The sequence below is a fragment of the Peromyscus maniculatus genome, chromosome 13 (genome assembly GCF_049852395.1).
Source record: "Peromyscus maniculatus bairdii isolate BWxNUB_F1_BW_parent chromosome 13, HU_Pman_BW_mat_3.1, whole genome shotgun sequence".
Taxonomy (NCBI): Eukaryota; Metazoa; Chordata; class Mammalia; order Rodentia; family Cricetidae; genus Peromyscus; species Peromyscus maniculatus.
Genome location: NC_134864.1, coordinates 68012083 through 68117489, shown reverse-complemented (window position 1 = coordinate 68117489; position 105407 = coordinate 68012083). Strand labels below are relative to the sequence as shown.

The following is a 105407-nucleotide window of genomic DNA, read 5'->3' as shown; positions in this document are numbered from 1 at the left end:
TTGGAGTTTGTGTTCCGACTTCCTCTTATAAGGATAGCAGTCACACTGGATTAGAAGCTACTGATAGTCTCTGTGTGTCTGTAGGGAGAAAGGAATCAAATCCATGGACTCAAACATGTTAGCATGTTTGTGATCTATCATTAACCATGGCTGTGTTAGACACAGGAATGGTTTTTCTAAGTTTTGGTTCCTGTACTCTTTTGGCCCTTAATGGCCTCATTGTTTAAGAAAATTATTTTCTAAAAATCACTCTGGATACAAGCACATTTTGAAGTACTTGGAATTATGTATTCAATATGTGAATTTTGAATTCAACATGAATTCTGTCCTGAATACATGGTAATTCTATGGTCCAGATAAGATTTGAACTAACATCTGCCTGACCTATAATAGAAATATTTTTCACAGGATGCAAAATGCCCCGGAGAACATCAGACAGGAGACTCAAGAGGTCATTTAGGCAACATTTATGAACTCTGCTATGTGCTACAAGTAACAGGTGTAAAAGTTATCAAGATTGATACTGATTTCAGCAAATTTATAGTCTACTGTTGGAGGTGATAGAAACTAAACAGGCAATTATATTGCCCTCAATAGAATACAATTATACAAAATGCAAAACTCCATAATTTTACACATTTAGGAAATACTAAAAATCCAGTGGAAAATAAGCCGAGACAAGCCAAGGAAATATGGCTACTACCAACCATCTGTTTGGACATAGATATATTTTGTTAACATATCTGATTCCTGATAAGGCTTCTGCTGCAAATGGTTCTTGTAAGAAATTATCTGCTTCTATCTATCCTTTTTTTCTTAGACAAGGCCTATGTAGGTTTTGAACTTGTGATATCCCTACCTGTCTCCCAGATGTTTATGACACTGGCTATCTGTCCTTTCATACCAAGATTATTACTGAGTTTGAATGTAATTTCAATATTGCACATCAAATGTAAGCAACTGTATTCTAAGTGCTATGCACTTTGTACACATGATCTCTGATTCATAAAATCGTGCTTATAGATGACAGAACCGAACCTACTCTGCCCAAAGTCATTTGGGGCCACAAACTGTGGAATTAGAAGTTTCAGGTGCTGGGGGTAATTCAATGGTAAGTACTGCGTTGTACTGACACCTAGTTACTGCATGTTGTCGTGCAAATACTTACCTTTAAAAACAAGGAAACATTTATCTTTCTGTTCTTTTCTAGTCTAACCCAATACTTAGCATCAAGTCTGCAAAGCTGGAGGGACAATGTTGAACCTGAAACTGAAAACGCACAAAGGGGATCTCACTTCACTAAGAAAGCCAACGTGCAAATATCTTTATGGCTAACAGACAAAAGAACAGAAGTACTGAATTAACACTTGGCTGTAACCCTTCACTGACATCCTTGGTGCTCTGGCGCAGGATTTATACGTCACGCGTCAATGCTGTACTGCCAACTTTCGCATTCACTTAGACGGAAGCCGAGAGGTTTCAGTTCGTGTGGGTTTACAGGTCCTCGGGAGGTAGCAAGCTCAACAGGAGGGACGTTTGCCTGCTTGTGTCGCCCGCGCCGTTGCTCACTTCGCTTAAACGTGCCAACATTTGGGCTGAAGAGTCCCTGCTCCTCCCACCTCCGCTCCGTTTAAGTTGTGCTTTTCTTCTTGAAGGCCAGGTCCTCGCCGGAAGTGCCTCTGCGCGGTGTTTATCTTTTTCCGGCCCGCGACGCGGCGAGTTCCGGCTGGGGAGAGGTGGGCTCTGCGTGAGAGGAACAGCACGGTTTGCTTGCGGCTGGCGCGTCCTTGTCTAACTTGAAGCAAGGGGCCTGCGAGGCCAGCCCAGCGCGCCTGCGCCATGGGAGTCCAGGGGCTGTGGAAGCTGCTGGAGTGCTCCGGCCGCCGGGTCAGCCCCGAGTCGCTGGAGGGCAAGGTGTTGGCCGTGGGTATCCTTAACGCAGCGCGAGAGGCGGGACAGGCGGCGCCCGGATAGCTAGGCTTTCTGGGAGACCCGGAGTCGGGCGTTACTTAGGTGTTTGCCTATCCAGCTTGCAGCCCTTCTCTACTCATTTTAGGACCACTTTATGTCTCCTGTGCTTCAATTCTCACTGCAGAGTAGGTGCACAGCTGCCTTGGAGAATAAGGATATTTAAATGATAAAGCTGGAATAACGTCGGGCTCTATAGCGCTGTCAATTTTAGAAGTTACTTTGTGTGGGAAGTCAGCGTGGAGAGAACAAGGTTGAGAATTCCGATCTCCCGTTTTTTTGCATCGTTAACTCGTTTTTTTGAAATACAAAATAAATATGTATAGTGAATTAGTTTCCTTCAGCTCCTGTAATGGTTTTGTGTCACTGGAGTTCTATTGTTTTTTCCCACTTTGAAAATGTGATACTAGTTTTGAAGTTTTCATTTGTCTGTTCCATGACCCCCTTTACAAGTGCCTCTTTTATTTCAGAAGCTGGAGGTAAAAGAGGCACTTACACCATTTTCTTAATGATAAGTGGAAAGACTTGTAAATAATTGCTGGGTACGTGTGTCGTGCGTGCGTGTGTGTGCCTGTGTGTGTGTGTCTGTGTAAGAGGGGGCATGCCAAGTCATTCTGTAAAGTATAGCAAAGAAGCCATTATCTGATAAGTCAGTTCTTTACTGTGTGCCCAGCTTATAATTAATGGAGAACATGTAATATTGGAAATATAACGTTTTATGTCAAATGCACCAATGACAAAAATTTAAAAAATAGTTTTACAAGTTTTTACCCAAAGAGCTTTGTAAAGCACATGCACTGTGTCGCACTCTAGTGGTTTTTCGGTATCACTGCAGTTTAAGGATTTCGGAATTATATGTGAATGAAAGGACAGTTTGCAGTGAGGAGATTCTTAAATTCTCATCAAGGGTTTCAGCTTACACTGGTAGAGCGCTTTCTTAGGATGTGTGAGGCACCAGAGTTCCATCCCCATCATTGAGAAAACATACTGTCAAGGATTTAGGTTATTTTCTGTTCTAGCCTCTATAAAGAATTAGGAAGTTCAGCATCCTAACATTCAGATATGTCAGACAAAAAGTAAGCTATGTAGATTACCTGTAAATGACTGAGTCCCATTTAGGGTGTGAAGTTATTTTTGTGAGGTTATTAAGCTTTTCTGAAAGAATGGGTCATTTATCTAAAGAAAATTGAGAAAGATTCTGCATACAATCATGTGTCATGTCATAATCTGATTACTTCTGCAATTTTCTGTATTTCATCATGAGCATTCTAATATCTGAAAATTTGGTGTCATTGTTTTGTTTACTCATAAAGAACCATGATTTATCTCAGGTTTGTAATTTCCATACTTTTCCAAATAAATTATGTTTTGGACCACATGGATAGCTGTGTGTCTAATTTAAACAGTTTATGTCTGTGTTAAAAGTTAAGAAATAACAGTTCAGTTTTTTTTTTCCATTACAGACCTTATCTGTTAATGCATTACTTGTATTAGGGAGCTAATACCCTCTCTGATATGGATTAATTTAGTCTGTAGTCACCTAGGACTAAGTCACTTCAGGACTAAGGAGAATTTCCTTTTGTTCTCAAATGTTATTGGGTCTTGAAGTTTCAACTCTAAAGCAAGTTTTGGCTTTGCTTCAGACTTAAAGTTCTAGCCCTTGGAGAATTTAATTTTGTTCCATGTTGTGTTGAAGTTTGACAAATCAAATTGTGTAAATACTTTCAGCCTGTCTGATTTTATGTGTTTTTTCACTAGAAATTTCATGTTGGGATTTTTCAACCTTCCATGAGAAGTGGTAAGCCATAGCTAATTTACATGTGGAAAGGAATCACCTCCGTGTGATTTATTGTTTCCGGAATAAGAGGTTTAATCTTTTCTCAGGCTATAGGTCCTAGACTCATAGATAGGAAAGTTAAGAGCTATTTTAACTCTGAAATTGGGTTTTCTCAATTTTAAAGTCAAAAGTGATGTGCTGTGTAGAAACTTCTTTAGCCCTATATGGCAGTACAGCAAGCAGAAACAGATCAAGCTGAGGCAGTTCTCCAGAGAAATACAGAACATGGGGAACTCTTCCTCTAAGGTGTATCTGGGACCTGATCACTTATGTCTGAGACATGCCATCCTTGTCATCTCCTTTCATGTGGGCTGTTGTAACTTAGTTAAAACTACTTTCTTTGTAGTTGATTCTCTACATCTCTCCTAAGGTCTTAAGTCAAGTTATGGAAACTGCTTAGATGTGTATATTGTACCTCATACATCACCTTCCACCCCCCATCACACCACATTATATAGAAGTGACTTTTGCCCTAGGCCATTTGTATTTGCTACTCTTTTTTCTCCCCAGGTTTCTCCCTGTACCTTTTGTTCATGCCAGCCCTACTCTTGAGATGGGTCTTTTGTTACCAAAGTGCCAAATTCTCAGCCACTCTTCTCTCCTATTATTTCTTGGCACTTAATGAATGTGTCAATTATTTTATTGTCTTTTGTCCTGTAAGAATGTGTGCATCCTCAAACAAGGAGGTGTATCCGTCTTGTTCACAAAGGTATTGTTTGATTTATCTCTCTGGTATCGAGGACTCTGGGGGTCCAGCCCCTCCATAGTCCCCTCGCAGGGTCTGGGAAGAATCTACAACCAGCTGATAATTAATCTTTGATGGAAAGAAATGAATCTATGTACACGAAACTCCTTAGTCCATATACTTTATTATTCTGTGACAGTTATAAGCTTATATTCTGCTCTCATATTTAGGTCATCTTTAGCCTGATTTCTCTCTACACATATCTGCGATCCCCTCTAAGTACTATCTTAATTCCTTCATCTAGTTCTGCCCCTTCTAGGTTCTCATCCATCTTGTTCCTTCCCATATCATTTCCTCTCCCATCTCCTCTCTCATCTGGCTCTTCCTCATCTTCCATCTCGTTCCTCTAGTACTCTGCTGTAGCCCTTCAATCTACTTCTTCCCCATCTCAGTTTGTTCCTCTTACCCATCTAGTTCTTCCATTCTCTTCTCTTCTCTCTGTCCTCTACTTTACAGTTATATATCTCCCCAAAATCACAATCCTCCCCTCCACCCAGGACACTCAGCCTGAACTTCCTCAGGCAGTGATTGTCCGCTATCAGGATCAAATGGAGGGTTGATAAGAATTACAAAGAGGGGCACTAGTTGTTAATTACCATTTGTGACCCAAAGGGGAAGTGACTAATGAATTAACTAAAGGCTAAATATAGGTAATATCTAAGAAGAGGGATCTTACGTGCACAACTATAATCTTAAATGTGTTTGGTAAAAGATGTTAAAAATCTATAAGTTGCTAGGTCAATGGGAGAAAATAAAACTGTCTTCTTTTTTCCTGTGGCTCCTATCTGTCCAAGCTGTCTGCCGTTTTTCTGCAGGGTGGGGGAAAGTGTGCTCAGTCTCTAGGCAACCTGTGTACAGCTAGATGCCTCTGGTGATAGTTAAAGGGAGATCTGGAACTGGAGGTAAGGTTTGGGAAAGGAGGAAGTTAAGCTTAATTAGCACATCCACCAGGCCTTCTCAAACAGGTAGCCTGGATGCTTAAGTCTGTTCTTAGAGAGTACAGAGGTATCTCTGATAAGGTACTTTCCTCCATCCGGTGATGGACCTGGCCGGATGCTACCAATAATGATAATTATAGGGAGGCTTGAACTGGGAGTTCTGGCTGAGCATAGCTGTTAGCACAGAAGGTTATCTAAAAATTCCTAGAAGTGGTTAGGTAAGTAGTTAGAGGTCTGTAAAGTTAGTAAGGCTGTAAGAAAGGAGGGGTCTGAGCTAAATTGTGTAAAGCTATTACTTAATGTCTACCTGACCGAGGCGGTGTCCCCTTGTGGAATTTACCTTAAGTCAGGAGACTCGCCTGTGGGTTGTTATCACTGTTAATCCTCGGAAATTGGGTGACCACCTGGGTGATGTCTCCTTTAGTCCTTGAAAGTGGCTAGGGGAGATATCTGATTCCAGAGAAAGCCTTTCTTGAGGCTGTTCTCCAAATGCCTGGAATGTGTATGTCTAGAGAGTGATCAGTCCACATTGTTAGCCCTTCTTAGGGAAAATTAATTGGGAAAACTATGAAGGCACACATGATTTTCATAACAGAATACAGCTGATATATAACAAGCCAAGTAACACCAAAAACTCCTTGGGATTTGGCTTCCTCTGGAGGAATTCCCTGATTCCTCCAGGTAGTGACTTTGCCATAACCAGCTGAGTTCTTATGATATTCCTGCGGCCCGCAGCACTCTAGGGCCTTGGATATGCTTGGTACAAAGGAGCACTCTAGAATATAGAGATAAATATACTAATACCCTTTTTTGTCAACTTGGCATGGCAGTCATCTAGAGTCATCTGAGTGGAGGGAACTTCAAATGAGAAAATATCTCCATAAAGTTATGCAAGACTAGCCAGTGGTGGTGGTGTACACTTTTAATTCTAGCACTTGGGAGGCAGAGGCAGGCAGATCTCTTGAGTTCAAAGCCAGCCTGGACTACAGAGTGAGTTCCAGGAGAGCCAGGGCTACACAGAGAAACTCTGTCTGAACTCCCCTTTCCCCAAAAGAAAAAGATTAGACAAGACTGAAGGGCATTTTCTTAATTAGTGATTAATGGGAGAGGACCCAGCCTATTGTGGGGTAGGTGGTCCTGGGTTGCAGGTTGAGCAAGCCATAAGGAACGAGCCAGTAAGCAGACCCTTTCGTGTCCTCTGCATCAGCTCTTCCCTCCAGGTTCCTACCCTGTTTCAGTTACTGCCCTGACTTCCCTCAGTGATGGACTGTGAAGTGGAAGCATAAGCCAAATATAGCCTTTCCTCCCCAATTTGCTTTTGGTCATAGTGTTTTATCACAGTAGTAGAAACCCAAATTAAGGCAATGGCATATTGCCGTAGTACATAAATTTTACTAGTAACTTTGGTGGTAGTGAATGATAGACAATGTACATTAATTTTAAAATGTCCAATTTTTAAAAAATAATGCACACTCCAATATGTTAGACCTTATGGAGGGAGTATATTGTGAACAGAAGCAGTTTACACAAACAAGGTTGCCCTTAGGCTTGGTGTTCCCCTACTGGATGGTATACTCCATAAGGTACAAACTTTTGCTCAATGTTAGATGCCCATATTTCTGGCATATAGTAATACATCTCTTAGAGGTGTATATCTGGAAGTGTTAATTGAGGCCAGAAAAATGTCACATAGTTTGAGACTCAGTAGGACACAGTGAGGTTGGCATGGGAGAAGTAGATGTAGTTAGATGGTAGGAAGGAGCTGAGTGGTTTCTAATGTTAGGAGTGTAGTAGTGTAAAATGTGACAGAGATGGGCACAGGCCAGATCCTTTATAGATTTTGAAACATCAAAAGGCTCTTGTTAAAAGATTTATTGGCAAACCTCAGTGTACTTCCAGGTATAGCAAACCTGCAGCCTACAGGCCACATGTACGTGTAGTAGCTGATAAGTATGGCCAAACACAAAATCTTAAAATTATTTAAAACATTTTGAAAGTGTTTTTTATATATTTTTTTGTAACTTGATTGCACAGGTCTTAGGCATGAACTTTGTAGATAATAACATAGAGGTATAATATTAAAGGTTGGATGTGCCTGCAAGGGAGTACTGGTAGGGTCTGATACTGGTTGGATGAGGAGGATACAAGAACTGATACCCAGAACTCAGGCCCACATGAAATAGTGATTCACTGAGGTGGGGCTCAGTGGAGAAGGCATGGCATTTGAATTTGAATTTGAAATGACTTCAAGCAGTCAGGTAGATTTCAGCCAGGGTTTCTAGGACAGAGTGCTGCTCTAGTCTTGGAGACACATGTGCTGGGTGTAGTGGGTTGTTTGAGGTCGTCTCTGCAAGTGGTGCATATTGGAGGGAAGGAAAGATCATGGCAGAAAAGCTCTCTAATGGTGAATTACAGGAACTAGCAAAGAGCAAGAAATCCAGCAGGCTGGTTCATGCTTGGGAACAAATGCAAAGTACATCAAAAGGGGGGGGGGCATCTTTAAAAAAGGTTCAGAAAGTGAGAAAACTACAAGAAGAAAAACATAATGACATGTTTTAGCAGAGATAGCTACCCTTAATATGGTTGGTGTCAGTTTTTCTGCATTTGACATACTACTTGGATTATAAAGAGAATTACACTGTTTAGTTTTTATAACCTACTAACTTTCCTCAAGTAATGTTTTATAATTATTTTTAATCACTGGACATGTTTTGAACCCCTTTGTAAGAACATGCTATACTAGGAACAGGAACTCAGCCTCTTGTAATTGAGTTTTAAGCACTGACCCATGGCAAAGCTTTCGAACCTTTTTATATTTTCATTGTTATATTCAAGCATTCTTATATCTTATTGTAAATCCATGATGATTTCTTGAGGATAAACATGTTGCGAGTTATTTGTTTGCTTTGTCCCCCCAAACTGCCAATAAACTGAATCTTGATTCAGAGGATGGAGTCAATGCTCAGCCAACCAGAATAAACCTTAAGAGTTTTTTGACTGACTCAGATTGGGAGAGAGGGACACAGGGAGAAGAGAGGAGGGGGCTTAGGAGTTTCGAGGACTTATTTTGGATCCTGGAAAAGCAGAGAGGAGGGTTAGATGGGCTTTTCTCCATCACTTTTTTAATCTACCAGGTTCATACCCTACTATCTGACTTCTGAGTTTTTATTAATAAGAGAATAATTTAGATACTTGTTACATAAATGTATGGAAATGGAATTCTTTTTTTTTTTTTTTTTTTTTTTTTGGTTTTTCGAGACAGGGTTTCTCTGTGTAGCTTTGCGCCTTTCCTGGAACTTACTTGGTAGCCCAGGCTGGCCTCGAACTCACAGAGATCCGCCTGCCTCTGCCTCCCGAGTGCTGGGATTAAAGGCGTGCGCCACCACCGCCCAGCGGAAATGGAATTCTTAAGACAATACAATTTTTAACTTTTTTTTTTCTATGAATTTTCAAGTTGTCCTCTCGAAACTTGGGATAGTTTGCTAACATTCTTTGTAGAACATTAGCTTTTTGTTCGTTTTGTTTTGTTTTTAGACAGAACCTTACTTGTTCTGTAGTCTAGACTGGCCTGTAACCCACAATCCTCCTGAGTCGTGGGGTTACAGTTGTGTGTTGCTACATTTGCTTAGCTTGTTTGTTGTAGCAGTGTTCATAACTGAAGCCAGGGTTTTGTGCATACTATGTAAGTACTCTGCTCTGTCTCCAGGCTTAGTAGGAGGACTTTCTTTTCAAAAAAGACATTTTCATTATAAAGTCCTTTTTAAAATTTTTGTTTTTAGTTAGTATTCAAAATAGTAGGTTTCTTTGACATATTCATACATGTATATCATTGTACTTTGTTTATAATTACCCTTCCCCATCCCTTTTCCCACTGTCTACCCATCCTTCCCTCTCATGCTTCCCTTCAGCTTCCATATCATTGCACATGCACGCGCGTGCGTATGTGTGTGTGTGTGTGTGTGTGTGTGTGTGTGTGTGTGTGTACTCATGTGAAATGTTAAATTTGAATTTGGCATCTAAAGAAGCTGTCTTCGCCATTAGACTTTTGGAGGGGTGGCTCTGCCTGTGATTTTAATGGTCAGGGTGTGGAAAGCAGTAAGGAGCAAAAGAAAGACTTTTGGGTAGATTCCATCATGGCCAGGTGTCTTTCAACATCACACAAGTGGTGATGTATGTTTAATGTTCTCTGTTTGTTGGAATCATGTCTTGGATATTGAAATTTTAAATTTTTTTGGTGGGGGGGGAGGAGGTTTTGAGACAGGGTTTCTTTCTTTTTTCTTTTTTTAATTTTATGTGCATTGGTATTTTGCCAGTGTGTGTGTCTGTGTGAGGGTGTCAGATCCCCGGAACTGGAGTTACAGACAGTTAGGAGCTGCCATGTAGGTGCTAGGACTTGAACCTGGATCCTCTGGAAGAACAGCCAGTGCTCCTAACCGCTGAGCCATCTCTCCAGCCCTGGATATTGAAATTTTGAGGATGAAGTTGGAAATCCCAAACTGTTTTCCTTTACTGGCTCTCCCAGATATTAGCATTTGGCTAAACCAAGCACTTAAAGGAGTCCGAGATCGCCATGGGAATATGGTTGAAAATGCTCATCTTCTCACATTGTTCCACCGGCTCTGCAAACTCTTGTTTTTTCGTATTCGCCCTATTTTTGTATTTGATGGAGATGCCCCACTGCTAAAGAAACAGACCTTGGTAAATATCATCTTACTTTATTTTCTTTTTAGACACCGTTAGCAATTTTTTGCTTCCCCTTCCTCCTTCCAAACCCTCTTATATATTCCTCCCCAATTGCCTTCAAATTCATGGCCTCCTCCCCCCCCATTATTATTGTATGCATGTATGCATATCTATTCCTAACTGTAACAACCTGTTCACTCTGTATAAGGCTATCTGTATTTTTGTTGTTTTTTGTTTGGTTGTTTTGTTTTTTGTTTTTTGAGACAGGGTTTCTCTGTGTAGCTTTGCACCTTTCCTGGAACTCCCTTTGGAGACCAGGCTGGCCTCAAACTCACAGAGATCCTCCTGCCTCTGCCTCCCGAGTGCTGGGATTAAAGGCGTGCGCCACCACCGCCCAGCGTTTGTTTGGTTTTTTGAGTCAGGGGTTCTCTGTGGTAGTAGCCCTGGCTGTTCTAGAACTCATTCTGTAGACCAGACTGTCCTTGAACTCAGAGATCCATTTGCTTTTGCTAGGGATTAAAAGTGTGTGCCACCACTGCCCAGTTTGTATGTATGTTTTCTTTTTCTTTTTTCTTTTTTTTCCCGAGACAGGGTTTCTCTGTGTAGTTTTGGTGCCTGTCCTGGATCTCGCTCTGTAGACCAGGCTGGCCTCCAATACACAGAGATCTGCCTGGCTCTGCCTCCCAAGTGCTGGGATTAAAGGCGTGCACCACCACCGCTCAGCATATGTATGTTTTCAATGAGCAGTTTTGACATGTAATCAATTTAATTTCAATTGTTTTTAAAACTTTATCTTCAACAATTTTGTTTGTTCATTTTTGTTTTTTTTCTCTTTTCTTTTTTGAGACAGGGTCCCTCTATGTAGCCCCAGCTGGCCTGGAACTCCATATATATAATCAGGCTTGCCTTGAACTCACAGAGACTTGACTTTGCCTCCTGAGTGATGGGATTAAAGGTGTGCAACACTACGCCAGACTTGTAACAGTTTATCCTTTAAAAAACTTATATATGTAATGATCATATTTACCTATTAAATAAAACTACAATTCTGCCGGGCGGTGGTGGTGCACGCCTTTAATCCCAGCACGTGGGAGGCAGAGGCAGGCGGATCTCTGTGAGTTCGAGGCCGGCCTGGGCTACCAAGTGAGTTCCAGGAAAGGTGCAAAGCTATACAGAGAAACTCTGTCTTGAAAAACCAAAAAAAAAAAAAAAAAAACAACAACAACAACAACAAAAAAGAACTACAATTCTTACAATAGTTTCTCTAGAGTATCTGTTTAGGTGGTCCACAGTTTGGCTGGCTGGTCTACTATTCGTCATTGTGGAGCCCCTACTCAAGAGATCCCTCCTTGAGAGTGTGATCGAGTGTCCTTGGTGACAGGGAAACACAACAAATAAGCAAGCAAACAAACAACCTGCTTTCGGAATAACACCAACAAAACTGCACTGGTCTGGGCTATCTTCTAGAATGCCTTCTTCAAGGCAGCACTGTCTCAGCAAAATTGTCTACTTAGCTTGATATTTATTAGAATATCTTTCTATATGTGCTAAGGACTTCTAACATAGTGTTGAATTTGGAGGGACAGAGGTACATTACAAATAATACATTTCTTGAAATAGTATCAAATTGACTTTGTAACAATTTGTATAAAGTTTTAGATTCTTGGTGGTATTGAAGTTTATTTACAAGGAACTGACTATAAGCTAATAACTTCCCAGATATGCTATATAGGTGATCTACAGGCAAGTGCTCTGTGTGTCCTGTGCAACACAGAACCTGATTGATGCTTATTGAATAAGATGCTTATTGACAGCAGTGAGGAGGAAGAACTAGAACAGCTGTTGTCCCTAAATTCAGATGAGGAAATGTTTTAGTAGACCAGCACCTGAGGTGAAATCCTATGCTTCCTTTTAACAGGCAAAGAGAAGGCAGAAGAAGGATTCTGCATCCATTGACTCTAGAAGAACCACAGAGAAGCTTCTGAAAACCTTTCTGAAGAGACAGGCTCTGCAAACTGCCTTCAGAAGGAAAAGGCAAGAGCACTGTGCTGTGGACACTCACTGTTCTCTCCTTGTCTCTAAGGAAGAGTCAGGAGAGGTGTGAGTGGATAGAATCAGACTTGGGAGTGTGGAATTGTGGCTAATGTGAAAGAAAAGCTATCATATTGCTTCCTCTTTTAATTAACTAATTTACTGATTTGCTTTTTTTTTTTTTAAGAGTTGCAGGGAATGGAACACAGGGCCTCACATGTGCTGGACAGGTGCCCTACTGTGGGGTTCATTGCAGCCTGACTTTTTACTTTGATAGACCGATTCCTAATTTTAGCTGAGGCTGTGGCAAAGGCTCTGAGGAGCCCTAGCGAGTTCCCCTTTCCCTTCACATGGTTCTTAGTTGTGACGACCATAGCTTTGGGGAGGTGCAGGCCTGGAGAAGACAGCCAGATGAAGAGGAGGCAACCACTGCCCTTGAGCAGGGTTTGTGCAACCCATGGGAGGAGATGATTGACTAAAAATGCATTTTGTGTTGGGTGGTGGTGGTGGTGGTGGCGGCGGCGGCGGCGGCGGCGGCGGCGGCGGCGGCGGCGGCGGCAGGCAGGCAGGCAGGCGGGCGGGCGGGCGGCGCACACCTTTAATACCAGCACTTGGGAGGCAGAGCCAGGAGGATCTCTGTGAGTTGGAGGCCAGCCTGGTCTCAGAGCAAGATCCAGGATAGCACCAAACTACACAGTGAAACCCTGTCTCGAAAAACCAAAAAAAAAAAAAAAAAAAAAAAAAAAAAAAAAACATTTCGTAAGATTTTGTTAAAAACTATATGTGCTTTTCAGAAATGAAGCTCTACCCAGTCTTACTCAAGTTCAGAGAAAGGATGACATCTATGTTTTGCCACCTTTACAAGAGGAAGAAAAGCACAGGTAAATGTTTGTCTATTAAGGAGCACCACTTCAGGGGCTGGGGCGGTGGCTCAGTTAGTCAAGGGCTTGCCCCTCAGGTATGAGAACCCGAATTCTGTCTGTCACACCCACATAAAAAGCTGGGCAACTGGCAGCAAATGCCTGTCATCTCAGCATTGAGGAAATGTCGGGGCTTCCTTGACCAATAATTTATAGGGAGTTATCACATACCTGGCACTGAGAGTTTCATTTAATATCTCCATCTTCTAGGATCTGTATATATCTATGCAGAATATCTGTGTTCAAACTCCTTTTTAAAAAATAGTATATATTTAAACTAACTTACAAAGTACTGGGTTTTCATATGAATTTTTGTATATACTTTTGGTTATCTCACACCTGTCCTGACCTCTCCCCTTACTCTACTCCTGCGCATGCTTAAACCTTTAACTGTCAGCATCCCATTTCTTTGTGTGCATTGTTGGCATCACCGCCTCCTCTCAGAAATCTCAGTGGCACGAGACTTACTTCTGTCTCATCCTTGTCTCATGCTTTTGCCTCAACTACCCACTCCCAGCACAGTCTGCTTTGTCCTCTACAACCTATTTAAAGCCAAGTTCTGATATTGTCATTTTCTTTTTTACAAAACCTCATAATATATTTTTCTGTATTTTTTTAAAATGACAGATTCTCAATATGTATCTTAGTCTGGCCTGGAACTTGCTCTGTAGTTCAAACTGACCTTGAACTTATAATCTTCCTGCTATAGCCTCATTAGTGCTGGGATTCCAGGCCTACATTACCATACCTGGCCTAGTTCGTCATTTCTTCAGGATAAACTTTCAGCCTTTTAATCACTCTTCTCCAACCTCATCCCCTGGTTTCTTCACTGTCATGGGCAGATTTTTCTTTCTTTGTTTCCAGATGACTGTAGAACTTCATGTACCTAGAACATTTCCTGGCCTGTACTTCCCTTATATCCTGCATTTGAGTCGTGTGTGTTTGTGTGTGTGTGTGTGTGTGTGTGTGTGTGTGTGTGTATGCAAATCCACCAATGTAATTGTAGGAGATTCTGGAAAGCTTCCATGACTGTCTGTATTAGTTCCTTTTCTATTGCTGTAATAAAACATCCTGATCAAGGCAACTGATAAAAGAAACTGTTTAATTGGGCATATGGTTCCAGAGGGTTAGAGTCTGTTGTTGCAGAGTAGCATGGCATGGCAGCAGGAACATCTGAGAACTCACATCTGGAACCCTAAGTGGACAGCGTAGAGAGCGCTAGAGATGGTGGGAGGATTTGAGGCGACATGCTTCCTCCCACAAGGCCACACCTCCTAATCCTTCCCAAATAGTTTCACCAGCTAGGTACCAAGTGTTCAAAGGTATGAGCCTATGAGGGTTAATCTTATTCAAACCACCGTACTGTCCAAAGTTTTTTAGGTGTCTTACTCCTTAACCTTTAGCAACCTTCTTTTCCTTGTGGAGGTTGTTAGGAGTTCTTAGTCAATTGCTTACTTATATATGTACCTCACCAGACAGTGAGATCTAGAGTCGTAGCCTTCCCATCCTACTCACTGTTACAGACCTTGAGCTCAAGAAGTGCATTTTAAGTATTTGTTAAAAAACATAGATGTTGAAAGTATTTTCTTGGCTACAGTTCAGAAGAGGAAGATGAAAAGCAGTGGCAAGCAAGAATGGATCAAAAGCAAGCTTTGCAGGTACTCACATAACATGGGAATTCAGAATGTGTTTCATTATTTGAAATGATGAAAATAAGTAATCCTTATGCGGTAGGATGGGTTTGTGAAAGTTTCCAATAAGAAGTAAAGATAGCTGCCCCTTTTACTGTGTGTGTTTCTTATTGCATGTCTGTGTATATAAGCACATGTATATGTTTATGTATATATGTAGATGTGAAATCCACGCACTTGTATATTGGATTTGGCATTATGTACGTCTTTCCATCTTCCTTTTTTGGGAGGAGGTTTTTTGTTTTTTGTTTTTGTTTTTTTCTGAGACAGTGTTTCTCTGTGTAGCTTTGGAGCCTGTCCTGGATCTTGATCTGTAGACTCCCAGAGATCTGCCTGGCTCTTCCTCCCGAGTACTGGATTAAAGGCATGTGTCACCATTGCCCAGGGGGCAGGTTTTGAGACAGGGTTTTTCTATGTAGTCCTAATTGTCCTGGACCTTACTGTTGTAGACCAGGGTGGTCTTGAACTCACAGAGTTCTGCCTGCCTCTGCCTCCTGAATGCTAGGATTAAAAAAAATTGTGAACTAGCATGTCCAGCTTCATTATGCATTTCTGTGTATCCAAAATAATCTGTTTTCTTTTAGAAACAACTGGCCACTCAAGAAGTAAATAGTAATACAGGCTTCTGTAGAATATAAGAACACTTTCTTGGGGCCAAGAATATAACTTGGTGATAGAGTGTTTGCTTTGTGTACATAAGGTCCTAGATTCAATCCCTAGTGCTACAAATAAATACAAAAATAACAGACTGTCTTTATGCTTATAAAAAACTTAACAAATTTTGGCATATTTTATACCATCCCCTGAGTAGGATGGATATGTATGCATATAGTTGTGTATATTCATTCCTATACAGATATTTTAATTATCTTTTGCAATGTAAAGCAGTGGTATAAAAGTAGCCATTTTTATCATCCTCTGCCATGATTCTTGGGGTTGATAAGTAAAGAGAGGTGCTTGTCTCTTGGAGTCTTCCATGTAGATGCTGTCAGAATGTTGCTTGGACTGAAGTCACTTCATGGGCTCCCTCGGTTGCTTGTCTGGTGGTTGACTCTGGCTATTAGCTAGACTTCAGTGAGGCTAGTGGCTACAATTTCTTGTAGCCTCCATGTGGCCTGTGCTATTCCCTAGCACTGGGGCTGTTCCAAGGGGAAGCATCCAAAGGGAGATCCTAGGCAGAAACCATACTGCCTTGCTTTGGAAGTTGTATAGTTTCCTTTCCACCACATTCTTGGCTACATGTTTTCAGGGCAGTGCCTATAAGGAAAGAATGTCAACAAGAGAGTAAAAGACTCTGCTCACATGGTAAAGCTATCACCATGTCAGTGAGGCTGCCTTTAAACATTGAAGTTGCCTCAGTCTCTCAAATGTTGGAATTATAGTATAAAGCACTACTCCTGGCTTCTTAACAAGATTTTTAAAAAGATTTATTTACTTTTTCCTTCTTTGTTTTTTAAATGTGTATGGGTGTTTTTCCTGCATGTATATCTGCACCAGATTCATGCAGAGTCTATGGAGGTCAGAAGAGGGTGTCAGATTCCTTGCAACAGATATTTGTGAACCGTCATGTGAGGTGCTAGAAATCGAACCTAGGTACTTTAGAAGAGCAGCTATTGCTCTTAATCACTGAGCCATCTCCTAAGATCCCATTGTACAGTTTTTTGAATGAACATTTTTCTCAAGCTTATTAAGGTACTAGATAATATTCTTTGACTCCCAAAGTCTATTGTTTTGATATGTCTGATAGAAGACTTTTAAGCTAAAACTCCAGGTTCTTTCATCTTCCTGAGGCTGTGCATTATCTGTGCATCAGACATTATCAGGTGGTGGTGGTTAAAATTAAGAATCTTACAGTCAGGATTCAGTGTTCACAGGCTGTGTGATGTAAACAAGTTAATTTCCTTTTATTTTAATCTTTGGTTTTTTTTTTAAACTTATTTTTATCTTATGTGAACTGGTGTTTTGCCTGTGTCTATGTCTATGTGAGGATGTCAGATCCCCTGGAACTGGAGTTACAAACAGTCTTAAGCTGCCATGTGGGTGCTGGGAATTGAACCCAGGTCTTCTGGAAGAGCAGCCAGTGCTCTTAACTGCTGAGCCATCTCTCCAGCCCCCAAATTAATTTCTTTAAGACATTATTTTCTTAAAAAAAAAATCTAATGTGACTATAAAAATGGTTCTTATCCACATTTCAGAACCCTTACACTTGTTTTTCCTCAGTTTGGGCTTCCCACTCTCATCAGGTTCTTGGTATTTTTAAAATCCCTGCCCAGGACATCTGTCTTGATAGGGTTTCTCCATCTACCATGTAAGATTTTGTCCCTTTTTGTTTCCCTGATTACTCGTGTCAGATCAGCCTGTTGGATGTTCTAACAGTTATCTTGCTTATTTATTTACTTGCTTACATGACTTACTCTACTCCTAAGATTAGGGCACTTATGTACACAGTCACCACAGTACCCAGAGTCTTAGAGCAGGGCCTTGGTAGTACATAGTGCCTGGTAAGTGATTTGCTTTGGAGTGAGTGAACAAATGAAGGGACTTATCTTTTTGTTCACTGTGATGCCTGTTGCAAAATGTATACTTCTGTGTGTAGATTATATAGAGCTGTATTTATGATATAAACACAGTGAATGTTTGTAACAATGAATAGATCTATATGGGTAAATATAAACTTAATGTTGTTAACATTTTACTTCCCACAGGAAGAATTCTTTCATAATCCTCATGCTATTGATATCGAGTCTGAGGATTTCAGCAGCCTGCCACTTGAAGTAAAGCATGAGATCTTGACTGACATGAAGGAGTTTACCAAGCGAAGACGAACACTGTTTGAAGCAATGCCAGAGGTAAAACAGCCAGCAGTGCACAATAGCACACCAATGCCTAGAATTGAACTTCAGCAAAGCTCAAAGAAGGGGAAAAAGAGGGATGGTACTTAGCGTCTAAGTCTCCACTTTGGACAGTAGCTCAGTTGCAAGGACACAGAATTTGTATGTGTTACATCCCATAAGGCATAGTTTATTTATTTGTTCATTACAACTCATATATATTCAAAGAAATCTTTTGGACGTTCTGTCCAAGACTAGGCCTTTTCTTCTGTGTATTCTCAGCACCTTGTAGCATGGTATTCTAGTTCTCAGCACAGAACATGCCTGTTCTGATCATGGCTACACTCTCAAAAGGTACCTCAGTGTCTGACATAGTAAGTGCCCAGCATGCTATGGTTCTTGACATAGTTCTTAGAAGTTACTTTAAACCACAACATACATTGCCTTAAAAAAGTAACCGTAACATGGAAAATACTTATGATGTGAAATTCCAAATACAGGATTATGTGTGTTCCTCTCCTTTGTGAATGTGGGAATAGGGTGGCCTGAGTATGGTGACTTCGAAGTCACAGGAAGCTGAAGCAGGTGTGGTGTGCATGGTTGTGTATTGTTTTGTCCTGATAATGTTGATAACGATTACATAGTTTATGCCCCCATCGAGCACTTGCTGTCTTTAGTTCCTCATGTGTGAGTTCCATTTTCCTTCCCTTTGCTACCACATGCTATTTCCAGTAGTTTTCCTCAAACACTGAGGTGGAATGTAAATTTATAGCAATTGATGTGTTTTTTTTTTTTAACTTGCTGTAGACTTTAGAATACTTTCTACTTTGTTACCAGAAAGATTTTTTTTTTAAAAAATGGATTTATCTTTTTATTTTTGATTTTTTTCTTTTCTTTTCTTTTCTTTTTTTTTTTTTTGAGATAGGGTTTCTCTGTGTAGTTTTGGTGCCTGTCCTGGATCTTGCTCTGTAGACCAGGCTGGCCTCAAACTCACAGAGATCCACCAGGCTCTGCCTCCTGAGTGCTGGGATTAAAGGCGTGTGCCACTGCCACCTGGCTTATTTCTGACTTTCTATGTAGTTAGTGCAGATAAGAAAATAATAGGGTATATAGAAGTGATATTATTAGGTTTTTGGGTACAAGAAATAAATTTATTGGGCTGGGCAGTGGTGGTGCATGCCTTTAATCCCAGAACTTGGGAGGCAGAGGCAGGTGGATCTCAGTGAGTTTGAGGCCAGCCTGGTCTACAAAGTGAGTTCCAGGACAGCCAAGGCCCTTATACAGAGAAACCCTGTCTCTAAAGATCAAAAAAAAAAAAGAATTTTTATTTCAAAGGGAAAGTAATCCAGGCTCCATTTATCTTTCAGGCATGTTTTTTGGGGGATTGGGTTGTGAAGAATCTCTTGAGTATGAGTGGTAGAATTAAGATTTGAGTGGAGTGAGAAGGAAAGGAGACAGCCCCTAGTGGTTTTCTCTTTGCAACTATGGTGTTACTAGAGCTGGAAGGCTAGGAAGGCTGGGGTGGTTCCATGAGAAGAGAAGTTCCAAGTAGTCCAGGGTGATCTTTGGTATGACTTATCCATTGTGCACATATGGTGTTCATAAGAGAAGATCCATGTCCTAGTTGCAGGGATAATCGTGAGACTAGTAATAGACTCAGTTGTGTAAGCCATCTGTCTGAGGACTCCCATGTGAGTCTGGTGTTGAAGTCTCAAGTCCATCATTTGCAGACTGGAGATGGGAAAATGTTTTATTGGATAAATCAAGGTAGTTTATATAAAAGTGCTTAGAATACCCTCAATGGGAAAGGCTTTGTACTTGTTAATTATGATTATTAATACCTCTGGTTGCTTTATTCTATGTCATATATGGACTCAGGACAGTGCTAGGCACTTCACCTGTATCTACAAGGTTGTGTTTTGCTGAATTACCATCACATGTCATACCACAGCCATGTAGTCTAGCTCAGCAAATGATTTTTGAATGAATGATTAATAAAAAGATCCTTCATAATTTCTTTTGCTTAATTCTTTTTGTTTCAAAGATATTTTTTTAAGGCTGTTAAAATGTCATATGTGCTAATCAAAGTACTTGGGAGGCAGAGGCAGGAGTATTTCCACAATTTCAAGGCCAGCTTGGTCCTATATAGTGAGTTCCAGGCTAGCTTGGGCTACTTATTGAGAGACTGTCTCAAAGACAAACAACAACAACAAAGAAAAACAAAAAACAAAAAAGGAAGTTAGCACTGGAACCCCCTCCCCTCTTAGTTTTCAAGTTTTATTTTTATGTTATGAAACTATACCTTTTGGGGATGGGTTAGTGAGCAGTGGTATTATCTGTGTTAGTGTAAAGCAACAATTTTGTTTATTTTGTCCCCAGGAGTCTAATGATTTTTCACAGTACCAGCTGAAAGGCTTGCTTAAGAAAAACTACCTAAACCAGCACATAGAAAATGTCCAAAAGGAAATGAACCAGCAGCACTCAGGACAAATCCAGAGGCAGTACGAAGATGAGGGAGGCTTTCTGAAGGAGGTGGAGTCAAGGAGAGTGGTCTCTGAAGACACCTTACATTACATCTTGATAAAAGGTACCAGGCACTGTCATTAATTTGACAGTTACAAGCCATAGAATAGGGATGCAGTTTGCTCCTGCCGCCATGCCTTCCCTGCATGGTGGGCTACATTCCTCTGTGCCAGCCAAAGCCGAGATAGAGCGTCTGAGAACTGTGCACTTCAGGCTCTTGTTAGGGCTTATGCAGGTAGCCACAGAGGCTGTGTCTTGATTCTGATGGCCATCCTATATCTAGAACACAGCATTTTGTAGTGTTTCTTTCCATCTTCAGGCTCCTGCATTCTTTCTGTCCCCACCCTCCCCCATTTTGTGATGTTCCCTGGGTATTGGTGTGTGTGTGTGTGTGTGTGTGTGTGTGTGTGTGTGTGTGTGTGTGTGTGTGTTGTATGAAAGTCTCATTTAGGGCTGAGCATTGACTGTCACCCTCTTCAGGGAGGAGCTTCTCTGGTCCAGGCTGGCAGTGGCACTAGTTTTGAGGTACAAATGTAGGGATTTGGGGAGCAGTTGGACTACATGTTCAATTAGCAAAATAGCAGCAATACATTCTTCCCTAGGCCTTGTGACCTCTCTAGCCGTGAGTTTTGACTGGGTATACAGTCTCAGACAGTCTTTCCTCCTGTGGAGTGGGCCACAACCAGTTGAGTAGTATGTTGATTGACCCAGAGTATTCTTGCCACTGCTGTACTAATGGGCACATATGGTTTGTCAGGTCAGAATTGTAGCACACAGAGTTCACCACCAGGAGAGAATTGAAAATTCCTCACTCCCAGCAGCCTGCCTAGTACCTTTCAGTTCTCTGGAAGCTAGGTAGCAGGGAGGAGACTTCCAGCTCACTTCCAGCTTCTTTGTCCTGTGTCCAGGGTGTGTAGTGTCATTTGCAATAGGAATTTACCATCTAGTTCTGGTGGATAACCAAGAGCAATGGCCTATATTGTTTTGGGAGCTTGGGGCTGTCTGGTCAGAGACTCATGGGGAGTATCTTGCACATGGCAATGGGATTTTGATCAATACCCATGGCTTCTGGGAGCAATATTGTCAATTCACACAAGGTACTTCCATTCAAACTTTTTTTAAAAATTGTTTTTTTTTTTTTTTTTTTTTTAATACAGTGGTGCATTTCCATGTGGTTTTTGCATGCATCTTTGGTTTTGGTTGATCCTTCCCACCTTTCTTCTATTCTTCTAATTCCCCTAGTTAAACCTTTCTGTCCCTGGTATACCCTTTTCATATCATGTGGAGAAACACTAATTTTTAAAAACGAGAGAAAATAAAGTAACATATTGAGCTGCAATCTTGATGTGATAGAGAAAACAGAAGTTGAAATTATAGGATTTAGAAGTAGACATGACCTTGATTTCCAGTTCTGATACTTAATTTGAGCAAGTGGTCTAACCTTTGAGTCTTCACTTTCATGTCAGGCACTTTGTCTCTCTGATAGAGGTTTGTTCTGTGGGTTGTGTCAGGTCTTGTTTGTAAAGTGTCCAGTATGTGTTGGCTTCTGTTATTTATAAATTTATTGTACACATTAACTACATAAGGTAGAGTTTTGCTCCCATAGACAGTAGAATGACTCTAACATTTCCTCGGACCTTTGACCATTTTTCTTTGTGATGGGTGCAAATGTAAAATTTACTTTATTTTAAAACAATGTAAGAAAAAATATGTTATATCAAAGTAATTTTAAAATTGAAGTTAGCATTAAAAATATACAACAAGGAGCAATTAAGATCTCGTCTTGCTTTTCCAGAGGAGTTGGGTTCCACACGTCACCCACACAAGTGGCTCAAAAGTGCCTGTAACTCCAACTCCAAGGGATCCAACATTCTCTTCTGGCTTCCCCAGGCACCCACACACATAGGGCATTCATTTACACAAACACACACACACACACACACACACACACACACACACACACACTAAAACAAACAAATAAAAATAAAGTCACAACCTATAAAGCCATGTTTGAATCAGAAGGCATCTCATACTGCCTCATTATTCCACACCATTAGTACTCAGCAACTATCAAATATATTTCTATTTTCTTTATTGTTGCTTTTCCTAAGGGAGTATTGGAGTTGTTTCATTTCAGATTTTATGATAAAGAACTTAGTTTCAAATTTATTTTTGAATTTGCTAGTAATTAAAATAATAGGGAGAAAGATCATTTTATAAATTTAAATTCACATGTGTGAGCACTAACACCAGGATTTAATTTCTTTTTTTTCCTATAGAAACAAATATGAAATAATCTAAAATGGAATTATGTTTTATGAGATAGATAAAAGTACTTTTTTTACTTTTGACTGTGTAGTATGACAAAATAAAATTTTAAATTACAAAATAGAGCCTAGGGTACTTTGTGGCTCTGAGTTCTGGGAAAAGATATCTATGATAAAGCCAGTAGAATTTTGGTTAGGTAGTAACAGTTATATTTAGTCACTAATAGATTAGCTGCTACAGAACCAACCACTTTATAATTAGTGGATGGATTTAATAAAAATGTATCACTATATTTATGATCTCAGATTCTCTTGTTCATCTTCCCAGAAATATAGTTGTCACACTGTGAATTGCATGGTAAGAAATGTTTTAATTTCTCTCAGGTATTCAAACTAAGAAAGTCATGGATGTGGATTCAGAGGCTTCTCCTTCTTCCAGCAAAACACATAGCATGTCCTTTGACCTGAAGTCGTCACCCCATGAGAAAGTGAAGCCAGAGAAAGAACCAGAGGCCGCACCTCCTTCTCCAAGAACTTTACTGGCTATGCAGGCAGCCATGCTGGGAAGTAGCTCAGAAGAGGAGCCAGAGAGGGAGAGGGATTCGTGGGCCACTACAGATGCAGGCTCTGTATCACCACAGACCCTTGCAGCTATTCAGAGAGCTCTGGATGATGATGAAGATAGGAAAGTGTGTGAGGGGGATGATGAGCCCACAGGAAGGGCAGTGATGAGAGTGTTAGGTGATGATAAAGATGGAGAAGTTTGTGCCAGGAGTGATGAGGTGGCAATGAGAACACAGGTTGGAGATAGGCCAAACCAGGAGCACAGTGATGGAGCTGTAGTAAGAGGTGGAGGCATGCCATTTGCCACAGTTCCTCCTTTATCCACTGTGACTGTAGTAAAGGAGTATGTGGTCAGCTCCAGTAGTGAAAAAGAACAGATAGCCTCGGCTCATTCATTGAATACTGCTTGTCATGAAGCTGGTGAATGTTATGCTCCAAAAGAACAGATGTCACTTATTCATGTGGTGAATGAAGCATCTCAGATAAGCAGTGAGTATGAGGTTGAGGGGAAGCAAGCTCCCCTTCCACCAGCATGCACAGAACAACTTCTGTGCAGTGATGCCTCCGGACTCCTTAGGGAACCTCCAATAAGAACACATTCCGATCAGAGGATAGACACACACCCTGAAGAGCACAAGCTGCAGAAAGGTCTCTACCCACCTGAGAGTAAATGTGTTTCCTCTCATTTTTCAAGTGATGATGAAACAGAAAGTATACAAAATACTGCTTCCAAAGCATGGAGCATAGTTCACATCCCTTCAGAGGCAATGGGTAACTTAGAAAAGGCATTGTCTTCTAATGCTGATGAACATGGAGATTCCCTGAAAACCATCCAGCAACGGGAGATGCCTGAAGCTACTGCCAGGGAATTGATTTTAGTCCCAAAGCCCATGGGACCAAACGGGATGGAGTCTGGAGAAAGCGAATCTGATGGTAGGTACTTCTTTAAGGGAATGGAATGGGAGGACTTGATGTCTATAGGGACTAGGAGAACCTGTAGTATAACCCTGTTTACATCAGAGGAACCAGGAAGAAAGGAGAAATGAGCTTCCTAGCATCACACAGCTAGGATGGGGATGCCCTGCTTTACTGGACTGTTTTTGGTATCTTTAAGATTTCATTTTATTTTATATGTATGGGTGTTTGTTTTGTCTGCATGTCTGTGCACATATGCATGCAGTGTCCATACAGAAGGGGGCAGCAGATCTTCTGCAACTGGAGTTATAAATGGTTTTTGCATTGCCCTGGGCACTGGGAACTTAATGCAGGGCCTCTGCAAGAGCAGCAAATGTTGTTAACTGCTGAGCCATTTTGGCAGCCTCTGTCCTTGGTATCGTTGAAGGAAGGGAGTGCCGTGCCTGGAGAAAAGAAAGATGAATTTCCTTTAACTTTTGTTAACTTCTTACTTTGACATACAAAAATGACAAGATTGGAAAGCTGTCATAGAGTACTGACTGATTCACACTTAACTTAGAGGCCAGTATTTTGTCTCATTTGTTTTGTATTCTCTGACTCTGTCTCTGTCTCTGTCTCTCTTTATCCCTGCCCCTTCTGCCTCTTCCTCTCCTCCACCTCTTTTCACCTCTTCCTCTTTTTGTCTCCCTCTCTCTCTCTTTCCCATGCATTCTTTCCATGTACACCTCTCCTCTCTCTCTCTTTCTGTATATACATATGCAATGATACTCATTGTTTATAGCTTTTTTGTGCAGTCATCTGCTTGTTAAAATTTGATTCCAGAATCAAAGGTACTTTGGTTTCTTTATAGGCATTTGTCAGGGAGATGTTCTGCCTGTTTTCAGTGTGCCCACAGAGATAACCAGGGACTATTGGCAGGATAGTGGAGTCTAGAGCAGGAATCTTCAGCTAGGGAGCCTCCCCATTCTGGCACCCTGGTAGTAGGGTACCCTCAGGCAAGTCACATAACACTCTGAACTTTATTTCTTACATAATGAAAGAATGTACGTACACACATACACATTTGTGCATATATACATATGTGTGTATGAAGCATGTATTTGCTAATTTAGTATTTGAAATGACTTTATAAATCACATTTCAAGTAATGAAGATAACTGCATGTGTATATGTTTACACATAATTTGTGTCCTGTTACTGGTCAGATTTCTGTTATTTATTTGTTTATTTATTTGAGATTCATATAACCTAGGCTGGCCTTATACTTTTTATGGAGCTGAGGTTTGTCTTGAACTTCTGACCCTCTTGCCTCTACCACCTGAGTGCTGGGGTCACTGTAAATGAGCCATCCCAATTAAATGTTTCCTTTGTAAGAGTTGCCATGGTCATAGTGTCTCTTCACAGCAATAAAAATCTTAGCTAAGACAGATATAGTTGCAAGCTTATGGAGGCCAGGAGTGGAATGTGATAGTTTGAATGTGATTGGCCCCAATAAGCTCATAGGGAGTGGCACTATATAGAGGTCCACCTTGTTGAAGTAGGTGTGGAGTTGTTGGAGGAAGTGTATCATTGTGGGGTGGGCTTTGAGGTCTCCTATGCTCAAGTTACACCTCGTTTGGTTTGCTTCCTGTTGCCTGCAGATCAAGATGTAGGACTTTCAGCTCCTTCTCCAGTACCATGTCTGTCTACATACTGCCATTTCCTGCCATGATGATAATGGACTAAATCTCAGAACTGTAAGCCACACCAATTAAATGTTTTTCTTTATAAGAGTTGCTATGGTCATGGTGTCTCATCAGAGCAATAGAAATCCTAAGTAAGACAGTCACATTTATTAATTATTGATCTTACTGCCTGCACTATGAGTGTTCTGTTCAGAAAGTTGACTCTTGTGCCAATGCGTTCAAGTCTATTCACCACTTTTTCTATCATGTTCGGTGTATCTGGTTTTATGTTAAAGCCTTTGATCCATTTGGACTTGAGTTTTGTGCTAGGTGATTACTATGAATCTATTTGTATTCTTCTTCATGTAGACATCCAATTTGACCAGAATCATTTGTTGAAGGTGCTTTTTTTTTTTCTAGTATGTATTTCTGGCTGTTTATCAAAAATCAGGTGTCTATGGGAGTGCAGATTTATGCCTGGGTCTTCAATTGTATCCATTGATCAATGTGTCTGTTTTTATGCCTATAACATGTGGTTTTTATTACTACAGCTCTGTAGTACTTGAAATCCAGGATGGTGAGACCTCCCACAGTACTTTTATTGTTCAGAATAGTTTTTGTTTCCTGGGTATCTTAGTTAGGGTTTCTATTGCTGTGAAGAGACACCATGATCATGGCAAATGTTATAAGGGAAAACATTTAATTGGGATAGTCAGAGGTTCAGCCCATTATCATCATGGTAAGACATGGTAGTGTGCAGGCAGACAGGGTGCTGGAGAAGTAGCTGAGAGTTCTACATCTTACAGGTGACAGGAAGTGGTCTAAGACACTGGGTGGTATCTTGAGCATATATGAGACCTCCAAGACCACTTCCACAGTGACATACTTCCTCCCACAAGACCATAACTACAAGGCCATACCTCCTAATAGTGCTACTCTCTTTGGGGGCCACTTCCACCACACTAGCTTTGTGTGTGTGTGTGTGTGTGTGTGTGTGTGTGTGTGTGTGTGTGTGTGTGTTTCTATAAGAAGCTGAAGTTTGTCCATCCAAGATCTGTGAAAAATTGTGTTGGAATTTTGAATAGGATTGCATTGAATCTGTAGGTTGCTTTTGATAGGATGGCATCTCCTTGTATCTTCAATTTCTTTCTTCAAAGACATTTTATCATACAAGTCTTTCACTTGCTTGGTTAGAGTTACCCCAAGATATTTTATATTATTTGAGGCTATTGTAGAAGGTGTTGTTTCCATGATTTCTTTCTCAGTCTATTTGTCATTTGTATATAGGAGGGCTACTTTTTTTTTAAGTTAATCTTGTATCCAGCCATTTTGCTGAAAAGTGTGTATCAGCTGTAGGAGTTCCCAGGTTGTGGGGCATTTACCCACCAATCCCACAGCTCCCCAGAGTTTTCTTGAGTGGGAACAGCAGGAAATATTAGATAGAAAGATTTATATTGCGGAGATAAACAGATAGAAAATAAAGGATAACCTCGAGAGGGCCTGGAACCTTTTCCAACGGCCCGACTGTCTCTGCCCCAGGGTATTTATAGAGACACCAAGGGGTGGAGCAAATGACCTCCTCCCCCAGCACAGCCAAGTGCAGACCATCTCAGACACCTGCACTCAGGCCCGTGGTCCTGTTCATCCTCTCTATGCGGACCTGCTGGGTAAAGCCACGAGGAACCTAAAAACAGGCTCCCACACCAGGTGGAATTTTTATGGTCATGTATATATACTATCGTATCATCTGCAACTAAAGATACTTTGACTTCGTTCTCTCCAATTTGTATCCTATTGATTTCCTTCAGTTGTCTTATTGTACTAGATAAGACTTCAAGTACTATATTGAATAGGCCTGGAGAGAGTGGACAGCCCTGTCTTGTTCCTGATTTTAGTAGAATTGCTTTGAGTTTCTCTCTCTGATTAATTTGGTGTTGGCTATAGATAAGCTGTAAACTGCCTTTATTATGTTTAGGTATGTTCCTTGTATCCCTGATCTCTCCAAGACTATTAATCATGAAGGGGTGTTGGATTTTGTCAGAGGTGTTTTCTGCATCTAATGAGATGATCATATGATTTTTTAAGTTTGTTTATATGAGGGACTACATTTACTGATGTTCATGTATTGAATAATTCCTGCATTTCTAGGATGAAATGTACCTGATTATGGTAGATGGTATTTTTGATGTGTTCTTGGATTTGGTTTGCAAGTATTTTTATAGTAAGATTTTTCTTTGGGCTGCCAACTCACAAATAGTGACATTGAAACTTCTTATTAATTATAAAAGCTTGGCTTTTAGATTGGACTTGTTTTCAACTAACTCTTATAACTTAACCCATATTTTTATTAATCTGCATTCTACCATGTGGCTTTTACCTCTATCCCATTCTGTGTGCCTATCTGCTTCCCTGGCTTCCTTTCTGGGTTTTAAAAAGAAGATTAATTGACAGGACATAATTTTAAAAAGCTAGTAGGCAAATCTTTGAGAATTTGGTTCCCACTTTCAGTGACCAAAAGCCTAGTAGTTCAGTTTGTCTAATTGAAAGGCTTGTTTGGAAGTGCTAGGTGGGCATTTATAATGTAGTGTGTTTAAGAATAACAAGTTAGGGGCTAGAGAGATGGCTCAGAGGTTAAGAGTACTGGCTGCTCTTCTAGAGGTCCTGAGTTCAAATTCCAGCAACCACATGGTGGTTCACAACCATCTATAATAAGATCTGGTGCCCTCTTCTGGTGGGCAGGGATACATGCAGACAGAACACTGTGTACAAAAAAAATAAATCTTAAAAAAAAAAAAAGAATAACAAGTTAATTGCATGTTTGAGGTTATAGTCAAATCCTTTCCTTTGGAGTCTGACATTTTTCAGGACTGTTCAGAAAGTTTTGATGACTTCAGAGTGCTTCTAATGTTTTCAATGCAGATGAAGTGACATCATTATATTTTGGACAGGAAGTTTCATTGAGGTACAGAGTGTGGTCAGTGATGATGAACTTCAAGCAGAGTCATCAGAGCCTTTTAAACCTCCCTCTGAACAAGATGAAGAGGAACCAAGAGGAACTCTGGAGGAAGGAATCCCCAGGGACACAGAACACCTCCTACAGGACAGCTCTGACAGTGAGGACTTGGTCAAGGAAGAGCACAAAAAAACTGACGAATATGCTGAGGACTCATCTAATGAATGGCAAGATGTTGATTTGGTAATAATACAATGTTTTAACTTAGTGCCGAGGAAGCCAATCCTGTGGCTTTGAGATTTTAAGAATTGCTGGATAAATATTAATTAGCTGTTTTTAATTCATCTTCTTGTTACTCATGGTTCCCTTGTGAAATGTAAGTTACATCTAGGGTAGATAGGTTTCTCATATGATGTAATCAAGTGACTGAAAGAGACAGTCTTGCCTGGAAATCTCAATAGGAAAACACTGTAAGGAGAAACAACTTATTGGTCATTTCAACCAGAAGAAATGCAGGCTTTATATTTTTATTTTTTTGTAACAAATGAACATAAGTGGATTAAGACTGTAATGATCTGTGAATGGGAACATGTTTTATAGGAGGAATTAGACATCCTAGAGAGTAACCTCTTAGCAGAACAGAATTCACTGGAAGCTCAAAAACAGCAGCAAGAACGGATCGCTGTCTCTGTAACGGGCCAGATGTTTCTGGAAAGTCAGGTGAGTGTGACTTTAGCTTGGGCTTCTGTAGAATTGTCCTTCCTGTAAGAAGGGCTGTATGATATTGTCACACCCCTTGTGGTCAAGGTCATCAGTGCATTTCCTTGCGGGTGGTTTCTCTTAACTACAGGAACTCCTGCGCCTGTTTGGCATTCCCTATATCCAGGCTCCCATGGAGGCAGAGGCGCAGTGTGCCATCCTGGACCTCACTGATCAGACATCTGGGACCATCACTGATGATAGTGATATCTGGCTGTTTGGGGCCCGGCATGTCTATAAGAATTTTTTTAACAAAAACAAGTTTGTAGAGTACTACCAATATGTGGACTTTCACAACCAATTAGGTAAGATTCAGATTGTGGTCACTTCCCACAGTTCACCCTCCTGATTTGCCTCGTGGTTTTTCTTCTGAAGGATCTAATTTGATGCATGAATGGAAATGGGAGGTCATAGGATTTTAAAACTTGGATTTAAGAAGATAAAACCCTAGTGTTTTTCTTGCAGTTAAGTCATCTACAAGGTTAGTTGAGTTACCTTACAGTGAACCAGAGATGCTCTCATAGGGTAGGGAATGGAGCCATTGGTGTTCCTGATTTTGACCACACAGTCATCCATCCATTCAGCTGGGAAGTGCACACTGAGTGACTCTCATATGCCAGTCATTCTTGACAGTGGGAAAATAGCAGAGAATGAAACAATCTAGTGGAAGGAAAAGATGCTGGCTGTGTTTACAAGCTATAATGTAATACTTGGTGTGCACCATGGGGGGAAAAACAAGCAGAACAAGAATGAGGACCAGCTTGTAGGAGAGCACATGATGTTCCTCACAGAGGTGTCCTCAGGGAAGGCTTTGTTTGTGGCAGCATAGGGCAGACTCCCTAAGGAAATAGTAAGCAAAGCTATAAATAAATACTCAACAAAGATCATGTCAGAGGGATTTAAAGATTTTCAAGGCCTCAAGGCAGAAGATTGCTTATGGACATGTTCTAGAGAAATAAAGAGGCCAGTGACAATGGGGGAGGAGGGTAATATCAGTAGTTACACTGGAGAGATAAAACTGAAGCCTCATAGTGTCTGGTACACCAGAGAAAACAGTGCTCGTGTCCTGGATGTAGGATATGGGAGGAGGGCTTCTAGCTTCCCGTTTCTGGGCGAGTGGTAGAACGCAGCAGAGGAAGAGAGAATTGAGTTGGGATAAGTTCAGTCTGAGAGTCTCATTAGATCTACAGACAGTTGGTAAGGGAATGCATGTGCCTGTGATCAGAAGGAGCATATTAGATAGCTAAATGTAGAGGTCAGCATGTATAGGGAATTTAAAATGAGAATGAAGCCTGGCGGTGGTGGCGCACGCCTTTAATCTTAGCACTTAGGAGGCAGAGACAGGCAGATCTCTGTGAGTTCAAGACTAGCCTGGTCTACAAAGTGAGTTCCAGGACAGACTCCAGAGCTACAGAGAAACTCTGTCTCAAAAAACTGGGGGGAAAAAAGGAATGGTTAAAACTTAAAATCTCAATATAATGATACTTAACAAAAGAACCTATTTTTAAATGAAACATGTCTCTTTGGATGTTGGTTTATCATACACAGTTTATATAATAAAAATACTTATGTTATATAACTTTTATAAAGATATTAAATCTAATTGTTGCTATTCATACAGGATTGGACCGAAACAAATTAATCAACTTGGCCTATCTACTGGGCAGTGATTATACTGAAGGGATCCCAACTGTTGGCTGTGTAACAGCCATGGAGATTCTCAATGAATTCCCTGGACGAGGCCTGGACCCACTCCTAAAATTCTCGTAAGGCTTTTTCTTCATGCCTTTAATTCAGGTATTTATATAAATACTCAGATTAAAAGGAAAAAAAATTTTTTTTAAAATACACTGAGCTCTTACTGTATTGCCTAGGCTGAGCTAAAACTTGCAATCCTCCAGCCTCAGCTTCCTACATAGTTGCTACTGTTGGTGTGTGCCACCACACCAGAGGATCTGTTTCTAAAATCTCGATGTCCCAAGCCACTGTTCATTGAAGGAACAGTGGGAAACAGTGGGTGTGGTTTCTAGGGTCCTCGTTAGTCTGTTTTCTTCTTAGTCATGCCTGGCTTATCCTAGGACACAAAGCCAGTTCTGCAGTGCTCATTAGTGTGTGAGCTGCCTCTGAGTTCATTTAGATGTTTGTAAAATAGCTGATATGAGTTATATGCAGGCTTCAGCAATGGGAAAGGTAAGTAGTTGCAATCTACATCCTCAAGGTTCCTTGTGGTGATTGGGTAATGAAAAAGTGAATGAAATCATTCAGTGTTGCTAGGGAAATTATTCACCACATGTTCAGTGTTATGAAAGAAGTTGACCAGAAAAGTGCTTGGAGGTCCAGGGCCAGGAACTTTAGATATAAGTCACTGCCCATGAAAACGCATGTACTGACACAGAGGAGCACTATACTTGAGCTGCAACATCTGAGCTTAGGAGACCAATTATTTATTCCTTCACCATGGCTGTGACAAGTATCTGATGCAAGCCACTTAAGGAAGGTTAATTTTATTGATTTCGCTGATGGTTCAGGGTATAGTCTGTCATAGCCAGGCAAGCATGACAGTCAGAAGAAGAGAGAAATATATACTGTGCTCAGCTCACTTTCTCCTTTTCATTCAGTCTGGACCCTAGTCCATGAGATGGCTGCTGCTCATATTTAGGAGGACAGACTTCATACCTAAATTAATTCAGCCTAAAAACTCTGTCACAGACATGCCCAGAGGTTTGTCTCTATAGTGAATCTAGATGCTGTCCATTTTGCAGTCAATATTGTCAGAGACTCCCAATCCCAAAGATTGGTAGGAGCTGTGTCTCTGAAAGTAGTTTTAAAAATTGTGTTTGTATATTTATTTTTAAAGATTTATTTATTTTTATGTATATGGGTGTTTTGTCTACATGTAAGTCTATCACAAGCGTACAGTGCCTGCAGAGGCCAGAAGAGGGTGTCAGATCCCCTGGGACTGGATTTACAGATAGTTATTTGCCACCATGTGGGTGCTGAGAATTGAACCTGAGTCCTCTGGAAGAGCAGCCAGTGTTCTTAATCTTTGAGCCATCTCAGTGTGGAGAGTAAGAACAACTTATGAGGGTCAGTACTCTTTCCACCTGTGGGTCCTAGTGATTGAACTTAGGTCATCTGGCTTGGCAGCAAGCATTTTTACCTGTTAAACTATCTTGCTGACTCAGAAAGTAGCTTTTTCATAAGTTTTCCCTCAGTGGCTTGTTTTTTTTTTTAAACTTGAAATATGACTCCCATAAATTCATCCCTTTAAAAAGTACAATTCGTTGTTATCTAGTTTATTCACAAAGTTGTGAGGGTACCTTGCAACCACCAGTTTGCAACAGGTAATCAGTTTAATTCATTTGTGTTTTCTGTAGTTGAATCTCCTGTGTTTGAAAAAATGCAGGGACCTTATGGTCTGAAGAGTGAATACTTAGATGCAATGTGAGATTGCAGTGATTGCTGGCTTCATACACCCTTAGGGCACATGCTGGTGCACTCATCTAATGCTTCCTTTCTTTTATCACACTTTTCTTCTTGAAAAATTGTCATACTGGGGCTAAGTTATTACATAGATCATCAACCATGGTTGGTAAATAACTATGTAGCTACAAATAACATTCTTCCACAAATGCATAAATATATCATAGAAACATTACATAGTATGCATCAAAATTATTATACTTAACACTTTGGTTTATGTAATTGCAATTAATTGGAAGCTACAATTACATGCACATTATACCCATTAAACATGCACCTACATGCACACATATGTACTAGCTGGTTTTATTATTTTTTTTACATGGTTTTCCTTTTACTGAAAATAGATTTTTTTTTTCTTATATAATATATCCTGATTGTGGTTTTTCCTCCCTCTGCTCCCAGCTCCTCTCCACTTCAACTTCCATTTGGATCTATCCGCTTTCTGTCTCTCATTAGAAAACAAACAGGCTTCTATGGGATAATAATAAAATAAAATTAGTTAAAATAAAAACTAACAGTTTAGGATTGTGAAAAACAAACAAACACAAGGAAAAGAGCCTAAGAGAACGCACAAGAAACAGAGACCCACTATTCGCACATGCAGGAATTCATAAAATCAGTAAATTGGAAACCATAATATATAGGTAAAGAATACTCTTCCCACTTCCTTTCCTTTGGGTTCCCTGAGCCCTGAGGGGAGGGACTTGATAGACGCATCCCATTTAGGGCTGGGTGTTCCAAGATCTTTCACTCTCTGCATAATATCTGGCTGTGGTTCTCTGTATTTGTTTCCATCTGCTTCAAGAGGAAGCTTCTCTGATTATGGCTATGGCTCAGCAAGGCACTGAATTGTAAGTATAGTAGAATGTCATTATGATTCATTTTATTGATACATTTTTTTTTTCTTTTAAGACTATTAGTATTTGGTTTTACCCTTGGTCCCTGGGCTATTGAGTCTCAGGTTCTTGGTCACCCAAGCAGGGTCAGGTGTAGCTTCTATCTCCTGGAATGGGCCTTAAGTCAAATCGGATATTGTTTGGTTATTTCTATAAGCTTTGTACCACCATTGCCCTTGCATGTCTTGCAACCATGATACCATTATAGTATAAAGGGTTTGTTCCTGGGTTGGTATTTACATTTATCTTTTAGTAGCATGCAGAGTACCTTCCTGCATAGAAGACAACAGCATTAGGGGTAAAGGTCATGTAGGCACCATTTCGATTTCTCCATGTTCAATGAGTTGTGTAGGTGTTGTCTTCAGCAGTGGGTTTTTACTGTCAGTCTGTGGAGATGATGACATCTGGGTTGTTTGGGGTTCCCATGGTAACCAACAGCTCAACTAGATGTAACCCAATCCTGGAACTGAAAGTTTCAATTGATGACAAGAGATGTCTGTTTGGGGCTCTGTCTCTTCCATTATTTGGCAATTTTATTTAGATCACCTTCTTTTTTTTTTTTTTTTTTTTGATTTTTCGGGACAGGGTTTCTCTGTGTAGCTTTGCGCCTTTCCTGGAACTCACTTGGTAGCCCACGCTGGCCTCGAACTCACAGAGATCCACCTGGCTCTGCCTCCCGAGTGCTGGGATTAAAGGCGTGCGCCACTACCGCCCGGCCAAGATCACCTTCTTATATGTATATATTTTAGGAAGTTTCTACTGTAGAAACTTCAAATGGCTCTTAAATTTAGCTGTCTCTCTCCATATTTCCTCCATCATCTGCCTCTCTCTTCCTTCTCTGCACTTGATTGTCCTGTTCCAGCTAAACCTCCATCTATAACTATCTATTCTATTTCCCTTTCCTGGAGAGATATGTCTATTCCCCTTTTGTCCCTTATTCTATACCTCATCTCTGTGATTTTATGGATTGTAGCTTGGTTACCATTGACAACAGCTAATATTCACATATCAGTGAATACATAACTGTATTTGTCCTTCCGGGTTTTCGTTACCTCATTCAGAATGATTTTTTCTAGTTCCATTCATTTACCTGCAAATTTCATGATTCCATTTTTTAATGGCAATGTAATACTTCATTGTGTAAATGTACCACATTTTCTTTATGTATGTACTCTTCTGTTGAGGGACATATAGGTTATTTCCAATTTCCGGCTGTTATGAATCAAACAGCAGAGAACATGGTTGAGCAAGTATCCTTGTGATAGGACCTTTGGGTATATTCCCAAAAGTGTTATAACTCAATTTTGAGGTAGATCAGTTCCTGTAGTTGGAATGTTTCTCTGGTCCTGCCTAGCCCTGCAGTCCTGCAGCCGCTTATAAAATAATCACTCAGAAGCTTATATTGATTATAACTGCTTGGCCATTAGATCAGGCTTATCACTGACTAGCTCTTACACTTAAATTAACCCATAATTCTTATCTAAGTTTAGCCATGTGGCTTGGTACCTTTTCTCAGTTCTGCTTTGTTATCTTGCTTCCTCTGTGTCTGGCTAGTGACTCCTGAATCAGCCTTCCTCTTCCCAGCATTCCTTTAGTCTGCTCTCCCCTCCTATACTTCCTGCCTGGCTACTGGCCAATCTGTGTTTTATTAAACCTGTGTACAAAAACATTATCCCACAGCATTTCCCCTTTTCTGTCTAAACAAAAAGGAAGGTTTTAACTTTAACATAGTAAAATTACATATAATAGAATAGTTATCAAGCAAGAATTACAGTTACAATATCTAGTTGATTTTTATTTGGTAAAATTAAAGAAAATATTCTATCTTATATTTATGTGTCTAAAGTTTCATATCTAATTTATCTTTTATCATAACTAAACAAAATTGTAACTATCTAGTCTTCAGCTACATCAAAGACCCCAGAAGGAATGTGGTGATGAATTGTGTTCCCCGCTATACTGTGTTTCCTAATAAAATTTGCCTGGAGATCAGAGGAAAAAGCCAGCCACTATATAGAAGTCAGGCAATAGTAGCACATGCCTTAAGTCCTATCACTTGGCAGGCAGGGATCTGTCTGGATCTCTCAGTTCAAGGCCACACTGGGGAACAGAGCCAGGTATGGTGACACATGCCATTAATCCCAGCACCAACCATAGAGGTCTGGAGGTCTGTACAGACAGATAAGAAGTGACAGAGCTGGGTAGGAAGAGGAATTGATATAGCTGGGCTGAGAGAGCAAATGAGAGAACAGAACAGAAAGGCATAGGTGTAGGTAGATAGGAAGTAGCTTGCCTTTGGAAGCTGTAGAGTTGGTGAGCTTTCCCTATTTCCCTGATCTCTCAGGTTTTTACCCCTATATCTGGCTCCGAGTTTTTGTTTCTTTGTTTGTTTTTAAGACCATTTAGCAATTTGTCTACAAGTTCCCATCTTTCTGATGAGCCACCGCATTACCATTCTGTCAGTACAAATTTGTACTCACAACAGCAATGGATGAGTGTTCCCTTATTCCACATCTTTGCCAGCATAAGCTGTCATTTTTGTTTTTGATGTTAGCCATTCTGACATGTGTAAGATGAAATCTCAAAGTAGTTTTGATTTGCATTTCTCAGTACCTACCTACATCAGTTGGCCTCTGGAGGCACCTAAACATATGTAACAGACATATACATACTCAAAAAAAAATCTTGGAAAGAAAGCATTATTTTTCCCTTGCATTTTGGTATTGATGAAGACTATTGTTAGGCTTCTGAACTCCAGAATTCCCAAGTCACTCACTGAGGTTGACTGCAGGTTGGAACCCAGTTCCTGGTACTAGTTATATGTGAAGAAGTAGAACTGAAGGATAGGTATTCTTTAGGATCCACTGAATGATTGGGTAGGTGAGGAGCATGTTTTAACTTCCATAGTATTATCTACCAGTTTTCTGTTGGCACATTGTAGTTCCTTACCTTAAACCTCTGTAACCTCCACCAGCAGCATGTCGTGGTTTGTTTCTGACTCTGAAGCTTGCTTAGGGTTGGGAGTCTTTTGTTCCTGTTCCCTGTCTTAGAATAGCTCAAAGCTCAAGGACCTGTTGAATGTTTCACATGCAAGGCAGTAGGTACTGTTAGTTAAGAGACAGACAGAATGCCAGCAGGCCTTGGATCCTCTCCATCTAGACCTCTGCCTGGGCACAGGCTCCTCAAGCTGTGGTGGATGCTTCCAGGGGTAGCTTTTTCTAGAGACAGGAAATGGACAGGCTTGTCTCAGGTTCTAATGCTATCACTTCCTGATCAATATCTAAAGTCACAGGTGAAAGAATGGTGCTGGTTACTGGCAGAAAGGTCAAGGTCATGACAGAACCCAGTTACTTAGTAGTGGAGAGCTTTATTAGGAGGAAGGGAGGAGGGATAAAAGGACCAGGCCTGTAGAGGAAAGAGAGAGAGAAAGATAGGGGGTAGGGGGCCAGAGAGGGAGTAGAGCAGAGAGAGAGGGTGGGGTCTGCATCCAGCTTTTTTAAGGCGCAGATTGTGTGACCATGCCGTGCACATGTAGTTGCCAGCACACATTCATGATGTAAGATGCAAGACCCTGAACTGCACATGTGTAGCTGGAGTAATGGCAGAATTCTAACAACAGGAAAGACTAATCTCACTTTTTGATAGGGGTTAAAAGGGAAAAAGGAAAAGCATGGCTTTCTTTAACTTGCCATACTAAATTATCATTAAGATGGAAAAAAAAATTAAAATGGACTTAATATAAAAAAAATCAAAACTGTCTATTTTTGCTTAGAACATTACCCAACACACCAGAGAACAATAGTTCTTGCTACTATTTATAATTTAAAAGACCTACTTACTGTCTCTTTTTGCACATATACCTTCTGTCTATCATGTCCTACTTTGTGTTGAATGATACCTGCACTAAAATGACCATTGTGTTTTTGTCATTTTTTTCTATTTTTTTTTATTATTAGGAAATTTTCTATTCACTTTACATACCAACCACAGATTCCCCCCCTTCCCTCTTCCCAACCCACAGCCTTCCCCCCAAACCCATCCTCCATCCCCACATTTCCCAAGTCAAGATCTCCCATGAGGAGTCAGCAGAGCCTGGCACACTCAGCTGGGGCAGATACAAGCCCCTCCCCACTGCACCAAGGCTATGCAAGGTGTCACAGCCTGGGCACTGATCTCCAAAAAGCCCACCCATGCACCAGGGATGGATCCCAATCCCCCTACCTGGATGCCCCTCAAACAGTTCAAGCCAAACAAGCTAAACAATTGTCTCCCGTATCCTGAGGGCCTAGTCCAGTCCTATGGGGGCTCCACAACTATAAGTCCACAGTTCATGGGTTTCCACTAGTGTGGCTGGTCATCTCTGCATCTTTTCCCATCATGATGTCAACATCCCCTGCCCACAGAATCCCTCCTCTTTCTTTCTTTCTTTCTTTCTTTCTTTCTTTCTTTCTTTCTTTCTTTCTTTCTTTCTTTCTTTCTTTTTTTTTTTAAAGATTTTATTTATTTATTATGTATACAGAAGAGGGCGCCAGATCTCATTACAAATGGTTGTGAGCCACCATGTGGTTGCTGGGAATTGAACTCAGGACCTCTGGAAGAGCAGTCAGTGCTCTTAACCTCTGAGCCATCTCTCCAGCCCTCCTCCTCTTTCTTATCGATTGGATTCCCGGAGCTCAGCCTGGGGCCCAGCCATGGATCTCTTCAACTGCTTACATCAGTCACTGGATGAAGGCTCTATGATGACAGGGTATTCACTAGTCTGGTCACCAGAGTAGACCAGTCCAGGCACTCTCTCGACCATTGCTAGTAGTCCAAGGTGGAGTCATCCTTGTGGATTCCTGACAACTTCCCCGGCACCCTGCCTCTTCCTATTCTCATGATATCTTCATTTATCATGGTATCTCTTTCCCTGTTCCAGCTCGAACCTCCCTTTTCCTTATGTTCTCATCTCCCATTCATTGCCCTTCATTACCTCAACCCAACTCCCAGTTTGCTCATGTAGATCTCATCTATTTCTCCTTCGCTGGGCTATCTATGTGCTACTCTTAGGGTCCTCCTTGTTAGCTAGCTTCTCTGGAGCTGTGGGTTGTAGTCTAGTTATCCTTTGCCTTACATCTAGTAACCACTTATGAGTGAGTACATACCATGTTTGCCCTTCTGAGTCTGGGTTACCTCACTCAGGATATTTTCTAGTTCCATCCATTTGCCTACAAATTTCATGCTGTCATTGTTTTTCTCTGCTGAGTAGTACTCCATTGTATATATGTGCCACATTTTCTTTATATATTCTTCCCTTGAGGGCCATCTAGGTGGTTTCCAGTTTTTGGCTATTACAAATAATGCTGCTATGAACGTAGTTGAGCATGTGTCCTTGTGGTAAGACTGAGCATTCCTTGGGTATATGTCCAAGAGTAGTATAGCTGGGTCCTGAGGTAGATTGATTCCCAATTTTCTGGGAAACCGCCATACTGATTTCCAGAGTGGCTATACAAGTTTGCAGTCCCACCAACAATGGAGAAGTGTTCCCTTTGTTCCGCATCCTCTCCAGCATAAGCTGTCTTCAGTGTTTTTGATCATAGCCATTCTGAGAGGTGTAATATGGTATCTCAGAGTCATTTTGCTTTGCATTTCCCTGATGACTAAGAATGTTGAGCAACTCTTTAAATGTCTTTCAGCCATTTGAGATTCTTCTGTTGCAAATTCTCTGTTAAGCTCTGTAACTCATTTTTTAATTGGGTTGTTCATTATTTTGATGTCTAGTTTCTTGAGTTCTTTATATATTTTGGAGATAAGCCCTCTGTCAGATGTGGGGTTGGTGAAGATCTTTTCCCATTCTGTAGGCTGTCTTTTTGTCTTATTGACCGTGTCCTTTGCCCTACAAAAGCTTCTCAGTTTGATTTATTAATTGTTGCTCTCAGTGTCTGTGTTACTGGTGTTATAGTTAGGAAGTGGTCTCCTGTGCCAATGCATTCAAGACTACTTCCTACTTTCTCTTCTATCAAGTTGAGTGTAACTGGATTTATGTTGAGATTTTTGATCTGCTTCCAAGCTGTTTTTATTGCTATAGCTCTATAGTAGTGAGGTCAGGGATCATGATGCCTCCAGAAGTTGCTGTATTATACAGGATTCTTTTGGTTATCCTGGTTTTTTTTTTTTTCCATATGAAGTTGAGTATTGTTCTCTCCAGGTCTGTGAAGAATTATGTTGGGATTTTAATTATGATTGCATTGAATCTGTAGATTGCTTTTGGTAAGATTGCCATTTTTACTATATTAATACTACCTATTCCATGAGCATGGGAGATCTTTCCATTTTCTGATATCTTCTTAAATTTCTTTCTTCAGAGACTTAAAGTTCTTATCATACATGCCCTTCACTTGTTTAGTTCGAGTTACCCCAAGGTATTTTATATTTTTTGTGGCTATTATAAAGGGTGCTATTTCTCTGATTTCTTTCTCAGCCCATTTATCATTTGTATAAAGGAGGGCTACTTATTTTTTTGAGTTAATGTTGTATCCTGCCACTTTACTGAAGGTGTTTATCAGCTGTAGGAGGTCCCTGGTAGAACTTTTGGGGCCACTTATGTATACTGTCATATCTGCAAATAGGGAAAGTTTGACTTCTTCCTTTCTAACTTGTATTCCCTTGATCTCCTTTTGTTGTCTTATTGCTCTAGCTAGAACTTCAAGTACTATATTGAATAAATATGGAGAGAGTGGACAGCCTTGTCTTGTTCCTGATTTTAGTGGAATCACTTTGAGTTTCTCTCCATTTAATTTGTTGTTGGCTGTCGGCTTGCTGTAAATTGCCTTTATTATGTTTAGGTATATTCCTTGTATTCCTGATCTCTCCAAGACCTTTATCATGAAGTGGTGTTGGATTTTGTCAAAGGCTTTTCAGCATCTAATGAGATGATCATGTGGGTTTTTTTCTAGTGTTTGCTTATATGGTGTATTACATTGACAGATTTTCATATGTTGAACCATCCTTGTATCCCTGAGATGAAGCCTACTTGGTTATGGTGGATAATTTTTTTGATGTGTTCTTGGATTTGGTTAGCCAGTATTTTATTGAGTATTTTTGCATTAACGTTTATGAGGGAGATTGGTTTGTAATTTTCTTTCTTTGTTGCATCTTTGTGTGGTTTGGATATCAGGGTAACTGTAGCCTCATAAAGAGTTTGGTAATGTTCCTTCTGTTTTTATTGTGTGAAACAATTTGAAGAGTATTGGTATTAGCTCTTCTTTGAAAATGTGTAGAATTCTGTACTGAAACCATCTGACCCTGGGTTTTTTTTGGTTGGGAGACTTTTAATGACTGTTTTTATTTCCTTAGGGGTTATTGGTCTATTTAAATAGTTTTTCTGGTCTTGGTTTAACTTTGGTATGTGGTACCTATCCAGAAAATTGTCCATTTCTTTTAGATTTTCCAATTTTGTGGAGAAATCTGGAACACCATGAAAAGATCAAACCTAAAAATAATAGGAATAGAAGAAGGAGAAGAATACCAACTCAAAGACACAGAAAATATATTCAACAAAATCATAGAAGAAAACTTTCCCAACCTAAAGAAGGAAATACCTATAAATATGCAAGAAGCTGACAGATCACCAAATAGATTGGATCCAAAAAAAAAAAAGGTCCCCTCTCCACATAATAATCAAACCACTAAACATACAAAATAAAGAAAAAATTTTTAAGAGCTGCAAAGAAAAAAGGCCAAGTAACATAAGAATAACACCTGACTTCTCAATGGAGACACTAAAAACCAGAAGGTCCTGGACAGACGTTATGCAGACACTAAGAGACCATGGATGCCAACCCAGACTATTATACCCAGCAAAACTCACAATCACCATAGATGGAATAAACAAAATATTCCATGATAAAACCAGATTTAAACAATATCTTTCCACAAGTCCAGCCCTACAGAAAACACTAGAAGGAAAAATCCAACCTAATGAAGTTAGATACACCCATGAAAACATAGGCAATAGATAGTCCCACACCAACAAATACCAAATAAGGGAAACACACAACACTACCACCAAAAAATAACAGGAATTAACATTGACTGGTCATTAATATCCATTAATATCAATGGTCTCATTTCACCTATAAATAGACAACAGGCTAACAGAATTGATACGAAAACAAGATACATCCTTCTGCTGCATACAAGAAACACATCTCAACTTCAAAGACATTTCAGACACTACCTCAGAGTGAAAGGCTGGGAAAAGACTTTCCAGTCAAATAGACTTAAGAAGCAAGCTGGTGTAGCTATCCTAATATCTAATAAAATAGATTTCAAACTAAAAATCAATCAAAAGAGATCAAGAAGGACATTACATATTTATCACAGGGAAAATCCATCAAGATAAAGTCTCAATTCTGAACATTTTGTGTTATGACTTTGCTGACTTTATTGGTTTTTTTTGACTGATGGATCTATTTCCTCTATTGTGTTTTCAACACCAGGGATTTACTGATTTCTTCCAATTTTTTTGTTTGTCTTTTCCTGATTTCTTTAAGGGAATTATTCATTTCCTCTTTAAGGACCCCTATCATCTTCTTAATGTCATTTTTAAGGTTAATTTCTTCTGTTTCTTCTGCGTTGGGATGTTTGGATCTTGCTGATATAGTAGGTTCTGATGGAGCCATATCCTGCAATGAGTGGTGGTGTAGGGGCACAGGGTTGTGCCCCTGGGCCCAAAGCCTAGAGACTGGGGTGTTCGGGTATGAGGACAGACTCACCTCTTAGTCCAATCAGTTCTGTCTCTGTTCTTGACATTTTTTGGATTCCCCTTTTTAATTCATTTCACTGACAAGAGACCTGGAGAGTTGTGGCTTTGTGCTACTGTGGTTTGAGTGGGCATTCTGGGGGTTTGTTATCTGACAGTCCAGCCTCACTTGTGAAATCTTGAGTAAGGTACTTCTGTGTGAGTTATTTCCTCTTCTGAGAAGTGAGGGTAATGACATGACACATGAAATATTTAACACAGTGTAAGGTCTGTACCCTGTAGCTTAGTAGTCCATACCACATACATTTGTGCTAGAATCCAGACTTGAAATTACATTTCAGAACTTTAAATTTATATCTTTCCCTTCAGTGTGGCATCTGTAATATCTCCCTGCTTTGTAAGTAATTGCTTCTGTTATCTTACAGAGAGTGGTGGCATGAAGCTCAAAACAGCAAGAAGGTTGCAGCCAATCCCCATGACACCAAAGTAAAAAAAAAATTACGGAAGTTGCAGCTGACACCTGGCTTCCCTAACCCTGCGGTTGCAGACGCCTACCTTAGGCCTGTGGTGGATGACTCCAGGGGATCGTTTCTATGGGGCAAACCTGATGTTGAAAAGATTAGAGAATATCCTTTCTTAAAATTTATGGGAATATTAAGCCACAGATTTGTTGGGTTTAAAACTTAGGGGACAGGAAACTAGTTTTATTTTTTTCTCCAGTGTTCCATTATCTGAGACCCTATTAATTCTTTCCCTCTTTAGTTTTACTGAGGCTTGGCTTTCCTTTCCTTCTTTCCTTTCCTTTCCTTTCCTTCCCTTCCCTGCCCTTCCCTGCCCTGCCCTGCCCTGCCCTGCCCTGCCCTGCCCTGCCCTCCCCTGCCCTCCCCTGCCCTCCCCTCCCTCCCCTCCCTCCCCTCCCCTCCCCTCCCCTCCCCTCCCTCTCTCCCTTTCTTTCGTGCTGGCTTCATGCATATGAGGCAAGTATCCTTCAGTAAGAATCTTAACTTGAAACAAGAGCTACAGCATATATGACATGACCACATGTTTAAGATTAATTATTCTGAAAGAATATAGAAGATTAATGGCTTTCCATTCTATGCATTTAAATAATAATTTGGATGGTGGTTTCAATACCTATAAGAGATTTAACCCAGATATGACTTATTTTCTTTATTTCTTTTTTTTTGTTTTTTGTTTTTGTTTTTGTTTTTTTGAGATAGGGTTTCTCTGTGTAGCTTTAGAGCATGTCCTGGAATTCAGTCTATAGACCAGGCTGCCCTCGAACTCACAGAGATCAGCCTGCCTCTGCTTCCCAAGTACTGGGATCAAAGGTGTGTGCCATCACCACCTGGCAATATATATATATATATATATTATTTGCATTGTTGTTTTGCTTGCTTATATGTCTGTGTGAAGTTGTCAGATCTTGGAAGTTACACACAGTTGTAAGCTGCCATGTGGATGCTGGGACTTGAACTCAGATCCTCTGGAAGAGCAGTCAGTGCTCTTAACCACTGAGCCATCTCTCCAGCACAACTTATTTTCTTAAACAAGTATGTAGGATATCTGCTCCTTGTGTTTATTCTAGGTTAGCCATGCTTTGTAGTGATGAGTCTTTGATGTCCTAGTATGAATTTTTAAATGTCTTCTGCCTTAGGAGAGTGACTAGAACATGCTGCAAAATGATCGTGTTAGAGTGGCTTGTTTTGCCAGCCTTTTATCTGAGCACTTCAGTCTTTATAAATATGATTTTTCCTGGGAATACAGGGAATGGCATCAGTGGTTGACTCTTAGATCTTTTTTGTTTATTACTTGTTAAGTTTCTTTTAAAAAAAAATCTGTAAATCTTAACTACAGCACTTTTTGTCAGAGGTATTTTGGCTGGAACAGGACGAAGACAGATGAGTCCCTTTTTCCAGTACTAAAGCAACTGAATGTCCAGCAGGTAACTGGATTTTCTTTATGTTCAGCATGATGACTGCAATTAGTAGGATGGTTGCTGTTAATGTTAAGTTAACTCTTATTTCAGGGCAAGTAACTGAAGGTTTGAAATGATGACACCTGAAAGAATAGACTAAAACAGAAGGGCAAAATTGGGCCCTGAGTCCATTTTTTAATATCACAGTTAGTGCTGCAGTGTCCTTATTTATGCTGACTTCGAAAATATTCTAGTTTAATAAATGGTTTCATAGTAAGATGTTTAAAATGAAATGTATTACTCCTCTGGAGCTAGCTTCAATTTTTAAAAGCCCAGGAAGTAGTCACTCCAAAACATTAATCATTCATGCTTCTTCAAACACTAACATTTCAAGTTACAACTTAAGGTCTGGTCTTTATATTAACATTTCTGCAAAAGAGGTTTTTTAGGAGGAAAATGCCCTTTTGTGTGGCCTTCAGTTCTTCTAAATGTGTGTTTATGCTTGTCTTATCTGTGTGTCCTGCTGACATCAGATAAGCTTTCATCCATCTCAGAAGCCCCTCATAAAACATACATGTAAAAAGAAATGAGACTACAGTTTTTAAGACAATGAAGTCAATTCTCATTAAATTTGGGTAATTTAGGAAAAAAATCCAGTACATTTTAAGACTATTTTAAGACTATTCCCAGGGGTTCCTCCTGTTTATCTGATGACTTTTGACTACCAGAAGTAGAAGCCCACTAAGATTGAAAATATTTTCTAGTGACTGGTTATTCCTTAATGTCAGATAAATGCAATTATAATATATTTTCTCTTCCTATTATGCATTTTTTCTCTAAAATTAGAAAGTAAAGATAGTAGATTAAAACTACTACCTCCTTCCTAATAGTTGTTGACATGCATTTATTTTCCTTGCTTTCCCATGTTAATTTGTTCTTCTACATAAATACCCCTTGATAGAGTGGGTCTCCTCTTTCTCTTGGCTCATCAGCGTACTCCATCTTCTGTGGATTGCATTGCTTTTTATAGTTTTAGAGAACCAGCTTATGTTCCATAAAAGAGTTCACATTGGCTCTGTTTCTTTTTGGGACTTTAGTTTCGGGTAGTTATGAATAATGCTGTTATACACACTAGGTTTAAGAGTATCTTCTCAGCAGGGTATGGTGGTGCACACCTTTAATTCTAGCACTAGGGAGGCAGAAGCAGGTGGATCTCTGTGAGTTCCAGGCCAGCCTGGTCTACAAAGCAAGTTCCAGTACAGCCAGGACTGTTACACAGAAAAAATTCTGTCTCAAAAAACCAAAACAACAACAATAAAAAAGAGTATCTTCTCAACAGTGGATTTGCTAAACAAAAGGCTTGACTTGTTTCCTGCATGGTTTTTAATGGCTCCTAATACATCAGGGAACTTGTCCCTTGAAGGCACTGTATGATGATAATGCTCTTAAAAGAAGGGCATTGAATGACTTAGACATAGACTCTGAAATTCTGTTGCTGCCAAAGAAGAGGATACAATTGTTCCCCCCCACAAAAAAAAAATAGAGCTAGAACTGCATTATGGGAAGTCATGATTCCGAATTCTCAAAACTAGTAATCCAGTGTGAGTGATCAGATTTGAACTTTATTGATTTGGTCTAGAAACTACTCACTAATCTGGTTTATTGTTTTATTTTATTTTAGACCCAACTACGGATTGATTCCTTTTTTAGATTAGCTCAACAGGAAAAACAGGATGCCAAACACATAAAAAGCCAGAGGCTGAACAGAGCTGTAACATGTATGCTAAGGAAAGGAAGGGAAGAGGCAACTAGTGAGCTGGACAAAGAGGTTGAGGCCCTGGATAAGGCTAAAGGTAAAACCCAAAAACGAAGCCTAATGAGCCCAAGAGAAACATCAGTCCCCCAAAGAAAGAGGTCTTCAGGAAGTGGCGGGTTTTTGGGGGACCCCCACCTCTCAGAATCACCTGGGGATTCAAGTGAGGATGCAGAAGGTTCATCTGTGATGTGCACACGACGGAGAAGAACAGCTGAGTTGTCAGAAGTCAACTGCTCGGATTTGCCTGACGTAGTGAGAGATGCTCACGGAAAGGATGGTTATATGTCCACTAGCAGCTCCAGTGAGAGCGATGGTGACAAAACCAAGGCTGTGCTAGTGACTGCTAGACCTGTATTTGAGAAGAAAAAAGGGAAGCTAAGGAGTATGAGGAAAAGGAAAAGGAAATCCAAATTTTAAAAGCCAGTGATTTGGAAGAACAATGTTTATAATGTATTGAGAATATAAGATTAAATCTATTTGTACAATCTCCATTTTGAATGTGTGGTTTTTATTTTTATTTTATTTTTGGTTTCTAAAGTTTATTAAAAATCAAAGAACAGAAAAACCTTACATGAAAATATGTCCGCCGGGCGTTGGTGGCGCACGCCTTTAATCCCAGCACTCGGGAGGCAGAGGCAGGCGGATCTCTGAGTTCGAGGCCAGCCTGGCCTACCAAGTGAGCTCCAGGAAAGGCACAAAGCTACACAGAGAAACCCTGTCTCGAAAAACCAAAAAAAAAAAAAAAAAAAAAAAAAGAAAATATGTCTATTTTAGCATCTATATTATTATTATCCACAAACAAAATTGAAAGATGATATGTTTTGGTCAAACTGTAGCATAGTTACAGCTGTAGCAAGACCAATTTATCTGGTTCACCATTACAGGGATAGACATGTTCCTTTACCTGTAGATAAAACTTTAAAATGCACATTTGTAGATCACTTGGGACAGTCCCAGCATGGTTCCTTAATGAAGATACAGTCAGTATTGCTACTGTGTAGAGAATAGTACAGACCTATGAATCAATGTTCATAAATACTCCTTACTTTTTGATGTACTTTTATTTTATAAATATTCTTTAGTAACAGGTTCACAACTTAAATAGTTTTAAGTATTTTGGATGATTCAAATCCTCATGAGCTGTAGACCCTGGGTGCTGCTCTGCTCTGGAATGCCTCCCAGAGTCAGCAGCCCCACAACAGGCCTGATGACAGTGAGGGGCAAAGTGTATAGTTTTAAAACATGGATGCTAAAATGGACAGTGTACTACAATTTGTATGGCATTTTCTACTTTATCATTGTTCCTATTGTCTTATCATGTCTGAAGCTTTGAGACCACATTAAGGAAAAGGAAAGGGTTTGTATCAATGAGTGCTCTCTCGATATGCATTCCCTCTGACTCAGACCTAGATGAGAAGAGAAATATCCTAACTTTTCAGTCCACAGTCTGGCAGTTCCAGCAACTCGTGATTCTCTGTGTCTCAGTGTTGTTCCAAGGCAGATAGGAGAGTGCCTTATGCCTGGATCATGGAGGAACATTGTATGGTCTTAGCAAGCTAATACTAAAAAATTTCAAGGGTTCTTTTTTCCTTATGAAATAAATTCATATGTTTGAGATAATAGCAAAAGCAATTTATTATTCAGAATGAATTGGCATATCTGTAGTTCAGTTAGGATTATGACCATCGTGTACTTTATAAAGTAAGCCTTCAGCTCATTTATTTTTTTCTTTAGCTTTATCTGCATTTTGCTGTGAAAGCAATATATTCAGTTCTTTATTTGTATCATCTTAAACAGTTCTTTTAAAGTCTATGTTTCGGTCACCTATGAGTTCATGCTGTTTCTTAGTTTGCCTGGTGAACTTTGGCAGCTGGACTGTGTGTGAAAAACTGGAGAAATTTTTTTGCCTCTCTGTCCATAAGGTCTGTCAAGAAGCAGCTGTGCTGAGGTGACTATTCCATGGTTCAGGTCTCGTTTGTAATCTTGCTAACACTTGTGCTTCTGTTTTCCCCCTCATTCCTAGGAAATGGCTTTCAGGAGAACACAGGGGAGGCTTGGGTGTTTTTCTTCTAATTTTTGTTTTTTGTCTCCTTTTGCTTCAGCAATAAGCCATGTTCCCTGAAACAGTTTAGTTAGCAAACTCTGAGTGTAAAGTCAACACTGAGGACTTCTATGGCCACTCATTCTTTTGGGCTTTCAGTTCCTGGCTTCTTTGCCAGCCCAAAATGTTACTTTGTCTCTCCAGTTCTGTGAGGTTGCCCCGAGTTGTCTGGGGTTCTTGTGTGTGGTCCTTTTTCTGGTTTCTCAGCCTTTTTGTTTCACCAGAGTAGGATTTAATGTTTCTTACTGCTTTGGTAAATGCTTAAAGGAAGCAGGAGGACATATTTAATTTATTGGTATGTATGTTTGACTTGTGAGTTTATGTGAGTGCAGGAGCCCAAGGAAGCCATTAGAGGGCACCGGAACAGGAGATATAGTTGGCTGTGGGTACTGTGAGCTAAACTCTGGTCATCTGCAAGACCTGGTCATCGTCATTGCTGAACAGTTTCACCTGCTACAAAAAGGATTTACTTTTAACAGATTTTGAGGAGATACAGTCTATCATGGTAGGGTAGACCTGGTGACAAGTTTGCTCACATCTGGGCTAGTGAGCAAGCTGGAATTCAGGTTGGGCTGAAACTTCAAGTCCTACCTGTCAGCAACCCACTTTCTCCATTGGCGACCCACCTCTTAAAGGTTCCACAACCTCTTCAAACAGCTGGGGGCCAAGTGTTCAAACATGAGTCTGTGAAAGAACACATATCCAAATTTTAACAACCAATAATCAGTAATACCTAGAATTCTTGGCTGCTTTGATAGCTCTGTGATATCATGAAGCAGAAGTGTGTGCATCTGTGTGGGTGAGAGTATAGCTGTATATGTGTTTAACGTTTGCTTTCTTAATAGAGACAGAATCCTGTAAGGCACAGCCGGAGGCATCAGTCTCCATGTACTCTTCAGTGTAACAAATGATTATTGTCATGTTGGTTAACATAATTGATTTGTGAGTTCTGCATCTTGTAAATCTAGCACTGGGGATTTCATGATCTTTCAAATAACTCCCTGAAAGAAGTAAATAGTTTTTACTTATCAAGTCATTATTCATTCTTGTTTTAAACAGTCAAAAAGGGAGTGTGTCCTCTGAGAAAAATTAACTGCCTTTGCATAGCAGTGTGAATTCTTCAGGGTTTTGGAATTCCAGGAATGTTTTACCTATAATACTTATTCTCCAAGTACATACCATGTACTTTTTATATCCCTGTTTTATAAATGAGATAAGCTAAGAAATATAGTAAGTAGATGGCCCCAAGTCATAAGCAGTTATTGCCATGAATAATGAAAACTGGACTTTGTGATGCCTAGACCTGTCCTGTACATGAAATGGTCTCAGTTCAACTCTGTGTACATCATGGTATAGAAGTATTTCTTAGATGTTGTACTCACATTCCTGAGTGTGCAGTCTTGCTTGGCTTTGATTCTTCCTGTGACATTAAAACTAGTATTAGCAGGGAAAGAGAATTTATGTGTGCCCTGAGGTGTGTAGATATGCTGGTGTGTAGATGCTCAGAGAACCATAACCCAGCCTGCTCATTCAGCCTCAGTGAGAAGGAATAGTGGTCATTTGATTCTTGGGTACAGAACAGTGCTACATACATGCTGGTGTAGTTGTTAGATTTAAAATATGTTTTCATATCCAGTGACATAAAAACTGCATGGTCTCTATTTCTATCATAGCCACAGAGTCTTAGAATAACTCTTGGCATCAGAATTGAAAACTTAGTTTGCTTCCTCTTGTGTAGCCTACAGTCTCACTGTAGGAGTGGTGTGTATTCACGATCTAGCTGTGTTCCCAGGCAGTCATGGAACATTCCTACTTTTCCTCAGCCTTTGCTTTCTGGGCTTTGCAACGTCACTGCTGTGCAACCAGAGGCACAAAAGCTGCAGCTGTCAGACCCTAATCCCTTCTGCTTGGACTTGTTGCCAGGGTATACAGTAGCGAATGACTAGCTCTGGAGACAGCCTTGCAGGCATTACCAGAGGCTTCAGCAGCAAATCACAACTTGTGGATGGTACTATTTCACCTTCTGTAAACTCAGCTAACACTTTTAGGTATGTCCAGCCTTACCATTGACCAAAATACTCCAGGCAGACAGGTATAATAAATACTCCTTTAATGAGAGAAATGGAAAACTTGGGGGGAAATGTCTTGCTATTCTTTTAGCTGTGTGATCATGATTTTCTTTAAATTTGTTTTTTTATTGTGTGTAACTGTAGGGAAATTGGTTTCTAACTTACAGAGGCATGCTACAAAGAAAAAGATGGTAGCTGGGAAAATTACTTGAGATCTTTGGAAGAAAGGAGTGTTGTATTAGTTCATGGAAATACTGGGATTGTTTGTCATGTGAAGTCAAACTGAGAAGTAGATATAGCTAATTGTTTTCAGAGACCAACAGCCCATTTAAGCCATTCTGTTTACCTGCTCTAAGTGAATGGCATACAATACTTGGGCTTGTTGTAAACTGGGGTGATGTGGACTCATAAAGGTAGAAGCTTACCCGAAACACCACCTGATGGTTCAGTTAGTTGGCATTTTAATTTGTTAATGTTACATTAGTGGGAATGAATAGATTATGCACTCATTGATAGATTTATTTTCAGTTAATATCATGGTTTGCACTGTACTGAACCAACCTATATCTTCCTAATGTTGAAAGTACTTATTTAGAATTGATATCTTTCTAGTCAATATGGCAGTTACATCTTTCCTTGTGATGGCTGAGGTCATCTCTGCTGAGGATAACTTTTACTATAACAGTATTTGGTTTCTGATCATGAAGCCATTGCTCTGATTCTGATGGATACTAAGTAGTGTTTATGACCTCTCTTAAATCATGCTATAATATGATGTTTTACTACAAAATTCTCAACTACATCAGAAGTTAAACTGCTACATAAGTATAAGTACATTACTACACATTTTGAATCAATTACTGGCATTTGATATTTTAGTGAATTATGTGCTTATTGTTCAGCAAATGATCAAGAAAACATCAATTAATTAATTCAGCAGCTGATGGATTCAGGATCTCAAAAAGGTAAATAATTTTGTTCTTTTAATTTGACGAATTCAATGTAGAGAAACCATTAATAGAATCTAAAACCTTACTTTTGTAGTCTTTATTAATACCTTAAAGGGAACTAGGGTTTATTAATTGCATGTTATATCTTGGCTTATGTTTGCTAACCTAAAAATACCTTCAGTAATGTTCAATGAATATTGTTAAACACCAATGGTCCTGATGATATATTAGGGATAATTTTGACTGACAATAATAATCTATAGAAGACATAAAAAGATTTTAGAGTTTTTCTTTCATCTGCAAAAATTGACATTTTAAAATAGATGCTATACGACAAGCATATTGTGATTATTTGTTAAAAGTTTGAGAGAGAGCAAAATAGTTCTATATAAAAACTAAATATTTTGATGATGTTTGGATGAAAGATGAATTTAGGCTACAAAGTATCTCCAACATGTATTTATCATCTTGATATTGATTTGATGCAAAAATACATAATGTAATTTGGCTCCTAGAGGTAAGAATTTAAACTTGAGTATTTGAAACTGGCCTACCTTTTCAGTCTTTCTTGACATATGGCTTTTCATAGGTTACTAAATATAATGATCTTCATTGAGACAAAAGTATTAATTCTTACATAGACTAGAAAAATTGCATTTTTGTGGAGTATTTTAACACAGATGAAATTATCTTCCATTTTCTTTCTGTCCCTCTTCTTTATATATACTGTAGATGTTTTCAAATAACTTTTTTCTTTGGGCCACACCAGGCTTAACAGGTGGTTCCTACCTAGGTGAGCATATTTGCAAACAGACAGAGTTGGGTGCAGCCTACCTAAATTAAATGCCAATGCTTTGCAAACCTAGAGGTTTAGGTTATAATCTCATAGAGAACCTAGCTCTTCATATAATTTGAATGCAGATGTAATTTCTGTGTTATATAAATAGAATTATGTCATTTTCATAGCCATTAGTAACAATTCTTGGTTTCAGATGTGCACATGATGATTTGGCAAATTACAACTGAAGTGGGGGTAGTTCAAAATGAGTTTGAGATAGAGCAAATGTTAAAATATTCTACAATAGGAGCAGACACACCCCACAATCATCTGTGTAGCTAATTACAAATGCAAAAGTACGTTTAGATGCAGAGTGCTAAGGAGATGAAGTGTGTGCTGCTGTAGCCAAGCCAGATGATGTTTTGTTGGCAAGGCTTCCACCAAGTAGAAGAACACTGGGTTCTCAAGTACTGAAGGATCTTTATCTGTCCTGTCCTTTTACACTTAGTATTGTGGGCTTGGAAAAGATGGAATAAGACCATAGTTCAGTCCTCATATTTCAGTACTTGCAGGAACATCTGAGAATTATAAGATGCCACTTATTTATACACAGATTGAAAGTAGAACTAGGATGAGGGCTAAAAATTCCTCCCTGTAAATGTCTAGTAATCTAACTTCTCTAAAGCTTCATTTATCTTAATTATTCTAAATACATCGTGTTGCCTGCCCCCTGCCACAGCCCAGAAAGCTGCTAGTATATTTAGCAGAGTGTTGTAAGATAGCAGTTCCTCAGAATCTTCAGTTGTGGAGCAAACTCCACATCCCCACCCAATATTCCATGATCCCAGTGTATTGTGGTTCCCAAACCTATTGCTTTGGATTTATTTAGGATAAATGGTTGTGGTGGGGAATGAAGAAAGAAACAGAAATGGGAAAGGTTTTAGATCACATCATAAGAGCTCACATGGGAGTAGAGGGAGATGGATAGAGGGTAGGAAGACCTGTCAATTGTGTCAGCTGCAATATAGATCAAACAAAGTGGGCTGATAACAGGATTCCTTGAGCAAAAGTTGACTGCTAGAGAAGGAAGTAAGAGCCTGGATAAAGGCAGCAGCCATAGCAGAGAAGCCAACTAGGAAGCCTGTGCTTATGAAGTGGTGTATGTCACCCATTGGGGACAGCAATTGTCATTGAATAGTGACATCCAAACTGAAGTTTTGGAGACATCTGAGGTGGATTGGATTGGTAAATTTAAGTTCTTTTTATCTGACATGTGGAAAATTGGTTTATTTAGCACATATTTATTCAGGTTGCTTTTTTAAACCTTCAGTATGTATTAATGGCTAAGTCTCATGTTATCATTGTATGTTTCCAGCTAGTATAGCAAATATATTGCTTTCGACTGCAGCACCGCACCCAAGCCTGATCCTCAGTGTTAGACCAATCTTGTACAAGGATTCTCTGATTGCAAATGTCACTTTTTTTAGGATGCTTCTCTTGATTCAGCCAACCCACCAGGGTACACTAGGGTACTTCAGAAATGCCTTTTTTTTTTTTGGTAATAATCACCAAATTTCATTGATGTTTATTTAGCATCTTCCCCTTTTTGATCCAAATATCAATTTCTCTGTGCAACAATTTCCATTGTCTTTTTGTTTTCCACTTGTATCTTGAACAATCCCAATAAGAAAAGATTTTTTCTCCTTTAAAAATATAAAATATAGTATTGTTTGGACTGTCTGATTGAAACTAAGCAGACCAAGAGACTGGAAATATTTGTGGAATCTTCTCAGAAGTCAATTTCAAAAAACAAAAACAAAAACCCAAGATTTTGAGCTGCCAAAGTGTTCAGAACCATATCTTTTATGCTAGCCTGTGACAGTTTATGAATCTGAAAATATCTTTAACACTTTTTCAAAAAATCTGCAGGTATTCCTCAAAAGCACTTACCATTCTTCTTTGAATAGAAGATTCAATTGAAGGACAGTTTCCTTCACTTAGTGGGGTGGTTTGTAGTTTAAATTTTGCTGACAGGTTTTCATGACAGCCCTCAAATGGAAGCTTGAATTCTCTTGTCAGCTTTTAAAGTCAGATAGTCTCAGTCTCTCTCTCTCTCTCTCTCTCTCTCTCTCTCTCTCTCTCTCTCTCTCTCTCTCTCTTTCTCTCCCTCTCTCCCTCTCTCCCTCTCTCCCTCTCTCCCTCCCTCTCTCTGCTGTGATCTTTTCACATTTTATATCTCCTGTTGACCCTAAAGATAGAAAAAAGAATATAGACAGACCTTTGCTTCCGAGTCCAGCAACAGAAATGATTCACTGCTGAATTCTTCTCAAGGAAAGCATTATTGAAAGAAATGTGGCAAAATTTTGCTAATTTTCACTTCACACTTGAAATCACTTTTGTTCTCAGGAGAACAAGAACACCTGGTAGATTTTAAATCCCTATCAGCAAATATTAGTAGCTGCAAAATGACACTGACTATTTTGTATGAAAAGTTTTGAAATCGATAAACCCAGGAGAGCAACATAATTGCAAAACAATTTCTTCATTATTTTTTAATGACTTTGCTATTCTGGCTAGCCAGTGTGCTCTAGGGATCCTCTGTCTCTATTTCTTAGCATTAAGATTGCATGTGCTCCTCATGCTTTTGCAGCAAGCACTTTATTCGCTGTTCTATTTCCCTAGTCCATATTTTAAATTGCCATATATGATGGATAGACTCTCTTAGAGTCTTTAAGCAATCAGGAGTGGTTGTAGTTGTTTATTATAAACTGTCTTTGAAGGTACTTTATCTTGGGAGTTTGATTTTCAATTATAATAGAACATTCATTTGTGTTGTTGAAATTTCATTCTATTATGGAAATAAAATTGTCACTATCAAAAAGAAATTATCTGCTCTGTTTATTCAGAAAGACAGTGAAAAGTCAGAGACACATTTGCCGTCACCCACTTGTTAGACACAGATATGGTCAAACTAATCTTTAAAATTACAATAACATGCAAAGTCAGATACATCAGACTCTACCAGCAAATATTCACAAGTAAAGCTTTTATATCAAAGATTGGAGCTCTTAGGGACTCTCCTGGGGTTTGGTATACTCTACCATTTATTGATCCCTAGTGTCTTAGGTGACTTGTCAAAGGAGTGCTATCTTTATGAGGAGTAGGCAAGGATGCCCAAGAGGAGCTATTCGGCTAAACGTCAAGGAAGCAATTAATGTCTGCTTTTTCCTAAAGAATTTCTGCAGCACATGTTGATAGATACCATCACCCTGTCAGTCTCAGCATACCAAGAGCATATAGTGAGGTGAAAGTTAGAGTTCAAACAAAACATATTACCAGTATCATTTGGTTCCTGAATGCAAATGCTTACGGCTGCTTAAGGAGAGTTTCAGATAAATGTTTTGAAGGGCACTGCTCTTCCTGAAGAATACCCATTGTTCATCTTTCTGCTTTCTCTGCATCTCTAAGGACCAATGTTTGTAGGAGAAGGAGAGTGGGGTGGTTGATGTTATGATGTTATGTCTAGTACCAAAATAACAACATAAAGACACGTGACTATAAACAGAGTGCAGGAGTATATTATTGAGTAGAATTAAGTATCCTTGTTTTTTTTTTGTTTTTTTTTGTTTTTTGGTTTTTCGAGACAGGGTTTCTCTGTGTAGCTTTGCGCCTTTCCTGGAGCTCACTTGGTAGCCCAGGCTGGCCTCGAACTCACAGAGATCCGCCTGCCTCTGCCTCCCGAGTGCTGGGATTAAAGGCGTGCGCCACCACCGCCCGGCTAGGTTTCCTTGTTTTTTTTTTTTTTTTTTTTTTTTTGGTTTTTTGAGACAGGGTTTCTCTGTGTAGCTTTGCGCCTTTCCTGGAGCTCACTTGGTAGCCCAGGCTGGCCTCGAACTCACAGAGATCCGCCTGCCTCTGCCTCCCGAGTGCTGGGATTAAAGGCGTGCGCCACCAACGCCCGGCAGGTTTCCTTGTTTTTATGAATAACCAGAGGTCATAAAGTATAGGTTACTATACATTACCAAGATACTTGGAGTTGTATTGTGAAGTTGCTATAGAATCAAGATCTTATACTCCCACCAATCTTTATTTTAACCAAGTCGAACCCAGTGATGGCCATCCAGACTTGTTTTTAAAAGCCATATCAATTATTTTGTGCTTCATTTAGTGTTGCAGAAATAGATGGTGGTGGTATCAACTTCAGTAAACATCAAAGAGATGGTGAAGGCCTGACATATGAAGAGTTAAGTTAAACTATGAAATACTTCTGTTCTTACATTTTTTAAAGTGAGGGTAGGAGTGAAATGAGTATGCCACAGTCTAGGTGTGGAATGAAGGTCAGAGGACAACTTGGGGGAGTCAGCTCTTTCCTTTTACCATATGCAGTCTAGAGACTAAATTTGGGTCCTCAGTTTGGCAGCAAGCTCCTTTACCCACTGAACCATCTTGTCCCTATGAAGTATTTTTAAATAGTTTGCTACTTTATTTCATCTAAAGTCAATGAATATTCAGGGCTGTTTTTCCATCAGGTTTTTCTGTTTTTAGGACTTAAAATATATTTTTTATTACTTTCTGTAAGCATGCAAAATAATGAGTTCCTTTTTGATATTCTCTTGCCTGCACCGTATTCAACTCATATCTTTCCATATCACCTTTCCTTGGCTCCCTTCTCCACACTTGTTTCCTTTCATATTCCCAAGCAGTCCCATATCCAGAGTCCACATATAGAATATAGCATAAAATATTTGGCTTTATTTTCATTCTTCTTTTCCTCTTCCATTAGTCCATCCTCCTTTCACACAGCCTCCCTTCTACTTTCATATCTAACAATCTAGGAAATCTTGATTAAATCTTAAATCTAGATTCCTCACATGAGGAAAAGCATGCAATATTTACCTTGTGGTCCTGGCTTATTTCATTTAGCATGATTAAAACCAGTAGCGTTTTTTGTTTGTTTGTTTGTTTGTTTGTTTTCCTTGCAGAGATCAGAGAAGTTGATGATGACAGGCAGGTGGTCGCAGAGATCATGGCAAGAAGTTTTATTCCGACTCTGATAACAACTATTTCTTGGGAAGGCTTTCACTTTGCTGGTCATGAAATTCGGATTACTGAAGCCAAAGATTGTTACGGTGCTGTTGTCTGGCCATCGGTATAATTTATTAAAAATTTGCTGCACCCAATTACTCTCCAGTTTTATTCATTGTTATATTCTACTTGGATGAAGGCAACAGCTTACACGATTCTATTTTGTGATTTCAGACAACACTCAAGTTAGACATTATGCAATGGGAAATTGTTTTCAACAATTAAATTTGTTTCTGACTTTATTGACATTTGTGCCTAAATAAAGATGTGAATGCCTTCAATTTTTATGACTATGAGAGTTGAAAAGAGTAAATGTTTTCACTCCCCATTTTATTGACTCTGAATTAAGCAAGCATAAAGGATGTCTATTTGAAACCCACAAGCAGGATACTCAAAGGCCCCACTCCTTTACCCGTTATTTCAGGGAGGGTGGCAGACCACCACTACTCCCCACCCCAACTTCACACTTTACTTGGAATCATCTGGTATTGTTAGAAGTTTGAATAAGGTAAAATTTAAACAACTACACTCTGTATTGTCGCTCATTTCTGTCTTTCTTTTCAACAAGGACTTTCTCTAGCTAGCCAAAATGTTAAACCTATGAGAGGATGTACTTCTATCATAATTTTTCTGGAATTATGTATATGAACACCCCCATTTACAGATGTGCACATGTACAGATCATAATATCTATGGCATATTTACCTTATAGGGTTTGATTTTAACTATTAATACTTTAAACACCCTTTCCTCTCAATTTCCATAGGCCCTTGTTCTATGCTATTTCCTGGAAACACATGCCAAGCAATATAACATGGTTGATAAAAATGTGATTGAAATTGGAGCTGGGACAGGGCTTGTCTCCATTGTGGCAAGTTTACTTGGTAAGGAAGTATTTTTTTTATTGAATTATGTAGTTGGTCAGGAAACTAATGACCAAATATCATTAGTTATTTTTGCTTTCCAGTGTATTATGACCTGGGCTTATATGTAACTCCTTAATTATTTTTTAAGATTTATTTATTTACTTTATTTATCTGAGTGTTCTATCTGCATGTACGACTTTATGCTAGAAGAGGGCATCAGATCCCACCATCTATGGTTGTGAGCCACCATGTAGTTGTTGGGAATTAATCTTAGGTCCTCTGTAAGAGCAGTTAAGGTGTTCTTAATTGCTGAGCCATCTCACAGCCCCTCCTTAATTGTTTAAAACAGACTTCATCAAGGAATTCTACCAATAATAATATTGCTTTGCTGGTTTCTTTCCAAAATTTTCCATTTAAGTAGTTTTAAATCTTCCTGTGGAATGAGAGCTTACAAGCCTAGGTAGGAGGTGAAATTATTCATCTTGTTAGATTCCTTTGGGGGTTTTGGAGTCCTATACTTTTGTGAACATGCATCTGTTAAAATAGGGAAGGGGTATTAGAAGTGACATGAAACTCACACCTTAACTTTGATTTTTAGGGGTTTGTCCCTGGATTTGCTTTTTCATTTCCATTCTCATTTGGTCCTACATATAAGGCTCAGAATTCTTTCTTTCTGTTCTGCCCCTTGATGATCATGTTTATTCTTGGGTTGGAGAAAAATAAAAGTGCAAATCAACTTTTTTTCAGGGTTGGAAGAATCAGGTTATTTCTTAATACCATGATGCAGGCCCCTTCCTTCAGATGTCTTATAGTACAATCTTCTATTTTCTGCATGGGATAAATCCTGTGCTTCAGCCAACTCTTGATGGAAGGATGGCTAATAGAATACCATATCTTCAGACAAAGAGTATTGGAATATTCCACTTTGTTCACTTATGCATCTTTTCATGTGTCTTTGTATGGACTTCTGTAGTAGCCACAGTTCTTTATATGCCATCTGGTATTGTATTCCAATGGTATTTATTAATGGGTGATCTGCCTGTAAGTCCTGGGTCATTTCTCTACCTAGACTTGCTTATCTTGATTACAGTGGTGAAATCCAGGAGCTTCTTTGTGGTACTTGTCCTCCTGTTACTATGATAGGACCAAAAACAACGTGGTGAGGAAAGGGTTTATTTCATCTACAACTCTCAGGTCACATTTTATCATTAAGGGAAATAAAGGCAGGAACTCCAGGCAGGAAACTGGAGTCAGAAACTGATACAGAGGCCATGGAGGAGTGCTGCTTATTGGCTTGGTTGTCATGGTTTGCTCAGCCTGCTTTCTTATATAACTAAGGACCACTTGCTCTATCTGCAGTGAGCTGGGCCCTCCTATATCAATCATTAGTCAAGAAAATGCCCCTACAGACTTGGCCACAGAATAGTTTGAAGGAAACATCTGTGTTAAGTTGACAGAAAGCTAGCCAGTATGGTATTGGTAGTTTGTTGCTAATCTATGTTATTCACCAAATTCAAAACATGCAGACACTTAGGACTCTTTTTGGAAAGTTTAGTCTTCATTATTGATCTTGGATCATTGCAATGAGGTGTTTTTTTTTCCTTGTGGTCATTTTTTCTCCTAAATAGAGAACAACAATGATGAATTAGACAAAAACCCAGGAGGTCAGCAGGATATAGAAATACCACAAGATTCTGTTTTGTTCTTTTTTAAAAGGAGGGGGAAGAAAAGTATATTAGTGTCCATTCTGAAAATCACTGTGTTGCCTAGTCTTTTCTTTGGGTCTAGCAGTTGTGAAGAATCTGAGTGCATGTTGGTTGAAACCTGACTGATCTTATTATAAGAGCTTTTCCTACCATTCTTTTTTCATAGGTGCTCGAGTGACTGCTACAGATTTGCCTGAATTACTTGGAAACCTGCAATATAATATTTCCAAAAACACCAAAATGAAATGCAAGCATTTGCCCCAGGTTAAAGAGCTCTGCTGGGGAGTAGCATTAGACAGGAACTTCCCCAGGTCTTCCAATAACTTCGACTACATCCTGGCAGCAGATGTTGTCTATGCCCATCCTTTCCTGGAGGAGCTTCTCATGACCTTTGACCATCTCTGCAGAGAAACTACCATCATCCTCTGGGCCATGAGATTCAGGCTGGAGAAAGAAAATAAATTTGTAGATAGATTTAAGGAACTGTTTGATCTGGAGGAAATTTCTAGTTTCCCTAGCCTGAATATTAAGTTGTACAAAGCTATGAAGAAAAATCGGAGGAGTGCATAGTGCATATTGTCTGTGAATTAGGACATGGGCATGCCAAGGTAGTTTCTAGTAGATCATTACTTTAAAGAACACACACACACACACACACACACACACACACATGCACATACACCACTGTAAGAATAAAAATTAACTCTAAACTTGTCTTATTTTAAGCAAGAATTTTTACACACACAGTAGGTGCATTTGTAAGATTAGGATAATTTGTTCCCAAGTCTGTCTGCTCGGTACTCTAATTACATGGTAACAAACTTTCTGTAACACCATGCTGTGTCATCAGAGCAAAATGGTAATTTTCAATAATGATATCTCTAACTGAATGTTATTAATTTAATTTCTTTTTGAGAATGTATTTTAGATTGGCCTTGAACTTGAGGTGGTCTTACCTCAACATCCCGAGTGCTAGCACTCTAGGTGTGTAACCACCACATCCATCCATATTGTTAATACTTTAAAATATAGGCTTAAAAGGTTTTATCTTTAGAGATCAAGAAACTGGCTATAGTAAATTTGAAAAATAAATTTAAAAAGGCAAATATATGATGTAATGGTCAGTGCTAGGTGTCTGTGGTTCCCACCAATGCCAGTTTAGAGGGTGGCTGTCATTTCTGCTTGGCAGTTTGGACCTCTAGCATAACTACTGAATCAACCAAGCATGTGGAACATTTCCCTCTGTTTATATGAGTGGAAAGAGCATAAGAATACCTGAGATTCTGAGGAATCTGAATGCAGACATCCACGGCTGGGCCCCTGGTGGAGCACTGGGAGTCTAATTAGTGAGAAAGAAGAGGGTTTATATGAGCGAGAATTGTTGAAGCCAAGGTTGGATAAAGCACCCGGACAAATAAATGAATGGAAGCACAGGATCTATGAACCAAAGGCTGAGGGGCCCCCAACTGGATCAGGCCCCCTGAATGCGTGAGACAGTCATTTGGCTTGATCTGTTTGGGAGGCAGCTGTGCATTGGTGCCGGGTCCTGGGCTCGTTGCATGAGTTGGCTATTTGAATCCTGGGACTTATGCAGGGACACTTGGCTCGGTCTGGGAGGGGGGGAATGGACCTGCCTGGACTGAGTCTACCAGGTCGACCCCGGTCCGCGGGGGAGACCTTGATCTGGAGGAGGTGGGAACGGGGGGTGGGCTGGGGGGAGGGGGGGCGAGAGGGGGAGAACAGGGGAATCTGTGGCTATTATGTTGAACTGAATGGTGTTGTAAAATAATAATAAAAAAAATCCAATCGAAAAAAAAAGAATACCTGAGATTAGTACTTGTTTTTGTAAGCAAAGTAAAATTCATTTTTTTTCACAGAAATGGAAATAATTATAAGAACATTGGGTTAGAAGTACATAAAAAGATTTAGCTTCCTTATCTCAAATAAGTAGACATGGTTTAACAGATATACCTAGATATTTGAAGTTGTTAGGGTCCTGGAGAAGTCCTACAAAAGACCATCATCCATGTATGCCATCAGCAAGAGTGTTTATTATCTTGAGAAAGATTCCAGTATACTGGGGATGACCATCCCACACAAAGGCAAAATGGCGCAGACCCTGAGAAAAGCTCAAGGCTCCTTTTAAGCATAGCTAAGGGGAGATCCTAGGGCAGTTAGGTCACTTTAGCTATGATTGGCTTAAGCAAGTGGCAATCATTTTAGTACGTTCTAATTGGCTAGGGCTGATGGGTGGTCAGGTTTACAACCATTCTGTTTTTTGAGCAGGCCTGGACAAGTCCCAGGCTTTGTCCTTATTTGATTATCACCTTGAGCTTGCTGACTGTGGCTCAGGCCTGGCCTGACCTGGTATTCCATGTACCAGGCAGGCCTCCTCCTCCTGTTCTTGGGGGGTAAGGGGGAAGTGTTGGAGATTGTTTGTACTTGTTTGTGGCTCTTTCAGTAACTCCTTGTTCAGTCTCAGGAAACTGAAATTGAGGCCTGATATCTGAGAGAAGACTGAGCAACCTATTATGGTGTCTACTTGGTCCTCTCAAAATCATCTCAGATTTTTTTCATGTGGCCCTTAGAAATTAGAATAAGGTTTAAAGTAATTAAAGTCAGTGTGAAAAGAGTAAAGAATTAGGCCTTTATGCCATGTGACTGCCTGAACTGTGTTGCTGGCAACACACTGCAGTGTCCTCAGCTAGACTGTTATGTGCCTTTGGTGATACTTGCTCCTCCGGGGTTAGCACTTTCTGAACATTGTCATGGTCCAACACATCTGCAATTATCTCCTGGACCCTGCACTGTAAGTTAGAATGTAGGCACACTTCAGTATAACTCTTGGTGCATGGGTTTTTATAAGGATCATACCTCATCAGTTTTCTATTTGCATGGCTATTTGTCCTCATGTTGATTTAGTGTTCAGCGTGCACAGGACAGTGATATCATTTTTTTCTCTTCACAGATAAGAACAAAGGCCCAGGTTACACATCTGTGGGGTTAAATATAGAGACAGTCAAACCCAGGTCTGTTTGAGCACAGAATCTGCATTTATAATTCCAGTACTGTCTTTAAGCACTGAAAAAAGTAACTTTCAAACACTTTAAACAACTGAGGTGAGTTCTTCAAAAGGAATAGATACTCAGAAAGAATAACAAATACATTTAAAAATGAGACCTATTCCTCTTAACACTGTCCCTAGACTTTCTACCCATGGGAGGAGACATCACAGAAGGCTGTGGTGGAAGGTACACCTGTGGTGGGTGTGGTAAAGGAGCAGACAGAGACTGGTGAGGTCTGAAGTAAGAGAAACACCAGCAAGTAGATTATGGAGGTCCTGTGCCATGGCCTAGGATCTCCAAATACAGGTTCGGGGAGTAAATACCACACGTAGTCCTTAGTTAGGTTGTACAGCCATTGGTTAAGTTGTGCAGCCATTGGTTACACTGTGTGGTCATTGGTTAAGCTGTATGGTTGCGATGGAGAACTGAAGAAGAGAATAAAGGCCAGTCTAGCTGATCCATTCAGTACTAGACTTTGGCCTGTTTCAGGGTATTTCTGATTTGAGTAAGGCATTTGGGTCTTTATATGTTCCTGTATCTGTCCTGGGAAGACTGTTTTGAGGATGGTGGTGGCTGTGATCTGTCTGCCTGCAGCATTTACAGTTAGCTGGTGAAAAAGTTATTCCGAACTCATCTGAGCAGTTCGTTACTGTGTCCACCACATCATTTCAGGCTCCTCAAAGAATTCTAGCTTTTTTTTTTGTCTGCTGAAATAGAGAGCCACTGGATGATTCTAAGTAAAGGAATGGAATACCGTTATAACCTGTAAAGACTTCTTGGCCTGGTGTTCTGAGAATGGGATCTCAAAGTCAAGGAACCAACTGGGAGCTGTGGCAGCCATCCAAGCAAAGGACAGCAAGAAGTCTACATGGGGGAGGTGAGATCAGCTGTTCTAGCTGTACTCTGAAGCCAGAGGCAGCAGAGTGTTCTACCAAGTGGGGTGTGGAATGTGAGCAAGAAAGCCAGGGCTGACTCTGAAATATCCTTGTGAGCTCTAGAATATGAACTTAGCTTTTGGTTCAGAGAAGGCTTATGAAGCCCTTTTACAGAGCAAAAGAGAATAAAAGGACTGAGCCCGGAGATTTACCAGCATTAGGGATCAGACAGACATTTTCAGAATTTTTTGGAGGCTATGTGCCTTCCCCCAGTTGTAGCTAAATATGTGGATCCTGAAAAATATGAGTTTAATGGCACAGCCTTCTAGAACCTGTCACTGGACTTGCTAAATTTCTAAAAGTTGCCTCAGAGGAATCTAAATGGCTGAATATCATAGGTCTGGCAGCAAAGAACTTGGTATAATAAGTTGCGGGGGGGGGGGGGGGCACGATCCACCTTGACTCTTGTTAAAAAAGTGTTTGAATATCATTGTGAAGTAATTTTGAAGTAGGGAAGATAAAGTGTCCTCTCAAAGACTGTTGGGACCAAACCAACCATTTGGCTCCTTAAAGTTATTCGTTTTCAAACACATCCAAACCCATTATCTTACTCTGTTTATAGGTTTTACTTGAGAATTCTAACATCACCCTCTCTCATCGTGCCTCTGTCCTTCTACTTCACTCTGTGTTTTGTCTGGTCTTCTTCCTGTTTTGTTTTTGTTTTTTCCTGCAACCTCTCCATGTTTTTACAGTAATTCAGTTTCAAAAGATGTAATTTGTAGAGCCTTTTCTGTCTCACAATTCTCCTTTTAAAAAATTGTTGATTTTCAATCTGAACAACTCCTGTTGTGAAGTTTGAGACAAGTGAGATTATGTTTTTAATGATGTAATTTTTTTCAGTAACTCTTTGAATTTCTAATTGATTGGAGTGCTACCTATCAAGGTTTTAATTCAGATGGTTGCAGAATAATTATTGCTTCAGAGATGACAATCTGACCTGTAAGTAATGTTCTTTGACAGCTTAAAATGACACATTGGCAATCATGAAAGTGGCTTCCCAGACAAGTTTTAATATAAAATCCTGTCTTAGAATTCAATGATACATATTCTTTGTACCATTTTTTAAAAATCAGAACAAGGTAGGGTAAAAGTATATTTTGCTACTAGTAAATTATTAATGTGTTTCAACCAAAGATTCCCTTAGTATTTTAGTGACTAATAGGCAGTTAATTTAAGAATTAGGATTGCCGGGCGGTGGTGGCGCATGCCTTTAATTCCAGTACTCGGGAGGCAAAGGCAGGTGGATCTCTGTGAGTTTGAGGTCAGCCTGGTCTACAGAGCGAGACCCAGGAAAGGTGCAAAGCTACACAGAGAAACCCTGTCTTGGAAAAACCAAAAAAAAAAAAAAAAAAAAAAAAAAAAAGAATTAGGATTTCAAACATGATTTTACAGCTATACATTGGAAAGAAGAGTTGAGGAAAAATTCCATACAGCATCTTTGGGATGAAGAGGCAAAGACTAAGAACTTTTGGGAACAGGCTTCATTATTTAAAATAAGTAATTCAAGGAGACTTAAGGGTGATTACAAGAATGCCAAATAATAAATGTAGCTATCCCCCACTTTTTTTGGAGTTTGGTTTTTAATCCTTAGAAAGCTGTCTCATGACTGTTATTCATTCATTCACACGTCTATTTACTACTAATTCACTACTTACTAAAAACTCACACTATGCCAATCCAAGGCTGCAGACACAGCAGGGGTCAAAGTGGACAGGGCTGGTTCCCCTGGAGACTATTAGATTGGTGCAAATGGGCTAAGGCAGAGATGCCATTGGCAGGGGAGAGGGAGAAGTGCAAGCAAAGGGGTGGGCAGCCCTGATAGCAGCAAAATGGAATGAAATCCATGGCCAGGAAAGTGTGAAGGTGACTGAGCAGCAGCCTGTCACTGGGCAAAAGAGGACAAGGGCATAAGGAGTAAAGGACAGATTCCAGCTCAGGAGTGTGTGCTGAGCTGAGGAAGCAGAGTCCAGTGACCTGCTTGAATTACTCACTAGGAGAATTGTCACTTCTGCTAACTTGTGCTGAATGATAACTGTCATTAGTGGAATGCACACTGCTTTAGGGTCTGGGTAGAGACTACTCACATAGTATCTTTCCCCAAGACCCATAAAAGCATTTGTCCAGTTTACAAGGAAAGACATTGAGACCCAGTGGACATGGGTATCTTCCCTGAGGTGACACAGATGTGGTCACTGGGATGGGAACTCTGATCTCTACAGTCCTAAAGCCTATGTTCTTTTCTTAAGCTCTGCAAGAAAATATGAATTTGAATTTTCTTTGTATTAATGGGCTACCAGTTAAATGAAGAGTATTGTTTGTCTCCTGAGAACAAATTAGCATAAATGGGGTACTCTTGAGATATACCTGGAAAGATGAGCACCTAGTCATAACAGCATGCATATGACATAGGTATATAGACTTAGCAAAGGGTATAAATAGAAAATACATTTCTGTTTGCAAGGAATATTAGATGCATATTGGAATAACCAATTCAAAGACATATGATGATCTTAATGCAACCATTCAAAGAAATAAAAGAACATTTTTGTATAAAGAGGCTCTGAGAATGAGCTGAATCTGGGAGATGGCTGGAGAAAAGTGATGAGGACGAAGTGTACTGTGACCTCAGGTGGCTTTTCATCAGAGAAGGCCATTTGGGCAGGGCTGAACTTTAAAACATCATCTGATACGTTAGTGACTAGGCTCAGTGTGTGACGCTGGTGTTTGTTGCCTGGTTACTAGGAGAGGACACTTACTGTATCAGCCGAGCAGAACAGAGCTGTGGGGGTGAGGTAAGGACAGCTGCTCTTGGAAATCACCTTCCCGCAAGCTTTCCCAGCCATTTAGGCAGTCAAAGATAAGGATAGAGATGCTCTGCAGAGCAGATTGAAACCTGCTGCAGTGAAATCGTTTACGTGGAAATGGCCCGTTAGCCTGAGATCCATCTGATGTCAGGCAGCTTGCTTCTGGAAGGTGAAATTGCCCAGTCAGCCTCACTTGCTGCCTGAAACCCCCTGACAGGTGACAGCTGCCAGCTGATGCAGCAATATGTTACTCTGTGTGTTTCCATGATGTCAGAGAAGCTGTCCTGTGAGATACAGATTCAGGGAATAGTGCCAATGTCTATGCAGAGCAGTGGCCAGGCCACATAGCTATAGACTGTTCTAGAATTGAGAAAAGGTGATTTAAAAAACACCTGCTAATGGCTTCTCTAGATACTAAGATAAGGTGGGAAGAACCTAATGCTTCTGACAATATTCTTATTGTGCCTGTTCCTGATCAGTTTTTAAGTTGGCCAGTGGTACTTGAAGCCTGTGGACTATTGTCTCTACCAAGCCAGAACTGCATATGGAATTTGAAAAATGTAAGAGATTGAAGCCAATATCTGGAGAGATTTCCGCTTGGATGTGGATATTGCATATGTTTAGAACATTCTTGTTTTTATTCACTTTTTCTTTTGCTTCTACTGACTATTTAAAAACAAAGAATTTGGGTTACCATTCCCCCAAAGATAGCGCTGAAGATAAGCTGAATTAGAATTGCATACACTTGTCACAATGAGGCCCCAGTGACCTGTAGAATGAACTTTTCTTCCAAATAAACCAATGAAAAAAATTCAAGCCATGACTTAAATAAGTGATTTGAATTATGAAATATTTTATGTAAATACATCCCAATAAGGATTAAATACTGAACAGTATAATTCAATACTTATACTGTTGATACATTTGATAAATATACTGTTTGATAACAGTGTAATCTTTAATTAGAGATTGTTAAAATTCTACTCCTGTTTGTAGTGCCAGGCACATGCTATGAAATAGATGCTTCAAGTAAAGAGAAAATAAAGGCTGGTTTTCAGTTCTTTGAACAACACACAGGTATTTGACTGCATGTGAGCGACATGTGTGTGTGTGTGTGTGTGTGTGTGTGTGTGTGTATGTGTGTGTGTGTGTGTGTGTGTGTGTGTGTGTATGTGTGTGTGTGTGTGTGTGGTAGGTTCATATGTGATGCTGATCCTGCCAGCCCCAGAGCTAACTCTGAGCCATGCTGTTCTCATGCATCTCACATCAACCTGAAGCAGGAAGCACTAGAGACTGGGCATTTTGGTAAAGAAGTAGATGTGGATGTACCTCCAAGTTGCCACTCTGCTCAGACCCTTATTTATCAAGTCTGCTGCCTCTGAAGCTAAACCTCTTACTGTGCATCCTTCTCCCCAGGATGCACTGTATGATAAGTTCAGAGAAGAATGAATATTCTTTCCCGAAGACATTCCTGAACCCCTGAGTAATTAATGCCTTGAGACTCCACCTTTTCCAAGTTGCACATCACACAGGCTGACCTTATTTTTTTGTTTGTATTTAATAATCTTTTACGCTTTTGTGCTATTTATGTTCACTTGAGCCTAACCCTTTTAGCAGGGTTGCAATCTGCCTATGAAGAGGGAATAATAAAAATCTTGCAGAGATGACTTTATAGTCAAAGGCTAAGGAGTATGTTTCTTGAAACTCTAGCTTAAGGACTCTGAATTTTAAAAAAGATACTTGTATGCTACTAAAGAACAGACACTGACAATGTTTAATTTTATTTCTACAGTGTATAATAGTTTTATATTGTTAGGCAGATTCTTAGTTTAAACATATGTTGATGATCTGCATACTAGAATTGTGACTCCCAACCTGCACGTTGTCTTTAAAGAGAAATATCTGATATATACAGACAGTGACAGTCCCTGAGCAAGAGCCTTCAGGGGTACTAAGGGACATGTCATGGCTGGAGTGGAGACTGGGAGAAACTTGGCAAGACAATTTCTTAATTTCTTCACTATGGAGATGTGTATCACCCAACTGCTCCATTTGCTGGATGAACTGGATGACTGTCATGTAAGACTATTCTTCATTGTTATAGTATAATAGTTTGGTGTAGTAGTTTTTCTGTGTCCCGCCTAGCCTGTGGTTGGGACAAATCTCTCACCCACAGTCTGCAGCCTTTTATAAAATAGTCACACAGAGGCTTAATATTAATTATAACTGCTTGGCCATTTACTCAGGCTTATTACTTACTAGCTCTTACACTTAAACTCAGCCCATTTTCTGTTAATCTATATGTCACCACACTTTTCATGGCTTTACCTGTGTACCACTACATGCTGCTCCTTTAGCGGCTCCTGGCATCTCCCTCAGCCTTTTTCCTGTTTGAATTTTCTGCCTGCCTCTAAACTGCCTTGCCATAGGCCAAATGACTTTATTTATCAACCAATCAGAGCAACACATATTTGCAGTGTACATAAAGACATTCCCCCCACCATCAGTTTGGTATTGGGCTACTATATTGTTTCTTTTTCAAATTTGTGGTGAATTTGAGCCATGTTTTTCCATGAAATGTCTTTATAATATGTCCAACTAGTCCCAGTGAAGCAATTTGAAAAACTCAAATTCATCATGATTGTAGAAAAGCCATTTAGGAACATTAGGAGCTGGAGGAAACTGGAGGTGGGATGGGACAGGGTGTTGATTTTCGCTTTGCATATATAAACATGTGGTTAGCACATTGAATTATAGTGGCTGGCGTTGGTTTTCACTGCATGACTTTTCCTAGGGAGACATAGAGAAATGTTTATTCACCCCAGATTGAGAGGGCATCAGCAGGCCCCAGGGAAAATTCCATCCACATTCAGTTCAATGAACCAATGAGTTTATTGGGGTTAGTTATAGAAGCTCAGCGGACGCATAAGCCACTACACTAGTAGGAAGTCCCCTAGGCAACCTACAGGCAGTGATACAATGGAAGAATCCCACCCACAATAAACTGTACAACTGAAGAATCCCATCCCAAGGATTATTCACCTCTTATATTAATTTGGAGAGGAAGGGCTTTCATAAGGATCTCATGAGGGACTAATCATGAGTCTCCTGATCCTGTTCCACCTCTTCTCAGACAATATTAACAGTCCTGATCTTGTTAAGGTCTCACTAAGGTCCTTACAGCTGCTTTTCTTCAAGATGGTGATGTTCATGTCCAATACAGAAGAAACAATCCTCTATCTGGGCTGTCCTGTGGAACTTGAAATAAAGGGTTCATTCCAGTGTAGAAATCTGTATTTTTTTTCAAGTTCCTTTTTAAAAAATTATTATTTTTTAAATTTTATAATTTAATTTAATTTTACATATCAGCCACGGATTCCCCTGTCCTCCTTCCTCCTGACCCCCTCCCCCCAATCCACCCCCCATTCCCATCTCCTCCAGGGCAAGGACTCCCCTGGGGATTCAGCTCAGCAGATTCTCTTGATTGGCCATTTTCAGAGGAATATTTCCTTAGTGTACACAACTAATCACGCACAGGCTTTCTTCTTGTTCTTACCGCACTCTATATGACTGGTGATTTACTGAACTTATGCATTCCAAGTTTTCTCTTTGCATGTAATTGCTAAATAGAGAATTTTCCACATGAAAGGCTTCAACTATGTTGAAACCAAACTTAGCCACATTGTCAGATGCAAGATCCCTGAAGCTCAGTCGACACCAAGCAATTGTTTTTGGAAGAAAGAAAACAAACATTTACTTTCCCCAGCACTGAAATATTAATCAGTCTATTCAATAGAAACTAGAATATTATGTGTTAAACATAAACTGCATCCTCTGCCCAATGAGTCACACCACTGCCCTTTTCCAAAGTACCATCAACACCTTAACAATCAAGGGACATATTTCCTAGAATTCTGACTGCTATTGGTCACTTGGAAATGGAATATTCGGTCATATCAACGTATATGGCTCCCCCTAAAGACAACCAGTGGAATTTCCATGGAATTCTTGTTTTCTCTAAACTCAAAAACTATTTGTGTGGCAAGTTCAGAGTCCAATGCTTCACTTTTATAATTGCTGAAATTACTCAAAGCCACGCAACAGTGAAGCAATAGGTAGAAGGAGTCCTTCACAAGCGGCTGGTGAATTCTAGGTAACCTTGGCCTCTAGAGTGGAGGTGGCATTCTGTATTCCAGCTTGGTACTGATATAAAAAACAACATACAGACCGATGGAATCGAATTGAAGACCCTGACATTAATCCACGCACATATGAACACCTGATTTTTGACAAAGAAGCCAAAACTATACAGTAGAAAAAAGAAAGTATCTTCAACAAATGGTGCTGGCATAACTTGATGTCAATATGTAAAAGATTACAAATAGATCCATATCTGTCACCATGCACAAAACTCAAGTCCAAGTGGATCAAAGACCTCAACATAAATCTAGTTACACTAAACTTAAATACACTAAACTTAATAGAAGAGAAAGTAGGAAGCACTCTTGAATACATTGGCATAGGAGATCACTTCCTAAATATAACACCAGCAGCACAGACACTGAACACAACAATTAATAAATGAGACCTCTTGAAACTGAGAAGCTTTTGTAGGGCAAAAAGACACAGTCAATAAGACAAAAAGCCTACAGAATGGGAAAAGACCTTCACCAACCCCACATCTGACAGATGACTGATCTCCAAAGTATATAAAGAACTCAAGAAACTAGACATCAAAACACTGAACAATCCAATTAAAAAATGGGCTAAAGAGCTAAACAGAGAATTCTCAAAAGAAGAATCACAAATGGCTGAAAGACATTTAAAAAATGCTCAACATCCTTAATCATCAGAGAAATGCAAATCAAAACGACTCTGAGATACCACCTTACACCTATCAGAATGGCTAAGATCAAAAACACTAATGACAGTCAATGTTGGAGAGAATGTGGAGCAAAGGGAACCCTCCTCCACTATTGGTGGGAATGCAAACTTGTACAACCACTGTGGAAATCAGTTTGGCAGTTTCTCAGAAAACTGGGAATCGATCTACCTCAAGACCCAGCCATACCACTCTTGGGCATATACCCAAGGAATGCTCAATCATAACACAAAGATACATGCTGAACTATGTTCATAGCAGCACTATTTGTAATAGCCAGAAACTGGAAACAACCTAGATGCCCATCAACTGAAGAATGGATTAAGAAAATGTGGTACATATACAGAATGGAGTACTACTCAGCAGATAAAAACAATGACAGCATGAAATTTGTAGGCAAATGGATAGAACTAGAAAATATCATCCTGAGTGAGGTAACCCAAACCCAGAAGGACAAACACGGTATGTACTCACTCATAAGTGGATTCTAGATATAAAGCAAAGAACAATTAGACTGCAACCCACAGAACCAGGGAGGCTATATAGCAGGGGGACCCTAGGATGACTGTGGCTTATAATAAGTTTTGGTTTTACTCAAAAAAAAAGAAAAATAAAACAAAAACTAAAACTTAGCTTTCTGGACACAAAGTATCTTTTTGAAGCCTGCTGGGCTGTCCTGGGATGTGTTAGCAAGAAATACAAGAGGACCAGAGATGACTGTGCACACCCTTGATCCCAGTACTCAGGAGGCAGAGGCAGGTAGGTGGTTGTGAGTTTGAGGTCAGCTTAGCTCTAGTGGTTTGAATTAAAATGGCCCCTGTGGGCCCATCAGGAGTGGAACAATTAGGAGGTTTGGCCTTGTTGGAGTAGGTGGGTCTTTGTTGTGTCACTGGGGGTGGGATTTGAGGTTTCAGCTGCTCAAGCCAGGCCCAGTGTCTCTTTCTCTTACTGTGTGCTGATCCAGATGTAGAACTCTTGGCTCCTTCTCCAGCACCATGTCTACCTATGTGCTACCATGCTTTCTGCCATGATGATAATGGACGAAACCTCTGAACTTTAAGCAAGCCCCAGTTAAATGTTTTCCTTTATAAGAGTTGCTGTTGCCATGGTGTCTCTTCACAACAATAGAAACCCTGACTAAGACACTGGTCTATGTAGTGAGTTCCAGGACAGCCAGGGATATGTAGAGAGACCCTGTCCTAGAAAACCAAAATAAACAAATAAGTAAAGTTACTATTAACAAAGAAAGTAATACAAGAGGAAAATTAAACTCTTTTCTGTTGGTTGGTTACATGGGAAACAATGAGTAATTTGCTTTATTTGGGTTATAGATTCATGTCAGCAAAGGCAAACATGAAGATTCTCTTTGTAAACAAGAATTTTTGGAGACATATGTAGTCAGACTTTCTTTGGACTGCCAGTTCCCATATAATGACATGGAGACTTCTTATTAATTATAAAAGCTTGGCTTTAGCTTAGGTTTGTTCCCACCTAGTTCTTATAATTTAAATCAACCCATTTATATTAATCTATGTTTTGCCACATGGCTTGTTACCTCTGCTCAGTACCATGCATCCACTTCCTCTGTGTCTGGCTGGTAAATCTCTGCCTCCCTGATTCCTTCCCAGAGTTCCTATCTCTGCCTGGAAATACTGACTATCCTCTCCTTCCTAACTATTAGCTGTTCAGCTCTTTATTAAACCAATCAGAAGGTGCCTTGGCAGAGACAGATCTTCACAGTGTACAAAAAGATTATTCCACAGCAGATATATCCAATTCTCACCAATCTGTAGATGTGAGAAACAACACACATGTGTAGGGATTTTTGCAGGAGAACAGCATCACAATGTGTATGAGGACCTCATTAAAATGTTTCTAAACTTCCCTGTGTTTGCATTTGTAGCATAATGTTATTGATACACATTTTATCCTTAATTTCCTAGGTTGGTGAGAAGAAAGAGACAGTAAAGATACAGAATATAACCTTTGCATGAAAGTGATGCACATAAACTCATATAGGAATGCACACATAAACAAAAATAATACATATTTTTAATTTAGTATAGAAATGACAAAAAGTTGTTGTCTGTAGGGCAAGTGATGCTGGATGAAGAGAGGTGAAGCAGGAGACTGTCATTTTACAATTTTGTATTCTTTAGTTTCTTAAATTCTTTTGTTCCTAGAATTATTGCTTTGGTTAAGCCTTTTAAATAAGTTAAAATGTACACTGTACATAAAGAACGTTCCTTACATAAGTTGGTTATACTATATCAAGTTTTACAAAGTGACTCTAAAGTACTATTAACACTTTAAATTGTAGTAAGTTACAGTTCTGTCTCAGCATAGCTTTACTGTGTTGAACTGGGATGGATCAGAACTTGACAACAACTATGCATAAGAGAATTATATTTACGTAATATATGAAAGAGAGAAATGGTACATGGGATACCCCTTCCCCAATGTCATGAGACATATGCAACTTAACATGTAGCATTTCTTTTTAATTCAGCTGATACTTGATAACATTTCCTAAAAACATCTGAGGTGTTTGACAACCTAGATTCACTTCATGTTTCCCCTCTGTGTTCATAAGGTAATCATGATCAGGGTCATGTGTATCTCTGTAGGGCATGAACAGCACAGATCACAGCTTCCACAGATCCTTGATTTACCAGCACTCTCCAGATCATAGTGACAGCACTATCAGTTCTCAAAGGATTGCTACAATGAAGTGGTTAAGAGACTTGAAATACGACAAAAATACACCAAAAGTGTTTACCTAGGGGGTATCTTCTTCCTTTTCCCAGGTTTATTCAGATTTTTGAAAACTGATATGTTTTTCTCAGATATTGTAAAACCTTCAATTTTGTGTTTTTAAAGCATCCTTTTACACAATCAATTCTGCAAGTACGTAGGATATGATATTCCTTCCCACACCAAAATAGCTTCTCATTTCTATTATCTTCTTCTAAGACCCCCCTCTTAAGTAGGTACACTGATATCTACAATTGTATCTTTAATGCAACTCCATCATATAAGCCAAATATGTAAGCTCCATCGAGGCAATTACTCATTTTAAATGCAGTAATGTCAAAATCAAAGTACCAAGGAAACACTGAAACTAAGAAAGCAAATAAATGGAACAAAATTTTTAATAGAATGAATCACAAATTCATCAATTGAAAGAGTTATTGATTTTCCTGGAGGATATCAGGAAGTACAAATGAAATGCAGCTTTTTCATGCAGGACAGAATATATTTATCACAATATTTTCTGCACACTTATATCGGGGGCCATGCGAGAGGACCAACAGGCAGCAGTGGAACTCATGGAACACAACTGGGGGGTTGGCAAAGCCACTCCTGAGTGAGCCTTGGAGAGGCACTACATGTCCTGAGGATCTCATCATGGTCACCACATCCCTCATAATCTGTGGGTTGTATGAAAACTCTCAGGGGGTTTCCAGCCCCTCACTGGGCAGTGTTACTGGTACTTACAATAATAGTGATTGGCTTTTTCCAAGCATTGCTGATGGAGCAGATAAATGATTTAACCACCACCCTTAGAAAGAATTTAGACAAAGAATTGTTAGTAAGGTTAGGTTATGATGTTTTTGTTAATGGCTTTGAGGTAGAAAATCTTGGGGAACAATTTACAGTTTATAAAGACACACTTTAATAGTTGAACAAAAGATTCATTGAGGTCAGAGAACAAGAGCAGTGACAGCCTGGCTATTGCTGGCTGATTATATATATATATATATATATATATATATATATATATATATATATATACCTTTCTTGCTAGGATGGGATGGTGATCAAGGGTGATGATTAATTCCTTGTACCCATTTCTGCCCTAAGCTTCCTGGTATTTAAAAAAAAACTGTTGATGAGTGGGTATGCACCCTGAGGATTTAAAGTAGAGCTGACTGGTTGTTTTTCCATATATAAAAGTTTAGATTCGGGATTCTTTTAAGTTTTTTTTTTTTAAATAAGATTACCTTTTGAGATAAATAATAAAGTGATTGATCCTTTCTTTGTAACTGCAAAATGCAGCCTGATAGCAAAAGAACTGGCTGAGAAAATACTGTGCTTGTTTACACTTTGTTAATATATAACAAGATGCTTGGCTATGAATGCATGTGATTTGGGGACAATTTTCTTTTCCCCTGCAATACGTAAAATGTTTAATCATGTAAAGGATATGGTAAACATGTTGTTTTTACTTGTATTCATTGTAATCATTCACTTAATAGAATGTAACCACACTGTAATTTTTATACTGCTTGAAAATTTTTTCTAGGGTATATAAGCTATACAGGAAAAAATAAAATAGCTATAAAGAAGACATCAAGAAAGACAAAAGGGAAACATCAGGGTAAAAGAATGGAATAGAAAAAGAATAGAGTAGAATAAGCAACAGAAAGAATAATAAAATAAAGAAATAAACTTTGGCTCTCAGAGAAGTCCTCATGTGTCTATTTGTCTGTCCAGTAGTTTGCCTGCTCTGTATCTCCTCTTCAGTTTCTCTGACCTGCTGAAAGTTTGCCATTCGTAAGCACCTAGGTGAGACCCTGACTTATTGAAGATGTATGTGGTGGGAGCCATATGACTTCTTTGGGGAAACAAGGTTTGAGAATAGCTGACCTGGAGAACCTGACCCACTTTGACAAAGCCTGTTGTTGACAGTTACCTGTGTAATTCTGGGTGTGACCCTAGGAGCACATGTGTTACCTGCTCTCCTTGCTTTCACTGTGGTATCCGTATTGCTGGCTGCCTTTAGTTTTACGTTCTCACAGATAAAATAGCTATTATAAAAGGAAAACTTCCACCTGAGGACACTCTTCTGAGTGAGCCAGAGGGAATGTTGTTAAAAATATACAGTGGACCTGATTCAACCTCTAAAGCCTTTGATGTTTCAAGTGTGATCATGAATTCAGGCTTCTTAAGTACAGGATGTTACCTTTCCATCATACCCTGAATATAGCCTCAAAGAGTCACAGTAGTTCATAAAGTTTATTATTATATATTTGCATAACTGTTCTGGAAAGAATGATTTTAACCATAAGAGTCTAGGGGAAATGCTAAGAAGTAGATGATATCAGGAGTTAAGGGAACAGTATAAAGACAAGGAATGAAGTAGAATCATAGAAGCCCACAGTTCTCTCATTTCTAATAACTGTGCCAATACCTTAAGAAGTTAAGAGAGAAGGACATCAGAACAAGGGATAAACATTGCCAACTATTAAGAGTAAATTTCTAAGTTATGTTGTTTACAGTATAAAAGGAAAAACCTGGAAGAGATAGAGTAGTACAGAATGTAGAATGAATTGATCCATCTTTGGCTGGTGAGTTGATTGTGAGAACCTAGACCTTACAATATGTAAATATTAACCACTAGAGACAAAACTGTCTCTCATGCTGCATGATGCTGTAATCGCAAATGCTGCCAATGGGGCACACTGTCCTACCTGAAGGTGTGCCTAGTTAGAAAACTTCCTCTGAGGCTGAACAGTGGTGGCACACACCTTTAATCTCAGCACTCGGGAGGCAGAGCCATACGAATTTCTGGGGGTTCAAGGCCAGCCTGGTCTACAGAGCGAGTTGCAGGACAGGCTCCAAAGCTACGCAAAGAAACCCTGTCTCAAACCTCCCTCTTCCGCCCCCCCCCAAAAAAAAGAAAAGGAAAAAAGAAAGAAAACTTCCTTTTACTGCTTATGTCTCTTAACATTGGAGTGTGAATCAAGTGGATAATGGTTACCGGTGGGAAAGTCGGGGGACAGAGGGGGAAGAAGCAAAGGAACAAACTGAAATTATTGTAACCATTTTTAGAAGCTTAAGGAAACAAATCTAATTGTAAAACTGTTCAAGCAAACCAATGAAATTGTATAAATAAAAACGGCCCAGATTATCTGAGGGCCATTTGTTTGAACAACAAGTGGTCACAGCTTCTTCGTTGTGCTGACTTCACACATTCATCCCAGGACATTGGACCCGTCTGGAGATTCATTCTCTCTCTCTCTCTCTCTCTCTCTCTCTCTCTCTCTCTCTCTCTCTCTCTCTCTCTCTCTCTCTCTCTCTCTCTCTCTCTCTCCTTTTTTGCTGGCCCAAGAGAATTAAGTTTTACTCTCTCAGATAGAAAAGTCGAGTGATTAGTTCACCGACTCTGTGGATCCCTCCCAATCCCTAAACTGCTGAAGGATGGTCCTCACACCAGAAATACCTGGTGCCAGAACAGGGGCACTGAATGGGATAATCAAGAGACCTGTTCAGGAGAGAGAGGAGATTGTCCAGAGTATGGCAGTTCTCCTGAGGATTGTCCAAGAAGAGGCAATTCTCTAATGAATACCCCTGACACACTTACCACCAGCTGAACTCAGGCATATATTAAATATATTGTGCCTGTAGCCTGATAACCAAACTGTTGAGGCAGTGACAGACCCCAAATCTGCTCCAAGAAGGTTTTATGCAATCAGGAGTCTTACAAAGAACTGTAAAGCTAGGTTTCTGGGCTGACATTCTCTCACAACCACTGGGCCTGAATGCACATAATCAGGTCTTGTGTGGAGTTGGGGAAAGCTCTAGAAAGGTACAGCAGAGTGGCCATGTTTGCACCAGGAGTGCTGGGGAAATGGAAACCACTTTCTAGTGCATTAGGCTGTGCCCACAGTGCTGCTGGGATCCAGGTAGGAAATGATAAAATGCTTACCATCTAATTTGATACAGATTAAAAGCCAAATGAAACAGTTTGTTGTGGAAAAACGTATTTGAGATGTTGATGGCTTTTGAAATCTACTTTTTACATTTGAGATTAAGTAAAATTCTTGCTTAGCAGAGCACTTGTTAACTTCAGTATAAAACTGGGGTAAAAAATCTCTACCTGGTTGTGAGTATTTAGTGTTTAAAGTCTGATCTCTGAGTAGTTGTACAAGTTTATGAGCCCACACTCCCCCCCCCCCCCCCCCCGAGACAGGGTTTCTCTGTGTAGCTTTACGCCTTTCCTGAATCTCGCTCTGTAGACCAGGCTGGCCTCAAACTCACAAAGATCTGCCTGCTTCTGCCTCCTGAGTGCTGGGATTAAAGGCGTGAGCCACGACTGCCCGGCAAGCCCTGCAAGCTACTTTGCTTAGGTGAGATAAAATTGAGATTGCATTTAAAACCATGATGTTAGAGATGGATGAAGCAAGGCTTTACTGCATTTTCACCCTCAATGCTAGTGTGGTCTTTGCTTTCCTTTTCTTTTCCTTTCTTTTCTTTCTTTTTATAAAAAGAATGGCAGGCTCAAGAAAGAAGACTTTTTTTTTTTCCTGTGTAGGGTTACTCTGTAGACCAGGCTGGCTTTGAATATGCAGAGATATGCCTGCCTCTGCCTCCTGAGTGCTGGAATTAAAGGAATGAGCCACCACTGCCTGGTGAAAGAAGACATTTTTATTATATTGTGAAAACCATCAGCTGAAGGACAAAATGTTTTGGAGAATTTCAAGAGGATCCAGATTGTCAGCTATGTCAGCTGACAATATATGTCACATAAGAAAAGCATGGGATTCTCATAATCAGAGTTAAGACACTGGAGCAGATACTAGGAAATCTGAAACCCAGTATTTCCCTGTATAGCATAGCCCAGATGGAGTAACACAGTGTTCCTTGCTAGAAGAAGGAGCCTTCTTTAGCTGAGGAACATAGATTGTAAAAATAAAGGTTCAAAGTATTTTATGTTAAAAGAAATTATAATACCTTTTGACAGGAGGGATGTGAATGCTGTACCATCACAGTCATCATGCCAGAAATCCAGGAGGTGACTTGTGTCATGTGAACAAGAGATCATATAGGAGAGATGTAAGAAACCAACAGGACAGGTTTCTCCTACATCTCTGTAAGTTTCCCCTATTCTGCCTTTGCATCTCCAAACCCACTAAGGTCTGAGCTCTTAGGACATGCATTATCTTATCTCTCTTTCATTTGAAAAGCCTTTACTTTTTCTAGGGATACAGAAATGACACAGAAAACACAAATTGCACCTTTTTGAAACTGGAGTATTGTATGATAATACTTTCAGTGAGCTCACAAAAGCTCTTCTAGATTGAGGTATTTCTTGTTATTTTCTGACAGGGAAAATGTGTCTCATACACAAATCTCTCTTTTACGATGTAAAAACCAGAGACTATAGACTATAGCCATTAGATTTAATAGACTTTTATTTATTTATTTATTTATTTATTTATTTATTTATTTATATTTATTTATTTATTTTTTATTTATTTACTTATTATAGAGAGGGTCTAATGTAGCCCAGACTGTCTTGAACTGCTGTGTACCCAAGGATGACCTCAAACTTCTTATCCTCCTGCCTCCACCTCCTGAGCGCTAGAATGACATGCATGTACCTCCATGCTCAGTTTTATGTGGTGTTGGGAGTCTAAACCACACTTCCTGCAGGCTAGGTAAGCATTCTACCAACTGAGCCACACTCCAGCCCTGGCAATAGGCCCTTTGAACTTGTTCCTCTTATTCAACTTACATTTTGTGTTCCATGGTTAGCATTCCTTTAAGCCTTGGTAACTCTATGGAACCATGCATTTGAGGCTTCCAGAAGGGCCACCTCAGAAGGAAGAGGGAGCAAGAAGTGTGTTTTGCTATCTAGAATGTGTAAATAGTCTTCCGAGACATTCTGACCAAGTGACACCCCCCCCCACTTCTATGCCAACTTGCAAGGCTGAATTATTTCTAGGTCAACCATTTCTAGCTTCTCTTCTCTCAAAGGAGTACTAAAATCTCAGATGAAGGATGCTTCCAAAATCATGCAAGGTGGAACATGAATGGCCTTCGTTTAGTTTCAAGCTCACAGCTCTTTGTGGACAGACAGAAGGGCCCTGGTTGATGTGATGCCATCTCACATGTTGTTAGTTTGTTAATCAAATGCCCACTCCCTTTCTGATTCCTCTCTTTTCAGCCTCCAGAAAAGTGCTAGCATCAGATGAAATGAAAGGGAGAGGTTTATGAGGGAGCAGAAGGCCAGCATTCCTTTGCTTTGTGCTGTTGCCTGAGCGATGCCACGTCAGCTGCTGGCTACTTGTAGCAGAACAAAGATTGTTAATTGTTTCCTGATAATTCCTGCAAGGGCTTTCCCTCAACTCCTGACTTATGGTAGCTATGGCAACTATATTAGAATTATAAACACAGACATTTAGCAGAATCAATATTCTGCAAAGATAAAGTCTCACACTGGTTATTTAAAAAACATATTTTCATGGTACTTCCTCATCTTTTGTGAAGTAGGTAGGCTGGATTTCTACTTAAGACAAAGACAAATGGCATCCATTTGCAGCCACTGGGTGACTGGGTTGCAAAGTATTTGAATATAAACAGTGTGTAGTCTGAGGCAAAGGAGATAAAAACACTGACAGAGATTTTGATTTGATTTATAAATTATAGAGGGGAAAGCCAGACGTGCAATAGGAAGATAGGAGGGGGTGAGATAATGTGGGGGTGGTGAAGCAATGCCTGCCATGGCCATTGTGTTCACACTCAGAGTTTCTGCTTTGCCTGTATGATGGTCACATTTGACAGCCTTAGAGGATAATTCCTCCTTAATCCACCTCATCCCGGCCCAAGCAGCAGGAACAGAGAAGTTCCAATCAGAACCAGAGTTCATTTACAGAGGCAGAAGGGTAATGCATTTTCCTGTTCCCTTCCTCAGTGAGCTCACAGTTCAACAGGTACCCAGGGCACTAATTGTGACAATTGCTACTGGTGGTGGTGAAAGATTCTGATACAAGACTTCGAAGAAGAGTGTTAATGACCCCTCACTCACTTCATGTAGACTGAGCACTTTAGGGTAATAACACATGGCAGAGTTGGATGAGAGACAATAGTTAGGAGGTGCAGGGCCTGTCTCATCAGGGTGTGCTATACTACAGAAAACCACACTATAATTATTTTCCCCAAAAGAGGAATTTCACTGTTGCTTTTCCAGAATTCACTTTAATATGGGAGGACTCAAAAGTGTCTCCCAAATAAGGGTCACCCTAATTAATATGGGAAAAAAATTCACTGCTTCTGCCTTGCTCAGCAGAGCAGCAGGAAAAAGTTACATCCAGTGAAATAAAAATTTTAATCAGTATGGTGGTTTCTAGGAAAATTGAGAATCAATCTACTTCAAGACCCAGCTATATCACTCTTGGGCATATACCCAAGGAATACTCAATCATACCACAAGGAAGCATGCTCAACTATGTTTATAGCAGCATTGTTCATAATAGCCAGAACCTGGAAACAACCTAGATGCCCGTCAACTGAAGAATTGATTAAGAAAATGTGGTATATATACAGAATGGAGTACTACTCAGCAGAGAAAAACAATGACATCATGAAATTTGCAGGCAAATGGATGGAACTAGAAAATATCATTCTGAGTGAGGTAACCCAGACTCAGAAGGACAAACATGGTATGTACTCACTCATAAGTGGATAATAGATATAAAGCAAAGGGTAACCAGACAATCCACAACTCCAGAGAAGCTAACAGGGAAGACCCAAAGAGGGACACATGAACCACCCTGGGAAGGGGAAATAGATGAGATCTCCATGAGTAAACTGGGGATGAGGGGTGGGCAATGGAGGGTAGGGGATAGGGGACGAGAACATACGGGAATGGATGGTTGAGCTGGAACAGGGAGGGAGGGGAATGCAATGAAAGAGATACCATGACAGAGAGAGACATCATGGAGATAGAGAGAAACCTGCTACTAGGGAAGTTGCTAGGAATCCCCAATCCAGTCAAAGAGAGAGAAGAGGGATTCTATGAGTAAGTGCATTGGGATCATGATGGGGAAACATGTAGGGATGACCAAACCAAACTAGAGGGAACTCATGAAAGTCGGATCAATGGCTGTGGAGCCTACATGGGACTGGACTAGGCCCTTTGAATGGCAAGACAGTTGTGTACCTTAATCTGCTTGGGAGGCTCCCTGGTTGTAGGATCAGAATCCATCTCTGGTAAACAAGCTGGCTTTGTGGAGCCCACTACCTATAATAGGACACACTACACCTCATGTGGCCTTGAGGCAGGGGGAAGGAGCTGGACTTGCCTCTACTGGCCTTGCCTTTTTGTGGGTGGGAGTGGGGACTGGGTTGGGAGGGGAAGGCTGGGGGGATGGGAGGAGGGAAGAGGGGGATCTTTGGTGTGTAAAATGAATGAAAAAAATTTCTTAATAAACAAAAACTTTTTAAGCATACAGTCTATCAAAGTTTGCTGAATAAAATTGGGTGAGTAAACATTGCCTTTAAGATCTTTCAGTCTGATGGACAAGAAGCAATGGGTGAAGAGCATATCTTTTAGAAACTTGCAATCAGCTACTGCATAGCAAGTGGAAAACCCTATTAGCAGGATTGGTGTCCTTATGTCAAACATTAATTAAAAAGGAGCTGCCTTTCAGTTGCCATTATATTCAACCATTAGAGTCTTGAAACAGGTGTTTCATGTATAGATTGCCAGAGCAAGCTTCAACAATTGACAATTGACATTATAAGCAGCTTTCCCAGCCTGTGTGGTGGTGCACACCTTTAATCCCAGCATGTGGATTAAAGTGGCAGAGGCAGGCAGGTCTCTGAGTAGGCCAGCCTGGTCTACAGAGTGAGTTCTGGGACAGCCAGGGATACATAGAGAAACCCTGTCTTGAAAACCAAAAACCAAAAACAAAATATAAAATAAATTAGCTTTCTCTTTGAGGCAAAGACTCCTTCAAATTATTACTTTTAAAATAATACACAAACAACCTCAAAGACTCAGACTTCCCTTAACTCTCACCAGCTTTTCCAGATTCTAGGCTAAGATAGAACATCCAGGAGCATGGTCTCCAAGCTTTTCCCTAAAGTAACATCACAAATGATCATATTTACTCCTTGATTACATTCTACATAGATTTAGAAGTGTTTAAACGATGGATAACTTGCTGATCATTTTTCCTTAAATTGAGTATGACTGAGAATAAATTTCACTCATAAGATTATAACATGAAAGCCGGGCGTTGGTGGCGCACGCCTTTAATCCCAGCACTCGGGAGGCAGAGCCAGGCGGATCTCTGTGAGTTCGAGGCCAGCCTGGGCTACCAAGTGAGCTCCAGGAAAGGCGCAAAGCTACACAGAGAAACCCTGTCTCGAAAAACCAAAAAAAAAAAAAAAAAAAAAAAAAAAAAAAGATTATAACATGATCCAGCCAGCCTAGTCTAGATTTTAAGTTATAATAACACAAGGAACAAATTTATTATTTATAAAACAAATAGAAAATAATAGAATTCACTTAAATACACTTTAAAATGAGCTTGAAAGAATTTGATTAGGGACTGAGGATGGGGTGAAGACTGCAGACATGAATCAAACAGTTTTTATTATTGCCACCGGATGGCACCATGAGACCAAACCTCTGTGTGTAAAGCGGCAGTTGTGCTGGTGGTAGAGGTAGCAGAGGTGTGGGAAGTGAGGCAAATGGTTTCCAGGCTTCCCTAGATTTCATTTTCTTACTGCTGTATTTCTCAAATATTTACCAGCTAGTGTGATATTTCCCCTCCTTCTCTTCCACCCCCTGCTCTGTGTGTGTGTGTGTGTGTGTGTGTGTGTGTGTGTGTGTGTGTGTGTGTGTGTATGCTTGCCTGTGTGTGTATATGTGGAGGCCAGAGGTTGACTTTAATGTCATCCACCTTATAGTTTGGAAAGGTGTCTCTCACTAAACCTAGAATCTGACATCATGACTAGACTGGCTGGCCAGTGAGCTCCAGGACCCACCTGTCTCTACCTTCTCAGCACCAGAGTTAGAGGCATACACTGACACTCCTGGATTTCTTAGGTGCTAGAAATCCAAACTCAGGCCCAAGGAATTTATGTAATGACCCATCTTCACACCCCTATGATGAATTTTAGAATTTAACTTAATATTTTAAACTGGTACATAAAATCATAAACATTATACATACTAATAGGATACTGTGTTAGGTTAAATGCATGTATATATTGTATCATGCTCAAGTGAAACATGGGGTTAGACCTGTCTGTACCTTAAACATCTTTGATTTGTCTGTGGTGAACATATTCCAAATCCTTTCTTCCTTGGCTTTTTGAAATGTTCAGTGCATTATTATCATTTGTAGTCACTACTGTGGCAGAGCACTGTTACTTCCTGCTCCTATCTAACTTAATAGTACCTTTTGATCATATCAATCATCGCTGTCCCTCCTACCTTCCTTCTGCTGTCCCCAGCCTGTGGCAATCTCCATTCTACTTTCAACTTCTATGAGAGCAACTGTCATGTATGTCAACATACAAATGAGATCATGGAGTACATGTCTTTCTGGACTTTGTTCCTCTTAACATATGCTCTTTATTTTCATCTGCATTATTGTAAATAACAGGATCCCATTCTTTGTAATAGTCAAATAGTATTCCATTGTGTATATAGAGACATATATTTTCTTTAGCCATTAACTAGCCGATGGTCACTCTGGTCATTTTCATCTCTGGGTTATAATGAGCAATGGTAATTATAATTTAATGTCAATAAATACAGAGTGCAGATGATATCTCTGACAAGTTGATCTCATTTCTGAACTATAGTTGAAATTTTCTTTGAGCAGTCAACCAGCTCCCAAACAAAGACACAGAGACTTATTATTAATTTTGAGTGCGTGGCCTTAGCTTAGGCTTGTCCCACTAGCTATTTTAACTCAATTTAATCTGTTTCTATTCATCTATATTTTGCCTCAGGGCTTTTTTTTAAACCTTTATTTCATTCTGTATGTCCTACTTTCCTGCTTTCTTTGTATCTGTCTGTCTGGCCCCTGGCATCTCTTTTTCTTTCTCCTTTTCCAAGCCTAAATTCCTCCTTCTACTTACTCTTCCTGCCCAGAAGTCCCTCCTATACCTCCTCCCTCACTATTGGACATTCATAGCTTTTTATTAGACAATTAAGGGAGGGGCCTTAGGCAGACAAGGTAAAACAACAACACATCTTTACATAATTAAATGCAACACATGCTTATATAGTTAAACAAATATTCAACAACACTGAACAGTGACAGATCAAATGGCAGTTACTTTAAACATTTTTTTGAGGAACCTCCAGACTTTTCCTTATAGCTGTATTAAATCATATTTCTACTGTTGTATGATATTAAAAGAAAACCGTGTGTGTGTGTGTGTGTGTGTGTGTGTGTGTGTGTGTGTGTGTGTATTGAACCTAGAGCCTCATGTATGCTAGGCCACTGTTATACCACCAAGCTATAGTCCCAGCCCAAGTGTGATATTTTAAAAATAGAACGTGGATGATGGGCTACTTTTTTTAAACTCAAAACTCTGAGCACATGTAGAATGAACTTTAGTCTCCTTATCCTACTCTGAAAAGCCATATAAGATCTGGTGCAATCCAATCTTCCTTCCTTCCTTCCTTCCTTCCTTCCTTCCTTCCTTCCTTCCTTCCTTCCTTCCTTCCTTCCTTCCTCCCTCCCTCCCTCCCTCCCTCCCTCCCTCCCTCCCTCCCTCCCTCCCTCCCTCTCTCCCTCCCTCCCTTCCCTCCCCCTTTCTCTCTCTCCCTCCCTTCTTCCTTTCTTTCTTTTCTTTCTTTGATGTGTGTGTGCATGTGTGTGCAGGTTGTGTACATGTATATGTTGGTATTTGTGCATGCATGTAAAGACCAGAGGACAACCATAAGTGTTATTCCTCAGGTGCCACCCACCACCCACTATTTTTTTTAAGAGATGGTCTCTATCCACTTTTTCCCCTCAGATAGTCTTTACTGGCCTGGAGCTTGCTGATTAAGCTAGCCTGGATGGCCAGCAAGCCCCAGAGATCTACCTTTCTGAGCCTCCCCAGCACCAGGATTACAAGTGCATGCCACCATGCCTGGTTTTGTAATCTGCTTTTCTAAGATCATTATTCACTTTTCTAATGGGGGATTTATTAAGACAACTCCACGTAGTTAAAAAGGAGGTTTATTTTGGGGAATAACTTACAGCTAGTAAAGGGGTTGGTTACAGGATCCGGGAGAGGTGAGGTACAGTTCAGTTGGGTTCTCTGGAGAACTCTGCTTGGTCTACCATCCAGCGTCCAGCATCACCAGTAACCAAGAGAGCCGGCCCATCTAGATCTCAGGTCCTGAGGGTTCCTGTCTCGGCTCTGCCTCAGGGGGCAGGCCATAGGTAGGTGTGACAGTTACCGGAAGCCTCACTGGGGGTTGTACTTCCAGGTCAAAGCTGGAACAGCTACCCATTACACTCTTCTGATATTACCGTCTTCTAGTCACACTTGCCTCTTTGTGCTTCTAGAATGAATAATGCTTGCTCACCAAGACCCTTGTTGTTACTTATTCTACATACCTGGGCTGCTCTTGATTATATCCTTGAAGGACTTAGATCTTAGTTTTCAGTTCTCAGCTCCATAGCCCTATAAACCATTCAACCTAAACCATCCACTTAAGCATTTTCAAGGTATTCTCTTAATTCCATTAAATCCATAAGACAATGTTTTCTTCCCCCTTCCTTCCTTTCTTCCTCTATCACTTCCTTCTTTTGTTCCCTTTAATTTAATTTCCTTCCTGTTTGTCTATCTACCTACCAATGATATCAATCAATGATAAAATGTACTATGGGAAGGAAATATCTGTACTTATGTCCGCTGAGATCCTAAGGTGGAGACACTGTTTATAAATTTAAAACATGTTTTTAAGATGTTTTAATCTTAAATTAATGCTGACATCATTAATAAACCCTGGAGTTTCTTGTTGACAATGTGTGACATTCAGGCTTCTGTCCAGTGAACCACAGTCTCTGACATTATTGCCATACACACTGCTACTGAGAATCGATCATACGGGTCAAAGATGGCCAGGCTTGGCCTGGAGGATGTATTGTGATATGTTGTATCCTCCAATATATTGTGTACACTAATAAAGCTTACTTGAGGATCAGAGGAAAAAGCCAGCCACTATATTAAACATAGAAGTCAGGCAATGGTAGCACATGCCTTTAATTCTAGCATTCAGAAGGCAGAGATTCATTTGGATCTCTGTGAGTTCAAGGTCACACTGAGAACAGAGCCAGGCATGGTGGCAGATGCCTTAAATTCCAACATTAGTTAACCATAAAGGTCTGGAGGTCTGTATAGTCAGACAGGAAGTGATATAGCTGGGCAGAGAGAGGAAGTAAGATGGCAGAACAGAAAAGCATATAGGCATTGGTATACAGGAAGAGGTCTCTTTGGAGGCTGAGGAGTCGGTAAGGTGAGGTTGGCTGTGGCTTGTCCTATTCCTCTGATCTCTCTGTTTTCATCCCAATATTTGGCTCTGGGTTTTTTGTTTGTTTGTTTGTTTTGTTTTGTTAATCAGACCATTTAGCAATTTGTCTTACAGAAGGCCATGGCAGGGTTCATTTTCCCCACCCCCACAAGAGAGAGATGGAATGCCGAATAGTCAATGGCCATCACTTGGTGTCCTGGGGGATGTTTAGGATGGTTAATAAGGGAAAACCCACAAATTAGCCACTGTTGGATGAAGGAATCAGGTACCAGATGGTTCAAAAAGTGTGAGAACTGGGTTGAGGGGTTCTGTAAACTGATCTGAGTCATGATCCAAGTTACAATATTTATTCAAAGCAAGGGGCCCTCAGAGTTGGTACAGAACACACCTAGACACCAAATTTCCAGCACAAAGGATTATTACTCTGGAAGGGCAAGCAGGGGTCGGGGGCTGCCTCTGAATCAGACAAAGACAGACAACAGGCGTTTTTACAAGAGTGGTAAAAGGAGAAAAAGGGAACTCTGTGCTAGGGTGAAATGGTGAGTCCTGGTTGGACAGGTCAGCCAGTGTAGCTGTGGTAGTTTGAATATAAATTGACCCCCACAGACTCATGTGTTTGGATGCTTGTCCCATAGGAGTTGGCACTATCAGGAGTTGTGGCCTTGTTGGAGGAAGTATGTCACTGTAGGGGCAGGCTTTGAGGTCTCACGTGCTCAAGCTAGGCCTAGTGTCACTTCTGCTTTCTGTGGATCAAAATGTAGAACTCTCAGGTCCTTCTCCAGCACCATGTCTGCCTGCATGCTGCTGTGTTTCCCACCATGATGATAAAGTGCTAAACCTCTGAAACTGTAAGACAGTCCCAACTAAATGTTTTCCTTTCTAAGAGTTGCAGTGGTCATGGTGTCTCTTTACAGCAATAGAAACCCTGACTATGACAGTAGCCAAAATATAAATTTTGATTGCTGGACCTTGGTGTTTTAGTCAGGTGTAAGGAAGTGGCCAAATAGAGGGAAAAACCTCAGGGACTAGCTTTGGGAATGTAATCTAATGGTTTATCAAGGGAGAGAAAAGAGGAAAGGGCAAAACCTACCAGAGCCATATTTGAAGAGCTCAGGCCTGGAGAGTCCTTCAATATAGAAGAGTAAACAAAATGAATGCTTTCCTCTTCCAATTGCTTCAGTCATGGTGTTTCATAATAGCAATAGAAACCCTATCTAACAACAAAAATTGGCCTAGGATAGTGGAATATTGCTCTGACAGATTTGGCTATGTTGTTTTGGGGAGAATTGTGGAAGGACCTTGGGCTAGAAAAGCCACTGAGTGTTGAGAGCTCAGTGAACTGTTCTGTAGGAGCTTGGAAGATAAGAATGTTGAGAACAGTATAGACAAAGGAGGCCTGTACTGTGAAGTTTCAGAGGGAAGCAAAGAATTAACCAGGCCATTTGTGTGAAGAATCTGTGATGTCTGGTTACCTGGAGTTGAAGAATCAACTATGATTAACAAGAGACCAGAACTAAAGTAAAACCTTTGCTTTCCTGGAACAATTGATGCTGATTAGCAGGAGCTAAGAAATTAGCAGTGATTAAGAAGAGACCAGCATCAGTGAGATGAAATCTTCTGGGAAGTTTCCTCAGAGTTGTGCTCCAGAGGCAGCCAAGATTGTACTTTGTGCTGGCAGCTGAACTTGGTAGTTTATGAGTCTCCCAGGTAGTACTGGTTTTGAAGGCATGAAGAGATCATGGAGAGCAGCTAAAGCTCAGCACTGTGAGAGGTCAGAAGAGGTTATTGGTGAAGGTCCCGGGATTGATGGGGTCATGCTGAGAAACTGAGGCTTTGCACCATGAAGAGAGCCCAGAAGAAGGTATTAGTGAAAGTGCAGCCCAGTTGCATTAGAAGACCCCAGCATTTTGGAGATGCCAGTACCATGGAGTGACCACCAAGAACAGCAGCAGTGGTGGGGTGGAGCCCGCAGGAGCCTAGAAGACAAGCTGTGTGTGCTGCATAGAGTGGAGCCAGAGACACTCCTTGGAGGAGCCCAGAAGACCATGAGTAGATCTGAGACATTGAATAATATGTTGTTTACAGAGTTGGAGTTTGGTTTTGCTTTGATCTGATTGTGACTATGCCCTGGTTATTCCCTCTTGAAGGAAGAGAATATTTAATTAATTTATTTTTACAGGAGCCCACAACTGAGAAACTAAACTTTTAAAAAGATTTTAGAGTTGTACAAAGACTTTGGATTTTAAAAGGAAGTTTGGATATTTTAAACAAACTTCCCACTGGCTCTCCTCTCTCTTCAACCCCTTTGTTCTTCCTCCCCTCTATTCCCTCAGTCTCTCTCCCTTTCTACTCTCTCTCCTCATCCTCCTCTCTCACTTCCTTCTCCATCTTTTGTCTCTCTACTCCATCTATCCTCACACTCTTTCCTCTCTCTAACCTCTCTCCACTCTTTTCTCTCCTTCCCGCTCCATCTCTCTTCTCCTCACCCCTTTCTCTCCTCACATTCTCTTCTCCTCCCTCAGGTCCTCTTTCCCTCCCTCTCTCCTCACACACTCTTCTCTCATTCCTCTGTCTCTCCTGTCTCTAGCCCTCTATCTTTTCTCTTACTCACTCTCCTCTCCCTTACCCTCTTTCCCTATTTCCTCTCTCTCCTCATACCATTTCCTCATAGCCTCTCCCTTCCCTCTCTCCTCTGTCTCCCCTCCTCTTCTCTCTTTACAATCTCTTTCCCTTCTCTCTCCCCTCCTCACATTGCCTCTCTCCCCCTCTCTCCCCACATTATCTCCTTCCTCCCATCTTTCCTCTCTCTCCCCATCTTTCCTCTCTCCACTTCCCCTTCTCCTGTCTCCCCTCTCTCCTCACATTCCTCTCTCTCTCCACTTCCCCTCCTCCCCTCTCTCCCCCTCTCTCTCCTCACATTATCTCCCCTCCTCCCCATCTTTCCTCTCTCTCTCCACTTCCCCTTCTCCCCAGTCTCTTATCTCACTTTACGCTTCCCTTCCCTTCACACTCTTCTCTCTTCTCACACTGTCTACTCTCTGTCTCTCTCTTCTCTTTCCATGATCTATTTTCTCGCTCCTTTCTCTCTGCTCTGTCTATTCTCTTTAATTTCTCTCTCTCCTTCTCCCTCTCCTCCCTTTATTCTCCCCTTTCTATTCTCTCTCCTATCTCTCTACTCTCTTTACTATTGTCTTTCCACCATTTCTTCCTTCTCTCTTCCCATTTTTCTCTCTCATCACATACTCTCCCCTCTTCTTCCTCCTCTCCTCTGTCTCTTCTCTTCCTTCCTTCTCTTCTTTCACTTATCTCTCCCATCTGTCTTTACTGATGTCCCCTCCTCTTTCCACTCTCTCTATTGCCCATCTCTCTCTTTTCTCTTTTCACATTCTGTTTATAAAGATGCAGCCAATCTATATGAATAATAGTTATTTTCCTGTCAACTCACCTACCTAAGTAGGTTAATTGTATCTGTGAAACCCTTCAGTGGGCTTGAGGGGGCTCCTTCCCTTTTCACTGTAGAGGAGAATTGATGACAATAAATGGGGTTTCATAATTTTATGGTAGATGATATGAAGGAAGGAAAAAATAAATGATACAATTTCTTGGGAAATAGTATATTTTTCTAAAATTATTAAATCTGCAATTAGACCTAGTAACCATATAGATTCTTGTTTCAATGGTTTCCTAGTAACCTACATCTTATCCATTTTCCTTACACTCTTCCAGGCTTTCAAATCTGTTTTGTTGCCAGCTCATCTCCCACATATAAATTGTTCACATTATTGACTAAAAACATCGAAAAAAAAATCCCCTTATCATTGCACTGCACAGTCCATCATTGAGCATAATAAATGCATCAGTTTCAGTAGTGGAAGCTCAAAATCTGCAAGAGAAAATAAAAATATCATGTAAATAATTTTCTACCAAGACTATGATAATGTGTTTGCTTTCATTTTCTTTGCCATACGTTCACAAAATATATACTTTTTACTCCCAATTTTCTAAAATAAAAACATTAAAAAGAAAAGGAAAATTATGATTGTTTTAATGAAAATAATTATCAAAGAGTGCAACGTAGTAGTCCATGAATATTATCTGTGTTGCTGCGATATTTCTGGAATAAGCACTCCAACACCAATGAGAGTAGAAGAGAGATATATTCACCACGGACCGAAGCCAGGATGGCTCCTGAAAGGCTTTGGTCTTGGTCAGTTTACATTTTCATAAACCACAAGGTGTATGGGGGTAAACAAGTGAGATTTCTCAGAAGGAGCATGGCAGTCATCAGGCTGTGAAGAGCAATGACTCACTGTTTCGGCTATTCCTCCAGGTCATTCTGTTCCAGCAGAGAGTGAAGTCATGCCTGGCAAACAGTCAGGGCAAGTAGTGCTGTGAGTAAATCACCAGTAAATCAATTGCTCCTTTCTGCCTTGTTCTACTTCATCTCTATAGTGTGTGTATATGTTTTGTGTAATCTGCTTTTGATTCTTTAAGATTGCACTTGAAGCTTTAAGTGAGGGAAACCAATTAGTACTCTAGGTGGCAGCAGTGCTCTGTGAAAAGTTATCAGCACACCTACTAGTGTTTTATGTGCTATAAAATCATTTTAATGCTGAGTGGTGGTTGTGCACACCTTTAATCCCAGCACTTAGGAGGCAGAGACAGGTGGATCTCTGTGAGTTCAAGATGAACCTGGTCTACAGAGCAAGTTCCAGGACAGCCAGAACTGTTTGTTACACAGAGAAACCTTGTCTCAAAAAAAAAAAAAAAACCAACCAACCAAACAAACAAACAAAAGAAACCCAATCATTTTAAATACTAAAATATCACTTCAAATATGTTTTCATATAAAATAATTTTAAAACAAAGTATAACTTTGAAAATACATGATCTTCTAGAAACAAATTAATTTAAAAAATCCCCTGTAATTTTAAAATGTGATTTTTAAGTAAAATAATTTATATCATATAAGTTAGATTAAGTTATTTTAAAGTTCTTTTATCATTATTATTTTGTTATTATAGCTATATATTAAACTAATATCACTTACTAGTAATATTTTAACAATGTTAAGATTCTAACAAAGAAATTATTTTAGTCTTTATTTACTTTTGAACGTGTGTGTATGTGTTTGTGTGTGCCTACAGGTATAACATGTGGAAGGGTGCACATATATGCTGAGTGTCATTCTTTATGTACTCTCTATCTTGTTTTGTTGATGGCTCTGCAGCTGGGATCCCGCTGTCTCTGGGGGCAGGAGGTGAATAGATGTAGAACCAATGGCACAGGCTCTGTAGACTGCAAGCAATCTCATTTATTAAACAAAAGGCTGAAGTATTTATGGGTGTACTTTTTGACAGGCTCTGCTTCCAGCTGCCGTGGTGTTTCCTGGTTGGCTCTGGGTCTAATGTCATCATTTGTCATCTTGGGGGTCTGGTTTCAGGGTCCCCTGGGTCAGGATACTATTGCGCATGTCAGAGCTCTTTGTTTACTTAAGGCATGGCCGAGTGCTTTCAGCCATACCCCTTAATTTTTTTCTGTTTTTATTCTTCTTTTTTTACCCATCCCATCACTATTATTACTAACACACACCATCAAGGTCCAGCAATTTTTACACAGGTCCTAGAATCAAACTCAGGTTCTGGTACTTGAAAGACATGACTAACTGAATTATTTTCCCAGCCCCAATCATTTGTTATCAAGGACTGATAAAATTAGTTAGACAGGCCGGGTGGTGGTAGTGCACGCCCTTGATTCCAGCACTCAGGATGCAGAGGCAGGCAGATCTCTATGAGTTCAAGGCCAGCATGGTTTACATAGCCAATTCCAGGAAAGGCTCAAAGCTACACAGAGAAACCCTGTCTCTAAAAACGAAAAAAAAAAAGGAAAAAAATTAGACAGTTGTGGTGTGTGGTGGTTGGTGTTAAGTTTCAACATGACAGAATCAAGAGTCACCTCAGAGGTGGCATCTGAGCATGTCTAGGTAGGGGGAGTGTATCTGATTAGGTTAATAACAGAAAGACCACTGTCCACTGTAGTTGGCACCTACCCATAGAAGTGGGATGCTAGGCAGTATGAGGGATGGCTTGTCTTTCTTCTTCCTGATTGACTTGACCAGAAACTTAAATCTTTTGAAATTTCTGTTTCCAGAAAACACAGAGGCCACATTCAGACTACTATTTAATAATTTTGCCACAGGGGTGAGGGTTTATCAGGAAAGGAAAGAGGTCTTTTTTGTTGTTGTTAGTTTTTAATTAATACAGAAGCTGCCTATGTAGTTACAGTAATAACAATCTTTTTCCCCAAGAGCAATTACAATTTCCTAGAACTTTGTCATTCTATTATCTACTGATCACAAAGTTGTGATGTGGGCATTATATTAATCTTAAAACATTGAGAATATTAACTAAACTGTTCAGATTCACAGCATTAAACAACAGGTTTGATACCAACATACTTTTTTTTAAAAAATATATTTATAACCTGACCACTGTTTCCCCTCCTTTCTCTTCTCCTAGTCTCTCCCCCTCCCCATCTTTTCTCTGCACCTCTCCCCCTCCATTCCTCCTTGGTTTCTATTCAGAGGAGGGGAGGTCTCTCATGGATATCAGCCAAACATGACATATCAAATTGAAGACTGGATGAGGCAACACAGTATGAGGATAAGGGGTCACAAAAGCGGCCAAAGAGTCAGAGACAGCACCCGATCCCACTATTAGGTGTCCCACAAGAAGGTCAAGCTACACAACTGTAACATATATGCAGAAGGCCTAGGTCAGTCCCATGCTGGCTCCCTGGTTGGCAGTTCAGTCTCTGTGAGGCTCTATGAGCCCACATTAGTTGATTCTGTGGGTTTTCCTGTGGTGTCCTTGACTCCTCTGGCTCCTACAATTATTCCTTCCCCTCTTATGCAGGAGTCCCCAAGGTCTGCCTAATGTTTGGCTGTGGCTCTCTGCATCTCTTTCCATTAGTTGCTGGATGACAGTTGGGCTAGGCTCTGGTTTAGAAGGATAGCAGAGTATCATTAGGTATCATTTCTCTCTCTCTCTCTCTCTCTCTCTCTCTCTCTCTCTCTCTCTCTCTCTCACACACACACACACACACACACACACACACACACACACACACACACAAACACACACACATTTATTTTCCATTTGTATTTGGTTCTATCCTAGGTCTTTGGGCTATCCAGCCTCTGGGTCCTGGCTTTCCAGGCAGTGTAAAGGGTGGGCTCCCTTTCATGGCATGTGTCTTAAGCTGGACCAGTCATTGGTTGGCCACTCCCAAAATTTTTGTGCTACCTATTATATCCCAGTACATCTTGTAGGCAGGACAAATTTTAGTTTGAAGGTTATGTGGCTGGATGGGTATCCTAATCCCTGCACCGGAAGTCTTGCCTGATTACAGGAGAAAGCCTATTCAGGATCCATATGCCCCATTGCTAGGAGTCTCAGCTATTCTCACCCTCATAGATTCCTGGAATTTCCATTGTGCTAGGTTTCTAGCTTGTCCTCAAGATGCTCCCCAATTCTAGGTGTCTCTACTAGCACTCTCTTCCTCCATCCTCTCCCTACTTGATCCTTCCTGTTCCTGGTCCCCACCCCCACAGGCAGCAGGTATATTACACAATTAATATGAGTAATGTTGCTATAAACTTGTATGAATGAGATATTTAAGACAGCATTGGGATCAGGCAAATAGATTTTATAATGTAATTTCCACTAAATAGCATTCTTTCTGAGAATTTATTAAAGTTAGAAGTCATTTTAGTATGAGAATCATGTGCTGAATTCATGGCAATTGATGGAAAACACTATCAAGTTTTGTTACCTGTATTTTGTTATTAGCCGGTTAGTCTTCCTTAGGATTTCCACTTTATTGATACACATTTTGTATCAGTGTATTTTAAACTGTGTTGAGCTTATTGGAGAAGGACATGCTTGATATGGGGGGCGGGTGCTCGGTATGGTTTCTGACATATGGAGCCATGGAATCTACTCAGGAAAGGTGGATACCTGTGTTGGTTTTCATTTACTTGGATTACCTTTCTGAGTATTAGAATTGTGTGCTGAATATGTATCTATCAGACATCAGGCGATTGGTGCAGATATAAATTAGATGCAGACCCCTTTCATGGTTCTTGTAATCACTAAGAATTTTATATTCAGAACTGCACAACAGAATACCTCATGGAGGGAGTGAGGATACTTTTTCTTAGATTTGAAACTGAGAGTTGAGGAAAATGTTCACAGAAACAAGAAATATTTCCTTGTACTCATGAAACTAGTAAAACTTGCAGACTATCGAATCTAATCTGATCTGGTTAGATAAATAAAATTATGTTTTATATTTAATCATATTTAGAATCAATCATATGTGTCTTGTGTTATCCAGTCTGATGGTGTAGTTGGAAGTTTTCCTGTGTCTGGCTAGCCGGCGGTCAAGACAAATCTCTCCCACAGAGGTTTATATTAATTATAACTGCTTGGCCATTAGCTCAGGCTTATTACTGACTAGCTCTTACACTTAATTTAACCCATAATTCTTATCTATGTTTAGTCACATGGCTTGGTACCTTTTCTCAGTTCTGCCTTGTCATCTTGCTTCCTCTGTGTCTTGCTGGTGACTCCTGACTCAGCCCTTACTCTTCCCAGAATTCTCCTGGTCTGCTCACCCCGCCTATATTTCCTGCCTGGCTACTGGCCAATCTGTGTTTTATTAAACCAGTGCACAAGGGCATTATCCCACAGCATGATGGTAACAATCTTGGCTCCTTATCCTCATGACTTGGACTTGGGATGTCAGATAAAAGACTTAGTGGAATATGGGGTGCTTGAGGTCAAGGCATGTGTTAACTATTAGAATGTGACTCTCAGGCATCCAGGTAAATTACTGTCTAAGGGTGCATATGTTGTGTGCATTTCTGACTAAAGAAATTAATTTCTCTGGAAATGAAGATATAGGAAGAGTACCAGATGTCTTTCTTTATTCAGTTTATGTAACAGTTGATGAAAGTAGTTATTTACATTCTCTCTTTCCATTTTAGGATGTTAGAAACTAGAGAATTTAAATAATTTCACTAGATATGTGTAGGATAGCAAACGACACCTTGATTTTTAGTTTATATAGGATTCTAAACTCTATGCAAGATAGCCATCTTTTTTTAAATGCTCCATAAATTTTCTCTCTAGGCACAAAGGATACTTTTAATGTTCATCACTACTGATTTTATTGCCATTTCTTCTTATCAAAAATTCTGCATCGTATTCTCTGCATGTTAGAATGGCATTAAAAAAGTCTACTGCTACTTGTGAGATGTCAAAGAAGATATGCTTATTTTTTTATAAATGATAGTATTTTCATTCTAACAAATCAGTACACTTTTTTTGTGAAATAATGTTATGGTCTTTGCATCATGTGAAAAATCACATCTCTCCAAATCAGTTGGTTTGGATGTGGGAGTTGGGTATTGCAAAATTAAAGAATAAATGGAAACCCAAACAAACCTAGATAAGTCTGTGCAACTATGTTCAAGACATATTAAAGTTTACATTAAAATCAAGCATTAGTTAGGTGTGAGGATACCTGCCTGCAATCCTATCACTGGAGGTGGAAGGTAAAGATCATAAGTTCAAGATCAACCTGGGATGCATAATGAGATCCTATCTTAAAAAATATTCAATGTTCCTGATTTATCCATGCAAGTTTGCACGTGACCATGTAGTGATTTTCTTGGTTTGTTTATTCAGGAATTAAATCTGGCTTCCTGATGATTGTAGTAGCAACAGTGTCAGGGACCTCCTGGGTCACTGTCAGGCATTTTCTGAGCCAGCAGAGGAAGATTGAATTTGGAGGTCACTAGAAGCTCTCAGACCTTCTCTCTCTACTCTTCCAAAGATGAGGTTGCTGCTGTTAACTTGTTGAGATATTTTTCCCCACACCTCTTATTTCCATAACCTTCAAAAAATATTATTGCTTTAGACCATTCCCTCTTGAGTCCAAGAGAGGGTTAAAATTCATTTTCTAATGTCCATATTTCTATTTTTGAAAGGTCATTATGTGGGTGTAGAGATGGTTAAGCAGTTAAGAGTACTTATTCTTTTTACAAAAGACCTGGGCTCAGTGCTCTGCATACACATGGCAGCTGACAGTCATATGTAACTCCATTTCTAGAGGCTCAGATACCCTCTTCTGGTCTCTGCAGGTGCCAGGCATACATGTGGTACACTGATAAGTATGCAAGCAAAACATCCATGCCCATAAAATTTAGACTAATTTAAAGGAACATTTCATGTTTTACTTTGTTAAATAATGTTCCATACAGAGAGTATTTGTAATTCTGTGTTCTCAGGCCACAGTCTCAGATTGTTTGGACAAGTCCTCTTTCTCTATATGCAGCAGAACCTCTGAACGTTCTGTCCTTCACTCAGTTTCTACTGAAATGGATAACCTAGCCAGCTGTCTCATCGATAACACTGAGAATTTAAGAATCTTCTCTCAGCCATCAGGTTCAGAGGATGTATTTCTCCACTCTTTGTTAAAGGGAAATACACAAAACAATATAATTTTAAAGAGATGCTAGAGATTAAAATGTTATGTCTGGGAATCTTTTGTATGTCAAAACTAAGATATAAACTTGGAGGCTATTAAGTTGTTAATATTCTCCATTACCAAATAGAGTTATATTAATAGTTTGTTATTAAATGTTACTTTGGTAAATGTTATAAATCTATGATGAATGCACCACTTTCTCTTTTTGTTTTTATTGTTTTCATTTTAGACACTGTATATGGAGTTGGAATTCATTTTCACACCAGGTCTTTTGATGTCCTGCTTGACTAGATTCCTACATTAGTTTCATCACAGAATTTGAATTTTGAAAATATTGGCAAGAAGGAGAAGATGGTTGAAGCTTGTGAATATAGTTCTTTTTATTTTTCACACTTTTCTTCTCTCAAAGGTGAAATTGGGTCAGAAAGAATCTCCTTCAGCATTTTACTTCTTGCAACATTCCAGTGCTAGTCCTGGATTTACAAGGTGTCTCTCTTGCTGAGGTGACTTGACTTTGAATAGTCTAAAACTAACTCATTCAACACAAGAGTTGTCTTAAGAAAAGTACTACTTTGTAAAAACATTCTTACACAATGAAAAACTAAATTTTATACTAAATTTGAGACTTTTGAATAGCTAAAAGGGCCAATATTTGCAGCAGTTTACCTATAATATTTGCTCAGGGACAATGTTAAACAATAGACACATAGAATCCCACAGAGGGAGTTCTTTTTCATTATATAAGTCGTTTTTGAAATATAGAACACAAGTATGCCTAATAAATAATTAGTGTGGACATGTCTTGAGAGTAGGAATCCTGCAAATTTCTAAGCACATTTAATATGTCACATCTAATATCTATTCACATATATCTGTCAACATATTCTACAATTTGCTTTTAAAATACATACATCAAGCATTTAAAGTCACAAACAAATCCTACAGCTTACTGTTGTGTAATGGCTTCCTCCCTTAAAACATTCCATCCCGCAGGGAGGCTCCTTAAACAGAAAGGTAAATAACTGAAAATAGCTTCAGGGCATCCCTGGAACTGACTAGCCACCCCTCTCCCAACAGAGTAAGCAATAAAAGTTGAGAGTCCTTCTAAGAGGAGTGAAGCCAAGCTGCAGTGAAGACTCTCAGACAAGCAAAGCTGTAAAGAAGACTCTGAGACCACCAGCTGCCTGGAAGAAGCAGAAACCAGCCAAGCTGCCTAGAAGAGGTTTAGACCAACTGAGGCACCTGGGAAGGACCCTCTCCAGCCTGTTGGGTTGCCTATAGGATATGCATTATGCTCCAGGTTCCCAGATTTTATAAGCTGTCACCCAAATTGAAGTGAGCTTTGGTGATGCAGGTGCCTTTGAGTCATTTCTGCTCCTGTAAGTAATCCCTCACCCATATTCCTGTAAGTAACCCCAATATAATTCATTGGTTCACCAAGTTGGACTTATTTGGTATATGTATTTTGTGTGTCATGAGTTCCCTGCCTGAGGTTAGTAGATGTGTGTGTTGCATCTCCCAAGGAAAAATTTTGTCACACAGCATGGTGAATGACCTGACAAAACCAAAGATGAGTTGGGGAAAAGTGAATGCACAGTCTAGCTATGGGTAGCAAGGCATGCAACTGAGGCTGAGAAGCCTTAGTGGGGTGCATCTGTAGAGAAAATAATGATGGAGTCATCCTTTCCTATGTGGTGTATGTTAGTGTGCCTTTGTGCTATGATAGCTGTTGCACGGTTGTTTCTATGCGTAGTGAGACATGCAACTGATGATGAGCCATCAGGATTAGGAGTATCTATGGGAGGAACCCCAGGATGGCCACCTTCATCTACATGGTGTGGGGTAGCATGCCTGCTTGGTGAGTGGGGTCCAATATATAAATATGGAGATTCTTTCAAAACAGTTAAAAGTTTAGAGGAAACATTTGAGTCTTTGAGACTGTCATGGGTAGTTAATGGTCTGTCTGGATTAACTGAAGACAAATGTGGCAAGATTTGTGTTGAGTTGGAATTTCTAAGAAAAAAATTGATAGAGAGTCAAACTGTGTGCTAAAAAGCTTCTGGAAGGCTTTAAAGCCTAAGAGAACATCATAAGACATTCATGATAAAACAATACAGGTGAAGACAATAAAGCCTGTTCCAGGGTGGACAACTCTCCTTCTCCCACGCCCGACTAAGGAGGAGATATTTATCTCCTGCAAAAGGTTATGTTAGCTGGGCAGTGGTGGTGTACACCTTTAATCCCAGCACTCAGGAGGCAGAGGCAGGTGGATCTCTGTGAATTATAATATAAATATCTTTGTTTTCCAATGGCAATCCCTGTGAAAGGGCTGTTTGACCTCCAAAGGGATTGCAACCCACAGGTTGAGAATTATTGTACTAGATGGATGTGATGTGGCTGTCAAACTGCCTTCTAAACAAGTATACTTGTACCCATAATTCACCCTTGTTATCATGCTTCATTTATAACCACTGGTGTCTGCTCTTGAGAACAAGTGACTGTGGCTGTGGCATAGTGGCCTAATTCCTGGCTGTAGGTGGACATTTATAGTTATCCCCTCCAAGGCTCAAGGAGTATTGTAGAAGAGAGAGCAGAAAGAATGTAAGAGCTTGAGGAAGGGGTGCAGTGTTGTATAATAATTTCCTTTGAGACTGAAATATTCCATCCTGCAGGGAAGCTACTTAAACAGTAAAGACCTAGATCTAAAAGGGAAAGGAAATGAAAAGACATGTAGCTTTACAAAAGAGATGACTTGCCCTTTGAACTCAAAGGTGAAAGGGAACATACAATGATTACATTCATGCAGTGGGGGGCAGGGGAATTTGGGGTGAACATTCCAGCTAAGAAAGAAAACAAGCTGGGCAGGAAGCATCATACATGCAGAGCTAGGCATCACCTGGAGGACAACTGAGGGACCCTCTGGTTTTGACTATGCTGGGATTAAAAGAGTTGGCCACCACCATCCTGCTTGAACAGTCTTTTCTACTGTAGGAAAAGCAGCCTCTGGAGGGACTCACAGCAGTAATACCAGGTGCCAGGCAAGATGGATTCCCCACCCCACGCCCACTCCATTTTGTATGTTCATTTCTAAGTTTTGAGCCAAGGTCTTATGTAACAATGGTATCTTGAGTTTGTTATGCACTAGAGGCTATACTTGAATTCCTTATCATCTTGTTTCAGCTTCCCACATTCTGGGATTGTAGGCATGAGGCACCATTCTCTGAGTCTTGTCTTTAGTACATAGTACTTTGATTCAGATGGGCTGCTGTAGTTAGAGCAGATACAAATCCACAGGATTTTATGGTTCCTGTGCAGGTTACCTCTACTAAGACCTGCAGCAAGGCATTTGTCTAATGTCAAAGGCTGGAACTGCTGCCTGCTGCATAGTCTTCTCCACTTGGGATGTTAGTCTTTTCTAGCCTACTACCTCCAAACACTTCATTCTCTTTTATTATTAATCTAGTTATTTTTTTCTTTTTTTAAAATTTATTTATTTTTATTTTATGCACATTGGTGTTTTGCCATTGGGTGTTGGGTTCCCTGGCATTGGAATTACAGACAGTTGTGAGCTGCCATGTGGGTGCTGGGAATTGAACTGAAGAGGAGTCAGTGATCTTAACCCCTCAGCCATCTCTCCATCCCCCTTAATCTAGTTCTTGAAGATGAACTTGTAGGTTGATTAAATAACACAAATTGATCACTGGCTCTTGACTCTCAAAAACATAAATGTCCCTTGCAAGTGTTTGGCCTCAAACTCACAGAGAACCACCTGCCTCTGCTCCCTGAGTGCTGGGATTAGAGGCATGCACCACCATGCCTGGCTGACTGTATACTTTTAAGGTATAGAAATTTCTGTTGTTCTAGAGGCTGGGAAGTGTGAAATAAAGATATTAGCAATTAGAAAAAAAGAAATTGATAACCTTAAAATATATTAATAATGAAGTAATAAGTACCACTTTACTTTTAACATCACTGATAAACTGTATAGTCAAGTTTCCCATGACACAGTGAAAATTCTAGAATTATGCTAGTTTAGTAAGGTAGTGGTTGTAGGTTATCCTCCAAGATCCATGACTTCACTAATACTAGTCCTGGGCATTGGACTAAGTTTTCAATACCAGACATATTCTCCTTGTTGGTTACCATCAAGGTATGTGTGTCACTCCTGGACCCTCAGAATTATCATGCCGTGCTAGTTGTTCATTCCTGGGTAGGACTGTTGGTTGCCTACCGCCTGTGGAAGCTTGTATGGTACCTTATGGTACCACTAAAGCCGCTTCTCAGGGAGGAGACATTTGGGGCTGTTCCATCTCAGACCTCTGGGCTCTGAGTCTGAAATGCATGCTGTCTTCAGGAACAGGGACTTACCTTTCACTTTTGGGGGGCAACCAAGGATAATAGCAATAAGCTGTATGTTTGGGGACTCTCTTGAAGAGCCTTCACCAGCAACCAAAAGGGGGCTTCTCCTGTCTGGTAATAGGAGTTTTGTTAGGTGTTCTTTGGCTTTCAGAGGGCTCATTGTTAGATAAGATAAGTTCATTTAAACTATTTGTGTATATATTTACACATAATTATGTGTGTTTTTTAGGTTTCATTTTGGTAAGTACTTAATATAATGATTTCTTATGGCTTTTTAGACATCCTTATTATTGTTTACCATCCATCTTCTATATTTAATTCCTTACCCACTCCCTAAAAAGCCTGCCCTCTTTTCCATTTCTCCAATTAGATCACATCTACCTTGCTATTCCCCTTTACCCTTCTCCCTCCTTCTTCTCTATTTAGCTCCCTTCTCTTTTAAAAAGAGCCTCACTCTTCCCCTTTTCTATGATCAGATTAGTTTTACCTGTTTTTTGTCCTTTCTATTGCTCCCCAAGCTCCCTTACCTGGCAATGGTCCTACTTAACTGGTTTTTGTAGTTCAGAACATATACCCACATTTCATGATTTGCACCTAGTATCCTCCAAAGTGAGAGCACATTTGACATCTGTCTATTTGGGTCTGGATTAACTTACTATGATCTTTTCTAGTTCCATCCATTTACCTGTAAAGTTCATAATTTCATTTTTCTTAACAGATAAATAGGATTGCACAGTGTATGTGTACATCATTTATCTAATAGTCATTGAACAGCATTTAGGCTGTTTCCATTTCCTAGCTTTTGTGAATAGAGCAGCAATGAACATGGCTGAGCAAGCATCTATGGAGAAGGATGTTAAGTCTTATGGACATTTCCAAGGAGTGGAAATATAGCTGGGTCATATGGTAGATTTATTTTTAGCTTTTTGAGAAACTTCAACACTTATTTATTGGTGAAATTATTAAGGCCACTCCATGTAGTTAAAAGGGAGGTTTATTTAGTAACATAACTTACAAATGAAGGGATAGGTAGGTTGCAGGGTCTGGGAAAGACACAGCGCAGTACTGCAGTGTTCTATGGAGAACTCTGCTTGGTCTACCTCCAGGGTCCAGGAACTAAGAGAGATGGCGCATCTGGATCTCAGGTCTTCAGGGTTCTCTCTTGGCCCCGCCTTGTAGCCATGACAGTTACCGAAGCCTCAGTGGGGGGTTGGAACTTCCAGATCAAGGTTGGAATGGCTACCCACTACACTTATTACCATAGTGGCTACACCAGTTTGCCATCATTCAAAGATGTGAAAAAGGGTTTTCTTAATAAATGAAGGAAAAGCCATTGATAAAATCCAATGTGTCTTCATGACAAAAGTCCTAGATAATGTAGGGCTACTGGTACCATATATAAAATAACAAAAGCTGTGTACAAGAAACCCACAGCCAACATCACTCTAAATTGAGAAAAGCTTGAAGCAATCCCACTGAAGTTGAAATGAGATAGTGATGTCCACTTTCCCAACCCCTTCCAATATTATGCTTGAGCAATTAGGGAAAAAGAGGTTTTCCTTGCCTTCCCTTATAAAGCATTGCAAATAAAGAAAGAAGTAGTTATACTACCCATATTTGCAGATAACAAGATACTATACATTAGAGATACCCCAAATTCTACAGAAAACATTTAGAAATAATGAACAAATTAAGCAATGTGGCTGGACAAAGAATAAAACTTTGCATAAATCAATAGCATTTTTATACCATCAATAAACAAACAGAGAAAGAAATTATGGAAACACCTCCATGAACAGCCTCAAAGAAAATAAAATGTGTAGGAATAAACCTAACCAAGGAAGTGAAGGACCTATACAATGAAACCTTTAAATCTCTAAAGAAAGAGATAGGGAAAGAAACTAGAAAGTGGAAAGACAACCCATGCAGATGGAGTGGTAGAATTAATGCTCTGAAAATAACATTTTAGCAAAAGCCATCTATAGATTCAATGAAATCACAATCAAAATCCCCATTATCCTTCATAGATATATGGAAAAAAAAACAGTTCTAAAATTCATGGAGCCTGCCGGGTGGTGGTGGTGCACGCCTTTAGTCCCAGCACTTGGGAAGCAGAGCCAGGTGGATCGCTGTGAGTTCGAGGCCAGCCTGGGCTACCAAGTGAGTCCCAGGAAAGGTACAAAGCTACACAGAGAAACCCTGTCTCTAAAAACCAAAAAAAAAAAAAAAAATTCATGGAGCCACAAAAGATCCCAGGTAGCCAAAACCATCCTGAGCAAAGAGAACAATGCTGGATGAGTTACCATTTTAGATTTTAACATGCATTAGAGTTCCACAGTAATAAAAATAATATGGTACTGGCACAAAAGCTGATAAGTAGACCCATGAAACAAAAGTGAAGACCCAAACATGAGTGCATCTTACTTAAGACATTTACTATTTGACAAAGATGTCAAAAACATTAGCTGGAGAAAAGAAGCATCTTTAACAAATAGTGATGAGAAAACTGGATGTCCTTATGTAGAAGAATGATATTAGATCCTTGTAACACCTAGCACAAAAATCAACTCTGAATGGATAAAAGATCTGAATATGAAACTGGAAACACTGAACCTTCTAGATGAACACATATACAGTGCCCTACAAGATATAAGCATAGGAAAGGACTATCTGAATAGAAATCCATTTGCCCAAGAATTAAGACCAATAATAATAGACAAGGAAGGATGAGGGAGCTATATGTTCGAATCTTAAATGGTCTTTTTTTTTTGTTGTTTTGTTTTTTTGTTTTTTTTTGTTTTTTGTTTTTCGAGACAGGGTTTC

At 39.9% G+C, this 105407-nt stretch overlaps 2 protein-coding genes across 9 annotated transcripts; both read left to right on the top strand.

Moving 5' to 3' along the window:
* The first annotated feature begins 1697 nt into the window (after positions 1-1697).
* Positions 1698-46635, top strand: Ercc5 (ERCC excision repair 5, endonuclease). Of its 4 annotated transcripts, none has more exons than XM_006996807.4 (15): positions 1698-1927; positions 10011-10186; positions 12090-12205; positions 12997-13083; positions 14720-14780; positions 17519-17662; positions 20024-20231; positions 22819-23931; positions 28526-28773; positions 29131-29250; positions 29381-29594; positions 30911-31055; positions 42840-43040; positions 44275-44359; positions 46014-46635. In XM_006996807.4, exons 1-15 carry the CDS (start codon positions 1840-1842, stop codon positions 46563-46565), a joined length of 3558 nt encoding a protein of 1185 aa, XP_006996869.1. In that variant the 5' UTR covers positions 1698-1839; the 3' UTR covers positions 46566-46635. The 4 variants fall into 4 exon arrangements, with proteins under 4 accessions (XP_006996869.1, XP_042116370.1, XP_076406591.1 ...); XM_042260436.2 differs by having other exon boundaries at positions 1802-1927; positions 10018-10186; XM_076550476.1 differs by lacking the exons at positions 1698-1927; positions 10011-10186; positions 12090-12205 and adding an exon at positions 12228-12646.
* A 135-nt stretch (positions 46636-46770) lies between these two features.
* On the top strand, positions 46771-61353 carry LOC102919261 (protein-lysine methyltransferase METTL21E). Of its 5 annotated transcripts, none has more exons than XM_006996813.4 (5): positions 46771-50297; positions 51221-51283; positions 57029-57195; positions 57898-58015; positions 59870-61353. In XM_006996813.4, exons 2-5 carry the CDS (start codon positions 51262-51264, stop codon positions 60271-60273), a joined length of 711 nt encoding a protein of 236 aa, XP_006996875.1. In that variant the 5' UTR covers positions 46771-50297; positions 51221-51261; the 3' UTR covers positions 60274-61353. The 5 variants fall into 5 exon arrangements, with proteins under 5 accessions (XP_006996875.1, XP_006996873.1, XP_006996874.1 ...); XM_006996811.4 differs by having other exon boundaries at positions 51198-51283; XM_006996812.4 differs by having other exon boundaries at positions 46771-50341.
* Positions 61354-105407: the final 44054 nt, after the last annotated feature.

What these genes read in the sequence shown, in the direction of transcription:
- LOC102919261 (XM_076550480.1), top strand. Translation starts at nt 56,971, where the DNA reads ATGATTAAAACCAGTAGCGTTTTTTGTTTGTTTGTTTGTTTGTTTGTT. An exon ending in GTGCTGTTGTCTGGCCATCG is followed by an intron (nt 57,196 to 57,897) that starts GTATAATTTATT and finishes CAATTTCCATAG; the next exon opens with GCCCTTGTTCTATGCTATTT. An exon ending in CATTGTGGCAAGTTTACTTG is followed by an intron (nt 58,016 to 59,869) that starts GTAAGGAAGTAT and finishes CTTTTTTCATAG; the next exon opens with GTGCTCGAGTGACTGCTACA.
- Ercc5 (XM_006996807.4), top strand. Translation starts at nt 1,840, where the DNA reads ATGGGAGTCCAGGGGCTGTGGAAGCTGCTGGAGTGCTCCGGCCGCCGG. An exon ending in ACTGCCTTCAGAAGGAAAAG is followed by an intron (nt 12,206 to 12,996) that starts GCAAGAGCACTG and finishes TGTGCTTTTCAG; the next exon opens with AAATGAAGCTCTACCCAGTC. An exon ending in AGATGTTTCTGGAAAGTCAG is followed by an intron (nt 29,251 to 29,380) that starts GTGAGTGTGACT and finishes TCTTAACTACAG; the next exon opens with GAACTCCTGCGCCTGTTTGG.